This window comes from Xenopus tropicalis, chromosome 9, assembly GCF_000004195.4.
Source record: "Xenopus tropicalis strain Nigerian chromosome 9, UCB_Xtro_10.0, whole genome shotgun sequence".
In the NCBI taxonomy this organism is placed as follows: Eukaryota; Metazoa; Chordata; class Amphibia; order Anura; family Pipidae; genus Xenopus; species Xenopus tropicalis.
The window spans coordinates 50,178,239-50,322,417 of NC_030685.2; the positions used below are offsets into that span (position 1 = coordinate 50,178,239).

The 144,179-nt window shown below is 38.5% G+C and overlaps 4 protein-coding genes and 1 long non-coding RNA gene across 7 annotated transcripts; 3 read left to right on the top strand and 2 right to left on the bottom strand.

Annotated features, from left to right (window-relative positions):
- The first annotated feature begins 26,950 nt into the window (after positions 1-26,950).
- On the top strand, positions 26,951-77,761 carry LOC100490370 (carboxypeptidase O). 2 transcript variants are annotated; one of them, XM_031893566.1, is made up of 13 exons: positions 26,951-27,086; positions 33,857-34,053; positions 39,933-40,016; positions 47,402-47,477; positions 53,050-53,174; positions 65,829-65,937; positions 69,333-69,434; positions 69,793-69,897; positions 70,099-70,212; positions 70,332-70,422; positions 70,999-71,201; positions 72,745-72,829; positions 75,270-77,761. In XM_031893566.1, exons 2-13 carry the CDS (start codon positions 33,947-33,949, stop codon positions 75,542-75,544), a joined length of 1,476 nt encoding a protein of 491 aa, XP_031749426.1. In that variant the 5' UTR covers positions 26,951-27,086; positions 33,857-33,946; the 3' UTR covers positions 75,545-77,761. The 2 variants fall into 2 exon arrangements, with proteins under 2 accessions (XP_031749426.1, XP_017953133.2); XM_018097644.2 differs by having other exon boundaries at positions 26,954-27,086; positions 70,102-70,212.
- A 6,858-nt stretch (positions 77,762-84,619) lies between these two features.
- On the bottom strand, positions 84,620-101,586 carry fastkd2 (FAST kinase domains 2). Its single transcript, XM_002937116.5, has 12 exons — positions 101,467-101,586; positions 99,187-99,949; positions 97,798-97,901; positions 97,210-97,318; positions 96,301-96,424; positions 94,603-94,742; positions 93,256-93,428; positions 91,045-91,208; positions 88,571-88,789; positions 87,868-87,955; positions 85,664-85,778; positions 84,620-85,066 (listed from the first exon to the last, which is right to left on the bottom strand). The coding sequence occupies exons 2-12, from the start codon at positions 99,868-99,870 to the stop codon at positions 84,911-84,913; spliced, it is 2,076 nt and encodes a 691-aa protein (XP_002937162.2). The 5' UTR covers positions 99,871-99,949; positions 101,467-101,586; the 3' UTR covers positions 84,620-84,910.
- Positions 101,587-101,692: 106 nt separating this feature from the next.
- Positions 101,693-115,959, top strand: mdh1b (malate dehydrogenase 1B). Of its 2 annotated transcripts, none has more exons than XM_002937125.5 (10): positions 101,693-101,834; positions 103,062-103,174; positions 106,619-106,753; positions 107,508-107,650; positions 108,308-108,807; positions 109,623-109,764; positions 110,862-111,016; positions 112,614-112,753; positions 113,854-113,926; positions 115,214-115,959. In XM_002937125.5, the coding sequence occupies exons 1-10, from the start codon at positions 101,777-101,779 to the stop codon at positions 115,477-115,479; spliced, it is 1,725 nt and encodes a 574-aa protein (XP_002937171.4). In that variant the 5' UTR covers positions 101,693-101,776; the 3' UTR covers positions 115,480-115,959. The 2 variants fall into 2 exon arrangements, with proteins under 2 accessions (XP_002937171.4, XP_031748742.1); XM_031892882.1 differs by having other exon boundaries at positions 112,614-112,670; positions 115,214-115,301.
- Positions 115,960-126,521: 10,562 nt separating this feature from the next.
- LOC105948355 lies at positions 126,522-141,343 on the top strand. Its single transcript, XM_018097625.2, has 6 exons — positions 126,522-127,078; positions 132,449-132,519; positions 135,732-135,891; positions 138,646-138,750; positions 139,391-139,826; positions 140,764-141,343. Exons 1-6 carry the CDS (start codon positions 127,040-127,042, stop codon positions 140,865-140,867), a joined length of 915 nt encoding a protein of 304 aa, XP_017953114.1. The 5' UTR covers positions 126,522-127,039; the 3' UTR covers positions 140,868-141,343.
- Positions 141,344-141,439: 96 nt separating this feature from the next.
- On the bottom strand, positions 141,440-142,352 carry LOC116407723. The gene is made up of 2 exons (XR_004220523.1): positions 142,176-142,352; positions 141,440-141,640 (listed from the first exon to the last, which is right to left on the bottom strand). It is a non-coding gene; the product is annotated as an uncharacterized LOC116407723 (long non-coding RNA).
- Positions 142,353-144,179: the final 1,827 nt, after the last annotated feature.

The window sequence follows — 144,179 nt, forward strand, 5'->3', positions numbered from 1 at the left end:
TACAGTGTTCTAGTAATTTATTTAAACTTACTTTTTTATTTTTCATTGCCAACCAAGCTACATGGATGGCAAATAAGATACATGTTGACCATAGGCGGAGGGTGACTTTTTTGTTTGGGGAGGCTAAAGATGGCCCATACACAGACTGACCTACAGCTAGGGGCTGATTTACTAACCCACGAATCCGACCCGAATTGGAAAAGTTCCGACTTGAAAACGAACATTTTGCGACTTTTTCGGCGTCTTTACGAATTTTTCGTTACCAATACGATTTTTGTGTAAAAACGCGAGTTATTCGTAGCCATTACGAAAGTTGCGTAAAATCGCCCGATTTTTCCGTAGCGTTAAAACTTACGCGAAAAGTTGCGTCTTTTCGTAGCGTTAAAACTTAAAAGGTGCGAAGTTTCGCGTAAGTTTTAACGCTACGAAAAAAGCGCAACTTTTTGCGCAAGTTTTAACGCTACGAAAAAATCGCCAGATTTTACGCAACTTTCGTAATGGCTACGAAAAACTCGCGTTTTTACGCAAAAATCATATTTGTAACGAAAAATTCGTAAAGACGCCGAAAAAATCGCAAAAAATACGAAAAAATCGCAAAATACCGATCATTACGAAAAAAACGCAATCGGACTCATTTCGACCCGTTCGTGGGTTAGTAAATGTGCCCCCTAATGTGACACTTAGTGGATTCGCTGCTGGTGTAAAAAATTAACCTCCCAACTACCTCTTGCCGTTCCCACTGACTCCCAGGGATACTGTACAAAAGTGCGGGTGGGGGTGCTTTTTTTTTTTTTACCCTAAAATGCTTAGGATGTAAAAGTATTCATACGTGCACTTCTGTTAGGGGATCTGCAAACATTTGTGTTTGGGATCAGTTAGCTTAAAGGGGTAGTTCGCATTCGAATTCACTTTTATTTTTAATGGTTTTTCAGTTATTTAGCTTTTTGTTCAGCAGCTCTCCATTTGGTATTTCAGCAGCTATCTGGTTGCTAGCAACCAGGTAGTGGTTTAAACAAGAGATGGGAATATGAATAGTTAAGGGGCCTACTTGGAAAAATAAGTAATACAAAATTATAATAATAATAAAATTGTAGCCTCACAGAGCAATATTTTTGGCCCCCATTTGAAATCTGGAAAGAGGCAGAACAGAGGCAAATTATTCAAAAAAATTAATTAGGAAGACCAATTGCAAAGTTGCTAGGAATAGGCCATTTTATAACATACTAAAGGTTAACTTAAAAGTGAACCACCCCTTTAGATGTGTTAATGTTAGTTTTATAGCAAGAAAGGCAGTGGGTACTGACTCCCCATTATATACAGTGAGACGCAGTCCGTATTTACAAACCCAGCACATTATATACAGTGAAGCAGTGGGTACAGATGGCAGATATTCAGGCCCTGGCACTATTACACTGGCAATGATATACAACATTGGCCCCACTGTAACTTACTATAAATGAACAAAACAATGACAAAAATAAAAAAAAAAATAGTAAGTGCAAAAAACAACAACAAATATATAAACACACAATGAGCTTTTTCAGAGGGAAAGAGTTAACTTACCCTCCATCTGTTAGGGTAGGGGATAGATTATAAATTATTATAGATGTCAGGTCAGGCAAAAAACAATTTAATGTTAGCTAGTGATTCTTTAGAACTGTATAGTGCCTGTGTATAGTGCCTGGGTATAGTACCTGTGTATAGTGCCTGTGTATAGTACCTGGGTATAGTGCCTGGGTATAGTGCCTGGGTATAGTGCCTGGGTATAGTGCCTGTGTATAGTGCCTGTGTATAGTGCCTGGGTATAGTGCCTGTGTATAGTGCCTGGGTATAGTACCTGGGTATAGTGCCTGGGTATAGTACCTGTGTATAGTGCCTGTGTATAGTACCTGGGTATAGTGCCTGGGTATAGTGCCTGTGTATAGTACCTGTGTATAGTACCTGTGTATAGTGCCTGGGTATAGTGCCTGGGTATAGTGCCTGTGTATAGTGCCTGGGTATAGTACCTGTGTATAGTGCCTGTGTATAGTACCTGGGTATAGTGCCTGGGTATAGTGCCTGTGTATAGTGCCTGTGTATAGTGCCTGGGTATAGTGCCTGTGTATAGTGCCTGGGTATAGTACCTGGGTATAGTGCCTGGGTATAGTGCCTGTGTATAGTGCCTGTGTATAGTGCCTGGGTATAGTGCCTGTGTATAGTGCCTGGGTATAGTGCCTGGGTATAGTGCCTGGGTATAGTGCCTGGGTATAGTACCTGGGTATAGTGCCTGTGTATAGTACCTGTGTATAGTGCCTGGATATAGTACCTGGGTATAGTGCCTGTGTATAGTACCTGGGTATAGTGCCTGGGTATAGTGCCTGGGTATAGTGCCTGTGTATAGTGCCTGTGTATAGTGCCTGGGTATAGTACCTGTGTATAGTGCCTGGGTATAGTGCCCGTGTATAGTACCCGTGTATAGTGCCTGGGTATAGTGCCTGTGTATAGTTCCTGTGTATAGTGCCTGGGTATAGTGCCTGTGTATAGTGCCTGGGTATAGTGCCTGGGTATAGTGCCTGGGTATAGTGCCTGTGTATAGTGCCTGGGTATAGTGCCTGGGTATAGTGCCTGGGTATAGTGCCTGGGTATAGTGCCTGGGTATAGTGCCTGTGTATAGTGCCTGGGTATAGTACCTGGGTATAGTGCCTGGGTATAGTGCCTGTGTATAGTTCCTGTGTATAGTGCCTGGGTATAGTGCCTGTGTATAGTACCTGTGTATAGTACCTGTGTATAGTACCTGTGGGATGGAATCTGAAGCAAAAGTTGAGAGTTGGTTCTTAGGTAAAGTTACAGCTGCAGATTCTTCTTTTCAGTCTTCATTTCTGCACTGTTTCCCGATCCCTGTGTGCATCTGTGCTCTGATTGGTCAATTTTACTGTCTGTCAAGGAAGCTGTGCTCTGATTGGAGAATCCAGAAAAAGAAAGATCCAATCGGAGCACAGCAAAACGGGCTTGAGGAACTCATTTCCAGGACAGTGCAGAAACGGAGTAAGGTGGTTTTTTTTTTTTTTTTTAATGTGCCAAGCAGGTTTGGGGAGGCTTAGCCTACCCTAGCCTTATGGAAAATCCGCCTATGATGTTGACTACAGCATATCACTATTTCCTTTATCTTTGTAGATGACATGTGTTTCTGCCTACATCTGAAATGGCTGAAGCACAAAAAGAACCTTATGTAGGTTATTTCCAGACAGTTATGGTCAGACTGTTATGATCAGAACCCAACTTTGTATACTGTTTTAAATTTTAGCAACAGCAACATAATGGCAATTATACAAAATTTATATTTTTCACTATATTTTGAAAGGCGTAAGCATAATAAAATAGATACACTTTTAAAATAAAGTATTGGAAAGGCCTGGTATTTCCTTCGGTTAGGTAAGGTAGATGTGGTTTCTCTTTTTGTGTGCAGTTACAGTATATTCATGTATTCACTGATGTACAACAAGAAAAATGGATCTCAGTAATGAATAATGTAGATACTGCAGTAAGAGATAAGACATAGTGATCCTATTAAAATCCATTGCTTTACTATCTGGCAATAAAGTGGTTAATTTATTCTGAAGGAAATTAAAAAGTCTTCCTAACCTTGGGGCTTCCCAAAGAAAAGATGCCTGTGATAAAAGACTGGATACATTCTGATTTTTTTTATTATTCTTTCTGGCTCCATGGTTACAGGAGGAATGCTGTGGATGTCAATATAGGGGCCTTGCACTGAATAAAGTTAACCCTTTTACTGCTTGTGAGGTTTCCTTACATTTATGTTAGCCATACAAAAAGTAATCCAATGCTTAGTATCTAGTGCAAACAGTACAAATTCTAAATTTATAACAGTGAAAAGAGCTGTCCAGAGCCATACTATTTATAAAAAAAATTAATCTAATAAACCTATCAATTGCAAAAGCCCATTTTTTTACATAAAGAGGCAGGACAAATTCATTCTCCATGAAAAAGACCATAACTTCTACCCCTATGCTGCCTGGAGAGAGTGCTTAGGCCTCCATGATAGTAATACTGAACAGTGCCTCGTGCCCCTCAGAGCTAGACACTGCAGTGCAGAGAAACCATGCCCCTGCTTTGCTGGACATATTGAAGAGAGCTGCACGAAAAGCTTTCCAAACACTTCTGAAGACAAACCATTCCTATTCCTCCAGCTTTTTCATTTAACTCTTTTGATTTGCTTGCCCTTCAAATTATCTCTGTATGAGTGGCTGTCATTTACCGACCTCTGTCAGCCTCCTCCTCTGCTACCTTCCTTTCTGACTTTGAAAACTGGATCTCTTTTTTCCTCTGTGCTGACAGCCCTACAATCATCTTTGTGTATTTTAACTCACATATTGATGATCCCTCGCAACCCTGGTCCTCTTGTTTTCTCCACCTAACCGCTTTCTTTGAACTCCAACAGTGGACAGACACTCCACCTCATAAGGAGGACCACTTTCTGGATTTAGCCCTTACTAAAAATCTGTCCCTCTCTGATTTTAACAGTGTCCCATTCACCCTCTCTGACCATCATTTGGCTACATTTTCTGTTTCACATTCTCCTTCCCAACCTGCTCCTTCCCCCACTGTACTAATTCGGAATACAGGTGACATAGACCTCCCGGCCTTAGCTCACTCTTTCAGGTCGAGTCTTTCCTCCTTTAAGGAAACGTCTGATCATGAAACCCTGGTTAGGGAGTACAACCACATACTAGCCTCTGCCATTATTTGCACCCTTTCAGCCTAAGCATACTCAGGTTTACAAACTAGATTTTTTTGCTCCTGTGCAAGGTCTGTGAAAGGTATGTGGAGGAATTCCTGTACGCAGGCAGACTTTATCCATTATAAATTCCTATTGTCATGCCTCAACTCTGCCTTGTCAAAGGCCAAACAGGAGTACTACAATACCCTTATAAACAATAACAAATCCAACCCACAACGCCTATTTTTTATATTCAATACCCTCATCCCTCATCAACAGAAGCACTCAACCTTATGCACTCTTCTCAGGACTTTGCCGATTTCTTCAAAAACAAAGTAGAAACCATCCACAATCAGAGACCCACCTTTACTAACACTAACTAGCTCCTTCTTACAGTCACCAACTGTAACCCAAGGTTTAGACAGTTAGATTGTAAGCTCTACGGGGCAGGGACATCTATCTCTTGTCTCTTTGATTCTTAACGTATTGCAACCGTACCTTGTATTTATTTGTATCATACTTTGTAGTTAACCCTTTTTTTGTATTAATTTATTGTTCGGCTGTACAGTGCTGTGTACATAAGTTATACATAACATAAGTTGTACAATAGTGCTCTCCATTAGTCTTTGGATCTGTTGTCTCTGCAATTAGATGGTGGTAGTGAACCATTCAGTAGTTATTTTATAGGTAACTGCATACTTTGAAAGGGACTGGAATGTCTATGCCTGCTATGCTCTATCAAAAGGGCCCTCTATGGCATCTTTGTAACAAGCTTTATGACAACTGTATTAGAGTTTATGGGGAAGGTATGGAAATAGAGTATGTCCAGAGAAGGAAGGACCAGATTCAATTTGCTGAAAAAAGCTTATCTCCCAATTCAATTCCAGATTTTCCAGACTCATGCAATTAATTGAGGAAAATTATCTCACTGTTTATCACATGGAAAATTTGTTGAAGTCTATGGAAAATAACTGGAAATGAATTATGAGAAAAGTTTTTTTTCTCCTCAAATTAAATCTTGTTCATAAGTTTTCACATGCTAAACCATAAAATAACATCCTCTCATAGAATTAAATCTGGCCCATGTTTCCAATTTCCATAGATGTACTCAATATCTGTATTAACTTGCATATAGCGAGCTCGATCCTCAGTTGGGTGGGAAACTAGGCTTTACCAGACGCCAATAAACAATGTACTAAAACAACTCCAAGTGCAAAATCCATTAAATATCAAAGGATTTCTAGATTTAATACACAGATAGAGAGTAAAAGGAGATAAAAGGAGAGTGCAATGGACAAAGAAAACCCAGGGAAGAAAATTCTGCTAGCATTAAGAACAACATAAAGGAACTTGCACTGAGAGTGACACTAGTCTCCAAGACATTACAGATTGTACCAAAATATTAGGTATAGCCTAAGAACAGAAAGGCACATACCCAACGCAGTGAACTCTATAGGCCTACACTGCCTTAAAACGAAAAATAAAAGGCTTTGACTTCCGCAATATAGACAGAGCTTCTAACCATGCATAAGTCTGTGACACAAATCCAAAGGACTTGCTTTAAACCTGGCATGATGTCAGCCCCTGAAGTGCCCCAAAATAGGACCAATTATATACAGGTAGACATACCGTCTGAATCAGGAATCATTACAGAGCTCTTTAAAACAACAATTGTTGCCTATCAACATAGTACCAGGGCCCTAAATCCATGCAGGGCACCAAGAGTGCATATTGCAGGGCACATGAAACATGCATATTAAAGCATACATACTGCCTGGCAAAGCCCTACAAACCCTCAGTTGGCTGCAGCTAATTTATCTTAGCACAACAGCACAAAATAGTAAATAACTCAATTATGCTGCATCTTTAAAGGCATGTAATTTGTACACATTGAGACAGCATAGAGACCAATGATATACTCAGATTGGGCTGCAGCTTACTAAGCACACATATTGCCTAGTACAGAGAAACATTCAGTTGGTTGCATCTCAAACATACCTAATACCTGAACTTTGTGAAGTGTATTCATTCTATCTTATAATTTATAATGTGTACTGACCATTAGGCCCTTCAGCTGCATATTACATGGCTCCAGAATTACTGCAGAGCACAGGATAACTCCTGAGGATGATGTATAGTGAAAACACAGTTCAGCATAAACAATACCAATTCTAAGTCTTGCATAAAACCGTTGTTACCGATAGCCCACACTTATGGAATGCTCTGTTATCTTGAATCCCACAATCTATTTTCAAACAACCGTAACAATGATTTCTAAAGAAAGCATTTTAGTAGCCTTCGTCTGCAACAACACGCCCCTGAATTATCTACTTATTCTCCTCCCCATTTTGTTTCTGTCTGTCTACTCTTCCCCATAGTTTTTAAGCTCTTTGGAACAGGAAGCTCATTCCAGTAACCATGTATGGAAATGTTAGCACAACATACTGTAAGTGCAAATGTAGAAGTGTAATAGCAAGTGTCATTTTGAAAATTCTATCATATATATATATATAACTCAGTTGTGCTGTTTATTAATAATCAACTACCTGGCACTTAACCTCAGCTTTATTGATACTCTGTATGAATCACTTATCACAAACAGTTTAGTAAATCATGGCTAACATGAAGTAATATTGTCATTAAATAACAGTTTGCTTCATTAACAGTAACACCAAAAAATTGTGTTTTTAAGTAATAAAAATAAAATGTACTGTTGCCCTGCACTGGAACATATAAGGAAATCATTATTTGTCATTCTAATTGCCTTTCCATTTGTTCTGGCCAAAAGAAGCACTGAAATGGATTCTTCCATAAGTTTACCATTAGGATTACTCTAAAATATTTGGACAGATAATTTTGCATAGAAATCTATTTGAAACAATGCAACAGTTCAAGTGATTTTAGAAAACAAACATTTACCTGACTGACTTTTAACTGGGCCAACTGATTTTCTAAGCTTCTTGCTGTGCTGCTTTCCCTTTTTTTTCTTTCAAATAGTAAGAAAGGAAAGCCCTGGAGATATAAGCGTAGGGGCTGCATGACAAGGGATCCGAATAACCAGCAGCCAGATTATACTGGTTTATGTTTAGAGATTGGCAGAACCAGGTGCAACTGTGATTAGGCGAGAAGGAAAGAGTTAAGGCAGGAGAAGGCTGGCCTGGGGAGGGGCGGAGAAAGAGAGGGATGTGATGTCAGAAAAGCACTCACTTCCTTATCTTCTGAGCAGGTAGAAACATCCCACCCACCCTCCCTCTTTTTGCATATTTTGAGAAATGTCAGGAGTTTCTCTTCTTTTGGTTTTCATATTATCTATTAATAACTGAATGTGGAATTTTACCTGAATGCATTTTTATATTGTGCTTTCTGTATCTTTATATGGTATAAACTTGAGAGTGAGCTTTGTGTTTAATTCATGTTAACAACGATTTCTTGATCCAGGGAATGTTTCCAATCGCCCAGGGGGTCAGGAAGGAATTTTTTCCCTCTTGAGGCATAATTGGCACTAGCTTCAGGTTGGGTTTTTTGCCTTCCTCTGGATCAAAATAGTGGATATATGATAATATATTTTAAGTTTTATTTGTCACAGCAGCGGTAGGACCTTGCCAGAGTACTGCACAGGTCATTTTAGCAGAGGGAGAAAGGAAGTTCTCTCCTGTGACTGCACGGTGGATTGATAGATACAGACGCTACTACTGCTTGTGCTAGGTGACAGCCTGCTTGGATTTCCTATCATCGAGACACTGCAGATCCAGGACCGGCAGCAGGGCTGCTGAACTTCTCTCATGGTTGGTAATGCAGCTCCTGCTGGTAGCAGAGTTTGGGGCCATCCTCTCTGTAGGTAAAGGCAGTCTAATACTCATTCAAGTCTTCAGCGAGGAACGGCAGAGCATAGTAGCGACCTCTTATGGAATTATGGCTTTAGAATATTGCCTTGGGTTAGGCTGGCAAGGTCCTATTTATTTGATAAAATGTGAATAAATGCTGTGGCCATTTTCTCCACCTCTGTCTCCTGGTGTTTCATTGAGATATGTAACAAGGGGGTTCAGTGGGGTACTTCAAGGCGAAGGGTCAATTGAGGAGTCCCCTTGTCATGCTCCTAGTTCAGGGGTAGGGAACCTTGGCTCTCCAGCTGTGATAAAACTACAAATCCCAGCAAGCATTTTCCTTAATTAACCATGACTGTGGCTGTCAGACTCCTGCAATGCATTGTGGGACTGGTAGTTCCATAACAGCTGGAGAGCCAAGGTTCCCTACCCCTGTCCTAGTTTAAAGTGACCATATTTAATTTTTCACAGCTGATTAATTTACTCAATGGGAGTTCTTTTCCTATTTTTAGACTTTTGTTTGGGCACTTTAGTAAGCTGAACTTATTAATATATATATATTTTAACAATTTTAGACTTTGAACCAACCCAAATGCTTTTCACACTCACATTGATGATGCCTGAAATGCTTTCAAAACAAAAGCTTAAATAAATATGCCCTCAAATTACAGTAAGAAAAAGAGCAACAACATTATTAAATGATGCTCATGTTTTTGAGTGGCAAAGCTCTGCTAAACACAAAGCACAGTTTGTATGATAAAAAAAGGAGTCAAACATAGTACTCAGATGAAATATTATATTTGTCAGTTAGCCGAAAAACCTACAGAGGTTACCTTGACCCTTAATAATGGCCATTGTGTAGCTGATGATGCTCTGTCGATTATGCAAGATAATGAGACTGATATTAACTATAAGCCCATTGTTATGTACTGCCTGGGGCTGTTGCCTGCATTGAAAGGCATAATTCTACATAGCTGTCAAAAAACAGCCTTTTCTTATAATTAAAATTCTCTCTTAAGCTTCACTACCCAGAACTAACACTTGGCTGCTTTTATTACACTGTAAAATGAGGACAAGCTGATTTTATTTTTATCTTCTCTGACACATGTTTTGTTTGTCAATCAAGTGTTTTAACTGTGCTGTGCTGCTGTGTCCTGCATAGGGAGCCAATGTTATAAATGAAACATTTTCTAGGGTTTGTTTTTTCTGTGTGACTGTGGCAGGAAAACATCAACCACCACCATAGCCTTAGATCCATGATTTTGGTTGTAACAAGTATAGTGGCAGACAAATACTGGATTATGAGGCAAACCCCACCTTCATGTTAATTTATTCCCTTCTTTCTGTTTTTACAATGGGCCTAGTATTTTCAGTAAAGAATACATGTCCTTGTTTACTCTGAGGAAGCTCCAGAGAAGGTCTTAAAACTGTATTCAGTAACTATATGTGGTGCTCTTTTGTCATGAGGAATGAGGAGGTGAGATAAAGTGGATGTGACAAGGGTTGTAAATGGATAAAAGGATAGAAGAAGGTGATACATCAGAGAAACAGAGAAAACACAGAAGAGGAACAGTGTCAGAAACAATATAATGGTTTATTTAATTAAAAAAAACAAAAAAAAAACCATAATAAGAGAAACTTGCATTGGGAAGGCAAAATTACATTGCAGTTAAGGAGTCTGTAGCTCTCTAATAGCCTATACATTAGCCTTTATTCTTTACAAAAAGGTTCCCAAGTTGTTGATTTCTTCTAAACACGGTGTGCCTGGACACCTATGAGACAGACAGAGGAAAGGCTCCTATAACATTAGTTGAAGCGGAACGTAATAATGGTGGCATTTTTTCAGCAATTTTTCCAGTGCAATATACCTTGGGGCTTTTTTGCAAAACAGACATAAAACACTATGAAACAATGTATAAAATATAAAATAGTTTTTTATGTTAATCTATTTTCACCACTGACTTGGTTCCCCCCCAAAACAACTATCAGGGTGGGGGGGTCCAACATTGGTCACCAAAGTTTGGCAAATGAGAGTGCTAAAGATCTATAACATTAAAGAGATACTGACACCAGAAATGAAACCTTTTTTACATCTGTCATAACATTGTCTTTGCATAATATTTATAATTTTGCCATAAAAGTATTTGTCCAAGCTTTTACATTCCCTATCTGATCCCCCATGTTCCTCTGTAAGGGGGCTGCCATATTTGTCCAGCTGGGGGCCGTAAGCATTAGAAGCCATTACTGACAGGCTGAGAAGGGACAGTCAGGTTGGCAAAACAGTCAGGTTTTGGGATTTCAAGTAAAAATTACTTACAAAAGCAAACCTATCAGCAAAAAATGATCAACACGACCTATAGGCAACTTTTTATATAGATTCATATTTTAAAAAGTTGTTTTTTCGTGTCAGTATCACTTTAAGCAGTGTCAAATGCTACAGGGTTCAGTTTGAGGCTTATTGATCAGCTTTTTAATGGGTTTAATTAAATCTACAGGAAATCTGCATTAAATATTTATTTCCATACTTTTCTGCTGCCACTAAGGGGCCTATTTATTATACTGTGTAAAACAAAATTCACAGAAAAAAAACTGTGTTAAAAACTGTATAGAATAAATGGCAAATTTCAGCCAGATTTTACGCTTAAACCTATGTAAAAAGAAATTTTACATGTAATTTTTTTATGTAGCTAAGCCTGCCGATGTTTGGTGAATTTTGTCGCCATTTTTTAACACAGCATAATAAATAGGCCCTTAAATGTATTAAGTGGTATATTTTCTGTTATTGTCAAGACACCATAGTAAATGCCCAGACCTTAGAGAATGGGGAAGAAAACCAAGGAGAATAATTTCAGAAAACCTATGGTAGAATAGCAACAGGGAACACAAGGTTGCCCCCCAAAAGAACAAAGGAGGATGAAAAATGATACTATGGTTACCTAATGGAATAGCTACAGACTGCAAATTCAAGGCTACTTAAGGATCATCTTCAGGGTTGAATGAAAGAAGAGAACCAGGTGGTAGAGAGAAAAACACACAAGAAAGATAATACATAAAGGGATTGGGAAAGATACAATGCAAGAATTAATAAAAGGTGGGTAAAATAAAGAAAATATAAGTCCAATAAAAGGAAAAAGGCTAAAACCAAGAAGAACACTAGTAAAGAAACATATCAAGGCTGAGGCAGCCAAGGTCAAAGTGCAAAGAAGAAAAGAAAAAGTGGTATACTAAAAGTGACGGACACAAAAATGCAGTATGGGGTAAATATCAATTAAAAAGAATATGAAAAAATCAATAAAAAGGAAGTGAAACATAGGCAGAGACATAGAATACAGTGACACTGAACAAGGAATGATAAACAAATAGGTACAGAGCCATAAAAGAGAGAATAAAAACACAATAAATAGGCACACACTGGCACACAAAGGATGAGAGGCAGACTGTGAGGGAAAAACGAGACAAAAAAAAAGATATAAATAGAATATTTCTCAGCATTTGAGCTTGACACTGCTTATATTAACCCCACACAGCACATGGCTTGCAGCAAAATATCCTATGGCAGTTTCAGCTTCTTCCAGGCAGATGTGTATTTAATTTGTGCTTTTATGAGTCATTTAGTCATTCCCTAACGAGTGAGAATGCATTTCCATCCCCCGCTCCCTGCTGTTTTGTGTTCTATAAATACCGCACTAGTTAAAATAAATGGAGCAGGTAGGAGCACAGAATGGCTTGTTTGGCTTTTTGGCGCACACTCTATTTATTTTTATTGTAATAATCCTCCTGTGACTTTATTTTATGAACTATTCCATTATCCCAATGCAGCAGAATCACAAAAAAGGGGGAAAAGTGCTTGAAATCAAAAGCAACCCCCCCCCCTCCCCTTGCAGATAACAGATACATATCATCCAATTAGTTCTATTCTTTTCTACCTGCTATAGGAACAAGGACACAGCGGTGTTTGCCTATGTTTCTTTGATTAATAGGTGCAGATAATGAACACAGAATCCATACATTTTTAGAGATGTCATACTTGTAACAAAGTACAGCTGTGCCATACTCCCTGAGCAATACCTTCCAGCTATACTCCAAAACCTCCAGCTATACTGTAAAGACAATGACATACAGTATACCCTGATACAGTTTCAGGCTTAAATCACTAACCATTTTAGTGGTTATGCAGCTGTACTGTAATTTAGCTTGCAGTAGTTACATTCCTTTCCTTTGGTGTGTATGAATGTAGGTGAGGTTCTACCTCTTTCAAGAAAAAAGCTCATCATCCAGCAAATTAGAGTTATTGGTAATGATGTAGAGGAGGACATAATTTAAAATGCAGATTTCTGGTAAATAGCACGGGGTCAAAACTGAATATTTTCAACTATGCTCTATAAAACATTTTCACAAAAAAATGTTTTTTTTTGGAAATGTATTAGTAGTATCTTATTATTGTTATTGTTTCATTTTGATGAATACAATCATTGTTTCAGTTTCATAAATAAGTAGCTAGACAGTTAATTGCCTTAATTTAGAAAGTTAACTGGATAACCAAATGAATACCATTGTTCTATTTAGATGTTCTGTTTAGAGCAGGGGCTCTAAACATGTTGCTCACCAACCCCTTGGATGTTGCTCCCAGTGGCCTCAAAGTTGGTGCTTATTTTTGAATTTCTGGCTTTTGGGCAAGTTTTGGTTTCATACAAAACAGTTGTACTGCCAAACAGAGCCTACTGTAGGCTGCCAGTCCACATAGGGGCTGCCAAATCGTGAATCAGAGCCCCTATTTGTAACCCCATTTTTCATGCTTGTGTTGCTCTCCAACTCTTTTTCATTTGAATGTGACTCACAGGTAAAAAAGGTTGGGGCCGCTGGTTTAGATGAAGAGAACTTTAGGGTGTGTTAATCATAACAGAAATTTCTCCTGGTAGATTTTGCAATAGCTGTAGTATATACCAGTCAGTTGCTTTGTGGGGTATTTTATTTTCGCCCTTCAATAATTGTGGATCACCCAATCAAAATTGTTATTTTTTGGGGGAACTGGTAACCTTAGAGGGGGTTTGGCTTATTTCTAAACTCCATTTATAATTAAACATGCTCTTTGTTCAACCCTTTGGTATTTCTTTCAAAACATCTTCCTTATAAGAGATGGCAAATATGACCAAGGCTGTCATTTATATGTCTTGTAAGTAGAAATGAATCAAACCAGGGCCTGAAACTATTCCCTATTTATTCAGCCCATCTACTGAGGCACAATTCTATGCCATCCATTCTAGGAACATAAATGGTCCAAAGATTGATTTGTTCCTGTGTTTTTGGACTTTGGTCCTAGCCAATTTGTTTTGTAGTTAAGGCCCATGGATTCTAAGTCAGTGCATCTTCACATACAGAAATATTTATTTCACATGGGTAGTTTCTATTTCATCTATAAAAGTAAGCATTTTATGGGGTAATGTTTGAAAAATTGCCTGTTTGTTCCCTTAGCCTCAATCAGTGATTCTGTGAAACTCCAGAAACAAAAGCATCTGGAGTTTTCTATTCACATTTGAATCTATTTACGCATTCTTCAAGGCAATCAACCCCTGCATTAACAGGTTAATTAAAACCGTTTTCATAGAATTATTGAAATAATACAAACAGAAAGGATAACAAAAACATAATGAAATGCAAAACTATTGATGCATGAGTGACTCAGGAGGAAATTCAAAAAGACTAGAATGTGAGACGGTAAACAAAGATCCTGGACTGGGTACTGTATGTCCAGAGGCACTAAAGGAGCTTAGCTCTGTAATTGTCAAACCTCTTTACTTAATATTTCAGGGTTCAGAGGGGGTCTAGCATGGTGCTGAGAGATGGCAATTTGCTAATGTGGTGTCACTTTTCAAAAAGGGATCTCATTCTCAGCCTGTAAACTATAAGCCTGTTAGTCTGACATCAGTGGTAGGAAAGCTTTTAAAGGGAAAAGATACACAAATATACAGGTATGGGATCCATTATCCAGAAACTTGTTATCCTAAAAGCTTATATTTATGGGAAGGCTCCATAGACACCATTTTAATCAAATAATTCAGATTTTTAAACATTTTGCTTTTTTCTGTAATAAAGAAATATATAATTAATTCTTATTGATTGCAAGACAATCCTTTTAGGTTTAAGTACAGTTTAAATTATTTTTTTAGTAAATTTAAGGTATAGAGCCAATTTTTTTTTCGCTTCCCCCAAAAATTAGTGAAACGGCTGAAAAATTTGTGAAACAGCAGAAAATTTGTAAAATGTGGGTACCGCGCGACTCTTTTAATGCAACTGCTACCTTTTTTTACGTGACACACCCCTTTCTGACATGTCCTCGCCCTTTTTTTGATGTGCCCGTGCCCTTTTATGACGCTGTGACTCCATGCCTGGTGAAAAAATTTGTTCAACACTAATACTAAGTGGTACTGTCTTAGGGGCATCTTTAATTGAAACGGATTTGGATATCGTAGTGCATGACAAGCTGTCACTTAGGGGCTAATAAAGCAGTGAAAGTGATATCTTGCATAAAAAAGGTCAGTTAAGGAACACCTTGAGCGTGCAGTGCAGTTTTGGGTTCCAGTTCTTACGAAGAATATTAATGAGCTGAAAATCATGCCAGACGTGCAACTAAAGTGGTAAGAATTACAATATGAGCCCAGCCTCTCAAGGTTGGAGTTGTTTTCTGTGGGAAAAGTTTGCTTGTGAGGGGCAAGATTACTCTTTACTGGTACATTAGAGGAAATTTAAAAAAGATAGCTGGGGATCTTTTCTCCCTTAGAAAAGATCAAACAGAGGACACACTTTTAGACTTTACAAACTGAACTTTTATTTGAAGTGTCCTAGGTGATTCTTTAGGCTGAGGGCAGTGAGAATGTGGAATGATGTCGTGATTACAGATTCTATTCTATTCTACTTAATAAGTTGGTTGGATGACTTACTGAAAAGGCAAAATATCCAAAGCTATTGTGATATCTACAGTTAGTTTAGTTTTTTTTCAATCCAAATTAACTGAGTAACTATGAGTAGCCATAGTTATAAGTAGCAAACATTACAAACAGAAAGGAAAAATTGCATTAAAATTCTGTAATTAAGTTTTTCTTAAGGCATAAAGACACAGGGAGACAGTCCTAAACTACACTGATTAATACTTGAAGGTCAGCGGTGCTGCAGAATTACCCGATTTATTGCCAGTTTTCAACTACAGCAATAGGCAACTGGCCTGACCAGGATGGAGGAGGTTAATGGTGGGTGTGTAGATTAGCTGGATATTTTTCTGTTACTATGCACTGGAATGTTCCAGCCCAGCCAATCAGTAATGACTAATCAGAGGCACGATGGTCTTAAATATACATTATCATGGCTGCCTTTATATTAGCTTGGCTGCATTCCCAGTGTCCTTGTCCATGAAGGGTCACAGAAAATCAGTAATAATCTTCCTGCTCTATTCCTGGAGCAATGTGCATTGAAATCAAGTAAAAGTGATCCTAGAACAAATATTAAAAGACTTTCCATATCTGAGATCAAAATTATATAATTTTAGATTTGACTTCTTTAAAATGTAATTTTTTAAGGTATATATTTATTGCAATGTATTCAGGGTATTTTATCACAACGAGTAATAATTAGTGGATTCCCTTTGCTCTTAGCAGGCATTAACAGGGTATGCAAACATTAGGGACCTCTGTACCTTCTATGAAACAGACTGACCAGGTAACTTCAATTGAAATCTGTAATATCCTGCAGCTTTTACCCTTACATTTGTTGCATATGAATGGTAGGACTAGGAGATAGATTAAAGACGGAAGGTCTGATTTACTATTATGCTTGGCTCCAGTTCAGAGCGACTGTGCTTTGTGCCGTTGTGCTTGTTGAACAGTATGATAGCACATGCAGCAGAAAGAAAGTCTTTTCATAATGCTTTTGCTAGGCTAAAGATGTGACTTTTGTTCACCTTGTGAATCATGCACAGACAAGGTGCTGCTTGCATGCCACCCCAATGGCTGCCAGATGGCTTTACTCTTTTTGTTTACCTTGATCCACCTTAGTAAATGAGCCCTGAAAAGTCAACATTTAGCAAACTGGAGAGTTAGTTAGTGGGCATAAATGGGTTATGGCAACCAAGGAGCTAACAGAGTTAAACTTCTTCATGTATTGTATCATTGCAAGGTGGTTGTGGTGGTGTGATGGTGTGGTAGGTGTTTTTATGTGACACATTGGGCTTTTTTCTAAAACTGGACCAACCTATAATAACCACATAACTTCTAAATATTACACCCAATCAGCTGCAAACATTTATGAAAGCAGTATAGCCATTTGTGATGTTTTTTCAACAGGATAGTGTAAAGACTGTATAGCTTAATGCAGTAGCCTTCCCAGTTAGCAGCTCCCATTCCAAATAATCATATTCAGCCAACATCATGCAATGATGATGATGGTTCAACCAAATATTTCTACAATATATATCCAAATATTAATGTGTCTATCTGTCTGTTTATCTGTTGTTCAGTCTATCTATCTATGATGTAGGTCAGTGAATGTACCAAGTTGGTGCTAGCAGCAGTAGACACCTTGTACCTGTATACCCTATGTCTCTGTGCATTTATATATATATGACATATTTATGAAATTAGATGTAAATTACAACAAACAGATTAATTTTTGGAGTGGAGACTAGAACATCAGTACTTCCTTAATCCCCAGTGGCAAGCAAGTATGCAAATGCCATTGTTTCATAAGACACTCATGGCTTTGGCTTTTGCCTTCATGAGCCATTCTCCCATCTTGTTTCAAGGATGCATTGCTATATGTGTAAATAGTAAACCTAAAACATGAAGGGGTAATGTTTTAAAGGGGTGCAGTATACAAAGCTGTAACACCATAGTGCACCCCATTCCTTCTCCAAAGTTAATAAATCTGCATCCAGCTGAAAATAATTTCGGCATGATGGAAAAAAGAATAGCAATAGTGCCTGAAGTACTGATGCTCTATTTATAAATGAGTACCAATATCTCTTAGTAAAACCTACAGTGTTTTTGGAGCACAGAAAGGAAAATATGAACAGGAAAGTGACTGGCAGATGTTAACTGGTACTGTTATCTATAAAAAAGTATTGAACATTAATGACTTGTAATCCGCCTGCAGCACATTTACTTCAGCATAGCGTTCACTTGTGGCACCATTCTGGAACTAACAGCCTGGAGGTTTTTAGCTTAAACGTCATGTGCCAAAGTACTGTACTGAGGGTACTGCACTTTTAAAGTAGAAATCATTTCAATTCATCATAGAATTGTTTCTGGTAATAGCCCTATTTTCTGCCTTCTGCTTCATTTACCAGGTTTAAAACACCCAGATCACTGGGTTGCAAAGTGAATATCTTACATATTTCCTACATTGTGCACTTCTGTATAGTTATTAATGCTTTTGATTTGACAGGTACAAAATGGTAATTTTGAATAAGGTGTAATGTTGCTTCTCTTATGGTGTAAGTATTGCATACCATGCTGTAGAGGCACAACACTCAACCTCCTATAGTGCTTAACTACTGTCCACCCTAACAATGATATCATTCACAATCCTTAATCTTTTTTCACTCCTTAATCCCATATTGTACATGTCTATAATGCTCTTATCTATTTAATCCCTGCCCCTACCTACCTAATCTTGTTATCTATATTGAATCTAACCTCTATCTGCTATTTATTGATTTCTACATAAAGCATCTAGGAACAAAAGCTACATTGCCTAAGATGACAATTTATTGTCCTGCAGCAAAGCATTCTCTTACCAGCCTGCAGTCTGTTTACTTTTCCCTTATTGTGTCATTTGGGACAGTGACTTGTAGGTCATCATTGATATTCAATCAAAAAATGTTTTTGGTACTAGCAGTAGCAGACGCCTTGTACCTGTATACTATGGGGCCGATTCACTAAAGGTCGATAACGCTTATTGCATGCTTTTTTGCATTAAAAAGCATGCAATAAATAAGTCATTTCGCATGCGTTAATCCGCATATCACATGCGTGAAAAAACGCATCATCGCAAATCGTTTTTTCTAACGCATCGCGTTAATTAGTGAATAGAAATAGTACTAACGCATGATTCACAAACACATATGAAGCGGTAAACTTGAAAAATATTGATTTAATCTGTGCAAATATTAACACCTACTTGGGGTAGGTGGTACTTAAAGAACATTGCGGTTTTTGAGCGTTTGGCAACACCACATGGGGTTTGCAGTCGGATTTTTTCAAGTATGTGATCGTCCTAGAGTGATGCATCCTCCAGTTTTCAGGGAAATAGTAATTTTCAGCACAGTAGTTTTCAGAAAGTAATGGTTACATGCGTAATAACGTGCGCTAATATCACACGGCGGAAAATAACACAAGAAAATCACTCAAAATTACGCAAAGAACATCGCTTCTTAATTATGACGTGTCCTTTTAGTGAATCGAGCGTTAAGGGCTCTGGCACACGGGTGAGATTAGTCGCCCGCGAGTCTTTTTCGGCGATTTCGGGAAATCGCGCTGCCGCGTGTGCCATCCCGCCAGCGACTTACATGTTCGCCGGCGGGATGGTGGGTCATGGCAACTCGGGGAGATTAGTCGCCCGCGAACAGGGAGTTTTGTCGCGGGCAACTAATCTCCCCCGTGTGCCAGAGCCCTAAGAAGTGATAATATTTTTTAACTCATGCTATAAATAGCACTCGTTTTATCGACCTTTAGTGAATCAGCCCCTATATGTTTCCATGATTTATACATTTGATACACTTATGATATACTGTACTGTAGCATTCTGAAATGAGATTTAAATTACAACAAGCAGATTAATTTATGGAGTGGAGACCAGAACATCAGTACTTCTCCAATCCCCAGTGGCAAGCAAGTGTTGCATGCAAAACTCATTGCTTTGCTTTGGCTTCTGCCTTTATGAGCCATTCTCCAATCTGGCCTCAAGGATGCAGTGCTATATATGTAAATAACAAACCTAAAGCAGGATTCATGTTGCTCTAAACCTCATGAAGCTCTTGCTGTGAATCCTTGCCATGAATCATGACAAGCCTTAACATTTTTACCTTTTGTGGTATGGTGACAAAAAGGTCCCCGGTTTCCTGGGGAAAAGTGATTGACAACATGTATGTTGGGCCACGGATTCTCAGACATTTTTACTGAGGTGAGACCAGCAGTGTTTTGGGGCATAGAAACACTTTGTTTCTCTGCAGTTTTTTAAATTGTTGATCCGGGGCTGGTCTTACTGGGAATCCGCAAGAGCAGGGTGGGTGGATTCCCAAATCCATAGGCCAGGTTTTTCAGGAGGCCCTAGGCCTATTTGTAGTACACCTGAAGCTGTGCAGGGGGCTGATGAGCCTGTGTGTGTGTGTGAGAGAGACACGCTGCTGGATTTGCTCAGCTTCAGGAGAAAGAGAAGCATTTATTTTTGTGTTAGCCAGGAGGCTTGATATTTCTGTTCCAACTGTTGTTTTATACCCCCTGCGAGGGGAAACTTCTGCAACCGCTGAAGAATAAACGCGGGCAGGAAGCCCTTACACCGATCTTGGTGTGTGCAGTTGCCTCATTTGCAGCCTACCAGCGAGTGAACCCCCCACACTTTATATCTGATGATAAAAGTGGTTATGTTTTTAAGGGGTGCAGTGCATAAAGCAGTTAAACCATAGCGTGCCCCATTCCTTCTCCAAAGTTGATAATTCTGCATGCAGGAGTGTGAGTTTTTAGTTTGAGGCCTCTCTGCTAGGTTTCTTGCTTCTTGGCACTCATATAATTCCGACATGCTGGAAAACAGAATAGCAATAGTGCTGTGACTTGGACAGTGAATTGGAAGATTGGGGGGTTGTTAGTAAACAGGCAAGAAAGCAGTGATACATCTTACAAAACAATTGTAGACTATTGAGCATTTTTTAACCAGAGCAGCCAACGATCACACTGTGTGTGGCTTCCAAAATGACTATTTTTGACAACTGAAATAAAATTCAAAATTTTTTGGTCAAATGCCTATGCCACATTAATTAACCTTTTTATTTAATGCAACAGATTAAAAAGTGCATATACTTTTCAGCCTGTGTTTACTACACAGATCAGTTGGAAAGACCAAACTGTCCCAGCCATACAGAAAACAAATGGCATGATGAATGGTCCATTTGGTCTTTCTAAATTAACTAACTGCTCTGGACCTTGATGGTGTTTATAGGGTGGACTGAATATGCTAGGTTTTTTTTCTTTTATAAGAAGACATATAACCTACCAGAGCAGAATAATATACTGTGAATGAAGCTCCTAAACAAGATCTTCCCAATTTATGAGTATTAATGCATAGAGCTGCTGTACCACCTCCTATGTACAGCAGCCCTGTGCAATTAAAATTATGGTCCATAGTCCCCTACTTTTTAACTCCTGGCCTACCTCCACCCATTTTTTAAACTGTGTACACTAATGCACAGAGCTGCTGTTCAATATCCTATCCTTAGATTGTAAGCTCTACAGAGCAGGGACCTCCTTCCTACTGTGTCTCATACCACATGGCACTTATTCCCTGTGCATTTATATATATTTATTGTATTTATTTATTATAACACTTGTCCTCCCTGTGTGTAATTTTGTAAGATTGTACACCGCTGCGTACCCTTGTGGCGCATTATAAATAAAGTTATACATACATACATACATATAGCAGCCCAATGTAGCTTCCGTTATGGCCCACAATATCCCACTTCTTAGTTTGTCTGGTCTGCCTCTGTCCTTTATTATTTAGTAAAACAACACCTGAGGAGAGAGGCACACTTGTGCCCACTGGACTGCTAGAGATTAGATACCAGAGCAATGGGGTGCTTCATACGGCCCATGCTTATAAGGAAGAGTTTAATATACAGGGGGTTTAGTGGGAAGGAAAATCTAAAAAGTACCATAAAGGCTGAAAAAGACACATCACTTTTCTATCCACAAGCAACAGATTACACATATAACAATCACAGTATAACTGACTACATCTTTATTTTTACCAAGGCCACTTAGATCATATCATACAAACATAGGAAACCAAACTTGGACAAACCAATGGGCAACATTTATCACACCAAACAACACCCACAAGCAACACATCTGGAAACATAATGACAAACATTCCATAAATCTAGATGTTTCCATTACATTTTCTGAAAGTCAAGAATTCTGTAAACACAGCAGCAATAACAATAGTAGTTTAGGGCTCGAGAGAGGTGCATATAAATGACCATGTGATTCACCTGGTATTACAGCTCAAACAAAATCAATTCTAAAAAATGATTCCGAATTTATAACAGAATGCCTCCCCATGTATACTCACTTATTTCACTGAAGTTGACAATGACCCTCTCTATACAAAATTTCAAAAGCACTGCATCCTATTCCAAGTGACTCAAAAAACATCTATTTAGTCTACAATATTCTGATTGGAAATCATAAAGCAAGAACTGATTCAATTCAGTATATTAGAAAAGAGGAAACTGTGGCTACAGATGCAGAGTGTGTAATAAAAATAATAAGAATAAAAACACAAAATTTCATTACCTTTTGCCTAAGTAAATCTTACCTGATTTGCAGCTCATCAATAGAAAAGCCAAGGAAGCCCATGCACTCCAGTTTGCCTCAAGGATACATCTCTTTGTGCCATTAAGGCCATACATAGCTTGCATATTTTCAAACCCCAGGTGAATAATCTTAAATTATTGATAATGAAGCTCATCTGCTTAATAGCCCAGACTATCACTTTGTCTAGTTCTCTGTAATGATGACATGTCCTGGATGGATTTGTTTGTTCTGCATGGTTTTGTGGAAAATATAGGACTGGTTTTTTTTGTGTGCACTGCTTCAAGTCAATATTAAACAGATGAAATACAAGTGATTCCATTGCAGAACCCTCTGTCATAACAGTTACAACCCTAAAACAACTATTCACTCATACCTGATGTTTTAGCAAGTTCTTCAAACAGACCCAAAAACATTTATGTGAAGCTGTATCAAAACCTTTGGAAAAACGTAAACAAACTGCATCTTAAATGTGTTGTCTCAACAAACCTTCATCTACCTTTTCTCTACAGATGTCAAACTTGCAGGCCACTAATGACCAGGATCAGGACTGGATGTATGTGGGGTGTGCCCCTAGGCCAAGCCCCCTTTGGGGTTGTACTCTCCCCCGCTCCCTCCACGCGCACACTTTGCTTTCACCCACTGTGTGCCTGCACCTCCTCCTTTACTGACTGGCTTTAATGGGGACTGAACCAGTCCTAGGCAACCAGGCCAGCTTGGTCCGCTCCACCTCCCATGTGTGCACACACAGTGGGAGGAGTTGCTGGGGCCACGGGAGGGGGGTCATTGAAAGAGTCCAGAATTAGGGGTAGGTGAAAAGAAGAGGTACCTGCCTGGTGCCCCCCCCCCCCCCCCCCCCACCATTGCACCCTAGGCAGGTGCCTCTTCTTCCTACCCTTAGTTCAGCACTGATTAGGTAACACAGACGGATGCATACATTACAGCAGCATGATAAAACCCCTTTTCTACAGTTAAATTGGGTGCTAAAACTTGTAATAGACCTATAGGCAAACTAAGTGCACATGATGATTTCCCCAATATTTTTCAAAATAGTTCAGTGAGGACAAGCTTTGCATGTGTGCTTATCTAGGCTTATAGTTTGTGTATCTCTTTGGCTGATATGGCTGATTTTACTGTTACAATAGCTTATAAAGTGTTTATTGATATTATGTATAACATGTATAGATTCTGCATTAGAAAAATCACACACAGAAAGGACTGTCTATACAAGAAATGCTGCAGATCAATGGTAGTAAATTTCCAGAAAGATTATATTTTAGGTGCAAACTAATATTTGGCTAATTATTCAAAGGAAAGGGTTGGTTGTACTTTAGGGTGCCTTTTATTGGACTAAAATGTATATATCTGTGTTATTTGGGCAGCAGAGTGTTCAACTACATTGCAATTTACCTTGGAAGTACATTTTGTGCATATAACATAAATCTGACAAGAGGAAATTAGGTTCTTTCCTGGCAGAGATTATAATCAAATTGTGTTCTTGGAAAACTTACATAGATAATCTGATAGCTATCAGGGATACTAAATATGTCAGGGATTTATAAGCAAAATCTAATAACATATATATGAAATCTAATAATAAAAACAACTGATTTCTATGTCAGAGCAAATTGTGCTGGTGACTACAACTATATGATCTGGTTGGTTGCTTAAAAGTGAGAGTTTCAGTTTTGGTTTGAAGGGATGAAATATAGTAAACAGTCATATAAAGGCATCCTGTTGTCAGAATATAAAAGGACACATACATCCACATGTACAGTAAGCAAAGTGCAATTTCAAGCACAATCACCATGTTTTTTCCCCACAAGGCAGTGTTTTGCCAAAAATTCCAGCATCATTGCTTTGCAAGCGGGGTGATGCAGTTTGCACAATTGTGCTGTACCTACCACAACTGTACCTGATTCGCCAACATTACTATAACTGTGCATGAATTTTGCCACAAATCAGACAATTGCACAGAAGTCCTTCTGGTGTCATTTCCAGTGTTTAGTGTGAAAATGATGTCTGCTCCTAATGCTTCAGGTGCAAGTGTGCTGTGCCCATTGATGCTGAGCATGAAGGGAACCATTGAGCTCCCGTCATTAGGTAGTGGTGGCTCCAGGGTTCCCCTGTGTTAATAGGTGTGTCAGTATATCAAAAATGGATATATATTATTCTGCAGTAAACTACGCAGCAGATTGTTGCATTGATTATGTTTCACTATTCCTTGCAATTTGTATCATCTTATCTTCTCATTTGTTGAGTACAAGGACAAGACATCATAAATATGAATGCCACAGGCCTAATAGGTACATTATAGTATGTGGCATGTAGAGAGTAAGCAGGGTGCAGTTCAACACATGGCTCTTGAATCCCTGCACACAAAATCTATTGACAAAATGTTCTAACTGGGAATGTCTGACATCTCCGGATTAAAATTATACTACTTATTGATAGAGGAGAAAAAGTATGTGGCAGTCAATACAGCCCAGCAATGTACTTCTATTAAAAGTGTTCCTGATTTGTTAGTCTTAACAAAAACGAAATGTATTTATGTTCAGCTTACTTCCTTTATGCCTGCTAGTTTTCAGTACTTCAAAAAATAATTTCCATTCCTACATCTTTAATTTAAAGCTAAAACTTGCCAATTTCATTTTTTATCTCATTAGTTCATACTGTATTTCAATCTGTATGTGTCTCTATAAAACTGCCTAGAAACAGATGTACTTACATATTTACAAATCTGTAAAGCTGTTTATTTGTCTTTTATGACTATTAACTTTTTTCTAGTCCATTTGGCTGTCTTTGTGTTTTTGTAGAAAATATATCACTGTTCTTATTTTGCATATGTAAATATTTATATATATGCATTTTCCTACTTTAGCTTTGTCAGAACTTACTATATTGAAAGACTATAGCATATGGTGCTCCTATGTGACTACGTTGCAACATTTATACAATTTATACAACATTTATACACAAAAATATTTGAAACCTCACGCCTCTCTCCCCTTTTGCATAGCAACCCAGCCAGCAGACCTGTTAAGGGCCGTGACAGATGGGGAGATTAGTCGCCCTGCGACAAATTTCCCTTGTTGCGGAAGACTAATTTCCCTGAAATGCCATCCCACCGGCTAGAATGTAAATCGGCGGTGGGATGGCATACGCAGCACAACTTCTGTGATTTTGGGAAATCGCGGTGACGCGTATGCCATCCCACCAGTGATTTACATTCTAGCCGGTGGGATGGCATTTCGGGGAGATTAGTTGCCCGCGACAATGGAGATTTGTCGCGGGTGACTAATCTCTCTGTCTGGCACGGCCCTAAGAGGGTTTAAAGTCAACGCAACTATGGGTGGTGGAGTGATCAATTAAAGATATTTACTCCCATATTTAATAAAAGGCAGTAACCCTTAGCAACTATAGGTGAATAGACATTTTGCCTTCCTCTGCAGGTACAAGTTGAGCAAAATTTGGTACAATTTGCTACGCCAGTGGACTGGGATAGAATTCAATTTATTTGGCCCAGAATTCTACAGCCATGCACATCTGCACCTATGATATATAATTTTTTGAGGAAAAAAATGTGTAACGAGACCTGGTGGTCTAGTGGGGCGGCGGGCGGGACGTGTGGCATCATTTTTGTGCCAAATTCAAATATTTAAAGCAATTCCAGGTCTCTGTTCATTGCCCAATGTAGGTTTTTCTTCCTGAAAGTTCCTGGGTGTGTTATCGCAAAAAAAAAAATTCTGGGGGGTGAATTTTCACAGAAGTTTTGTGAAACAATTCACCAATGGCGAAATGCTGAAATTCGCTGCAAATCCATGACTGGCAAAAACATTTGCTCATCACTAATCAAGATAAGTTGTGATGATTAAAGGTAAATGACTCATAAGAGTTATAGGAAATAAACTCTTATGAGTCATGTACTAAGTGCAGAACATAATGTAAAGGGCAAATAACATGTTTTATTCACTTTTGCATCCAGCCCTCAAGTAATAAACAAAATTAAGCACCAAGTTTCATTGGAAAAAAACACCCCATAGATTCCAATGGCTGCAAATTCTGTTTGCAGCAGAACTGAAAAAAAGGCATTGACTTCAATGTGTTTTTCCAAATTCCCAGAACTGTGACTGACGTCTTTGTCCAAGACCCTGTTTGTTAACCTTGGGTCCCCAGAAGTAGTGTAGAGTGCCTAGACCCTATGTTGTAGAGAATTTATACCCTACAAAATCTCTGTTCCCATTGCTAAAATGCAGACAATTACTGGATTAGGAACGGCAGACAGTTATATCTTTTTCCTGCTATATATAGGAAGCTTTAACTGCGAGTGAATTTTGTATAATGACTATTTATATAAAAAATTTTTAATAAAAATAGTTTTACTGTTTCTGTAAGACATAAATAACCAAACATTAAATCCACTAGTAAAGCATCAATCCCCACACACCGTAAGATGACAAAGAGGGTGCTAGACACATGCTTTTCCTCTTCATTCAGTAAGCTTCTTAACCAAGCTTACATTTCATCCTTACTTGTACAGTATTAGCTCTACAATCAAAGATGCCTTCTTACAGTTCCTGCCTTTATAACTGAAGACCAAAGCCTACCAGCGACAGTGCTCTGATCAAAATCCTTTTAACCCCTTATTACATGTGAAACAGCAGTATGGTTAATGCAGAGGCCAGAGTACATCCATACTAGAATGTACTAATATCTAATGCACACCAATTGCATGCTTTATAGACAATGAAATTTATGTAATTGTCTTACATAATTCTGTTTCTTAGCAAAGAATTCAGTAAGCAGACATACTCCTTAGAAAATCTCTTCTCTGTATGGATGCTGGCATGTCTCTGTTTTACAGATGCCTTAGCACAGCATCTATACCAGCTACTGTTCACACAGAACTGGATAGGATCCATGAAACAGACTGGAAACTGATTTATGCTGCATGAGCTTGTGTGATTTGGGGTAAGTCATTTCATCTCCTGGTGACTATCTCCATGTCATTTATTCTGATGGACTGTCATTTTTAGCTGCATGTACACATGGCTATTTAAAGGCTGTAGACCAGGCATATAAAACAGGCTTCTGCATGTTCATGATGTAGTTTGTGTAGCTGGCAGCTCAGCATGACTTGGTAAAAATAGATATGCATAAATCTCATGCAGATATCCGCACAGTGTGTATGCTCCTGGTTCTGTATCTATGCATTAATTAGAGAAAGGATGAGAAAGAGCTGGTAGCCTCTGTCTTTATGTGTGTATATGTTTCTATAGAAATGATGATAAATAGATTTTATTTCAGTTGTGTGTGTGTTTTGTTTCATATCAAACATCTGCCAACAAAAAGTTCTTAGAATATCAAACACACAGAGAAAATGATTCTGTTTCATGATTTTTATGTACACACACATACCAACACAGACTAACATCTCTGTTATATGATGGAAAAATAGGGGTGGAGAGGAGAGAGAAAAATGTAAAATACAAAAAAGGCCAATATATAGGAACCTATTAATTTTAATGATTGAGTTTCTCGGTGTTCAATTGTGTTCGTGTGTGCTTGTCTTAATGTACATGCATGAAAATCTGGCCTGTGGAAGGGAAAGAAAAATGTAATAAAATCTGAGTGGGAGATACAGAGTGGTTCTTTTAGAATAAAGGATCAACACCTATGTAGAGAAGTGACCTTTAAATAAGGGTTAAAAAAGAAGCTGCCAGTTAAATATGACCCAGCTGAATATATGCGCACAGACCTCCAGTCAGTCATGCCAATCACTTTGCTTTTGTCTAACAAAAGAACCCAGCACAATACCTCAAGGACCTTGGTTTTTTTAGAGTTCTGCTGTCTATTGTTGAGAATTAAAACTACAGTAATCTAGTGCCACCTAATGGTTCTAAAACCTTCAGTCCCTATGGATTGGAGAAATTTATAGTGATGCTTACAAGCTTCTGTTTGTGATGTATTAGCTAATGCAGCTGCCAGCCTGTAATTCTAAAAGCTAGAATTATTGCTTGAGAGCAGAGGGGCCCATGTTTACTAAGCGGTGTTAGGCTGAGTATGATAAAACTTTCCAGGAATTACAGTAGAAAAGGTGGAAAGCTATTGGAGACCAATTAATAAAAAAAAAACAAAAAAAATATAGATATATATATATAAAGTGCAATATACAAATCATTGTAGAAATTGACATCTATTTTTCATCATTATAGTTCTATAAATAGAATAGTTTCTATTTAAACGTTTATGAGCAGATTAATCAAAAAATGAGAAATATTCTCTATTTTTTTAACTAAGAATTTCGATCTGAATATTATATTTAGGTTATCATCTGACAAGATATAAAAAAAGTCAACAACTATAAAATGATGAATTCTTGATTCTGGGAGAATTGTACACTTTTCTTGTACAAGTGCTCATTTAGCTTTATAGTATGGTCACAGTTATTCATATTCATACTGGAGACTTCTGATGGACTTGCTATCAGGAAAATTATATATATATATATATATATATATATATATATATATATATATATATATATATATGTAATTATTATTCTATACACACATATACAATTGAATGCAAACTTCTGTCCAAAAGTGATGAGCAAATCTGTCCCATTTTGCTTCACAGTGAAAAATTTGCAAAATGCATTAAAGTCAGTAGGCAGTTTTTCATGGCTATTGCGTGATTTTTTTTTTCTTTTACGTGCGCAACTTTTTCTCACACCAAATACATTAGTCAATGACTGTTTTTTTCACGCTTCAAATACATGGAAGTCAATGGACGTGTTTTCCTCAAGATTTTTCTCACACCAAATTCATTAAAGCCAATGGGCATTTTTTCTCAATCCTACCGTGCAACTTTTTTTATGTGCACAAAATTAAAATTTGCAGATGGTAAAATGCAGAGTTTTGTCTCGAATACATGCCAGGGAGAAAAAAATCATTGTTGGGCACCCATGGCCAAATAATAAATATAGTTAATTTGTAAGAACAACTACTGCAGGAATTAGTCTCTTAAAAAAACTAAATATTTGCAAATGTTGATGCAAAGTTATAGTTTATTTCACAAACTTTAACACACAGGCCCACAGAAAAAAGTTATTGTGACATGTGTAAAAGGTTGGATACCCTCCCACTTGTCCAGTAATTATCACTTCTTTTGCAAAATCCCTGACCATAATGATCTCATTAGTCCTTAATAGCCATTAGGACTTGTCACCTGTTGACTATAGCTTAAAAAAATCTCTGACATCCCAAAACTTTAAGCTAAAACTCAACAATAATGGGATTCTCTAAGCAACTAGTACTTCACTATGCACAGTGAAAAGCAATTTGGAGGTAGAATTATTTGAATGTAGCTGGGACGAAAAATACCTGTTTTTTAAAGAACATGTCATTTTATGGTAGCTTAATGCGCAAAATGTCCTATATATATATATATACAGTGGCTTGCAAAAGTATTCGGCCCCCTTGAACTTTTCCACATTTTGTCACATTACAGCCACAAACATGAATCAATTTTATTGGAATTCCACGTGAAAGACCAATACAAAGTGGTCTACACGTGAGAAGTGGAACGAAAATCATACATGATTCCAAACATTTTTTACAAATAAATAACTGCAAAGTGGGGTGTGCGTAATTATTCAGCCCCCTTTGGTCTGAGTGCAGTCAGTTGCCCATAGACATTGCCTGATGAGTGCTAATGACTAAATAGAGTGCACCTGTGTGTAATCTAATGTCAGTACAAATACAGCTGCTCTGTGACGGCCTTAGAGGTTGTCTAAGAGAATATTGGGAGCAACAACACCATGAAGTCCAAAGAACACACAGACAGGTCAGGGATAAAGTTATTGAGAAATTTAAAGCAGGCTTAGGCTACAAAAAGATTTCCAAAGCCTTGAACATCCCACGGAGCACTGTTCAAGCGATCATTCAGAAATGGAAGGAGTATGGCACAACTGTAAACCTACCAAGACAAGGCCGTCCACCTAAACTCACAGGCCGAACAAGGAGAGCGCTGATCAGAAATGCAGCCAAGAGGCCCATGGTGACTCTGGACGAGCTGCAGAGATCTACAGCTCAGGTGGGGGAATCTGTCCATAGGGCAAGAAGAAAGCCATTGTTAACAGAAAACCATAAGAAGTCCCGTTTGCAGTTTGCCACAAGCCATGTGGGGGACACAGCAAACATGTGGAAGAAGGTGCTCTGGTCAGATGAGACCAAAATGGAACTTTTTGGCCAAAATGCAAAACGCTACGTGTGGCGGAAAACTAACACTGCACATCACTCTGAACACACCATCCCCACTGTCAAATATGGTGGTGGCAGCATCATGCTCTGGGGGTGCTTCTCTTCAGCAGGGACAGGGAAGCTGGTCAGAGTTGATGGGAAGATGGATGGAGCCAAATACAGGGCAATCTTGGAAGAAAACCTCTTGGAGTCTGCAAAACACTTGAGACTGGGGCGGAGGTTCACCTTCCAGCAGGACAACGACCCTAAACATAAAGCCAGGACAACAATGGAATGGTTTAAAACAAAACATATCCATGTGTTAGAATGGCACAGTCAAAGTCCAGATCTAAATCCAATCAAGAATCTGTGGCAAGATCTGAAAATTGCTGTTCACAAACGCTGTCCATCTAATCTGACTGAGCTGGAGCTGTTTTGCAAAGAAGAATGGGCAAGGATTTCAGTCTGTAGATGTGCAAAGCTGGTAGAGACATACCCTAAAAGCCTGGCAGCTGTAATTGCAGCAAAAGGTGGTGCTACAAAGTATTGACTCAGGGGGCTGAATAATTACGCACACCCCACTTTGCAGTTATTTATTTGTAAAAAATGTTTGGAATCATGTATGATTTTCGTTCCACTTCTCACGTGTACACCACTTTGTATTGGTCTTTCACGTGGAATTCCAATAAAATTGATTCATGTTTGTGGCTGTAATGTGACAAAATGTGGAAAAGTTCAAGGGGGCCGAATACTTTTGCAAGCCACTGTATATATAAACCATAAGCCCTATAAGTACCCTGCTTTATGTGACATTTTATACCTTTTTGTGGTTTGCACCCAGGCATTTCCTCCCAGGCATATTCTGATGGAATACATTTGCATTGATTTTGAGAGTGCTAGTCCAATTATAAAGAGAAAGATTCATTTATATTACTATTATGTGCTGTCAGATTGTCTATTTAAAAGTACATACTCCACCCTGGACACAAAGACTGAACAAACAGCAACTGCTGAGATTCGTTTCCAGCCTTGCCACAAACACATTTTGCATTCATAACAAAAAATCTGAACAAAACCACCTATGGGCCTGCTAAAATGTAATATATGCTCAAACAAGAGAGGTACCAAGAAAGTGGCTGCCATATGTTATTGCAATTATTGTGGAATCACTATCACACAATCTTTCTCTAAGGCAGCAGGAATTACTGGAGAGAGATGATGGATCATAATTAGCTTCCTTAGAGTTAACTTGCAAGAAATCACTAATGCTCTAGTGCTCATTTAATCCAACTGAATCTAGTCTGTTTAACACTGCTATCCTCTGTGTGGTTTCTGTATCACTTCCAATACTTTGTATTTTAATTGTTATAAAATACAAATAAATAAAAATAAATAAAAACTGGATGTATCTGTATATATAATTTACATTCCTTAATTTGTTACTTAACTGGGGCTGTTCAATGTATATTATTCCATGAGGGCACTAAATTAAACACATAACCCTTAAATGAAGACAAAAAGGAACGCCAAGAGCCCCAATAGTGTAATATGTTTTTACAAGGAGTAATGGTAGAATAAACAAATAAATACTCACAAGCCAGGGTTACCAATAGGCAACCACTGTATAGGCAGGTGGGGAGATTGTCCTGACCCCACTCAGGAATAAGAAGTCGCTCTCTGTAGAAGGAAGAAAAATGGGGATGACACCCCTCCACTCGGGGTGGACTCGGTATAGTGATAAGACAAAACAGAGGCGCCAAAAGGATAAAATTAGCTAAAAACACTTAAAAACCCAATGGGTAATTCAGAGGAGGTAGTAGTAAGCTTACCTCCTCCAGGCAGACACCAACAAAAGTGGTAATTTTCAGTAATAGTTTATTCACAACAATATTGCTGTATTGCAATATTGTTGTGAATATACTATTACTGAAAATTACCACTTTTGTTGGTGTCTGCCTGGAGGAGGTAAGCTTACTACTACCTCCTCTGAATTACCCATTGGGTTTTTAAGTGTTTTTAGCTAATTTTATCCTTTTGGCGCCTCTGTTTTGTCTTATCACTACATAACCCTTAAATGTCCTTTAAAAAAAATACTTTTTCTTTGTTAATACCATGCTTTCTTTTAGCAGGGCTAAGTATATCTCTCAGAACAAAATCTGTGAATAATTTACATAAATTGGAAACATTTCTGAGTGCTTTTCTGAGCACTTTTGCTATTTACATTATATTAAAGTTTTATTGATAGGCAAGTTTCCGAATGTTTCTCTAATCATTTCTGTCACACTGAGAGACAAACATGAGCAGAGAAACATAAGGAAAGAACAAAAGGCCAGAATCAACAGCAGGGGTCACTCCTGTTGCACATTTATTATATTACTTAAGTAAAAACTGAAATTAAAGTTATTTGCAAAAGGTGAAGTTATGTCCCCTTTAAAGATGTCCAATTAAAATGGGCCAAATTTCCAAAACTTTGTTTTTGAACTTAATTTAAAAAAAAATAAAGTTTTTCTGTCTGTGCCTTTAGGGAATTGATTCATAGTTGTAATGTCATCTTCAACAACCAGTTGTGAGTTGCTGTTTAAGTAGTGGATCTGATTTGGTCAAGGAGTTATTGGTATTATTATGACCCCGGGGAGTGCAAGTGCAAGAGCACTAAGGGATGCATTATGCTCAGTTATGCTGCACTTGCACCCCTGGGCTTGTTGCACTCTAGAAAGACCATCGGATAAAAAGCTGGCTCTCTATATAAAGAGCAGCATCAGGAGTCCGAAGGATGTGCAAGGCATGGGGCAGGTAAGGAAACGCTAGAAGGATTCAATTCAAGGTGCAGCCCGCAGGTCTCTATGCTCTGAAATGTAGCGCAGGGGCCTGTGGCTATTTGCACAATACCCCACACAGTGGAACAGTGGGACAGTGGCCCATTGCAGCCTTTGCTGTTTACATGGCCAATCATGGTAATTTGGAAAAGTCAACACCAAAGTTCAAAATCATCAATATTTTCTCTCTCCTACTACATAGCTTGAGTTATTGAGAGTTACTGACATGCCCAATTATTTATTTGTACCATGAGCAGGAGTGCTTTGTACTTTTCATTAGTAATTTTTGGGGGTTTTGCCTTAAAGTGACAATATACTGGCCAGGTATAGATTTGAAAACAGCAGAAATAGTTAGCGTCCACCGCACTTAGTTAAAAAAATATTGCTTAGTAAAGCTCTGAATGCTTTATATAATTTTCATCATAAATATACTCATTCATTAGTTGTTTGTATGTTTTATTGTGTCTTTGTGATTATTTCTGAATCTTTAAAACAGCATCAGTGTATGAGGCAGTTGTAAGTGTAACTACAGATTTAATAAGGGATCATCAAAAGCATGGCTTTCTCCATATGGACATTTTCTTTTGTTTGGGTAAGAACAGCAATGAAGCTAATCATGCATGCCACTCATTTGTTTAATTCTGCCCCCATTGTTTTTAAAAACCTGTCTTCAATTCATCAGCATAATGGGCATCATTCAGGCATACTCTAGGGAGCCTACTGATGTGCTGACATCAGCCTTCCGTGCATCGTAGCTAACTGGCATACTAAAATGGAGACCAGCACAGATGACTGTGGGCAGCTGGCTCTCGCCAGCTCTAGCAGAGCAAAGAACAGATTGAAGAGAAAGAAGTTGAAAGCAAAGGACAACTTCAGCTGGTAAATATCTGTTATGTCTGCCCCTTTAAACTTTTAACATCAGAATACACTGAAATAAAGCCTTCTTTACAAAAGTAGTGCAAAATATAGGCATGTTCTTTTACTCACAACCCAGCATTTTTTCACACCATTCCATGGAATAGTGCTCACTATTGTCCTGTTTCACTTCACTGAATATTCGCAAATTGAAAATTGAAAAATTAGCAAAATACATTGAAATCAGTGGGTGTTTTTTCTCTTGCCAAATGCATTGAAGTGAATATTTTTTTTTCTGCCGTGTTTTATTTTTTTCTCTGAGAATGTTTGCAACAGTTTTGTGGAAAAATTTGCTGATGACAAAACGTCAAATTTCGCAGCAAATCCATGCCTGACAAAAAATTACTAGTGCTTCCGTAAACATTTTCAGTGAAGCAACTTTGTGCACATATTTTCTTTATATGGCTGGAAAACTTGCACCTACTCGATACATTTGGTTCAAATTTGATGCAAATGTGACAGAGGTTCTGGTTTCAATAAAAGCATTTGCCAGTTATTTAATTAGTGCCTGAAATTACTACCTGCTCAAGAACAGGGGTACAGTTGCTTGAGGTGTGCATTCTGTGCATGTACACTACATAAGGGGGCTCAAGAGATACTTGCGTAGAATATAAACATGTTAGGGTGGCACTCTAGAAAAAACCAGGGAAAGTAACTGGGGTGTTTCATGCCATATTAAAGCACAAGGTTCCAGGCCAATTGCGTTTGTCATTATCATGGAAGTGCCCACTGACAGCCTTAAATTTTAAAGGAGAAGGAAAGGCTACATCACTGGGGAGTGACTTTAATCTCTTACCTGAAACCCCCGGCCAGTGCTCCAGTTAGGAGAAACTGCTGAAGAAAGAAGACAGAACGAAGAGGAATGACTTTTCCTAATAGTAGCACTGGTCAGGGGTATCAGGTAAATGATTACAATCACTGGGGGGGGGGGGGTGCCTGACATTTGGTGATTTAGCCTTTCCTTCTCCTTTAATTGTGGGTCTACTATGCATTATAATTTACAGTACTGATAGGTTAGTGAATGCTTAGTATTATATGCACAGAGACATGGGAATGCTTTCCGGCCCCCAAGCATCTGTGTCCCCAATTTACTTACAGTTCGCTTATATCTGGTTTGAGGGGGTTATGGGGAATAATATAACTGGCATAAAAATATTTTTTTCTCTTATGTATAGAAGCATGGTTAATAGTCCCTAGCAGAAAGACAATGCATGAAAGCCATACTTGCCTTCTTCTATCAAGCTAATGCTTGCGTGGTCTTATTCACTCTTACTTCTGAACAATCACGAATCTGCTTATTCACAACAGCAGCAATGCTTCAGGATTATGGATATTTGCTGTGGGTGTTGCTGTCATGGTGCCTTCTGTCATTTTTGCTCAAAATAGCATCCCTAGTAAAGTGTGCCTCCTAAAAGCAGTGTCCATAGCAAATATGTACTTGTCATGATACCTGCTAAGAGCATAGCAACTGTGCCTCTGTCTTGGCACCTTCTAAAATTAGCATCTATAGTAACACTGTACCTGTCACATTGACTGCTCCCAGATTTTCCATGATGTGACATCAGCAATCAGCATCAATACTGAATCTTAGTGATTGACACTTTCAAGTTATAAACAACACTTTGCCACTAGAGTGCGCCATTCATAAAGATATTTACAGTTTAGATTATAAGAACATGGCTGTAATGTAAATTATATATCAAATAATGTACCCCCTGTTGTAAACTATAAGGATACTATAATTCATCAATAAGTTCCATGACCATACAAAAGCACAAGGCCAAAGGCTGAGTGCTTGTATACAGGATGTAGAACTCTGAGGTGACTTCTAATGTCCTCATATTTTTTCACAGGGGGTACTTTATTTATTATAATACAGAGGCTTCAGTGTATCATGTGACAGAAATTATATCAATGAGCACTAAATCCATTGTTAGAAACAAAGTACATTACGTTACTAGTGGTGATTCGGCTAAATTGTAAGGAAATGCCTGCAGGCCTGATTTGTGGCCAGTGGTAGCAAATTTCTTATGTGTGCGACAACTCTCCCAGTGTGTCATTGCCCTTAACTTTACAGTGTCTTAAAAAGCTGTTTATAATAGTTAACCCTTTGCATTAATTTTCTTCATTAATTTTTGGTGCTGCCACTGGGCTCTAGCACTCCATAGCACAGAACCAAATAAGCTAATACCTTGATCAGAGCAGCAAATAAGCTAATACCTTGATAAATATGTCAGTTTGTTAAACTCTTCCATTGCTAGCAGGAATAATCTTAAAAACATATCAAACTGCAGACAATCCTTCTGGGATTCCCCAGTTCAATAATCTAAGTTTTCAATATTTCAAATGTACAAGCTAAAAATCCATGTTATGTAATTGTAAATGAATAATTTAAGTGAATAATACATTTGCAGTAGTTGTGTTCCTAACAGCAAGTGTTTTGAGGATTTATTTCCTTTTGAGGATGGTTTGACTAAATACTATACTTTTGTAAACATATTCCTTAAATAGCTACTAGTCCATATTCGTGTTTTATTGAAGAAGAATCTAACTCTTTTGGCTGCTATGTGCATGTGTATATAATTGGAAGAAATCAGTGTGTAATAATTTTATACTAATATATAGTACGAGTTAAATTTTAAATTGACGTTTATTGTCATTAATAATAAAATTCCAATAACCTCTCCCTGAAGGTCATATATTCAGTAGGAGAAGGGAAAAAACTTCTCCAGCCTTCAGGATACTATTCCTGTATTCCAGAAACATGTACCACTTGGGGAAGAAAGGTGCAGGCAGAAGGCTCGTAGCTAGGGCAGAGCTGGCTAGAAATACAGGAGTGGGATGTGGTATTCATAAAGCTCCAAATTACAAGAAGGCCAATCTCTCAAAGATTCCATTTAAACAAATCATTCAAATTTTTGAAAATAATTACCCTTTTCTCTGTAATAATAAAACAGTATCCTGTACTTGATACTAACTAAGATATAATCAATCCTTGTTGGAGACAAAACAATCCTAATGGATTTACTTAATGTTTTAAAATATAGTGATCCAAATTAGGAAAATACCCCTTATCCAGGAAATCCTAGGTCCCAAGCATTCTGGATAACAGGCCCCATAATATGTAGTGGTGAGAGAATTGTTTTCCCCAGGCATGGATTTGATGCAAAATTCCACATTTCACCATTGCTGAATTTCTGCAAAAACAAATGACTGCAAAAATTTGGGCAACAAAAAGTTGTGTGAGGAAAAAGTCTCAGTTGCGTCAAAAAAGTTGTGTAGTATAGGTATGGGATCCCTTATCCGGAAACCCATTATCTAGAAAGTTCCGAATTACGGGAAGGCCATCTCCCATAGACTCCATTATAAGCAAATAATTTAAATTTTTAAAAATGATTTCCTTTTTCTCTGTAATAATAAAACAGTATCTTGTACTTGATCCCAACTAAGATAGAATTAATCCCTATTGGAGGCAAAACAATCCTATTGGGTTTATTAAATTCTTAAATAATTACAGACTTAAGTTATGGAGATCCAAACTACAGAAAGATCCCTTGTCCGGAAAACCCCAGGTCCCGAGCATTCTGGATAACAGGTCCTATACCTGTACACATTTTACAAATCTTTCACTTTCACAAATTTCTCAGCAGTTTCGTGAATTTATCTGCCAAGTGAAAAGAGACAGATTCGTTCATCACTAATAATAAGCTCCAACTAAACCTTTTAATGCTTAAAAATAACTTTTACTTTTGTGTAGCCAGTGGGCAATGAGTCTTAATTAGGTTTTTTTCTTTCTTGTTCTGCATCTTGAAATTCAGACTGCTATTCTAATGCAAACAGGTAGTTGTTAGGGAATGGAAGCTAAAAAGCAAGGTGCCTAAACTGAAAGATAAGAAATAAAAATAACAATACAACTGAAGACTAGCAAGCAATCTTTTTTGTGTTGCTGGGGTCAGAGCTTTTTAGTTCCTGATAGGAACCAATCATAATAGGAAGACTAACACATAAAAAGTCTGGGAACTCAAGCGGAAGAAACACAGATTTACTGTATAACATAAAAAGTTAGTTAAAAGATCAAAATTCGATTTAGGGATACAAAATAATATACTATTTCATTATAATACATTTCTTTCCTCCAACAAAAATGAGTTACCTGCAGCAATTTGGCTGAGGAATCTTTGTTTGCATTTACCACAAGGAAACATTGCAGGCAGCATTTTTGCACTCATGAATTTTGTTGTTTTCACATTGATGCATCCAACACTGTGCGCAGGAACCATCCAGCAGCAAGCACATGATTATATAAGCCGTGATGAAAATCCCTGTGCACTTTTATTTTTTCTTATTTCTGTTGTGTCTGGGAGCAAAGCTCCAGCTCTTCCTATCAAGCTCTTCTTTTCCACTTTCTCTATTACTTTCTCTTGATTACCGGAGATTTCTTTCACAGAGGCAGATTTATCAACAATCAAATTTATGGTTTTACCACAATTTGAGTTTTTTTGCAGCAAATCCCACAAATTCAAATTTTAGTTTTAAAAAAAATGAGTTTTGAGCTGCCTCCTAATTTGAATTTGGGAATTTTCCATTTTTCCTTTTTTTATTAAAAAAACATTGAAAACTCACCAACCTTAAATGTGCTCTTATGTATTAAAAAATGTGAATGTCAAAAACTCAATCACTTAAAAACATTAAAAAAAACTAATCTCTTTTTTGCTCTTACTAAATCTCAAACATTCGAGATTCAGAAAATCGAATTTGAGAATTAAAAAAAAACTTAAATTACAATAAAAAAATTAATTCAAATATTAATAAATCGTCCTTTTTCAAGTTTTAAGGTATACTTGCATGGTTTTCCTCATCCCTGGTTATTTGCCATGTTTTTCTCAAATCGAGAAAAAAAACTCCAACTTAATTTTTTATAAATCTGCCCCTTTAGTGTTAAAATAAATGGCACTACTCGAAAAAAATATAATAATGTTATGAGGAAAGGCATCACAATGTCTTATCTTTGTATCATAAGTCAGCAAGCAAATGCAAGGTACAAGGTTGCTTAGTAAGATGCCTGAAATGGCACAATTTTTATTGAACCGAAACACCAAAATGGGGTAATAATGGAAAGGGGGGTGCTACAATATTGCTAACACATTGTATGTGTGTATTGACTTTTCCTTGGCATTTCATTTCTGTTTTACAGTTTGTGGGAACCGGAGTACTGCCCTAATTTCTCCAATCACAATTTAAATTAAAAAAGTAATTTTAAAATCAATGAAAAGTTTTAATTAATGTTTATTTAGTTGCGTAGAATTAAATGTACTTCCCAACACAAAAATGTCATGTTTATATTTACAAGAATGGCATAATAGTTAGTCCTAAAGCAGCCCTTTAAACCTTTGGTTATTTTTAATATAACACTCTTGAATTTCATACGTTTGTAGATTATAATAAGCCCCGTGGTTTGTATTTTACCATGAGCTATCCGTTGCTGCAATTTTTTGTTGTTGGTCACATTTGACATGAGCTCAAAGAGAAGTGAATGCCTTTTGTTAGTATGTTAAGCTCAGCTCCTATTACAAACTCCCTGCAAAATGATCATTCCTATTAAGGATTTAGACAATGTCAGTTAGATAAAGCAATCCCAGTAACATATTGACTCACTGTGCCAGGAAGCCTAGAGCCAAAACAGACAGAGGATCAGGCCTGCCTGACCAGTCTGCGTGAAACTTTTGGAAGGAAACCCTCTCAGATTCCTCTGTCACGGCTGCATTTTGTTATTAGTTCATTCGGGTGATTGCACTCATTGTCTATTGCTGCTAAGTCTCTTACTGATGTGTATTTCTCTGCAGCCACAAAATGCATCATCTCTGGATTGTCTGGACTTTTGGAACTCTGACTTTGCAGGTGTGTTGCACTGGAACAGAGTATGATGGGTAAGAGCTGAATTTTTACCAAGTTACTTTATTACATCTATCATGGCTGAAATATGTTTATGTTTAGATGAAAGGCAAATATTGCCTGAGTATTAGTATGTCTACATCTTAAAACCCTCCATCTGCTTTTCAACTCGGACTGCTGGGAAATGTAGTTCTTTGGACGAGAACAGCCAGGAAACCATAGGCAGGAATTATTTTGATGTTTAGTAATTTATAATACAGTCAGTTTTAAAGTAAAACACATATGTAAATAAATATGACAGAAGGGGCTATAGTTAGTGATGAGTAAATTTCTTCAATTGGTGCAGTTTTGCTGCAAAATTTGCATTTTTGCGAGCTGCAAAAGAATTTTATAAATCTGTGCTAGAATTTAGCCAGGTGTTTTCACCATAAGAAAATACAGGTTTTTGCATTGAAACAAACACTGTGCTAGAATTTTGGTTTGTGTTTTGTTTTGCTGGGAAAAAACACATTTTTTTGTGCTGAAAAAAGCCCACATTAATTCTATCTGCTCCTTGCTTTCCACATCACCCAATCAGACTGAAACCCTCCCCCTGTCTGTCTAAGAAGCTGACCTGGCGCTGTGTTTGAATTAAATTGGCAACATGAGAGCCTTTTTTCTATGAAAAACAGTTGTAGCATAGTGGAAAGGAGCTTCGTTATTGCACAGCTAACAATGCCTTAAAGGGGACCTGTCACCCTAAGAAATAATTCCAAATACATTTCTATCATGTTAGTTTGTTAGCTGAGCAAAACAAACTTCATTTACACTATAAAAATAATAAAGATTTTTTTTTGGAATTACACAATCACAGTAAGCAGGCAGGTTCCATTTTGTGGACATTTTCAGTAACACAAGCTTTACATCTTGTCAAAACCTTGTTTATTTGATAGAATGGACAGGGCCGCCATCAGAAATCACGAGGCCCCTCAGAACAGAATTTTCTGGGCCCTCCTCCTCCCACGCCCCGCTCCCCTCCCCAATGGCCCCTCCCATCAGTACAAAGGACACAGAGACATTGGTAGCCAGGGCCCCCTAAAACATTGGTAACCAGGGTAACGTTTTGCATTGGTGCCGGGGCAGAGACCCCCTAAAACATTGCTAGACAGCCCAGGGCCCCCTAAAACATTGCTGGTCCTCCCCCAGTGTCCTCATACTATGGGCCACTCCCCGCTGCAGCATCCTCCCCAACATCCTCCAGCTCCTCCCTAGCATCCTCCACCTTCCCCGCAGCGTTCTCCCCAACAGCTTCCCCCTCAGCATCCTCCAGCCCCCCTTACCGTCCTCCCCAACATCCTCCAGCTCCCTCCCCAGCATCCTCCAGCCCCCCTACCATTCTCCAGCTTCCTCCCCAGCATGCTCCAGCCCCACCTACCATCCTCCCCCAGTGTCCTCCCCAGCATCCTCCAGCCCCACCTACCATTATCCAGCTTCCCCCAGCATCCTCCAGCCCCTCTTACCATCCTCCAGCTTCCCCAGCATCGTCCCCAACATCCTCCAGCCCCCCCTACCATCCTCCAGCTTCCTCCCCAACATCCTCCAGCTCCCACCCCAGCATCTTCCAGCCCCCCCTACCATTCTCCAGCTTCCTCCCCAGCATGCTCCATCCCCACCTACCCCCAGTGTCCTCCCCAGCATCCTCCAGCCCCACCTACCAACATCCAGCTTTCCCCAGTGTCCTCCAGCCCCCCTTACCATCCTCCAGCTTCCCCCAGTGTTGTCCCCAACATCCTCCAGCTCCCCATGCTTCCTGTGGTGCTTCCTGCTCCCGCCTGCTACGTGCGCTTCCTCCGACTGGATCCTCTTCGTATGCCCGTCGGCTCGCCGCTGCATCTAGTTTTTATAAGGTTGCGCCCCGTGCGTACTGACTTCACACATACGCACGGGGCGCAGCCAATTGAATTACCCGCTAGCCACCAATGACCCAAGGGCCCGTAATTCTTTAAAGGGGGCCCGTGCTTAAAATTTGTATCACGGCCGGGCCCCCTTTAAAGCAACAATCCTCCGGGCCCCGGACAACAGTCCCCCCTGTGCCCCCCTGATGGCGGCCCTGAGAATGGAGGACTAGATGCCCAGGCCCATGCACTGGCTACACATTTAGATGGTGAGGAGGGAGGGGAAATGTGAGAATTGCAGTGACATCTAGGAAGTGCTGAACGGAAAGCTAAAGTTATTGTCTGCCCCGCCTCTATGCCTAAGACTTATATATAAATATATCATTGACAGCTGGAATTTTTAAAGTCTTTATAATGGGAATGGATGTGTTAAGTAAAAAATTACTTTGGGTTTAATGTTTAATTTGAAAAGGGTTTTTATAACACAGCTTTTTCATGTTTGGGTGACAGGTCCACCATGTAGTTTTAACTACCCATAAACTCCATCACATCTGGCAAATATTGCCAAAAATGTGCAAATTTTTTGGTGGTTTTGTTTATCTTTGTAGAGCACTGGATTCCAAACAAGTAAAGCAATCTGTCTGTCATGGCAGTGGCAGCTCAGTTATTTGCACTTGCACTGTTAATCCCTCTCGTTGATCTATTCAGGCACTAGCACTGTTGGCATGCCCTTGTCTGTGCTGTTGCTTCATTCCAATCACATAATGACTGAACGTCAATCCTGGGCAGTGACATCAGAGTTAGGCCAAGCCAGAGACAAATACACATGCTTTTCTGCACAGCTCAGAGGAATACCAATTATTCATTACATGTGGCTTCCATATTTTTCACAGTTATTTTTGGTCTATACTAGATTACTCAGACAAAGAAAAAAAATTTATGCAAAAAAATGTGTCAAGCAGCTGTGCTCATGCCATTCAATACTATAGTGAATAGGTTCCTTTCCATAATGACCCTAACAAATAGTTAAAGGACCTTTACATTGCTTTCTAATATGTTATAGGTTTGCCTATTAACCAAAAAACAAATTGACTTTAATGGTGCCGTTGTTATTCCAATTTTAACTGACTGCCTTTCTATTCAGGCTTTTTCCTGTTGATCTTCTATAGTGATGAGCAAATCTGTCCCGTTTCGCTTAGCCGAAACATTTGCAAATCTTTAAAAACATTCGAGAAATCACACAGAAAAATGCATGAAACGCTGAAAACAGCACATGTAAAAAAAACAAGTGGGCAAATTTTTTTACTTTTGTGACCACGCCCCAATTAACACACCCCATTTTTTTCTAAAAATACTCCTTTTATATAGTTGAAATGGTGGGATCAGATGCAAATGTGCTATACCCTCATACTGTACTACCTTGTCAGCGGGGGCCTCCAGCACCCACAGGGAGGGTGTAGTCAGGATCAAGGAGGAAGGCCGCTTCCAGCGAGTCCGAGCGAAGTACAGATGCGGGGTAATCCAATAGAGAGGTCAGGTTCAGGCAAAGGTCACTTGAGGCAGGCAGCAAGGTTCAAGGTCAGGAACAGCAACAGGAAAGCAGAGCAGACAATTAGAGACCCAGGAACACAATAGGAATATTGAGCTATACTCGGGCATTGAACCTGGGTCTCTGGCGTCCTTTTAAGTTTGAATTTGGCGCCATAGCGCGTGCATCCTTGCGCCCACGTGGAGCCCTGGGCGCCGCCATCTTGGATTCGCCGCGCCGAGAAGGAGGACGCCGCCGCACACCAGGAGCAGGTAAGGAAAACAAAATAGCAACTCCTACATATAAAATACAAATATAGAGAGAAGGCAGTCAGTTATGTATGTATGTATGTATAACTTTATTTATAAAGCGCCACAAGGGTACACAGCGCTGTACAATCTTACAATATACAGAATTACACACAGGGAGGACAAATGTTATAATAAATATGTGAGTTATAACTATCTACCAGTTTTGCCCCCCCACACAGGGGAGACAGTACCCCCCATACACAGTGCCCCCCAGGCCCCCATAAACAGTACCCCCCATACACAGTGCCCCCATACACAGTACCCCCCAAACACAGTACCCCCCAAACACAGTGTCCCCAAACACAGTGCCCCCCATACACAGTGCCCCCCAAACACAGAGCCCCCCATACACAGTGCCCCCCATACACAGTGCCCCCCCATACACAGTGCCCCCATACACAGAGCCCCCCATACACAGATCCCCCATACACAGTTCCCCCCATACAGTGTCCCCCATACACAGTGCCCCCATACACAGTGCCCCCCCATACACAGAGCCCCCCATACACAGTGCCCCCATACACAGAGTACCCCATACACAGAGCCCCCCATACACAGTGCCCCCATACACAGTTCCCCCATACACAGTGCCCCCCAAACACAGAGCCCCCCATACACAGAGCCCCCCACTGTGTATGGGGGGCACTGTGTATGGGGGGCTCTGTGTATGGGGGGCTCTGTGTATGGGGGACACTGTGTATGGGGGGCTCTGTGTTTGGGGGGCACTGTGTATGGGGGGCACTGTGTATGGGGGGCTCTGTGTATGGGGGGCTCTGTGTAAATGTGTTCTGGATGGTAGTTAAAATAAAATTTTGTCACTGTATTTGGCCTGCCATGTGTTTTGGGGTAATTATAAATGAAATTGTCACTGTGTATTCTGGGGGTGTTCTATATGGAGATGGCCTTTAACTACCTGGCCATGTGTTCTGGAATGTAAGAAATTGGCACTGCATTTATCTTGTCATCTGTTCTGAGGTATTATATACTGTAGGATACTGGTTGCTTCAAGGTGTTCTGGCAGGTATATAACATAAAATTGCCACTGCATTTACCCTGACATGTTGCGGATTATTATACATGGAACTGAAACTGGGACACTATGAAAAAACAAGTGTTGAAAATGTCTTTATCTAACCCCCACAAAAATTACCCTCCACTGAGTGGCAAATGAGCCTGGTTCTGCTTCTTCTATACAGGGGACCAGAGGGGTAGCCTTGTGGGTGACACCCAACACACACAAAATTGCAGGTGACCCGAGATTTGCATGCAGTGCAGGGGTACTAGGTCCATATACAGTATGTATGCTGCTTCCTCCACCTATGTGAAAGAATTAGGCAGGCTGCTAATACAATGGTTACAATGGACAAATATATGTCAGTGAAATGTCTGTGTTGCTAATACCTTATTGAAATGGGTAACTGTGCTGGAAATGTAGTCATTAGGTTGTAATTGTGTTGACTAAATACATTTTTCTATAGTTTCAAGAATCTTTCTACAAATGCTATAAAATCTCCAATTTGTACAGACCACTTAAACTGTATTCTCTCCGGTATATCCCGCAGATTCATTGCTAAACTTTAGTGCAGTATTAAGCATGTTAATTGTTCCCTTAGAGGGTAAAGAGTGCCGCTATTTTTTGTAATATTGATCTGAGCAGAGATTACTGTGTCTGAGAATTTAAGATGTGAGCAGAGATGAAAAGGAACCATGCAGAAATTTTCAAGGTCATTAGAGCTATTACATGAGCAAAGCATGAATGTATTCATAAAGGATTCATTAATGTCAACCATCTAGGAGGGGAGGAGCCCTTTTATTTTTCTTTTTTAGACTTTAACTTCCAAAGAGCCTTGTGATATTGCAGTATTGCAGAACAAGTAAAATGTACAGCATCATGAAAAAACACAGCTTCCATGTCTCTGCATATATTGATACAGTAATACAAGTAATACATAGTGGATATGATTTATGAACCATTGAAGCTGGAAAATAATGTGAAATTGTCCTATTTTTATTGCTTTGTCAATTTTAAAAATCCTAAAATGTTTCTTTTCCATTACATTTTTAGATTTCAAATGCACTCTTTTTTATTACTATGTATTCTCAAACTGTATACCTGGCAAAATCTAGTTTAAGATTCCATAATCAAAATTAATTCCAAGGTAAAATTATCGTTATTTGAAAAATAGGGCTTCGGTAACATTTTGTCATTCTAACATTATGAAATCATTATTGAAAAACATATATAATGATTTACTAATCAACAATTTATAATTTAGCTCAAACTGTTTGAATACATTCAGACTGGAGACATCCTTACTTTGGCAGTGATTAAGTAGTGCCTTTAATAAAATATACATTTTATACTTTTTATGTTGTGCCTTTTAAAATTGCCCTACCGCATTGAAATACTCATAATTTTATGAATTGCATTGTTATGATAACCTATAGACATGCTTGGAAGTCTTGGATCTCTAAGCAGATTCAGTAGACTTTATTCTCAATACTATTGAAACAAACTAATTCAATCAGTGCAGCCTTGTCCCTCACAGCCTAAACTCTTGGCCTAAGCGCTTCCTAAACTAACAAACTGCTGTTCCTATCTGCCCAGTGCCAGAATGGCCAGAGGACCTCCTCTACTTTATACCTTCCTAAAAGAAACTATATTGGTCTCACAAAATCAAAAATATCTAACTAACTAAATATTTTAAAAATTGACTTAACTATGAATTAACCCCCTTATCAGCACATGAGTGTTTGCTGCATGTTCAATTTGCAGCACTACTGACTAACATATGTATGGTGTTTAAACTAAATCATTTGGTCTGTATGGTAGTAGACCATACAGTAAAACCTCTCCACTGGGTGAAAAGGGTGAGGGGATATAATAGTACCTTGATAACCCCATGCTCAGTTTGACCGCACAGGGCATTAAAAGGGGATCCCAAGAACCAGGCCTGTCAGAACATCAAATACCTCCGTATTTAGGTAGAAACATTGGTACTTACATTTTAACACTTTTTTTTTCCATTGCTTCATAGCCAACAAATGGTTACAAAGGTTATGGACCCCATAACTGGATATTTATGGCTTTGCGCATCAGTGTATTTTTAATGATATCCCTTCCTTCATGACTGACTTTTTTCTTGTGTATGTTCTTTTATGAACACATTACAATGAAATGGAAAACCAGATTCACCTTCATGTAGCAATGGTATTTGTGCACACCAGCTAAGATACTTGCCAAAATGCAGATGCATCAAAATGCACATAATGTATTCATATTACTTGGTTGCTTTTTTGTTTCTTTATTCAGCAATTTCAATGTGTAAGAACATATAACAGCTGAATTATGTAGAGGAAGGCATACTATGCTCTTTACTAAAAATTAAACAATTTATGCTGACAGTCAAGAAAGTGCTTGTTTATTGAGTCAGACTATTAAGTATCAGCTAACTATTCCAGATAAACATGAGCTATTTTCACCTACAGTATGAGAGAAAATAACAATATGGGAATAACTCAGCATAAATGTATTAAGTCTAAATTAGCATAAATTTATTTATATTGAATATAGCATGAATTAAAACCAGACAATTTATATTTCCATTTGGCCAGTATTCTACATTGGTAGTAGATAATGACAAAGAAATTATATCATACTGTACAATGCAGTGCTTAATGGTATTTAACTGTATCTTTACTTTTAGGGGCAACATTTTAGAGATTACCCCAGAAAGTGAGAAACAAGTGCAGTGCTTACAGAATATCCTTCAGTCCTGGCTGGTAAGTGGTCACCAGAAATATATATTTTTGACAACAGATTGTTTTCTGCACAAATTTTTTTTAAATCAATCATCACTGGTGTTTGCTTAGTTGCTTATTTTGGGCTACAGAACTTCTACAGTTAATTGATCCGTATGTATGTATGTATAACTTTATTTATAAAGCGCCACAAAGGTACGCAGCGCTGTACAATCTTACAAAATTACACACGGGGAGGACAAGTGATATAATAAATAAATACAATAAATATATATATATAAGTGCCATGTGGTATGAGACACAGTAGGAAAGAGGTCCCTGCCCCATAGAGCTTACAATCTAAGTGGTTGGGTAACATACCGGAAGGTAAGAGTGCATCAGGTATGGGCATTTGCCCTTAAGCGCAGGACTAGGCAAAATAGTGTTTTAGTGCTCCAGAAGGTAACAGCTGAGCTTTTTCTTAAAGTGAGTGTTCCCTACGGAGAGATTCAGGGATAGAGTTCCAGAGGTAAGGAGCAGCGAGATAGAAAGGTTTAAGACGAGAGAGCGCAGTGGGTGTGGATGGTGTAAAAAGACGGAGGCTCTGAGAGGAGCGGAGGAGACGACCAGGAACGTGCAGGGAGACCAGTGAAGTTATGTAGTGAGGAGCAGAGGAGTGAAGGGCTTTGAATGTCAGCAGAAGGATTCTGTATGCTATCCTTTGCTTAAAGGAACAGTAACACCAAAAAATGAAAGAGCTTTAAAGTAATAAAAATATAATGCACTGTTGCCCTGCACTGGTAAAACTGGTGTGTTTGCTACAGTAACACTACTATAATTTATATAATAAGCTGCTGTGTAGCCACGGGGGCAGCCATTCAAGCTGGAAAAAAGGAGAAAAGGCACAGGTTACATAACAGATAACAGATAAGCTCTGTGGAATACAATAGTGTTTTATCTGTTATCTGCTATGTGCCTGTGCCTTTTCTCCTTTGAATGGCTGCCTCCATGGCTACATAGCAGCTTATTTATATAAATTATAGTAGACTTTCTGAAGTAAACACACAACTTTTACCAGTGCAGGGCAGCAGCACATTATATTTTAGTTACTTTTATACACTTTAATTTTTTGGTGTTACTGTTCCTTTAACAGGCAGCCATGCAAGAGAGCTTAATTGAGGCTGAACAGGTTCCCTCTTAGGAAAGAGCAGGAGGATCCTGGCAGCAGAGTTTAAGATTGATTGCAGGGGAGAGAGGTGGGAGTCTGGGAGGCCAGTTAGTAGGAGATTGCAGTAATCTAAGCGGGAAAGGATAAGGGCATGGATTAGTGTTTTAGCTGTTACTTGTGAAAGTAAGGGGCGTATCTTGGCAATATTGCGGAGGAAAAAACGGTAGGTTTTGGCAGTGTTATTAATATGGTTAGAGAAGGAGAGGGACTGGTCAAAGATAACCCCAAGGCAGCGTGCAGAATTTACAGGGTTGATGGTCATGCCTTCAATAGTAACGGTGAAAGGAGGAGAAGTGCTAGGAAGACCATGAGCTCTGTTTTAGCTAGGTTAAGTTTGAGCTGGCGTTGGTTCATCCAGGAGGAGATAGCCAGGAGGCAGTTACCAATCTGGGTTTGAACATCAGTGGTTAGTGCAGGGGTGTCTAAATATATCTGGATGTCATCTGCATATAAGTGATATTTAAGACCAAAAGAAGAAATAAGGTCACCTAAAGAGAGAGTGTACAGGGAGAACAGCAAAGGACCAAGCACAGAGCCCTGAGGCACCCCCACACTAAGCGGAACCGGGGTAGAGGATTTGTTAGTAAGAGCAACAGAGAAGGAGCGGTTAGAGAGATAAGAAGAGAACCAGGATGCTGCTTGATCCCGGATACCCAGAGAATAGAGAATTTGCATAAGGACAGAATGGTCGACAGTATCAAAAGCAGAGGAAAGGTCCAGGAGAATGAGAACTGAGTAGCGTCCTTTGGCCTTGGCAGTCTGGAGATCATTTGCCACTCTACATAAGGCCATCTCAGTGGAGTGTGCAGACTGCATAGGGTCCAGCAGATTATGGGTGCAAAGGAAGTTAGTGACACGAGAAAAGACAAGACGTTCCAGGAGTTTAGAGGCTAGGGGCAGGAGAGAGACCGGACCGTAGTTAGAAAGGCAGGATGGGTCCAGTGTATCCTTTTTAAGAATGGGTTTGACATGTGCTTATACATACATGCCACCACTTAGCCTGAATTTTGTTTCATCTCATTCATGTTTATAGTGACAATTTGTAGCCTAGGAGTCAGTGCTGCAATGCAAGGCGACAATAGTAATATTCTTTAGCTAAATACTATGATTTGCTACAAAATGGGAACTGCCTCTTCAACTAATCTGGGCACAACTCCACATCATGTGTATGAAAGGCCCCTTGTCTTGTACACATGGGGTGCATAGATTATCATGGCTGATATGGTGTAGCCCAGCGGTTCTCAACCTGTGGGTCAGGACCCCTTTAGGGGTAAAACAACCATATCAAAGGGGTCGCCTAAAACCATCGGAAAACACATGTCCGATGCTTTAAGGAATAATTTTATAGTTGGGGGTCACCACAACATGAGGTACTGTATTAAAGGTAGGAAGGTTGAGAACCACTGGTGTATCCTAACCAGGGTAGAATATACCATATTTAAAATGTGAATTAAACGTAAGCTGGGTGATACCAGTTAAATAGCTTCTTAAGACTCCTGCCATTCCGCATCCAGGAGAGTGCCCACATCAGTTTCCCATTTGCACCGGAGCTCCTCCAAGAAATGTGTGTTGAAACAATGAGGTTTTGATGTCTATGGGTGGCATGTAGAGCTCAGTTAAGTCTATGAAAGTTTAACCACTGACTCATTATAAATTTTTGTGCCATACCTTTCCCAAAGTGATACCATACAGGGTCGGACCATACCTTCTGCATTGTTGTAAAAAAGGGGAGAAAGCAGAGCTTGTGAGTGGGGACATGTCATTTTCCCTAAAATCTAGCTAATGGGGTCATAAACAGGTTAATTGGGCCAAAAGGGAGAATAGGACCTTGTGATGGAACCTTTCTACCCATGTGGTCAAATGTGCCATTTGGGTTGCTAAATTATGCTCAATAGGGAAGCTATCAGGGCCTGATGCCTTGCCAGTGGAAAAAGCCTCTATGGTCTCAGTTAGCTCTTGCACTGCAGGAACACTGTCAGGGGAAAACATGTTTTTTTCATAAAGCATCAGTTAATAAAGCTTCTCCAGCAGAATCCTGCATTGAAATCAGAAAAAAGTTTTTTTTTATATTTTATTTTGAAATTTCACATGGGGCTAGCCATATTCTTCATTTCCCAGGGTGCCACAGCCATGTGACTTGTGCTCTGATAAACTTCAGTCACACTTTACTGCTGAGCTGCAAGTTGGAGTGAAATCACCCCCCTCCCAGCAGCCGATCTGCAGAACAATGGGAAGGGAGCAAGATAGCAGCTTCCTGATACCTGCATTGCTAAAAGTGGCAGATGTCAGAATAGCACTCAATAGTAACAAATCCAAGTCCGGCTTCAGTTACATGAAAAGATGAAACAATAGGTTACCTGAAAGCAGTTCTAATGTGTAGCGCTGGCTCTTAATGAAAGTTCAGACTCAGGCACAATGCACTAAGATGGCACCAACACACCAATATTACAAGTAAAAAAAATACAAGAACAACATATTAAATGGTAGAGTGAATTATTTGCAATGTAAACAGTGTAATTTAGAAATTAAAAGTACCCCATACATGACAGAATCCCTTTAAGGTGGGCAGTTGTATACTGGACAAAAAGGCTTCAGTCTGAGAGTCCTGGAGGTGTAGAGGGAGCTATGGAATTTATTTATAGTATTTCTGTAGGCTGAGTAGTTAGGAGCCCCTGCAAAGTGTAAAGTTTAGAGATTACTGGGGGAGAGGAGAGGGTCATGGCCATGTATGCAAGGAGTTTACTGGACTTCTCAATATAATTGGCCTAAAATGCTTGCCGCAAAGCTGCTAAGGTGGAGGTGAGCGGTGGTGTTGCACCTGCGTGCTATTTTAATTTCAGTTTACTACAGTAAAAAGCCCTTTTAACAGCAGCAATTTTAGTGTGGAGGATGATCTGAGATTAGCTTTAGGGCTCTGGCACATGGAGAGATTAGTCGCCCGCGACAAAACACCCTGTTCGCGGGCGACTAATCTTCCCGGAATGACATCCCACCGGCGAAAATGTAAATCGCCGGTGGGATGGTATACGTGGCGGCACGATTTCAGTGAAATTGCGCAAGTTGCCTCGAGAGGAAACTGTGTATACCATCCCACCGGCGATTTACATTTTCGCCGGTGGGATGGCATTTCGGGGAGATTAGTGGGCGATTAACCTAAAGGCCTCCCACACTACAGGGAGTTCCTGAAGGTGTGGTTTATGGTGAAGTATTCCTCATCATTCTTAATTACATACTGTAAAGCCAAACAGGTTTGAAAGCCACTGCCTCCTCTTCTAAATAGTAGACTCTGTTCTGTTTAAGGGGAGCATGATCAAAATGCCACTGGTTTGGTATTTTACTTGGTGAATATTAAGACGAAGGCCCTTTGAGAAGAAAACCATGTTGATCCTAGAAAGGGGGAACTGATCCTGAGCTTGGCTGGGTAAAACATGGTGTAGATAATATTCTTATCTCTGAGCCACTTTTAATATATTGAAAATGTGAGCATTGTATTTACAACAAAAAGCATCTCTGTCTTTAGCATTTAGTAGCCTTGTTATTAATGGCCTCTGTGGTGCACCTGTTATTGGAGGGAGCATTGGGATGCGATATGCCTGCCCTGTAGTGTAGGTTATGAACAGCATAGAGGTATCAAATGCATTTCTCAGGCAACATCTGAGAAACCTCTTCGGTTTTATACTCCCTTTTCTGGGAAGCCCATTAACCTTATATTGTTACGCTGGAGACAGTTTTTTCAAGATTGTCTGGTTGCTATGAACTGTTGGCGGTCCCACTGAGGTATAAGGCCACAAGTGTTTTCCAGAGTATTAATGTGTTGTTCCACTTCCACTGTCTGCTCACTCAATTTGTGGATGTCATGTTTAAGGATGGAGGACTCCACCTTAAAGGACATGTAAACCCTACATTTTCCTACCATGTATATAAGTTGGGCACATTTCCCTCACCCAAATCACATAATTTGTATTGCATATATCCCCTCCATTCGCCAGCACCATCATATTATCCTAAAATAAGCAGCTTTTACCTGGAGCCAATTTTCCCTCTGACATCATCAGTTGCATCTGCAAACAGCACATATGCTTTGATAAAAGTCCTGCTTGGATAATGCCCTGTAACAGTTAAACTGTGCTCAGGAGATGGGTGAATTCCCACTAATTTTCTGGAGTCACACAAGTGTGAGATGATGATGGGTAAAGTTAAAGTGAGATGATGGTTGTTAAATGTATGAGTCTGTCCCTTTCAGATAGCATTTTAATAATACTGGGATCCATCTAGTTAAACAAATGGTTCAGTTGTAAAACCAAGATATTTTTGTTGAATTTCTGTTCCCAGACATTAATTGCGAACTAACATTATATGATGCATGATTTATTCTTTTTTTTCCAGCTAGATCTTTTGAAGCCTTTGCAGCCTGAAGACATCAATGTCAAGACTACAGTGCATGTCAGGATCCCATCCACTGCTTTACAGCTCGTGAAAGAGGACCTGCTTCATTGTTCACAATCTTTGGAGTAAGTGAACTGATTTGTGTTTAGAAGTTTCAATATTGCAGCCCTGGAATAGCACTCATGCAGAATGATAATCTGAACTTAATAAAGTGGAGGTTTGGTTTATAGCGCTATGAATGTTGAAATACAGTGTATATTGGCCATTTGCCACATGATGCTTAAAAGCAGTCCCCCATCAGCGCACAGCAGATACAAGAATTTGTAAAGTACTGAAAAATGTGTGTTTTGTGTTAATGAAGAGAATTTGGAAAAAAGGGGGTAAAGAAAGATTCAATGCAGAGACAGCATAAAAAAGAAGTTGTTATGTTAGGGGTGGAGGATAATATGAGGGAAGTTATTCTTGTTAGGGGTGGAAAATAAAATGACATTGCACTAAAATAATCCTATGTGCTGTAGGATTAACCTAACTGAAAAAGATAAAATCTCATTTGGCTTGGAGAAAAGAGGAATAGGGCAGGGATTATACTGTAAGGACTGCAAGCTCCTCCATCTTATCTGATGCAAGCATATATTTAATTTAGGCCTAGCAGCATGCCATTTACAGAGCCAATTCACTTTCAACTATCAACAATAAACTTACTGTGAATGGCACATCCGGTACATTGAGCAATTACACTCTCACATTAGTTAGAGCTGATCCAAGAAAAACATGTCTTGAATTAAAAAGTGCATTTCAAAGGCTTCCCACTACATTTAGCGATTCCCTTAAAAAGAACCTAGTTCTATACAACCAATTAATTTGCTTATTTCACAAGGTACAAGGTCAGAGAATGGTGTGTCTGGTGCAGTTGAGGGAAACCAGAGGGAAAGCCTGCAAGCAGTGCAAAAAGTATAGTGAGTAAATAAATAATGATTGTTTCAAGGTATTGTAGGGTCCCATTGGGTTAATGTGCCCCTATGGCTTTAAACCCTACCTTTCCTTTTCTCCTTGTCACTAGGCAAGGCTGAATGTATCTAGTTGGTATATACATATACCTTATTATTGGCCCAAGGCTAGACCACACCCTACCACACTTTAATATAGTGTTAGGAAAGGGGTGAATCTTTCTTCTTGGCCAGCAGCATTTGATCTGTGTGGATGTTCCTTGAAGCCTGGGATCCACACCGGCCCAGAAGTGTTAGGCCCTAAGGGTACAATTATCCTTAGTGAAGTTGGGGACAGGGACCCCGTGAACAAGGTAAAGGTAGAACAGACTAGATCAACTTATAGCACTTTCTAGGAAAGTGAGAAAGTCAGAACTTATATAGAAAGAGCAGCTTTCTTGCTCTACCCAGGAGAGGAAAGTCAAGGAGTAGTCTCCTAACAGGCTTACTTGCCTTAGATTAGGCACACAGCAATGCCAGGGACTAGGCCAGTCTTTAACCCTGCCCCACCTCTTGATGAGAAGGGATAAACTGGTGGATTTGCCTCCTGTCAATCTTTTGGTTGTCTTACCCTGCCCAACCTCTTGAGAAGGGATAAACTGGTGGACACCATACTTGGTTGCTTAATCAGCTTTAACATCAATTGAATTGCTGAATCCTGTTATACCTCATCTGAGAGTGAGTATTAATTTACCCTGCATTAGCACCATTTGTCTTGGACAAATAAACAGTTATCTTTGCTTGCAAGAGCTCCTGGAGTTCACCTATTTAATTATTGCACTTTGCACTACCCAGTGGCAGTGGGAGGTGTAGTTATACAACACCCTCTATAAGCACCTTCCATTTAGTGAAGGCCCATCCTGTTGTACCCTATGCTCTGTTTACTAGCTGGACAAAGTTGACTTTATCAGCCAAATAAGGGTTACAGTATTCTATTAGAACCCACAACTTTGTGGGACACCTTTAGCCTCCCTCTACAATTAATGTGACAATGATTCTTTGAAACTGCACCAATCTCTGTTATCACCTGGATGTTTCAGGGATAACATTTTTCTTATTAAAACATTTACAGGGCATTACAGCTAACCAATCTTTCCACCTTCGTTGACTTTAGCCACAGTGGAATTTGGATTTCTGCCCACTCTACCAAATACAAATGGTTACTTCCACTCAGAAACCTTCAAATGAAGATGAGATTCTCTAAATACTTTTGTAAAACTGTAAATGATGTGGAAATGTAATTGCACCACAGCAGTAGTCTTAAAAATTCTTTCAGTTGGTAAAGTATCAGATAATGCAACAATGTAAACAGTATGCTGTCCTATGAAGTACATTTCTTATTATAGAACAAACAAAGCTGCACACATTCTTTATGAGTGATTCACATGTATCTTTGTTGTTTGAATATGTCAGGCATTTTGTATGGACTTGACTAGATATAAGAACCAATGTCTTCTTAGAGTGAATTGACTGCTTTGTAAACTTAATATCAAGTATCCTTAACACCCCATATATTCTTTTTAGATCACATAATTTCCCAGGCAAATATTTTTCTTGCAAGGTTCATGATTTAGGTACTTTTACATTGGGAGACATGTTGGTCTAAAATGGGTGGAAAATCTATTAATAAGGGTTATTTTCCAAAAAGTAGGAAGATTTCTATTTACACTACTCCTCAAGATAGCACACGCATATCAGAGACTACACTAAGCAGTTGGCTTTAGGGATGGACCATGTTTATATAATAGGATTGATTCACTAAAGTGCGATAACACTTATCGCATGCTTTTTTGTGTTAAAATTTGCATGCAAAAAATGCGCAATTCGCTAAAGTATTATCACATGCTTTAAGTTGCGTGCGGTTAATTTTACCGCATTGCGTTAATTAGCGTGCAGAAATAACACTAACGCATGATTCACAAACACTTAGACGCGCTAAATATCGCATTAGTCTGTGCAAAAATTAACACCTACTTGAAGCAGGCGGTAATTATAGAAAAGTACAGTTCATGAGCTTTTGGCAACACAACATGGACTGTGTGATTTATTCAAGTATGTGTTGGCCCTAGAGTGATGCAGCCTCCAGTTTGCAGGGAAATGGTCATTTTCAGAACAGTAGTTTTCCGAAAGTAATGGCATGTATGGCTAATATGGCATGCGTTTTTTCACACGCGGTGAGAATTTGTGCGCGCTGCTTTAATTAGCGCGCGTTGCATCAAATACTGCACGAAAATAGTCTTCGCGACTTAAATAACGCAAACAGCATCGCGTCTGAATTAACGCAAGTATCCTTTTAGTGAATCGCGCGTTAAGATGCGAAAAATTAGACGTGATAAAATGCATGCTATAAATAGCGCTTGTTTTAACGCACTGTAGTGAATCAGCCCTTATGTGAGATGTGTGATGGCCCCAAATATTCAGTCTTCAGGGTCATTTATGCCAGATGGTTTGCCTTAGACTAAGAACATGGGGGTGTTCTCTTTTTTGCTGCAAGCCTGATACTGCTGTAAAGTGTCTTTGTTTAGCTTTTTCTTCTTTCATCAAGTTAATGTTTTCTGTTATATAACAATCTGACCATTGAAATTGTTAAATGTTCCTCATCATGATATTATTATGAATTAGAATTAAAGCTGTTACTCTATTTGCACAGTAAACCTTGAGAAGAGTTTAAGTTGGTACTGAAAAAATCCACTAGCCCCAAAAAAGCATTTCTTAATTTAAGAAAATGGAAAATGTGATCAGAAAATGTGATTAGAAAAACATATACCTTACATGAAGGAAACCCTGGGTTCAAAAGTTCATAGTTGCCCCTAGAGACAGATTAATACAATACAAATTTCTTCATAGGGCATACCTTACACCAAAGTTATTGGCAAAGATATCCCCGACCCAAGTAGATGAAAGCCCCTGCTGCCATCAATCCCCAGCAGACTGTATCCACATGGTGTGGGTATGTAACAAGATACAAGATTCTGGACAGTGGGGGCAGAGTACATTTCTAATTTGACCAGCACCTCTATTACAGCAACCCCATCTGGGATGCTATTGAACCAAGTTACTGACCTAGACCCAATAATGGCAGAAAGGGCTCTCATTTCCACTCTGTTTGCATATGCTCGGAAATCCATAACAATGAAATTAAAGGCATGCTCTGCCCCATCCATACAGTTTTGGGTGAAGCAGGTTTATCAAGCAGTGCCCACATACAAACTCCTACACATAAGAAAGGCTGCGCAACAAAGTTTGAAAAAATCTGGTCCCCATGGCTGGACAAGCAGAGTATGAAAGAGTGATATCAGTACTCCATATCACAGTATATCCTAATACCCATAACACATAAAAAGGGCCACAAGGCCCCCTCCTCTCTCCTCTTCTCCTTTATATTTTTACCGTTTTACTTAATACACATTAGTTAATAAAGCTTCTCCAGCAGAATCCTGCTTTGTTACATTTAATTTTGAAAATTTAAATAGGACTAGCCATATTTTTTATTTTCCTATCATGTGACCTGTGCTCTGATGAACTTCAGTCACATTTTACTACTACGCTGCAAGTTGAAGTGATATCACCCCCCTCCCTCTCCCCCCCAGCAGCCGATCAGCATAACAATGGTGGGAAGGGAGCAAGATAGCAGCTCCCAGTAGATACCAGAAGAGCACTCAACTTTAAGAAATCCAAGTCCATCTTGGGACTCCTCCAGTTACATGGGAGTAGGAGCAACAATAAGTTACCTGAAAGCAGTTCCAATGTGTAGCGCTGGCTCCTTCTGAAAGCTCAGACTCAGGCACAATGCACTGAGATGGCGCCTACACACCAATTTTACAACTAAAAAAATGCATTTGTTGGTTCAAGAATAAAATTTTAAATGGTAGAATGAATTATCTGCTATGTAAACAGTGTAATTTAGAAATACAAAATACACCATAAAAATGACAGAATCCCTATAAGGTGCACCTACCATTCTCATATTGTTTCCCCCATCAGAGGTGCAGAATAATAGAGCCCACACTCCAGTTTTTCTTGAAAAAAATTGACCATGCCAGCACTAGGCTACCCACACTGGGAGGGAGCTCCTGGTGGGGATGGCCATGTTGTTTGGCATGCATGTGCATAAGCTCCCCCGCTTGCTCATTACACGTATGTGCCTGACGCAGAAATCATGGGTGCAACTCACCCTTCTACGTCACATATATGTGCATAATTAACGAGTTGTGGCACTCGCTCATTATATGCATGTGTGTGTGTCACAACATGGCTGCCCACACCAAGAGCTCTTTCCGGGTAGCCGAGCACTGGTAGGGGCAACCTGCACTTTCAGTGGGGAAAAAAATATGGGAGAGATAGGTGCCCTTTAACAATACAATAAACACCTCACAGAAAGTTAATGATAAAATTGAGGAATATTGGCCTAGAACAGTGATCCCCAACCAGTGGCTTGTGAGCAACATATTGCTCCCCAGCCCCTTGGATGTTGCTCTCAGTGCCCTCAAAACAGGTTCTTATTTTTGCATTTCTGGCTTGGTGGCAAGTTTTGGTTGCCAGTCCATAAAGGGGCTACCAAATAGCCATTTACAGCCCATATTTGGCACCCCCAGAAACTTTTTTATGCTTGTGTTGCTCCCCGACTCATTTTTCATTTGAATGTGGCTCAAGGGGAAAAAGGTTGGCCTAGAACATAACATTTATACTTCAATAGAGAACTGGCTGAAGGATAGATTAGAAGAGTGGTGGTAAATGGAATATTTTCTTATTGGGCCAGTGTTGTTAGTGGAGTACTGCAGGGGTCAGTCCTTGGTCCTTTGCTTTTTAACTTGTTTATTAATGACCTGGAGGTGGAAAGTATTGTTTCTATTTTTGCTGATGATACTAAATTGTGCAAAACTGTATGTTCCATCAAGGATGCTGTGATTTGCCAAAATTGAAAACTGGGCAGCAAACTGGAAAATGAGGTTCAATGTTGACAAAAGTCATGCATTTTGGTAGAAATAATATAAAAACAAGTTATACACTAAATGGTGTGTGTTGGAGGGATTCTTAATTGAGAAGGGTCTGGGTTTTTTTTTGTAGGTAACAAGTTGTCAAATTCCAGGCAGTGTTATTCTGTGGCTACTAAAGCAAATAAAGTGCTGTCTTGTATAAAAAAGGGCATTGATTAAAGGGATGTCTCTGATAATGCCTCACTTTGAGTATGCAGTGCAGTTTTGGGCTCCAGTCCTTAAGAAGGATATTAATGAGCTGGAGAAAGTGCAGAGACGTGCAACTAAACTGGTAAAGGGGATGGAAGATTTAAACTATGAGGTTAGACTGTCGAGGTTGGGGTTGTTTTCTCTGGAAAAAAAGGCGCTTGCGAGGGGACATGATTACTCTGTACAAGTACATTAGAGGGGATTATAGGCAGGTAGGGGATGTTTTTGTTTCAACAAAAACAACCAGCGCACCATAGGCTGAGTAGATTTAGATAAGAGCAGTGATCCCCAACCAGTGGCTCGCGAGCAACATGTTGCCATCCCCTTGTATGTTGCTCCCAGTGTCCCCAAAGCAGGTGTTTATTTTTGAATTCCTGGCTTGGTGGCAAGTTTTGGTTGCATAAAAAACATGATGTACCAAATAGCTAATCACAGCTCTTATTGGGCTCCTCCATGAACTTTTATGATGCTTGGGTTGCTTTCCAAGTCTTTTTACATTTGATTGTGGCTCACGAGTAAGAAAGGTTGGGGATCCCTGGATTAGAGGAACGGAAGCGTAAGTGGTTTTTCACTGTGAGGGCAGTGAGGTTGTGGAATGCCCTTCCTAGTGATGTTGTAATGGCAGATTCTGTTAATGCCTTTAAGAGGGGCTTGAACAGGCATACGTATCCAAGGCTAGTGGGATACTAAAATCTACAGTTAGTAATGATGTTGGTATATATCGTTTATGTATGTGAGTGTATAGACAGGTATGTGTGTGCTGGATTTACTTGGAAGGGTTGGACTCTGGTCTTTTTTCAACTCATTGTAACTATGTAAGTATGTAATATGAGTTTGTAGAAGATTAAAATAAGCAAATGTAGTGATCACAGCATTTCTTGTAGATGACAATACATTATTTAAAGACCAGAGTTAGAAGATATGGAACTCAAAAAGCGTATAAACTTTCAGAAGTAGTTTTCAAATGAGCTGGAGATCTAAAGGCTGTGATACAGAGCAAATGTCAATAACAAAATGAATTTTGTCTTATACAGCTATTACCAGGAGTGGTTTCTAGTTTAAATCATTGTCAATAGATTAAACTTCTTGTAATAATTAGATATAAAGAAATAATAATAATATATAAATCAATAATATTTTTTGTTTTATGAGGCTATGAGAGCTGTCCTAGGCAAAATGTATTTGTTTTTTTAATTCAAGTTTTTCTACATTTTCTTTGTGTTTGTAGACCCATTAAAAATAATGGGTTTAATAATAATTTGTTGAATTTGAAGGGGTTTCTTTCCACTTTTGTGACCCCCTACCATGACCTTATATCTATTGGTAGGTCTGTTCTTTATGGCCACAATGAAGATAATGCTATCGTACCATCGTAGGGTTCACTGCATTTTTTTATATGAGATTTTATTTTCTGTTGTAGGTCCAGAAGGAGAGCTACTGCCAATATATTAGTCGAAATAGTGCAAGCTAGAATGCTATATTTATTCTACAAAATGCTTTAGAATGCCTGAACAACAGACATTGAATCTTCCTCTGTTTGTTTAAGATAGCAGCTGCCATTTTATTGGTCTGACTTCATTCCATGCCTGCACCCTGCTCCTGGAACATTTCTCAGCTCAGATTACTACAGGTGTGGGGGGAGAAGGAGAAGGGAGTGGGACAGAGGAGCAAATTAAGCAGACTTGTGCCACACCCTGAAGAATTTTGCTAAGAGAAGGCAGTCTGATCAGAAGATCATGTGTACAGAATAGAAGAAAATAATTGTGTTGTTTCTTTTCACTAAGGACTCAGATCAGCAGTTCTGTTTATGGCTATGTTTACATTTTTCATAAAGCTTACTTAATTTTGATCTTTCCTTTAATTACATAGAGGCAGTGTTCTAGGTAAAAGGAAGATGTGAATAACTAAGCTAAAAAAGGAAATATCACAAAGTAGAAAATGTAATTTGCGGGACTTTGCACATTAAAAATATTCACCTTTAGGTTAATGTTTAGTATTTTATAGAACAATTAATTCTAAGCAACTTTTCTGCCTGTCAATGCCTGTTGCTAGGGTAATTTGGACCCTAGCAACTAGATAGCCACAGACATTCCAAACTGGAGAGCTGCTACATGAAAAGCTAAATAATTCAAACACCTCAAATAATAAAAAAGACCAACTGCAAATTGTCTAAAAATATTAGTCGCTACATCATAATAAATGTTATGTTAAAGTTGAACAACCCCTTTAATCTACTTAAGCAAATCTATAGCAGGTTATATTGCTTATAGAATTTATCTTTAAATGTAGACTATTATGCTGAAACAAATTGCAATTCAGTTTTTATATTTTGTAGTATTTTAATTATTTAGCTTTCTGATCAGCAGCTCTGAATTCTAGAAGCTATCTGGTTACTTTAGTCTAATTTACCAAAACTATTACAGGTATGGGATCCCTTATCCGGAAACCCGATATCCAGAAAGCTCCGAATTACGGAAAGTCTGTCTCCCATAGACTCCATTTTAATCATATAATTCAGATTTTTAAAATTGATTTCCTTTTTCTCTGTAAAAATAAAACAGTGCTTTGTATTTGATCCCAACTAAGATACAAATAATCCTTACCGGATGCAAAATAATCCTATTGGGTTTAATTAATGTTTTATTGATTTCTCAGCAGACTTAAGATAGGAAGATCCAAATTATGGAAAGACCCCTTATCCAGAATACCCTTGGTCCCAAGCATTCTGGATAACAGGTCCTATACCTGTATACCCTCTTCTGAGCTGTAAAATGTGGATATGGTGCAAGTCACTTTTGCAGAAAGTTCTATGCTATGTCTTCAGAATATAAACAATTTTCCATTTTAATGCTTTTTTACGACCATTCTAAAATAGGCTCTCTGTAGTTAAAAATATATCTATGTGGCACTTCATGGGCTAAGCTACTAATGCAAATTTAGACAATGCTAGGGGGCATTTGCGCTGTCTTCCATATACACCTATCCATTACCACACAACAGGGGTTATTAAGCTGTTAACAGCTGACAAAGCAAACACTAGATACATAAAGTATATACTTAGGGGAGAGGATCCATGAAATGAAATGATTCTTCATTGAGCAGAATCTGTGATAAATGAGATGGATAAGATTTATTTGAATGAACGAGGCAATCTCATTTAAATGGAGAGTAGAAAGGCGGGATTGGACCTTATTTTAATCCAGCAATATTTCACTGTGTGCATTATGCGAGGTATCAGGGGACAGCTTAGGCTAGATGAAACAGGTTCCATTTAACAAGTACTGCTCATTTTAATAATAATGCGTTTCTACTCTTCATATTGTAGGTGGCATTTATGTGCTGAATGAATGCCTACATTAAAAAAAAAACATGCTGTTAACCACTTTAACTTCAGAGAAACCGGATGGCATAATGCACAGTAAGGCGTTGTTTATTCCTCTTGAGCAGAATTGGTTAATGAGCAAAATACTTCATGCTTTACCAAATCTGCACTTTATTGACTAGATATAAACATTTATTTCATCAGTCTCAATTTACTCATCAGATGTTTAACAGCATTACAATAACTGATGGCAGGGCACCACTGCCTCTCATATTAGGGAGGATATAAAGCAGTTGAACATTAACAGCTACTAGGGGATTTGCTTGTATATATATTCTTGCTTTAGATATTAGATTTAGAGTAGATGATGACCTCTATAGCCAACCGAGGAGCCATTATGCATGTGTGAAATGTCTTTGCCCATTATTCCTGTTTCTTAGAAATAATGCTATAGACTGAAAAGGATTGTAAAATCATGGCCTCTCTTACAGTTTTATGTTGTCCTTTTTGCCACAATAATAAGTTTTGATTTAAACCCAATTTTGTGGCACACCTACTAGGACATACCCCTTATCAATGTTTATACAAGATTTATAGCCGAGTTAGAGGCAATAACACATAGGGTGATTTGGGCTGCATTTTTTGTCCATCTAAATAGGGGACCTACTAAAAAAGCAGCAGCAAAAACACCTAAATGCCATTATGATGTTTATTAGAAACAACAGAAATCTTTGCAATGAGAATATAATCAGACATTTTAATATTACTGTTGAAGAAGAAGGAAATGCATTTTACTGCCAATAGATTAGCCACATTATTGTGACCTAGAACGCTATATTTATTCTGCAGAAAGCTTTACCATATCTGGTAAAACAGCCCTAGATGTTCCTACTGTTTGCTTAAGATAGTAGCTGCCATTTTAGCTCGGTCTCAGTAGCTTCCATGCTGCAGCTCCAGCTGCTGGTAGCTCAAATTACATATTCATATGGGAGGGGGAGTAAATTCTTATAAATTCTTATGGGAGGGGGAGAGACTTGTGCAGACTTGTGCAGACTTGTGCCCGGGGAATGACGAAGCCCTGAAGGAGAGGAAATCTGATACAGAAGAACATGTTTACACAAAAGAAGACAAGAAATCCTGTGTTTCGTTTGATAGAGAAATCAGTGCAGCTTTTCTGTGAGTGCTTATTGCTGTACTTACATAGGCCTTTCTGATAAAGCTTACTTAGTTTTTACCTTTCCTTCTCCTTTAAACAGAAGGAGAAAATAATACATACATTTGAAAAAAATGCTCATCTGTGTGAGTGTGTCAAAGCCATTACTACTAGAATGAGGATCTAAGAAGGGAATAGCACTGCGAGCAGGGTGATCAGGCAAAATTCATCTAGTAAGGTATCCAATGGTTAGGACAAAGTCAGAATGTGAAGTTCAAGAACAGATCAGGGCAGGCAACAATCAGAATAGTCTGACAAAGGCCAGGGATCGCTACTGTACAGGGATTGTACTGGGATTGTACTGAACAATGGAGCACATAGTATAGACCTACAACTGGGCACTGAACCAATGTCCTTTTATCTTGGATTTGACAATGAAAGCACCATCAGCATGTGCCTGATGACTTCAGCAACCACTTAGTGCTCTAATGTTCTGATCTGTGTGATTGGTGAAACCTTACCTTTGGAGCTGTTTTGTGTAGAGTAAAAGCAAAGTGACAAACACTTAATAAATAGAGGTGTCTCCTGCATTAATGTATAGCTGAGGTTCACAACAGAGATAGAAAGGTCATCAAATATTATTGGCTCAAACCACAGCAAAGAGTGAGGGGAGTTAGGACCTCTGCAAGCAGGTCCTCTTTAATAAATACAGTAGGTGAAAGGGGCACTTGCCCAGGGACAACCAACAACAGCAATAACTTGAAAATAAGGCACACAGAAATAGCAGACCCCTCATTAGTAACCTGTACGAGTTGTATTTATTTTTCTTGCTTTAACTTTCTTTAAAATAAAATCTTTTCCCTTAGAGCACACAGTGTCTGCATGCCAGGTAGCTTTAATATTAATAATTATTCTTAATTATAGAAAATGCACACATAAGGCACAGAATAGAAAGATGCAATTAAATATGGTTCTTTTAACTTCTTGTCTTTATTGAGGATTCACTTAAACCTTTAACCTTTCCACCAACAACCTGTATTTGTCTGAAGGTTGTGTCTATTATTAACAATTACAAAAGTACTAAAGATGGTACTGATTCTGAAAGAAGTTTTGGATGTTTTATTTAGACTTTATTTAGATTACTGATATATAGCAGAACCCTAATTTAAAGAAATGTGTGTGTATTAAGTAGCATTAGGATAGTACCACAACAAATATGTTGGTGAAGGGGGCAGTGGCCTTGCCAGAAAGCAGTCTCAATGTAGTGAGGAAGTCCCTGATGTGCCTGCTCAATATCCGTTAGTAAATTGCAGGTAATTGCAACCACTAATGTTTAGGATTCCAGGGATCCACAAGCAGAGTGCATCAATTAGTCAAATAGTTGCAAGTGAATCAGCCCTGTTTTTGACTTGGTATGCACTGGTTGCAAGTGAAACAATCCCCACAGAAAAACTTTAATGCAACTTTTTGCCAGTTTGTCAAAACAGCCAAAAATTTGTGACCATATTGGAGCATCAAACTCTGGAATTTCTAGGAGAAAATGCTGCATTGTAGGTGAAAAACGTGGAGTGTGATCTTCACTTTTCACTCAGATCATAAATAAACCTGCCTATTCTGGTTGAACTTTAATTCTTTGCTGTCATTACACTGCACAGGATTACAATAATGTCCACCCAAACATGGCAGAGAGTGAAGCTTTTACTCATATTGATGATAAAGCTATCCCCCATTTCAAGTTTTGCCACACTGCTTACAATGCAGTTAATAATTGATTACATGGATTATTTCTACAAAATTTATGGCTGTTAATGGCTAACAGTCATAGAAGGGCCCCACAAAAATTTGGGGCCCTGTGAACTGGAGTTTTTATATTGTATGGAATTGAGCTGCCCACTTGCTAGATTGCATTTCAGGAAATACAGCAGAAAATGCACATGATTTCATACTGTGTAAACTGGCCAAACACATGGAAGGCTAAATTCCAGAATTCCAATGATCTAGGAAACCAGAGTGTCAAGAGAAACCCATGTAGACTCAGTAAAACATATAATATTGATCAGAATGAAATATTCAAATACTTCTTGTCTTATTTCATTTATTTACTATTCTCCTTTTATCTAATTTATTTGCAGAATTCTGACTGGCAATGTGAAATACATAGAGGAAGACAAAATAGATACCAAAGAAACCAGGAAGACCATCAATGAATATAACTACACCACATATCATCCAATGAATGAGGTAAATACAAATAAAATGAATTAGAGAAAACTTGTTGTACACTGTCAGAAAATGATTGCTGGGCCAATGTGGACAGTGGAACAAATGAAAAAAATATTATCATCCAAAAAAATCTTTGTGGTTTTTCCCCCGAGCTCCAGCAAATTAAATGGAGCTCATAAAAAGGCTGAAAAACAACTTGTGCTAAAGTTTACTTTTGCATGTAGCAGTCAACTTGCTTTTTGTGTTTTTTCCAACACAGAAATGTAAAGGGTGCTCTAGAAGTAACACAAGTAACCCCATCTAACTCTTCAAGGCAACCACTTGTACTTAGCTTGGACAGTTATGTTACAGATACAGCACACGTTTTACAGAAACTTAGGAATGTGCCAGGCTAGCTACAGTTGGGCCATACTAGATGTGACCTCACTGTATTCATCATTTCCTCATGATGAGGGTTTGGAAGCAGTGAGTTACCATTGGTATATAGTGAGTATTCTATGAAATTAAATCTTTTAAAACACAATTATTTCACATTTGATTCTAACTTTTGTCTACAGAGAAGTTTTCCCAAACCCAAATCCCTGTGGATTTAAGATCATTTAAAGCTATACTGATGATACTGATGATTTGTTATGCATTTGGCATGGGAGCATGGAAGACTTTGAATCCTTTATTGAACTTATAAATAAGAATGAGTTAAATCTGCACTTCACTGATAAATTTGCACATACAGAAATCACATTTTTGGACATCAAACTGATAGCTAGAGGGAGCTCTATTAATTCAACAATTTATCGTAAACCTTGTAGAGGGAACATATTGTTACATGCCCACTCTTGTCATCCCAGAAACCAGATAGGTGGTATTCCTGTGGGACAGTTCTTCTGTTTCAGGAGGAACTGTTCCACTGACAAGGAGTTCATTGGCCTGTCCAGAGATATGATGAATAGGTTTAAGGAAAGGGGTTACAGTGATGTGGTCATAAGAAGGGCCTTACCAAAGGGCTGATACCAAAGAAAAGAACATAGGATAATCAGTGGAGCCACAGAATACCTTTTATTACACAATGTAGCAGAAAATACAAGAAGATAGTACAGATAATTAAAAAGTTTTTGCCTATTCTATGGGGCCCATTTACTTACTCACGAACGGGCCGAATGCGTCCGATTGCGTTTTTTTCGTAATGATCGGTATTTTGCGATTTTTTCGGAAAATTACCGCGACTTTTTCGTTACGAATACGATTTTTGCGGAAAATCGCGAGTTTTTCATAGCCATTCCGAAAGTTGCGATTTTTTCGTAACGTTAAAACTTGCGCAAAAAGTTCCGATTTTTTCGTAGTGTTAAAACTTGCGCAAAACGTTGCGCCTTTTAAGTTTTAACGCTACGAAAAAAGCGCAACTTTTCGCGCAAGTTTTAACGCTACGAAAAAATCGCAACTTTCGGAATGGCTACGAAAAACTCGCGTTTTTTCGCGCAAATCGTATTGGTAACGAAAAAGTCGCGATAATTTCCGAAAAGTCGTAAAGGCTCCGAAAAAATCGCAAAAAATACGAAAAAGTCGCAAAATGTTCGTTTTCCAATCGGAATTTTTCCAATTCGGTCGGAATTCGTGTCTTAGTAAATCAGCCCCTCAATGTTGACTTTTTTGAGGTCTTAAAATATGGGATCTCCAATATAGAAAGAAGAGCCCATACTTTGGGAGATAAATTGTCACCCTATGGGGCTGATTTACTAATCGGCTACAAAAAAGTTGCTACAATTCGCGCAAGTCTTAACGCTATGAAAAAGTCGCGACAATTTACGAAAAAGTCGTAATGGCTACGAAAAAGTCGCAGCAATTTACGAAAAAATCGCAAAATACTGATCATTACGAAAAAAACGCATACGGACGCTTTTCGGACGTTCGTGGATTAGTAAATGTGCCCCTATATGTTTGTGAATAAACCTTATGCACATACACATTTCTTCGATTTAAGTTTCAAATGAATTTTTTCAACTGTTACAAATAAAATATATAAAATAAAGCAGTTTATCAATTGCAATAGCACAGCAGTTATATATTTTGTGACATATATAGGGCCATGTCAGAAATGTAAAAAACAATATGTTGGCTGTACAATGCAAGTCTTAAAAGATAGAATTAGGGAACATATTGATCAGATGTAACAGTGACACAATTTTTTTTCAGCACAGGCAATAGAACAAATAAAAATAGAAAAAAGGGGAGGTGACACTTTCACCCTTTTACAAAAGCAGGAGGTTTTCTGAATTTTTTTATCTACAAACACCTTTGGGTTTAAATTTTACTTTTGATGTGACTTGCTACATTTAAACTGTTTATTTTTGGAACTTGCCTTATGTATTCAGTTGATGATTTTTTGTAATTTGATGTTTTTGATATTTGAATCTTGCACTTAACCCCATAATGTGGATGTTTTATATTCTGATTATAACTCGTGGCAATAGAGTAAAGGAATCTTTAATATTTATATGCAATACCCTTTCTTGATCAGTTTGTCCTTATACAGGTATCGGACCCCTTATCTGGAAACCCATTATCCAGAAAGCTCCGAATTACGGAAAGTCTGTCTCCCATAGACTCCATTTTAATCACATAATTCAGAATTTTAAAACTGATTTTCTTTTTCTCTGTAGTAATAAAACAGTACCTTTTAATTGATCCCAACTAAGATATAAATAATCCTTATTGGATGCAAAACAATCCTATTGGGGTTAATTAATGTTTTATTAATTTTTTAGCAGACTTAAGGTATGGAGATCCAAATTACGGAAAGACCCCTTATCTGGAATACTCTTGGTCCTGAGCATTCTGGATAATGGGTCCTATACCTGTACTACTCTACTAAGCTTTCACAAATTTAAAACAAAGTTCTTTTGTTCTTGGACCTTTGCTTTAATCTTCAAGGCCGTAGTTAATCCCATGGTTCTATTATGCTGATCACTGTGTTATTATTATTACACCATGCAACCTTACTCCTTCCCCAACCCCACAGTGAGGTATGGCGCAGGCAGGGGGAAACGCAGTTGACAAGCAGGGTGTTGTGTGTACTGTGGATTATGGGTTGAGTAAAGAGGGGTGATGGCAATGCTTACAGGGAGCAATCTGGAACTAAAGGTCTGCAAGTAGCTGACGTACAGGCCTAATACCCTACTTGATGCGTCAAGGGTTGGCACCTCTTTCCTTTAATATCAGCCTTATATAAAACAATGGCTGAATTTATCACCACCTTTACTAAAAAATCTGGTACTGTTTAATTTTATGTGTACATGCCACCTTATATGATAACTCCATATTTATCAGATGTTGGTTAACATACAGAGTTAAGCTTTTGGTTGCTAAAGCAATGCAGAGTCAATAACACAAACATTTGCTATTATTTTCTTTCACAGATTTATGACTGGATAAATGGCATAGCAAAAAAGCACAGTCAGTTTGTGACACAACATCTTTTGGGTTTAACTTATGAGTCAAGACCGATGCAGTACCTAAAGGTAACCTTTCATTATTGTATAGAATTTGGCTGGCCAGACCAATTTGTTGATTTCTACCAACATAGCAGACAACCAGTCTGTGTTTGAAGTCCCCAAACTAGTATTCTGACCAATCCCACAAAAGTAAATCTCTGTTTCGCTTAAGCTTCTTTAAGCACAGAAATTGAAACTAACTAAAACTTACCACATGCTCCGGCTAATTGGATGCATAGTTTTATATTTTAGTTATGTAGCACTTACATACAGTGTTGCAGATAGCAAGTTCATTTAAACTGCTTATGTATGGTCAGTTTTGGCATTTTTAACCATTCTGACAGGTCCTTTATTATTAATAACCCATGTTATTAATGTACAACAGATCAGTCAGCCGTCTGAAAATCATAAAAAGATTGTTTGGATAGATTGTGGAATCCATGCAAGGGAATGGATTGCGCCAGCATTCTGCCAATGGTTTGTGAAAGAGGTAGGAATACTACTGTACACATATTAAACCTCAGGTTGTTAAGAGACATTTAAAATTCTATTAATATTCAAAATTACAGATGTATTACACAACAGTTTTTTACTCACATTTTTGTTAACAGGATTCAACATGTAATGATTATTAGGATTATAGACAGCATAGAGGGATAATCTTCACATTAATTCCTATACTCCTCTTAAGCAGATTGTACAGAATTATCAAAATGATCAAAGGATTAGAAAAATCCTCCAGAATTTAGACATATACGTCTTGCCAGTTCTCAATATTGATGGGTATATCTACTCGTGGACAAAAGTAAGTCAGTCAAAAATGTTGTATTGCAATTGCAATACAACCCTTCGTCCATTTCAGTGTCTTACTACCAGTTTCAGTATTGAGAAAATGCCTAAATGCATTCCTATGTTTTTCTTTAGGAAAGGCTCTGGAGAAAAAATCGTTCTCAATATGGGAATGGAACCTGCTATGGAGTGGACCTTAACCGCAACTTTAATGTATCATGGTGCAGTATGTGGTGCATTTAAGGATACAAAAAATATATAGAAACAGGACAGATAATTTAAGATGAATATAATTAACCAATTACTTTTGTACATTTCTGATAACGACTTATCATATTTCTAAAATTCAACAGAAGGGTGTTTTTAAATTGCCTTCTTTCATACATGTCTAACATTCATAATAATACAGGTGTGGGTCCTGTTATCCAGAATGCTCTTGACCCCTTAAGGGGGGTCCTTCTGTAATTTGGATCACTAGAAAATCACTTAAACATTAAATAAACCAAACAGGGATATATTGCCTCCAGTAAAGATTATTTTTCTCTTAGTTAGGATCAATACAAGGTGTTTTATTAAATCAACATTTAAGTTATTTAATTAAAATGAGGTCTAAATGTAAATGGCCTTTCTGTAATTTGGAGCTTTCAGGTTAACAGGTTTCTGGATAATGGATCCCATACCTGTACAACTAAGCTAAGGTATTTTTTACCAAAATCTGAAAAGGAAGGTTGTGTATGACAAAATATATCTCTGCTTGTTAAAAACTATTTTGGTATTGTTGCTTATGGTATTTTTTTTAAAGCTCATAGATCATCCACAAATTGCAGTTCCAACTCCTTCTGTGGAAGTTCACCTGTTTCAGAACCAGAGACCAGGGCAGTGGTAGAGTTTGTGGAAAGCAGAAAGGCAGATATTGTTTGCTTCCTAACAATGCACTCATACAGCCAACTCATCCTGACTGCTTATGGATACTCTACAGGGCTATCAAGGAATTATAATGAAATAGTAAGATTTATTTATAAGTTATCATTGCCCTTTTCTTGTTTATTTCCAATATTCCATCTTCATGGAACTCACTTGAATTTCAAGTAGGCTTTTAAAGCAAATAAATGAAAAAAAATGCATTTAATTTTTTTTTTTGCATTTACAGTTTTATATTACAGCTCATTTTTAGGGATGAATTTACACAATGTATGTCGTCAGAAATTACTAGGAATTGCAGTTGGTATCTCTGTATAAGTACTAAACTTGTGGAATCTTGAATTGGCATAGACACACCTGTAGGTATGGTGCATGGTATTGAAATAGTTACATAGTTACATAGGGTTGAAAAAAGACCAGTGTCCATCAAGTTCAACCCATCCAAGTAAACCCAGCACACCTAACACACACTATATATACAACCACTAGTACTAACTGTAGATATTAGTATCACAATAGCCTTGGATATTCTGATTGATCAAGAACTCATCCAGGCCCCTCTTAAAGGCATTAACAGAATCTGCCATTACCACATCACTAGGAAGGGCATTCCACAACCTCACTGCCCTCACCGTGAAAAACCACCTACGCTGCTTCAAATGGAAGCTCCTTTCCTCTAATCTAAAGGGGTGACCTCTGGTGCGCTGATTGTTTATGCATCACTAGCACAGTCAGTGGAAGCAATGTTTGTTTTTGATATATACATTGTATTCATTACAGTACAGTACTAATGATCTTTTTTTCATTGACTTTCCAATTTGGATGCCATATATTTATGTCTGCACTTTTGGTGTTATCCTTTTCAGCAAGTATCATAATTAGGTTATTTATTAGGCACTAAAGATAAAGAAAACTACATTGACAATTTGAGACACTAATGTCCCTCTAAAATACTGCAGAAAGAAATTGCATTCAGATACTGAGAAGATTACAACTAAAGAAACTTGTTTTTAGTAATTAAATAAAAACACAAACTATGCATAGGATGCATTTAAAATATCCCTGCAGGACAACAGCATTGATTTTGAAATGATCATGAATTCCTACAGAGCATGTGAAGCCCAGTAATATTGTTATTTTTTGCAGATTGTATTATGGGAATCTATTATGGGAACGTATTGAGGGAGAACTTATTTGCTTCATGTTGTTCTTTATTAGTGGTAGTTTACCTTTAAGTTAATCCTTAGTATGTTAAAGAATCGCCTATTCTTAGCATATTTTCAGTTTGGCCTCATTATTTATATGTTTAACTTATATGCCTTCCTCTTTTGCTTCTTTCTAGCTTTTAAATAACTTTTCTATTCAAGTCCTTTCCTATTTATATTCCAGTCTTTCATTCAAACGTCTGCCTGGTTGTTAGGGTTCATTGAACCCTGAACAAGAAGTAAAAAATTAAATAAACACAACAAATTAAAAAAAAAAAAAATTAAGACCAATTGCAAAATGTCTGAGAATATGTCTACTGCATACTAAAAGTTAATTTAAAGGTAAACTACCCCTTTCAACTAACTAGTTTGCAAAAAAAGTTTCTATACAGTTTTCAGCTTTTTCCTGTTTTTTCCAACAGTTCAAAGTAGCTGAAATGGCAGCATCAGCCATGGAAAAAATACATGGTACAAAGTACAGGGCTGGTCCATTTTCCAAACTCCTATGTAAGCACAATATATTTCTTCAGATTTTCATATATTTAAGTTGAATTATGCAAGCTTAACTAAAACTAAAACTCTTTATTGTAAGAGACCTAAATATGTTTTTTTCGGAATAACCTTTGATTTTGAAAAGTTTATCTGAGCATCAAAGCCTGCAGAAAAAGGTGAAATTGCCCTTTAAGCTGCAAGTCTCAGTTCCCCCAAGAGACCTGTTTAGCTTATTAGTTACAATTGTATCTAAGTGTAGGTGTAGCTTGTTAAGTTTTTTGGGTGCTCTGCCAAGAGGCCACGTATTTAATTACGTTAGAAACTTTGTATCAAAGTACAGGTGTAGTTTGTTAACTTTTTCTGGGTTCTCTGGCAAAAGCTACTTTTTAATTAAGTTTGAGAAACATTATATCTTTTTTAGCAGTCAGTGCAGGAGATCAAAGGTAAATGAGGGACTTTTCTGAAAGAATCTGGGACTGTGGACTGAGCTGTCAAAATCGTGACTGTCCTGCGAAAATCGGGACACTTGGGAGGTATGAACAAAGGGCATGTGGGCCACTGTTTATTCAAATGAAAGTCTTGGTTGTTTACTTTGGGCCGGGGCATGATTACTTTGTGTAATTAAGTGCAGCTAAATGTGTCCAATATACTATCAAATGCCTTCTCCAGGCCCTGACTTGTTATCTGTGGATTCTAGCAAATGCCAGAGGGGCTGCTATAAGATGCCATAGACAGTCACTATTTAGTGTGCTTGTGGGCGTCTGTTTGTGTGTCTGTGTGCTTGAAATGTCAGGACCTATTTTGAACCCCAGTCCTGGACTCGCCTTTTCTGAGTCCAACAGTTAGGGACGTTTTTCTCGAATTTCAAAGTTGATGGAGAAAATTGATTGCAGAAAAATAAAAGTACAGAGCTTTTTCCATTGGCTTGGTTTTTTTTGCTAAAGAGCTACCTTTTTAAAGCAAAAAACACAAAAGACTTTTTGCAGTCACAAGGAAAAAAAACTTGCATACAAGCAAAAATTACATTGTTACAATCATTTTCAACAAGGCGTAAAATTTGAAATGTTATAATAAACTAGGAAAATAAAGCTGTTAAGAGACTATTCACATTGACTTCAACAAGAACATGCTAGCTTTTGCTTACTGAGTTTTTTTTGGCCACTAGTTTTTTTCTCAATTAAATCCCGATTAGGATTGATATATTTATTATTGTTGAGGCTGTTTATTATACAAATGAATCTACTTAGCCATAATAGTTATTATTTTGGGGCCTTTTGGTTAAGGTAGTAGATAGGTAGTTGTCTCTTTGTTGTCATACCAGTTGTTTTATGGTGTTGCTTATTTTGCTAGAAGCACTGCATTTCATAATTGATGAATTTAAAAATAGTAATACCTTTATTCCTTACACACAGAGACTAGCTTCCCAGTCTCCTCCTGCTTTTTACCAAGGCTGCAACATTCTAACATCCTTCAAAAGCATATAACTTTATAAAACATAACCCAGTTTATGGAAATACATAACAGACCTGATATCCAGAATGCTCGGGACCTAAATTTTTACAAAGAATATGGAAATCATTCTTAGCCTGCCTGTAATGTAAAGACTTTTGGTATCCTACCTGATGTGTCTCCAATAGATTAAAGCCCTTATTCATATGTTGAAATCTTGTAGCTTGTTTTTTTTTTTTTTTTTTTTTAAATTAAGGAATTCTTTTCTCTCTTGCTGTGCATAGGTTAATGCTTTGCTTAATAAACATTTTTTGATTCTGGTTAGGAATTACCATATTATTATCATGCCTACCTTTGCATTGTGACAGCTCTTTCTACAATCTAAAATTAAGGATTTTATTCACAATGAATAGAATATGCAGTTCTCAGTATCAGATATGAAAAATGTCTGCATAAGCTGGTAATATTTATGCTGGAGAAGAGGCACTTAAATGGAGATCTGAAAGCTACCATGCACAATATAGCCTTTGCAGTATTATGGACAACAACATTATCAATATATATATATATTGCAATATACTTCAAGCTGGCCAGTCCTACACTCACATTTATTCTACTGCTTCAAAATTCATCACAGGGACTGAGTTTTACCTGCTCTCAAGGTTAAAACCCCTGGGATCACCTGACTGTAGCTGGGATGGGAGCTACAACATGTACCTGGCCACTGCTCCTGTATAAACTATAACAAAGAAAAGGGAAAGTTGTGCTCACCACTATATTCTAAACCGTTAATTGGGGGTTTAATGAGGTTGTGACCACAACATTCAAAAAGAAGGGCATTTCATTATAGCTTATTGCACAGACTGTCTTAATGTCCTATATATATTGATAATGGGTGAGAGCAGAGGATCTCTTGTTGTTGTCTATATGAGTTTTGTGGTCACAAATTCATTGCACCCCTGCCTAACACTTTAGACTTTGATTTTTTCTTGTGTTTCTTTAACAGATGAAGCTTCTGGAACATCCCAAGACTGGGTTCATGATCTAGGCATAGACTTCTCCTTCACCTTTGAACTGAGAGATAATGGTAGCCACAAGTTTACTTTGCCTGAGGACCAAATACAACCAACCTGTGAAGAGACTATGGCTGGTGTGATGACCATTATAGAATATGTCAATGAAAAATACTTTCCAAACAAGGCTTCGACCACTGTTTTTAATTGTTGGATAAATATCCTTATTTTCAACACATTTATGCAAGTTTCAGTTTTATTTTTCTAACATTTCAAAAGGAAATATTAATCTTTTCCAGGTTGTCTACTCACATCCTTCCTCCATGCTATTTTGCATAATACCCATAAATTAAATCAAATTACTCAAGAGGATGGTGTTCTGGGAGAAATAACTTTACTTTACAACAATAAGCTGGGTTTTCAATTGTTTCTATTTAAAGGGTCAACATATCTCCATTTTTAACATGAGTTCAATAAATATAGCTTGTGATAATATAAACATATTTCTTGCCTGTTGATTTAATCAAAAGAAATCTATGTTTTTGTTATTTCTTGACCTAAGCAAGGCAAAGAGTTTAGGCAAAAAGAAAATTAAACCTACTCCATGTGTGATTTTTGCAAGATAGATAATTAAATTACCAGTGCACAGATAAACAGAAGTCAGTTTTATAGGGGGTTGAATTATTCAGACTTTGTAAAAATAAAATGGAATCAATCAAGCCACCTTTTGATCAAGTCTACCACCTCTGGATTCCAGATCTCAATGAAGATGTGGGAGGAAGCCATAGACACTGCCTATAATTTATTAATCCCAATAAAAGACAGATTTATACAATACAAGTTTCTCTAAATTGATATAACCCCTCTTAAGCTGAAAAGGTTTGGCAAAAAACAGGATAACCTGTGTCCCTGATGTAAATCCCCAGGTGCTAACTTTATTCATATGATTTGTATTGTCCCCCTATAAAAGAATTGTGTGCTTCTGTAATGGAGGTCCTGGCCGCTGAACTGGGTACACCACAAATTGCTGACCCCCTGCTCTGCTTACAAGGGGAAAAAGACCACATACTACCCACCAGTGTCACCAGAATTCAGGTGCGATTCCCTCATGTTCTACATCAAGAAGGCGGTGATAATGCACTGGAAGGGAGATAACCCCCCTCCATAACTTTCTGGAGGCAACTAGTAGACATGCACTGCTGTTTATTAAAGGCAAACTAAAGCTTAACTAAAGAATTTGGCTAGAAATGTTATAAACTATGTTTTGGGCTCTTGTTCCAGCACAAGCCAACCACTGACTTTTTTGCACTGAAGATCTGTGCCCCCAAGATGCCCCAATAGCTCCCCATCTCCTTTTCTTCTAATTCACTGCACATACTCTGTGCTACTGTCAGTTACTGAGCTTAGGGACAAATTCACAATATACTGTATATATAGAATATAAATGTCACAATATAAGACTGATTAGTAAATAATATGGATTATTACTGCATGACCAAAAGCAATTATCAGAAATGAATAATCAACCCCGCAGCATTATTTTCTGCTTGATATTTGCAATGACCCCTGTGGCAACTCTGAGGTACTGAATCATTACAACTGTAGAGATGCTGAACCTTTAGGCTGGGTCAATGAGTTCATTATATACAATATGACATTTCTAGCCATATTAATTTTTAGGGTTTAGTTCTCCTTTAAATTAATGTTCAAAATAAGGGTAGCCAATTTCAGTTTGACAAGGTGTGGGTTGCTTGGTGTAATCCAGACTTTCTGGAGCTGTAATCCTTTCTTTCAGGGTGTACGTGACCTGCATCTCACAGTTATAGAATCCTTCTGTGTACTTAAGCACCTGCTACAATGAGCAATAATATTCTGCTGTCTGTTCTAGACTGTGGTTGAGCCAGAACCTATCAATTCTACTGTACATGATAGTGACTGTTCATTGTTCTATAATTTGTCTTGTTTTGTCTGCTTTGTTTTGGGTAAAATCAATAAAACTTACCTTTAAATACAGGGGGATGGTCTGTGCCCTGGAATTCTAATTATATAGATCAGATGTGGTTTTGCAGAACAATTTAGTTATTTATGTATGCATCAGATATAAGTGAAAGGGTTGCAGAATTGTGCCCCCTAGCTAACCAATAAATACACCTTGTTTGTGTAGCTATATCCTGAGTGCACACAGCATTCTAATGGTCTAAATTCTATTTTGATATTAGTTGCTATACTTCCTCCAAATGAGTTTGCCGAAGATGTTATCATGCTCCTTATTCATTTTTCTTTTATGTTTTGATTGTGTTTTGGGTTCTTTTTTAATTTGTGATGTCAATTGATCAGTTGTTTTGCTGTTTAAAACATGTACTTCCTTCTCTGTTTATGCCTATGATTAAGTTCACATGTGCAGGAAACGCGTCAGGCGTATTCATTTTAAAGAGATGAATAAAGTTGAGATTTAAAGGACATCTTATGACATTCTGATGTGTGACTGAAGCCGCTTCTTTTCTGATTAATGATTGTTTCCCCAGGCTATGGGTTTGGGGCTTCTAGCACCTGGAACATCCATCAATGGCGGTGAGTACCCTTTGAATACTTATGATCATCTGCTGGTTGCTGTGATGTGAGCGACGGACCTGGGGTGTATACACCTGGGTCATCCTAAAGTCTGGGTACAGTTTGATAATTAACATACGTTTAGTATGCACCAGCTTGTAATTACAATAATTACACTTATCAGTTTGGCTATTTTTTAAACATTACACCTTGATTTTTTTGGCCTGTTAAAGAGCAATGTCCAATGTTATTTTCATAATAAATGTTATTCTAATGCTTTTGAATCAATTTATATGTTTATATTTTCTATTTTGCTGGTTCTGATACCTAAAACAATGTAGCAGGTAAAAAATCAAGGGCTAAATGTAATCCTTGTATGGCCCCAATCTAAGGTCTTTCAACACATTCATGCAGGAGCCAATTATGTTTCCATTATGTTTTTAGAGTGCAGTACCACCCTATGCACCACCATATTGTCCATTTCCTATACAATTTCTGTACAGTGATCATTATTTAGGTATAGATAGTTTTCAAACATGAAGATCTTGCAAATATATTTTTTAATACATTTTGTTAGACAGTAAACGGACAAGATAAAAGAGAATAGCAACTCAAAGGCAAATTAACAAAATGAGATTTAGAAATTCTACCTCCTGCTCTTCTAACCTCAGCTCCTGCTCCTCACAGACATGAATCTCATTTATTCATTTGGCCCTATTACCAGGTAAAGTTTTAATACTGATCAATTTGCTTAGGTCACGGCTATAAAGCTCAACATTCATTTGTATTGCACAGCCCAACCATTTTAGTCAGTTTTGGGGGAAATGTAACCAGGAACAGATTAAACTGTTTTATTATCTTAAGAAAAATTGCCTTCTAAATTAGCTTACAGTATCTTATGTTTTCTGAGTATTTATTTTAGAGTGCATTGAACAAATTACCAATGGGTAATAGTATTGGAACTACAGTACTCATTAGTAAAGCTCAGTGCTCATATTCTGCTCTAAATGATTAGTGGCAATCTTAAAATGAAATAAAAATGAAAAAAAGAATTTGTGCCTCTGCTTGACTGATATTCTCTAAATATTTGAAAAAAGCAACATATATCCATGTATAAATTTGGCCAGCTGGGCCACATAGTTTTATAAAGGATTATAATACAAATGTAAAAACCAGACAACTGTTGTTTAAGATTGCAAATCTTTATTTAATATGCCAATTACCATATACAATATGCAACCTTTGATATCTGTGAAGGTTCATTACAATCAAAATAAAGTAAAAAAAAACCCAAAAACCCAGCAACATATTCCACAGTGCATTTCAGAAGCAGTACATTGTTCGGTGTCCCAGTTGAGCTTACAGCCTAAGGCCCCTATCGCATTTACACAATATGGTCAGTTTTTTAGGAACAATTTAACCTGCCTGTACGTTTTTGGAAGGTAACATACACATGGACAGGAAGAACAGACATTGCAATGTTTTGGCTAGAATTAAAATCCCATTGTTAACTGATGTACCAATCATTTGTCCAGAGTCAAATCCACCTTGAATCAGGTGGTGATTTTTTTTGGATTCAGCGCTAGAATAGCGGGAGAGAGATATGTTTGAAATGAAATAAGGGAGCGGGAGATCCTACATAGCTGAACTGCAACTCACGGATCGGTGCCTATAAGTTTACCCAAATGATAGCATGAGGAACAGGACTGCTATTGCTTGGCATAAGCACAGACCCAGCATGAGGAACAGGACTGCTATTGCTTGGCATAAGCACACACCCGCAAAGGTAACAATTATAAAATCAGCACAAAACACCGGGTTAGCAGCGTCGGTGGCACAGAACCGCAATAGTATTAGGAAAAAGTACAGCATCTCTAGGGGGAGTTACCAGCAAAAGTAGCACGGCATCGCAATTAAAGTTTACAAGTAGGCATCAGAAGCCGTAATCATCAGTATCGTTGGCTGGAAAGCAAAAAGGAAGCGAGTCTAAGACACAGACAAAGTACCAGCATTGTAAACCACAATTTAATAGTGTAGAATGAACCAATCCGCATCATACCCACATCGGGGAAAGCACGCAAGGCACAGCGCAGGGGAAAAATGATGCGGTGTTAGACTGATTAAATGTCACCGCATCATTTTTCCCCTGACGCCGTCAACTGCGGAATCTATATTTATGGTCTATGTGATATCTGCTAAATTGCACCCAGGCACATTGACTCCAGAATTATACATGAGTGCCTGTATTACCATGTATATACTGGTATATATATATATATATATATATGTGTATATATATATTTATATATAGTAGGGAAGCACTGAATCCAGTTTTTCGGGTTCGGCCAAACCCCTGAATCCATCGTAGGAGATTTGGTCGAATACTGAACCGAATCCTAATCAGCATATGCTAATTAGGATTTGGAAGGGTTAAATGTCACCACGCGCTAAAAATTTTCCACTTCCGTGTTAACATGACAAAAAGTCGTGATTTTTTGGATTCAGTTCCTGGGCGAATACCTTCGGTGCATCCCTAATAAATATATATATATTTGTGTAGTTTACAGGTTATTCATGGCATTTCTATATTATTTGGTATATATTAATAGCTTGATGTGGAAATGTCAATTGAAATTATATGATGGAGATATTGAGAGGTTAAAGTATAATTTTAATTTCTGTACCCACAACCTTACTTATCATATCATACTGCTTTCCTATTATTCCTAATCATCTGAATCAAACCTTCAGTACCAGGCCCAAGGGTTGTATTTCAACAACATACAACTGAAACAAGAACAGTGTTACCACATGCTGGCTCAAATACCTGTATAGTCTGTGTAAAGACAGCACAACCAGTCAGGTAGATTGCATATGTTTTTAGTCACTGAGAATGGGCCCATAACACATTGTACAGATGGATTAAAGTATACAATGAAAGAATAACATAGCAAGAACACATTTGCTCACTGGCAAAAGGAAATGTCTCTACATAGATAACACTGGGACATGTAATTTTAAATATGACTCTACATAAAAGTATTGTGCCTCTGTACGCCCTGAGGCGAGAACTAATTGGTGGCACTGATCCAGTTGTGTCAAATGTAGCATATTTAAGCTGTTGCCTTCTGGTCACTCAGGTATAGCTCTAACCAAAGCTATCCCTTTAAAAGCATAAGATACTTGAATAAATTTAAAAACACAATACTATGAGTTTGTGACAGCATGGTTTTATGCATAATAGTTTTTGCTAAACTCATTTCATGTAACCATTTTGTGGTATTTCATTTGAGGGGCCTTTCCTGTGGGGGGGGGGGGGGGAGGAGGAAAATTAGTTTACCCAGGAAAACAATATATTCTTTCAGGACAACCTAAGCTTTCACAATGTGTTAGAATTTTGGTGTAACAAGATACAGGTTTATATTGAAAAAAAATCTATAATATTAACACATATATATCAGAAACATAATTTATTTTATGCACAAAAATTCAAGTTATTTGGAAAAGTCCCATGTCCTGGATATTTGTTTCTGATGAATGCTATGCAGGTGTATGTGGGCATCGTTGGGGGACAAGGCAGGCAAAGCAGGAGACACATGATATGATGTGTGCTGCTTGGAGTAAAGTCTTGTGACACAATCATCATTGCCTAGGGGGCTGTCATGGTTCCAGACTTTCTGCAGAGGTGGCAGAAGGCACCAATTCAAAGAGAAACCTCTATCGGCACAAGAACATCAGTACTAAGTGCTTGGTTGTTAGAGCATTTGTTTCTGCAAGCACATAGTTAGGTTACACAAGAGGTCTATTTATTTATTTTTTTTTGGATTGACATGGCCTTTAAATATTAAAGTGAGAAGGTATGGAAGAATTAAAATTTGAGGCAAGACAGTCAAGGTTGGGGTTATCTCTAGATAAAAGGTGCTTGTAAGGGGACATGTGCAAGTAGGGGGATAATAGACAAATGGGAGGGGGGGGATTTCAATTGAAGCAGTGTAGGTGGTTCTTACGGGTAAGGGCATTGAGGTTTTAAAATGTCCTGCTGGGGGATGTTCTCCTGAAAGATTGTCTAATTGTCTGTTAATGCCTTTAAGAAAGGCTTGGGTGACTTGGATCAAGTTGCTTTTCACCTGCTTTTGGTGCTAACGTGCATCGGGGGATATACCCATATGTATGGGACTTATGGCTGTTTTAGAGGCTAAAAATGCCCTGCAGAAATACATTACTGGTATTTTGTTTAAAATAATATCATGCCTTTTTAATTAATTAAACATTTCAGAGACTTTAGACTAAGCAAACTTTAAATACTTAAGTATGTTTTAATTTACTAGTGTTACAGGCCCTTTAAACAGGAACATGTGCTATACATTTCATGGTACTAGTACCACTGTACTACCAAATGTAGAACTACAGCACCACCCTGTGGACACTTATGTTGTCACTTACTAATGGCTATGTTATATGTGCAGCTACTTGGATTTTAATTGTAGAGATACTTTATATTATGCTCTGAGCCTTTTAGCAGACAAAAACTGTTTAAATTAAACAAAAGACAATGAAAAGGCACAGTGTGAAATGTAACCCTTAGAGGAGTTTTTCTGAATGTGTGTCATTATAGCTTGAGAACATTTAGACTGTAGGTGCAAGAAAAAGAAAACTAACATTGTCAACCAGCAATTTATGCCCCCTGTAAATTACTTGAGAAATATACTAATGCTTATTTTTATTCAAGGATCCACCTTATCATATTTAACATTAAAATTGAAATGGTATGTGAATTTATTTTGCATTTTCACAGCCCAGTCATGTGTTTCTTTCCACCAGATCAGTGTCACTGAAGAACAGGCCCAGCAGCATAGTATTCTAGCGGTAAACCAGTCTCACTGTCAGTATTCAGGCAATGGTTAGGACAGGTAGCAATCAGAATAAGCAGAAATAGGCAGGGAAGTTAGAAACCAGTAAATCAGAAAGACCTACTATTGGGTATGGAAAAGTGGTTCCAGATGTGATATCTATTTTGAATTTGCTGCATGATCACCATAATGCTGATGTCACAACATGGTGCCATGACAACATACAGCAGTACATTTATGTCATTACTGTTTGTATGTGCAATTAAAGTCCAGCTCTTGCCTGACAAGCTCTGTACATATGCAGAAAGACAGGGGTGGTTGTTTTCATTTATTATTAAAGAGTTAATATTCCTAAGGCGATATGCTTACTTCTGTGCCCAATCTAATCTGGACCCTATCTACACTTGCTTCTATAAAATATTTTCAATCATTCACCCCACCGCGTGTCTACTTTAAATGCCCATCTATACTTTCCCCTAGGACATATACACTCAGCTCATCTGGTTTAATTGTAGGGGCCTTGTGCTGCTTTCAAGAGATGAGTCCTCAGGGAACTGAAATGTGCAGAGCTCACCACCAAAATTTTTGTCCAAACACATCATTTTAAATTAGGCTTTTTTTTTTTTAATAACATAAAGATAGGCTGTTTGGGGGTGCTAAAATGTCACTAATTAAAATACTTATGTACTTAATGACCTTTGGGGTCTCTACATACTATGCATATAGATAAAATATACTATGGGTATCAAAATGTTCAGGTGTGTGAAATCAAAGTTTATAATGTATTTTGCTTGTCATTCTCAAATGGTACATGGGCATAACTCACTTAAAAATAAATCCAACTTCTTTAGATAAAAGTAAACAGTCATTCTTCAGGACAAACACAATACAATTCTAAAGGTTTTGGAATAGAAAAATTCTTCGGCACACCACTTTAGTATTTCCATAGGGTGCTTCACTTCCTCAGCTGCTTCCAAGCCATTCCATGTACTTTACAAAGGGAAGAAGCACACCAGTTAGTCGGCCATGCCTTTCAACACATTTATTGCAGAAAATAAGTGGCACAAGCTTTCAGGGATTGCCCCCTTCTTGAACATGAAGGAGGGGGTAATCCCCGAAAGGTTGTGCCACTTATTTTCTGCAATAAATGTGTTGAAAGGCATGGCCGACAAGCTGGTGTGCTTCTTCCCTTTGTAAAGTAAAGGTTTTGGAACCCTGGGTTACCTATGCTGTTGTAAATAATAGAGACTTATCCTCCCTGTCATTTATTTGCTATGTTCTCCTTTACGGTGAAACCTTGTTTAATCAGTACAGCTGGCATATTATAAATCTTTGAAGTCACCTTTGTGTCCCACACTGGGATCTCCAGAGTGTCACTCAAACCTCAATTTATCTTCATGTCTATATTCTTTATACAGACCGCCGACTGAACTAAATTAATATTAAACTGTTTTTTCATTTTGCCTTGTTCTAATCCTTATTCTAATAGTTGATAGCTGATTATACAATCAACTTGCTTTAATGCACTCACCCCATCACCCCACAGGGTGAAAAGTACTGTGCTGTATTTTAGGCTCTGGGTATTGTCATCAAGGGTTTTAAAGGGGAGTCGTGCATTCTCTGATGCCCCTTTAGAGCTCTGCTAGAGAAATGCAAGAGTATAAAGTGCTTTAGGTACTTTGTTCCCTATGGTTTTTACATATTGCCTATTAAATGTTTGTATCACCACCATGATAAACTGGTACCCAAAAATACTGGAAATAAGTTTCTTTTTCTACTTAACACCTTAGATGCTCTTGTCTGAAATTAAAAAAGAGCTATCAAGTAATTCCAAAACAACTATTCAAACCTAACTATATATATTTACTGTTAAATTCTACACTCTCTTCCAGTGTGATGCCCCAAATCTTTGTTATGTAAATATCATCTACATTGCAGCAAAATTATTTTAGAAATTTTAATTTCCATTTAAAAAAAAAGAGATTTATTTGTCCATCTCATTGTGTTGATGTCACTTACCCTCTGCATATTGCTAAAAATTTAATGAATGTATCCATTATATGCACTCTGATGTAACAATCTTCAGCCTACATAATGAGATTCAGTTACAGTGAATTCCCAGTTTTGCTCTAAATTACTTCAGTTTACCAGAGGTATAAAAAAACACTGAGCATAAAAAAGCTTCACCATTAACCAACAACTTGGTTTTAAAATGAATAAATTAATTTTAGACATTATATATTAGGGTTCTGGTTGCTTATTTCCTCATTTCTTTCTGTCTCTGTCATCTCAGGCTCTTCATCAGCAGAGGACTTTCCAATGAAAATCCGGCTATTAAGGAACTGTATTCTCTCCGTCACATTTAACTTTCCAAACTCATGCAGAGGGACCTAGAATTTTAAGTGAGAATATGATACCAACATTTAAAGTTATATACTGAAATCACACAGGGGTGCCAAAAGCCGTTTTAATATTTGTAAACAAACACATATTCATTGCTATGTTGTTCTGCAGCTCTCAATTTGGGTTTCAAACCCTATCCAATTTTACTATTCTATGCATGCTCCACGACAAACAACAAGAAAAGTCACTAAAGAGTGTGGTACAGCGCTCACAGGATTATAGCCAGTGCATTTATTAGCAAAGAGAAGTACCGCCCTGCGTCCAAAGTTAGAGACTGTATTCACATGGGGTTAACTAACACTGGCAAAATCAGAGAAATAAAATTTTCTTGCACTTTTAAATAGACAAATTAGGCCAGAAGCAGAATAGAGAGAAACAACTTTGCTTATATGCTGGCAAGTTTGCTTGGCAAAGTGGCTCTATCAAACAGGGCCATAGGATGCTCTTCAGTGTAAATGTATATTGATTTGGATACTCTAGTCTAGACCAACTTACATTTTACATAGAAATAGTGAACAAATTTGTTTAACATTGGGCCTAAACTGCATGCCTCAAAGGAAAACAATAACAATAGTGACACTTACCAATACAACTTTGTAACCAAGAGTCTTGAGATGCCTTATTTTCATTGCCAGCTTTCCTAAAGGATGAAGGGTCCCCAAAGCAAAGGATGACATAGATGCACACAGCACAGCTACCCTGTAACCAAAAGATTAGAAGAACTATATCAAACTAAAAGGAAAATGGCCCTTTCCTTCAAAAACTATGAATGTACTTTCAGTGATGTCCTATTCATTTAAAGTGAAATAACACATACACAATAAACACACAATAAAGAATATTCATAATCTTGAAATGGGAAATGTTCCTGGTTACTTGTTGATGTTTCCTAAGCATCTCTACAGGTAACAGTGCAAAGTTAGCAAATCTATTAGGGAACTAGTACAAAATACTATTGAAAATGTGCTATAAGATGTCTCAATAAACTACACTGTTTCACTGCATATAATGGTACTCTCCGGGTTCTTTGAACTATATTTGCAAAATACTATTGAACCCTAAGGGGCCTAATGTTAGTATTTTTTTCATTTCACAAATTTTGGTTTCAATCTGTGATTTACAGAGGTTTTTGGAATTATTTTTTCAGTTTTTGTTTCACATTTGAATTCATTTTTTCCAATTCAGATTCTTTAATTGGAGAATCCTTTTCATGGGTTTTAAAAACCATTTAAAAAAACTCTAAAACCACTAAAATCAAAATGTTGCTAAATCTGCCCCTCTGTGTATATATCGATAGTAGTATGAAAAACTAAGAACTATAACCATATAAAGGGAAGTACATTAAAATAACAATAAAATGGCTTTAAATGTGTTTTATTTATAGTGTTTTTAACAAGTGCCTTATATTTCCTTATTTATTTTTTCCAATCCAATAAAAGTATAAGCAGACATACAAAGTTTTATCACAGAGCATACAGAATATCACATGCCTGTTCAACTCATTCTTGGTCTCTCCATTATTACAATTCTGGGAATGAAAATAAGAGGGCATAAAGATCACATCCCAATGAAATCCACAATTTGTAGGGAATCCTTCGTTCTTAGAAATCAGAATCAGTTAGGTGTCTCTGGATAGCAAAATGTCAATATAAGGTCTGTTCAGACCCACCAGGCACCTTTCCACCTATGTTTGGTGATATGGGTGCAGTTTAACCAGCATGTGATACTCTATAATATACAATTCCAGCGGGTTTATAAAAATTTAGAGTTCTCACACCCAATGTACTGCTGTATGGACAGCAAACTACGTTACAATGCAGTTTTCAAAAATAGCTGGGATACTGTGTAAAATGTATATATAAAGAAAATGGGATAATTTGTAAATTATTTAAAGCCTATATTTCATTGCAAATGGTACAAAGACAACATAGCAAATGTTGAAACTGATGAGGCCTAAAGTCAATATCACATGACCCTGATATTTGGGCCCTCAAGGTGGCTCTGCATTAAAAACAGACAATTCTGTAGTGAAATTAATCACTACATGAGCTCAGGAATACTTCCAAAAACCATTGTATGTGAACACAGGTCATCACTGCATCTACAAATGCAAGTTAAAGCTCTACCATGCAAGGAGAAACAAAATATAAAAATGATCTAGAAACACTAGTGCTGTCTCTAGGCCCAGGCTCTTTTATGTTGTAAGACTGAGGAAAAGTAGAAGACTGTCTTGTGGTCTGATAAATCAAAATTTTAATTTATTTTTGAAAATCATGGACCCTGCATCCTCTGGCTAAAAAGGAGAAGCCCAGCTTGTTATCAGAGCAACATTCAAAATCCAGCATCCATGATAGTATGGGGGGCATGGTAAGGCCTTGCTTTTGCATTTTGCACTTATTACAACAGCATGGTTTAAAAGGAGTAATTTTTCATAAAATAATAACTTTTCTTAGTTTCAATATTTCATATTTTGTCATTGTACTACAGGAATGGAATCCGTTATCCGGAAACCTGTTATCCAGAAAGTTCTGAATTATGGAAAGGCTATTTTCAAAAGACTCCATTCAAATATTCAAAAATTATTTATTTGATCCTAACTAAGATATACTTAATCTTTATTGAAGGCAAGCAATCATATTGGGTTGAATAAATGTTTAAATAATTTTTCAGTAGACTCTTGGTATGGAGATCAAGTTTACAAAAAGACCCCTTGTATGGAAAGCCCCATGTCCCGAGCATTCTGGGGCACTCAGAGGAACTTCTCTTTAACTACCAAATGACCATTTACCTTTCAACATGTAGTGGTTTATCAGCCATCTGTGAGGCTGTTACAGGAACCACAATGTTCTGCTTTGTATCAAGATCAAATATAAAATCTGAAAAGTAAAGAAAAAATCTGTTTAAGCAATAGTAATAAAAGTGGTACTGTTTCAAAATGTCAAAAACTATTACCCATATGCAAGTGTATCATACTTTTACAATAAGCCGACTAAGCATTGACCGCTTTCGCAAATATCACGAAAATGCTTACGAAAAAATCGTATTAGTCACGATAATATCGTATTGGCAATCCGAAAGTCACTAAATTTTCGTACCAAACGCAAAACAGCGGCAAAACCTTGCCAAATTTTTCGTGCAAGCGGACGAAAAAACGGTGAAAACGCTCCGAGTGTTCGTGTCTTAATAAATCTCCCTCATAGTCTAAAATTAAAGTCTCCGGTGTTATTAAGGTATTCTGAATATAGGGTGTGGGGTAAGAAGCAGTGGTAAAAGAGGAAAGAGGGTCTGATATAAAATGGATATAAAGGAGTAAGGAACTGTAGTATACAAAAGAATGAGACAGTAGCTGAAAGAGGTTTAACATATACCTCCCACACATTGTAACTACCACAAATACCTTCCCACCAAATATGGCTTGGAACAGCATAAAAGTATTCATGTTAGCAACCCTAGGTTCTCTGTTGCACTAGGGCTTTTGGCTAAGTTCTTACCAATGTAGTAGTCATTTGGTAAATGGACATTGTACTGCATAAGACTAGGATCACCCACAATGGCATGCAAGGCAGTTTGAAGTTCAGGCTGTGTGGTAAAGCTGGTACTAGATGTCTTTCCCAGGGGCACTGTAGATCTGGTAACAGATGGCTTGTCGAATTCCAAACACAGATTAATACTGTGTAACATTCGCTCATTTATTTCCACATTGTGTTTTTCTAGAAAGGTAAAGGGAAATGTTTAACAATTCAATACTTTACTTGTTTTAACAAAAAGGAAACAATTGTGCCAAAAAACATAAACATCACTGGGAAACAAATGATACCAGAAGTAGAAAGTATTAATATTACATAAAATTATGTGGCATGTCTTTAGTGAGTGCACTGTAGGTGACAAAGGACATAAGCTATGGAAGAATGTTCTTACAGCATGCCCTGTTCGGCAGAAAGTCAGTATAGAAGAATTAGTAGGAAAGCATTTAAAGGGTATGTTTGTAAAACTTCCTCGGATGCAATAGTTCACATTAAAAGAACAATATTTGCCATATAAATAGTTAGCATAGTTAACAGAAAAATTGTGTAGTTCAAGAGATATTCACCTCAGAATCAATCCCTTTGCTGATTCCTTACTTCTGCAGAACCTTATCCTGGGGGGGGGGGGGGTCGCCGACCCCTTTAAACACTACAGTGGCTCCTCCACTTGATTTTTTGATGTTAAATGCAGTACTGGCAATGGATTCATTATGAAAAGCGCATGTGAAAGTATTTCCAGGGGTACTCTGATTGGCTGTGTCAATCTGTGTCAGATCCTGGGGCAGTGAGACTGGTGACAGCAAGAATGGTACGGGATGGGAGGAAGGGGCTGTGTAGGAAGACTGTGTGTGAGCTGGAGAGGAGAGAAATGTTTACAGCTTGGGGCTGGGAGGGGGGGGAAGAGAGGGGCTGTGTAGGGAGACTGTGTGTGAGCTGGAGAGGAGAGAAACTTTTACCAGTTCAGGCTGGGAGGGGGAGGGAGGGGCTGTGTGGGGAAAGTGACAGATAATGCTGCGCAGCAGAAGAGAAACAAGCTACAGAGGTGAGAAACATCTACAGGTTCAAGCTGGGAGGGACTATTTGAGGAGACTGTGAGCTGCAGAGAAAAGAAAGTTTTACAGGCTTACAGGGATTATGTGAGGAGACTGAATTGGTGAGAGGTGCAGGGCTGAGGAGAAATTCTGCTACTGCTGTGCAGTTTGGGGCATGGGGGTGGCAGGGAAACTGATTTGGTGTGAGCTGCAGGGCAAAGGTAAAACTGCTATAGTATCATACCATGTTATAGGATGAGAGGTGCGGGGCTTTTAATGTTGTTTTTCTATATCATTGTTTATACTTTGTGTTTTCTTTTTTTTTTTTAATAAATCAAAAACACTAAAGTTAAAGTGTACAAGCAACCAATGCATTACTAGGTGCAGGGCAGTATTGATGTCCAATAGGAAACAAATAAGGGCAAAGCCTGCATGTGATGTAAGCATACAGGACATGTGCTGACTTACATGTCAGTGCTAAAAGTAGCTTTTGCAGTGGCTTTTTTACTTTTTGTTATGGAAAATGAATTTCTAACACACTGAGAGCATTGTTAGCTGTTTTATAAGATTTGGACATCAAAATGAACAATGCCTTTAATAACAGCAAATATGTGATTGTTTACAAGACTAGGGCAAAATTTGCCCCAATCACTAACCATTCCTATTCCTCTACTAAACTATGAATCACAGGTTTAAACAAAAGAAAAACTATTAGAAGAATGACTCCGTGGCTGAAATGATGTAACCTCTTGGTTAGTGTCATTTTGCATTAGAAACATCTTGGGACTCCTAAATGAATTCATATCTCAGGCCTGTGCAGTTGCAGATGAATTTCATCTCCCTCCGACTATCTTGAAAACAAATTAAAGAATCTAGAGGTAAGTGGAATGCATTTTAACTGGATGGACATTGCTTTTCCCAATACACAAGTAATGGCACATTATAATCACTATAATCATCTGAAAGGTTTTCTCAGTATAACATTATGCAGGTGATGTTGTATCAGTGTTCTTCTTTTGCCAGGCCAGGTCAAAATCCAGCGCTTAGTGGCGAGCAGGAGGGGCATTACTGCCTTCATGTGGGCTGCATCTCCTGCCACATCTGAATGATGCACAAGGTAAGGTAAGGGGCAAGAGAAAGTATGCCTGTGTGTCTCCCCACATGGGCCCCTGCTAATACAGTGCTGACTTACATGTCAGTGCTAAATTAGTAAAGTGAGCCCCAGGTCTATTTGTGCACACCCAAGTGCAGTGAGCAAAGTGCACTTTGTACACTGCAATTCGTAAATGAGACCTCATTTTTTTTGTTGGGAGTCCAGTAAGTGCAAGTTGTATTCTTCTGCAAGTAACTACTGGCTTAACCAATTGTTACAGATAGTCCATAATTTTAACAACTAATTAAGAGTACTACCTGAAGTCAACAAATCCTTAAGAATGTCCTCCTGAAGAAGTTTGTCCAGTGGTTGCTGAGGGAAGTATTCCAATATGCAGAAGGAATATACCACTCTGAGAAGCTCCACTGGAGGAATCCGAGGTAGATAGAACTCCAGAGACATATTCAGAGCTTTCAAGAATCTTTAAAACAAAAAATAAATTAATAGCTTAAACAAAACCAAAGCTTATATCAATGTCACAGGTGCTAATCAGTAAGACACTAGATAAGACACATAAGAAGTTAATTTATATTATGCTTTGTTGCTCTCTTAAATAATTTATTTAAATATTCTGAACTGCATTACATTTGCCATATGACACTTATAAATAAATTACATGCAGTGTTTATTTGCAAAACAATTAACTAAAGGTGGCCATACATTGGCCGATTTCAGCCGATTTAGACCAATTCGGCAGCTTATCTGCCCATGTATGGGCACCACCAACGAGCCTTCCTGACTGACATCTGGCACGATATTGGGCAGATCTTGATCGTGCAAGCTTGATTTTTCCGTTGGATCGGGGACCGCATCAGCTCAGTGATGCGGTCCCCAATACTATGGTGCCTATGCCCTAGGGTACATATGTCAAACACAAGGCCCACGGGCCGAATCCAGCCCACCTGGCTGTTTTATGTGGCCCTTGGTGAGTGTGTCTGACCTTCCAGCATTATCAATTTCTATTTTCCTCACATAGTAACAAAGACATAGTAACTAAGACATAGTATCTTACTAAGTATCCTAATAAAAAATTCGGCCCGCGACTTAGCCTGTGTTTTAGATTTCGGCCCCCTTATGTGATTGAGTTTGACACCCCTGCCCTAGGGCCAAATGATCGAATTAGCCCAATATTCTTATGTGGGCATATCAGGAGATCTGCTCACTTGGTGACCTCACAAAACGAGCGGATCTTACAGTGTATGGCCAAATTTACTCTGGACAGAGATTGGACCATGCTTGCTATGCCTTCTAAGCTAGCAAAAGCTATTCTCTAGCAGTACAGAACTTCAAAAGCTAATCATCATCATTTTTAAATATAACTCCTGCAAGTTATATTGCTCTTTAGAATAATTTAAAGCAGTTGTTCTACAATTATTAACAAACAAAAGTTAAAATATGATTTTAGGGCACAACGCAAAAATTGTTGAAAATTACAAATGTTATGGTTTTGTAAAAACTGCATGCTTATTTTTATAACGATGCCAGCACACACATTTCAAAAGTTGAAAGAGGAGCATGTTTTCCACTGTGTTGTATCACCTTGTATTTCAATAGCACTTAACCATGTAATCATTTGGAAATGAGGAGACCAATTGCTATGGGTTAAGCACCCTGACTCTTTTACTACGGAGCCATTCTGTTGTAATACCTGCTGAACGCAAGGCCCTCCCTGAAAAAGACATCATCATCTGGATGTGCAAGTTACCCATGCCATGTATGCTAATGTATTTCTGAGCCCATGCAGTGATTTCCAATACAGAATTGTGTCTGTTTTTAATGTGTATTCCCATCAAATACTTGGCCTTGTGCATAGAGATTTCTCACGATTATATGAAACTTTTAATGGTATTATGTACTGTTGATTATCAAATCCCCAAATTCTTAGCAATTAAATATTGCGTTAAATGATTTGCACATTTATCCCAATCTCTTTTGCATCTTGCATGGTGTTACATTTTTTTTTTTAATTTTAAATAAGGGTTGTGTGTAAATATAAAACCTGTATTTTTGGCTGTAAATATAGAAAAAAATGCAAAACAATTCCTAGTTTTGAAAAAAAACATTTATGAAAATTTCTCTAAATACACCTAATGTATTTTCTTTAAGTGATTATTTTGTTTTACTGTGGTTTTGCCTTAGCATGTTCTGTAGTGGGCATATGACTACTAGCAGAATTGTGCTTTGTGTGACCACCGAGTCCAGAAATTATGTGATCAGCTTAGTGAGTATGCAGGGCATCAGTATATTTTCTATGCAACCGTACTGTACATCCAGAGTGGCTGCATCAAGCAAGGATTCAGGACTCCCCGATCAGTTTCACCAGGGAATTGATTGTATTGCACAATCAGGTGCATACAAAGGTACAGCGCATATTTTTAATCTAAATGACATGCCCAAAATATTTTCTTCTGAATTACTTTTCTGTCTTCCAGTTATTGCACTGATGCAAAGAGATACAAGATACTTACTGCTGACTCTTCCCTTCTGGCAGGTGGTTCAAAAGTGAATATGCTTTAACAGTGATCAATAAATCTTTAAAAGTCAATGACTCAGGGTTTTGAATCACTTTTTCTGAGAAGACATCTAACAAAGGGACATGCCGGAAACCTAAATTTTCTAGCATGGAAATGATAAGTGTCACCTGTTGAGAAGAAAATATTCCTTATTTGCATTACAGTCTTATGGACTTATGAACTGGTTAATGCAGTCCCAGTCAAGGCCACAATTTTTTTTTTTTTTTTACATAGAGTAGAATACAGTACATATTACAATACATATAACAAAATGTACATTTTATATTACATACACAAATTACAAGAAATGAAAGTTATGGGGTCCATTATTAGGAAACCCAATAGCCAGAAAGCTATGTATTACATAAAGGCCATCTCCTATAGAGTCCAATTTTATTAAATAATTCACATTTTGTAATCTGTAATAATAAAACAGTACCGTGTATGTGATCCTAACTAAAGTGCACAAATACATAATAGATCCCAAACCTGTAGATGTCTAACAACACCTTTGCCATAACATAACTTGAACTTTTCTGCAAGCTGGATAAAGGGACAGTGATACTTCTCAGGGACAGTGATACTTCTTACTAGTATAGTATTCATAATCAAAATGTATTTTATACCATTTTCCTCAATTTGACCTCTTTCTATGAGCATTGGACATAGGTTACTTCTGCTTTAAGTGCATGTCAGTTTGGAGTGTCAGTTTCCAAACACTTACTTGCTTACTTATGGTCCCTTGGGTCTTGTCAATCAGGGCCTGCAAGGCCCAGCTTGCTTATCACAGTGCTGCTGCTTCTTTCATGTTCAGATATGTGACTATACAATAAGGATGCTCCACCACACTACAAAACTTTTCTATTTCACTTCTCTGTGCCATCTTGTTTTTTTAATAAGCAGAACAGAGCATAACAGGAGAGGACTTTTTTCATATAGAGAAGTTTAAGGGTGTCAGATAAGAGAGGCTGAAAGGAAAAACGTCAGCAAGAAAATAACAGTAGCACTCACCCCATATGAGGAAGTGGAGTGTTTTTTACAGCAATATATTTTAATTAATCTGGTGGGTTCTTGATTGTGATTAATAGTTTTAATTACTAACAAAGAAAATATCACCAAACCAAAAGTGCCACTATCACTGTAATGAGTAATTCTTCCTTGTTAGCCTAGGGCCTATGGTGCACTGGACTTTTTCACTACAGCAGTGTTTTAATGGAAAGCTACAACAGTCAAAACCCAAAATCTTCTGGCAGTGCTTCCCCTGCAAGGAGAGAAACAAAAAAAAAAATACAACCTATTCACCTGCTTAGTTTGCCACATATACAGAGTGCCCACGATATAATCTCCTATAGCAGTCAGTAAACCTTCATTACGGTAAGAAAGCTCCCGGCAAGCCTGTAAAACATGGATCAACCTCCAGAAGGGTGTGCCATCCATATCATCTAAAACAAACAGAAGCAAGGCGTGGTTAAGTAGTTGGCACAGATACAAAATATAAACATGATAAATTCTAAGATCATTAAAAAATAAAGAGAGTAAGGTGTTATAACTAAAAAAAACATTACATTAAATTCAGTAAATGTATCCACTATAAAATGTGGAGCACTCATTGGTTCTACTGGATGTTTATACTGAAGGGGCAGCATTATCAATGTTGGAATTCAAGTTTTTTTTATAGTGATTCAAGCTTTTATGCGCTAAAACTAAAATAGGGCTTAAAAAATTCAAGTGTTACCCTAAGGGGCTGATTTACTAACCCACGAATCCGACCCGAATTGGAAAAGTTCCGACTTGAAAACGAACATTTTGCGACTTTTTCGTATGTTTTGCGATTTTTTCGGATTCTTTACGAATTTTTCGTTACCAATACGATTTTTGCGTAAAAACGCGAGTTTTTCGTATCCATTACGAAAGTTGCGTAAAAAGTTGCGCATTTTTCGTAGCGTTAAAACTTACGCGAAAAGTTGCGCAACTTTTCGCGTAAGTTTTAACGCTACGAAAAATGCGCAACTTTTTACGCAACTTTCGTAATGGATACGAAAACTCGCGTTTTTACGCAAAAATCGTATTGGTAACGAAAAATTCGTAAAAAAAACGAAAAAATCGCAAAACATACGAAAAAATCGCAAAATACCGATCATTACGAAAAAAACGCAATCGGACTCCATTCGACCCGTTCGTGGGTAAGTAAATCAGCCCCTAAGAAATAATTCCAAATTGTTTTCTTTTGTGTTTGTCAAGCAAAATAAACTTCAATTACACTATATAAATTACTATTATTAGATGGTGAGGAGGGAGGGGGAATGTGAGGAGGGCAGCAACATCTAAGAAGTTCCGAATCGAAAGTGAAAATAACTGTCTGCCCCACCTCTATGACTAATGCAAAGAGGCGGGGCAAGCAATATATGATTGACAGCTGGGATATTTAAATGCTTTGATAACTGGTATGGATGTGTTAATAAAAAATGAGTTTGAGTTTCATGTTTAATTTAAAAAGGGCTTTAATTATACAGCTTTTAATGCCTGGGAGATAGGTCCACTTTAAACGCAAAAAACACAAATGTAAAAATTTGACATCTGAAAGGCAAAGGAATATTTTCAATTCGCGTTTTTAGAGGGTTTTTTCTACAGTTGGTATGCTTTTAATTGGTCAAGTTTCAGAATTTGATTTTTTTTTTTTTTTAAAAACTAAGCACACAATCAGTGATTCTGAGCTTTTTTTCAATTAAAAAAAAATTCAATAAAATATGCCTCCCTTTGTCTAACAAAGGCTAATGGCAACTATGTTGCTTTCTGAGTGTGTTCATTTTTATTATTTAAATTACAAGAATGATTATGAAATCATGATTTCTGAAAGCAATGTACATTAAGTAGCGAGATATACATTTAACAATGCAAAAATATTTAAAAACAATATATAGCTATACAATTAACATGGTTTTGTTTCTTAATTTTAAAAAAATTGCTTATAAAACCTAGTCATTATATTGCCAAACTTACTTATGATTTTATGGCTGCAGGCATCCAGGAGGGGTAGAGAGCGCAGGTTAATTGTGGCAAGCGTGGTAAACATGTGTTGGCAATTTGGAAGTGAGAACTCATCCAACATCTCTAAAGCTTTCCTCTAAAAAATGTATACAAGAAAAATGGGTTTACAGCAGAACACCACTATATGAGAAAAGATTTAAAGGATAACTATACTGCTGAACAATGTTGGTCTCTATAAAAATATATTACATAAAACTGCTCATATGTAAAAACCTGCTCATCTTAAAAAAACATTTTCATAAAAATATACTTGTGATCATTATTATTTTAAGTACTAAGGCCACCCCTGGGATCATACGATTCACGATGCACACAAACAAACCAAGGGCACACATACAGGTTAGGTTACAACAGCCCTTGAATGGACAATGTCCTGCTTTTTACTTCTATAATTCTTCTTGTTACGGTTAGAGCAGCATTATTTCCTGTCAGGTAATCTCTGAGGGATATCTGATGCTGCTTCTAAGTTTTTGAGCATTGTGGTATGATCCTATCTGCACTGGTTCTGCTTTATTAAAGGATTTCCACCACTGTTGTATACTAATAAGATTTACTTGGAAAAATAAAACAGAGGCTGTGTAGACATGCAAAGTAATAAGCAAGTGCTTACTCACCCCTATAAAATAAGAAGGTTTTTTTTTTTTTTTTTTTACAAATCTTCATACACACACGTTAATACACTGCCTCATTCTTAATGTTTGCTAGGTAAATAAATGGATAATACATAGTAACATACGGCGCTACTTCCTAATGACCTTACAGATGTATACAGTAAAACAAAACAGAGTTAACTGTGAAAAAACACCCCTATATGAATCCTTGGTAAAAGCTATGATAATTTTACTTTTCATTTTTTTTTACCTCCAATTTTTTTTTTAGTGGTAATGGGGCATCTCTCCCTATAGCTCTCATCATAGTCTGCAGTGGTAGGATTCCTTTGATTTCAGGCATTCGCAACTCAACCAGCATTCTGGTATGAAATGAGAAAGATAAAAGTCAGATGGTATAGGTAAAAAGTATAATATCCCTCCTAAAATTAAAACAAAAACATTAAAAACATAATTGCTTAAAGTTTTCCATCTCTTGGTTCCTACATTTTCCATGTTTCTTAAGTAACCCTCTCTCTATGGCAAACATTAAAAAAAAAAAACAAAACTTTAAAAACACATAATATATTAGCTTGCAAATTCACCATAATTTAATGACTGCTTTGCCTTTTCCATTACCCTACTGTTTCCTTTTATTCTATAATGTTGTTTTTACATTACACATCAAGGGATGTGCTTCCTTCACAATACACAGTCAAAGGTAAGCCTACTATGTGTTAAATTAGTATCTCATAAGTATTTATGAATAAGTCAAGCATGATTCCAAGGTCAAATAATGTGTAGACTGATGCCTTCCACTTGCTCCACTTCCAATTTCCAACTCGAACAAACTGGTTCTTACCGTAGACCTGATCTCAAAGCATCCACATTTCTACAGCTATCCATGCATTCCAATGCACTAGCCAAAACAGAGACTTCTCTTTCTTCAAACTCATTGAGATGCTCCTGAAAAAAATAAAGATAAAGTGAAACTTGCCAGGTAAAATGTTTCATGTTTTATTCAGTACCATCTGCAATGAAGATTTCCACTTTAAAACCCTCAAAATAAGCCATGAAAAGTTTTAGAGTAACAATACTTTGATTATGTGTAATGTAATATAAAGGTGACTTGGTATGGGATGACATCTTTATTTTTGATAAACAAAGAAATCATCAGGAAGTTCAGTGAGCAATACAGGCACATGGCTGAAAGCCAAGTCCTTTAAAAGAAGCCACAAAGTCCAATATGATTACCAATATCCTCATAATTAACAATTAGGACAACATTATTTCTTAAAATAATAATGTTTTATGCTATAATGATGTACTGTCCAATAAATATCAAGGACTGTACATTGGTAAGTATAAGGGCCTAGACTGTACCATTTTTACATATAAATGAATCAATTATTATTTCACCGATGCCTACATGTACCGTATTAAGGAACAAAACACCTTTTTCAATGTTCATCTTTTAAGGGGATCAAGCCAAGCGGATCAAGGATATTCAATTGTGAAAAAGGTACCAACAAGAAAAGGGCATATGCAGAGGTGCTCATGTGTAAATGTCAGATTTCTCATCAGGGGAAGGGGGGATATTAAGATCAGTTCAGTGTTATCTTTCTAGGTAATTATATTAAAAATGGTCCATATTTATTAAAACCAGATATTATTTAAATGGGAAAATATGTTTATTTAATTAAAGTGTTTTAAAGGTGGACATCCCCTTTAAGTTATACAAGAACAAAAATTCACAAAGAAAAGGTTGTTCTGCTGATAATATGTAAGCTACATTCCCAAGGCCCTCAGAAAATGGGGTTATCGGGTTTATAGCAACATAAAAAAATTATTTTTGACACCTGTTGTATCTAAGGTGATTCCCCACATAATTTAAAAAAAACATTATTTAATTTAAACAGATTCAATCTGCTAATTTTCAGGCTTGGCTGATACTCTTGTTGTAGATAAATGTGATAATGCAGACAAAAATGTCTTGAACTGGGGTAGGAATTAAATAATAATGGGTCACCTATGTTTTTAAAATCATAACGTTTACATTGCCATAGTTACAATTTTTTTTTTATTTCAGTTGCAGGTGCGTTAGGGCACAACACTTAAATCTGCACTTGGGAGGAGGTCCCTGAACTGGCCACAGAAATAATTCCTGACAGAATCATGGTCTAAAAACACAGATAGCTTTTCTAAATACCAGTACAGAAAATGCTATAGCAGTAGTTAATTTTACACATACCTGGCAAACTCTCAGCAAGGTCTGAACCAACCTCGAGCGTTGACTTATCTCTAGTTTCACCACCGCATGCAGAGTATATACCAAATCTTCAGGTCTCATCCTATTGGCTGCATTTATTGTCAAACGGCACAAGTTTTCAAAGTTTGGGTGTTCCAGCATGAGTTGCCTCTCATAACGTCTTTGTCCTGTCCTGATCCTCTTTGCTGTTTCCCACATAGTTGTGAAACAGTTGCTGATCTGTTTCACATTCATGGACGTACTGCTGCACAGCTCAAGCACATCAGAAGGGGACATGCATCTCTTTAGAGCAGAGAGGAGCTCAGCATAACTTCCTTCTGGTGCCCTAGAGGGAACCCACTCTTGCTTAAGACTCTCATCATCTGCTAAAGGACTTCCATCATTAAAGTCTATTTTGGTTTTAATCTGAGTGGCAGTGTCTCTTGTCAAATTGACAGAAACATCAGGCTGAGCTGTCTTTTCATCTGAACAAGCTGGGGTCTCTTGACTTAAAAATCTGATGGACTGACAAGTTCTTGCAGGTAAATTTGCATGCTGCTTAACAGCTTTCACCAGTCTAGCCTTTGTACAGTTTTGTCTTATAAATACTGGAATTCTTATGCCCACTGCCAAATCACATAAAGGCCTAAGTGTGCAAACCAAACGTAAAGATGCCTTTGCATTCATCTTACTTATAACTTATAAGTGAAAGTATCAAACTTCTTGTTTCATTCAGTAGAATAGCAGTACATTTTTAATATGTAATCTACAAAACAAAATAATAAAGAGATCATTAAAAGCAATATATTTCTAAACAACAGATCTGTCAGGCTTTAGCATCTTCTTTTGTGCTAATTAGCACAACATACTGCGGTCAGTTACATAAGTTTTGAGACTGACTTACAATGCTACTTAATTCAGATTCACATTACATGGCAACATAGAAACCAGCGTATTTTGCAGAATAACTGCTTAATAATTACCCCTGTAGCATTAGCTTCTATTACAAGTTTAATTACACTTTCTGCTAACGCGGATTATTTCTGATGACCCCTAAGCTTAGCTTCTAAACAGCAGACCAGAGTATGTCAAGCATGTGCAGTTTCACTGGCACTCCAAAATGGCCTAAAAAGATCAAAATATGGGAAGCTGCTGTAAACAACTTTGATGGGCCTAGCTTAAGGTGGCCATACACGGGCTGATTGTAGCTGCCAATCTCGGTCCCTTGGACCGATTCGGCAGCTTATCGGCCAGTGTAGGGGAGACAACGACTGGCCTGCCTGACTGATATCTGGCCTGAAATCGGGCAGATATCGATCAGGCAGGTTAAAAAATTCAGTCGGAACGGGGACCAAATTGGCTCTTTGATGCGGTCCCCGAACCGATTGCGTCTATTCCAGACACTATAATTCGATCGTTTGGCCCCAGGGCCAAACGACCGAATTAGCCTAAATTCCCCTGATATCGCCCACCCTTGTGGGGATATTGGGAGAAGTTCCTCTCGCTTGGTGACCTCGCCAGGCGAGTGGATCTTTACGTGTATGGCCACCTTGAGTCAGCAGTTTATCAGCTTGTGTATGAGGCCCTTAGATGAGTCTGCCCCATTGATATCAGAACAGCCAGATGTCAGTCAGCAGGTTTAAAAATCCCACTGAGGTGAGGAGTGCATCGGCATGATGTGGTCCTAATTGGATTGTTTGACTCTGGGGCCTATCAATCACATCAGTCCAACATCGCCCACCTCAAGGTGGGCATAGCAATAAAAGATCTGCGTGTTTGGGACCTCAACTAGTGGATTTTCACTATGGCCACCTTTATTTGTTCAATATACAAAATACATGATTTTCATGTATAATATTTTTTGGATATAATACTTTAACAATTTGGTGGGCTATTACAGATAAGCACTGGCACTAAACTTGCCACTAATCTCCTTTAAGTACTTGTTACATCATAAACTGCTGTTACATATAAAAGAGGCTTATTTTTCGATCGACTGAGAAAAATCTTTACTAAAAGAATAAAAAGGAATGCATTAAACATATTGTAAACTACGGTCAAACCTGCAGCCTATCTGATGCTTTTTAAGTTACATTTGTAAGAACCGATAGATACTTCCTAGGTCTCAAATTAAATTACAAGCGGTACTAGCGCAGAAACTATCGTGAATGATGTATAATCTATGCAAAGCGCTGTGGAATATGTCGGCGCTTTATAATTAAAACACAGTGAAAATATCACTCACTTATCAGCTGTTATTGCAAATAGCTTATCCCTACTCACCTTCATACAGCTAGAGCCGGGACGGAACATGCTGCAGTGGGCGCAGACATGGGGATCACGTGGCTACCCTTCAAACTATAGTGTCTCACAAGGGTCAAAAAAAAGCGAATGTTCTCCAAAAAATTTCCCAAACGTATTCAAATTAAATAAACCTAAACTAAACTGTTGAAAAACCAAGGTATGTAAAAACTGATCACAGCAATGTATACCTGGTTTAGAAGCTTAAAAAGCTAAGTCCTGCTGGGTTTGTGCTGCGTAATTAGCTCATTACGTAGGTCGGTAACTTCGCGTTGCTTGGCGTTCGGTTTCCATGACTACAAGAGTTAGTGTCTCCTGCAGTACTGCTATGGCGAAGTTCGTATTGGCAGGTATAGTAATTTATTATTGGCAATTATAAATTCATAGAGGGATTGGGACGCTACGATTATAGTTATACAGTCTGCAGCCTTTCACACGAATTGTACTGTAATTGCAAGCAACCCTTCTCAAAGGATGATGGGAATCGTAGTTTAAAGCAGCAAGTGGGCAGTCAACTAATGTGGTAGTTTGCATTAATAGCACACATGGATGAACTCAATAGTTACACAATTGAAATCTTTAATATCTTTTATGTATAGTCTGACAATCCAGTTATTTACTTCTGAGCATTTCTGTCATCTTATAATAAAGCATGGCACAGCTTAACATTTTTATCCTCAAAAAGTTTAAAGATACCTATGCACACAGTTCTTATTAATAGGAACCTTTTGTGATTTTGAGCAACTGAAAGTAAATTAGGGTTTATAGATAACATTATGATTCAAGGATAGAAAATCCAGCTAGAAGGTCTGCACTGACTGCAGTTTAATAGAAATGCAATTCATATAGCTCCCTGTTGGTGTGGGCAGTCTAGCACTGGTGGCGGCTATTCCTTCTAAAAAAAAAAAAATCTATTGGTTCCCCCAACCAGAGTGCATGCTCTATTATCCCGCAACTCTGGTGGGGGAAATAATGTCAGGGTGACAGGTTAGGAAGACAAGAAGCTATGTACTATCTATCTACTGCAGTGATTCTCAACCTTCCTAATGGCGCGACCCTTTAATACAGTTCCTCATGTTGTGGTCACCCTCAACCATAAAATTATGTGTTTTCTGTGAAAGGGTTGTTCGACCCCCAAAGGGGTCCAGACCCACAGGTTGAGAACCGCTGATCTACTGAATTGTATTTATCCCTAACAGCAGGGCCGGATTTATCTTCAGGGCGCCCCGAGGCCGCCCCCGTTGGTCGCCCCGACCCCCGTGCGCAGGCGCTAGTGCGCATGCGCAAACCTTTCAACTCCCATATGGAGCAGTGGGGAGAGGTCCCGACTGCTCCGTATAGGAGCCAAATTTAAAAATTTTGTTGCGGCGGGGCAGCATGCCGCCCCTAAACTTCTGCCGCCCTAGGCCCGGGCCTTTGTGGCCTTTCCACAAATCCGGGCCTGGCTAACAGATATCCAAGCAGAAGAAACTGTTTTCACTTTTCTCTTTCATTTTAAAATCAACAATATGCAACCATAAAGAGTAAATAATTTGCATAGTGCAATACACAGTGTATTTACCTTCCCCTCCTTTTAGGCAAGGCTGATTGTCCATACTATGCAAAAGCAGAAATTCTCGCAGAATATCTTCAGAAAAACCTTCCTTCATTCAGAGTCCACAAAATTACACAACATCCAGAGGACTGGGAGGTAAGTAATTGTATAATATCCATAAAGCATGCATGTAACCATTCTTAGAAATATACAGGCATAAAAGCAAATCTAAGTTATATATTTTTAAGCGGCAGATATATCAAAGCTTGGACTGGGTACCCCAAAAGAATTCCTGGTAGTATGATATTTTTTCTGATTTATTAAAACCTTTCTTTTTGTCAGGAAATGTTATTTATATCCAGGAAAATCTCAACAAATTAATATTTTGTATCAGCAAATTCATTTAAGCTGATAAATGTGTCAGTTAGTTTGAATGTGAGCAGCTGAAAGCATTCACTTTCAGTATCTGAGAGCATTCATTTTTTATGTGCTGTTAGCACTGAGTAATAATATCCATCAGAAACATTAATCCACAACGCAAATTGCATGTGTTTTGGGCAATATTTTCTATGCTGGAAAAAAGAGCTAGTATAGTTTAGAGCAGTTCTGTCAAACTTATGTGGCCTGAGGGCTGGAATTTTTTTAACCTAAGTGGTGGAGATATCACTCATGAAAAAAGTTAATGAAGTCATATTAACATTTACCCTTAAATCCATACGCCTCCTCCTCCTCCACAGAATTAAAGGGGACCATATAACAACCATTTTCAAATGCTAACAAACCCCAACCAGGCTCCCCTCCCACAGGCAGAGTATGGCACACACAGGCAGCATAGGGCAGACAGAGTATGGCACACACAGACAGCATAGGGCAGACATAGTATGGCACACACAGGCAGTATAGGGCAGGCAGAGTATGGCACACACAGGCAGCTTAGGGTAGGCAGAGTATGGCACACACAGGCAGCATAGAGCAGGCAGAGTATGGCACACACAGACAACATAGGGCAGGCAGAGTATGGCACACACAAACAGCATAGGGCAGGCAGAGTATGGTACGCACAGGCAGCATAGGGCTAGCAGAGTATGGCACACACGGACAACATAGGGCAGGCAGAGTATGGCACACAAACAAAAACATCCCTAAACAGCACCACTTGTATTCTTAAATAAACTACATTTATTGAATATATCTTTTAGGGCATTACAGCAAGATAAAAGGCCACACATGGCCTGAAACATTGCTGTAATGCCCTAAAAATATATATATGCAATACAAGCATTTTAATTAAGAATATAAGTGGTACTCTTCCGGACTGTTTTTGCTTGGATGTGCCGATGGGAAGTGGCCATTGGGGAACCTGCACTATTCCAGAATAGAAACAAGGTTTTGTGCTGACTTCTATCTGCAAAGAGTATGGCACACAGACAGCATAGGGCAGACATATGGCACACACACAGGCAGCATGGGGAAGGCAGAGTATGGCACGCAGACAGCATAAGCCAGACAGAATATGGCACATACAGACAGGGTAGTGCAGGCACAGGCAAAGGAGGGCAGGAGCAAGGGAAACCTATCAGGGCCTTACAGATGTGGATAATGCAGGGCCTTGCATGTGGGAACAATGCAGATAATTACAGTTTGAACAATGCAGGGGCTCACATGTGTGAACACTCCAGGGCTTTATATGTGTGAATAATGTAGGGGCTTAAAGTCTGAATCTGAGGTGTTGAACATGCAGGAGTCAGACAATCTCATTACTGATACCATTTAAAAATAAGAGTACAAACTCACACTTCACTCCAAAGCCAGTTATAAATTTCTCCCCAAACTTCCTACTTGTGTACTGGAGCAAACCGGTGCTTAAATACAGGAGAGAGACAGAAAAAGTGTAGTATTTTTCTGTGAATGCAGACAAACTAATGATATTATTATATAATAATTGTGCTATATAGAATGCTAGTGCTCAATTTACCATTGACACCTAATGCTGTAAATCATAAAGTGGCACATAAAGTGCTAGTGCCCAGAAGGTGGAATACTTGGAATTGGAATACTATACTATAATGTGTAAAAAATTCAAATAATAATGATAATAATAATAGTCCATAATCCAGTAATACTTAATGGCTCATAAAGTGCTAGTGCCCAAAATGTGAGAGTTGTAGTTATACAATAGTACATTGGAATACAATAATGTGCAAAAATATTCAAAATCACACTATAAACAATTAATTGTAATAAAGTGACAACAATGCCAAAATTCATGCAATCTAAAATACCAAATCCATTTAAAAGTGTAGTAAAAATCCATTGCAAATGGAGACTTTCATTCTGCTCACAAACTTCAGTTGATTTGACTGCATATTATTATAGGCCAGGAACCTCCACATCTTCTCTCGTGTAGTTAATATAAAATAAAAGGAAATCTCATTGGCAGTACATTTTAAGAGTTTAATACCATAGTTAAATATTGCACTCACATAAAAACTTTAAAATGTGCGCATCGGATACAAGTACATTAGAGGGGATTATAGGCAGTTGGGGGATGTTCTTTTTTCCCATAAAAACAATCAACGCACCAGAGGTCACCCCTTTAGATTAGAGGAAAGGAGTTTCCATTTGAAGCAGCGTAGGTGGTTTTTCACGGTGAGGGCAGTGAGGTTATGGAATGCCCTTCCTAGTGATGTGGTAATGGCAGATTCTGTTAATGCCTTTAAGAGGGGCCTGGATGAGTTCTTGATCAATCAGAATATCCAAGGCTATTGTGATACTAATATCTACAGTTAGTACTAGTGGTTGTATTTATAGTTTATGTATGTGAGTGTATAGATTGGTAGGTGTGGGTTAGGTGTGCTGGGTTTACTTGGATGGGTTGAACTTGATGGACACAGGTCTTTTTTCAACCCTATGTAACTATGTAACTATGTAACTATGTACTTCTACTGTCTGAGTTCGTGTAGTCCAACCCAATGGTTTCCAGTCTCCTTTCAGTTTCCTGCAATTTTCTCAAGACAGAAAGAGGTTCATGATCCAAGCAGCACTTTTTCCAGGGGTCCTCCCAACACCAACCCGTTTCACCTCCAGCTTTCTCAAGGTGCTTCACGTAGGTGAAACGCATTAGTGATGGGAGGATGCCTTGTAAAAGCACATTGTAGTTCTTTATTCAATTTGTCATAAAGGTGTTTTATAACTACAACTCTCACTCTGTGTATAGTAGCACTATGATTTACAGCAAGTGTCATTGGTAAATTGGTCACTCGCACACTAGCATTCTATATAAGCGCAATTGTTATATAATAATATCATTAGTTTGTCTGCATTAACAGAAAAATACTACACTATATTATTATGATTTTTTTTCCTTTCCTTTTTCTCTTTTCTGCATTTAAGTTGGTTTGCTGCAATACACAAGTAAAAAGCTACCACAAAACTAAGCGTTGCGGGCTGCCAGTTGAACAGCACTGTTTTAGAAAATACGAAAGGCTGTCATGTTATGGAGTACTTTATTTATTATTATGTTTTAGTTTTAATTTCTAAAAGTAATAAAACTGGCTTAATATGACATTTGAGATTCATTTTGCCAATCATGTTTGTTAGGAATGGCTTCAGAAGATCTGCATGCAGAATGGGTGGAGTCACAATCATTCCCCTATAATATGGAGGGAGCTGCTGGACAGAGGAGGAAAGGGATTGCTCCTTGGAGGGTTTAATGATTTTTTTGAGCATGCTCAGGTAACTTTATCCATAATTAAAAAACTGTGCCAAATGACCAGCTGGTCATGGTTCATAAGTGAACCATGACCAGCTGGCACACTCTGAAATCGCGCCGCCGCGTGTGCCATCCCACCGGCGACTTACATTGTCGCCGGTGGGATGGCAACTCGGGGAGATTAGTCGCCCGCGACTAATCTCCCCGTGTGCCAGAGCCCTAAGAGAATTAAGCGAGAATTGAGGGAAGTTGTCATGAAATGAGCAGGAGAATGAGTCACTATTAGGGTGAAGACACAAGGAGCTACTTATTAGCAGCTATTTGTCACGGCTACTAAATTCCAAAAAATACGCTGTCATAGACAGAGAGAATTGCCCCCAAAAAACACATGTAGAGACATTTATCAGTAAATGATCTACATCCTCTAGTTTTGTAGCCGTGACAATTAGCTGCTGCTAGTAGCTCTGTGTGTCTTCGCCCTTAGGTTCCATTCTCCAGCGTCACCATGGTTGCCTTATTGTCCCAATACAATAGAAGAACAAAAAACAGAAGAAAAAAAAGTTATAGCAGAGAACCGTGGACCCTTTATACCATAGTTGCTCTGCTAAGGTTTTAAGTACAGCAACATCAGATAACAAGGATTTTCATGTAGCTGCTCATGTTTAAAAATGTAGTTTAATCCCAAACTTAAAAACATTCAAACATTATACTGTCCATATAACTGATTTTGTTTTTATTATAATCTATAATTAAGTAACACTGTATTATATTTTGCAGGAATATTATAATATTACGACTGACATGATGAGCAGTCTGATGAAGGATATTGCTCTAGAAAACTTGAGGACTCATATGGAAATTAAGAAAGAGCAGGAAGAAATATGTTGTTTGTTTAATCCTCTACATGTCTGGATAACTAGGTACAATCAACAGAAGGTTGAAGAGTGTGGTAAATCCCTGTTAAAGCAGGCTCTGTTTATATTGTGTATTTCAGGGGAAACAACCAATGATAACACTTAGAAAGGATTATTTTCCTTTCAACAAGTTTAAACTCTTCATTAAAAAAATGTTGGTCATGTGATGGTTACCAAAGAGACAGACTCCCCATATGTTTCATGTTTTTACCCTAAATAAGGCTGTTGACAAGCAGTTAAAAATTTCATAAGGCAAGCCCAAACTCATAGAGAAAACTCTGTTATTTGTTTTATAAAAAGTCATGTTTTACTCAGGGGATGGGTAGCTATATGCATGATACTGAGATAATATTATAGGGGTCATTTACAAAGTGCAGGGCAGGGGGCAGGGTGCAAAGTGCAAAAAAAGCAAAACAGCCCACCTTGATTTTTTGCATACTCGCTCCCTGCCCTACACTTTTCTTAATTTGTAGATGAAAGGTGTTGTATACAAAATGTATTTGTTTCATATGAGCAGAGTAATCAGTGTGGCAGCTTCCATACAATACATATATATATCAATATATATGTGAATGTGTATTGTAAATTGTGAGTTGTGAATAAATAGGAGTTATAATGAAGATTAACATATACTTAAATGTCTTTTTTAAATATTTGTTTTAGTGCAACAACACCAACATGCTACAACCTGATCTCTTTGCTTGCCAGTGGAGAAGTCTTTGGGATGAGGAAAGAAATTTGGTTACATTTGTTGGAGACCAGTCATTGCAATGGGACTCTTAGGGCTCTGGTTATGGAGGCTGAAGACTTAGCATTTCCACTTCTCAGAAAGATTACTGTACACAAAATGGCAGATGATGCATTTCTTCAGGCAGATTTTGTAATTGTTCTGGATGATGTTTATGTCACAAATGATCAGTCACCTGAAATATGCATCAAGCAGATTGCTGAAAGATGTTTGCAGTATGGAGCCCTCATTGATCAGAATTCAGACAAGGAAGTAAAAGTAGTTGTGGCAGGAAGTACTTATGTGAACCTAAAAGCACAAATGATATTGAGCAATGCACCATCTGTCAAGCCTCACAATGTGGTAGCTTTGGCCACACAACTGGAATATGAAGCCAGAGCGCAGATAGCAAAGAAATTGAACATAAATTCAGCAGGTGATTATTTGAAATTCAAGGACAGTGAAACATGTATTATAATAGCATTAACTGCCCCATGGTTTTGCATTTGTTTACAGGCATATTGTTGAATGTAGAGCTACATGAAAACTTGTAAAGTAAAGAACTGCTGCAATAATGATGAAACATTCTTTCTATATAAATTTGTATTTACACTTGAACGAGAGCTAGGTTTGACTCATGCTAGCTAATATACCTCATTGGAGCAGCACTGTCTAGTGATCAAAAAAGTTTGCTGTTGAACTCAAAAAAGTTCTGTTGAACTCAATAGAGAAATCTTAGCTCTCTTTAAGCAGTCCAATCAGCCTTAAGTCCTAAGGGAATTATCACGAAAATGTTAATTTAATATAAGCTTCATCATACTGAAATAAGACATTTTCAAAATATAATCAGTTAAAAATTCTTACCCATTTTCGAAATAAGTTTATCTTCACTATTCCCTCAGCATCTGTTCCTTTTCATTCTCTCTTCATGCCAGAGTTGGGTGTCAGATCTGATTGCCAGTTATATCCAGTATATCTTAGTATGTATTAGAGCCCAGTCAAATAACTGATTACAGCACAAACAAAATTTAACTAAATAACTGACTTCAACACAAATCCTGCATGTAGAAAACAGGATTTCTGTGGATTTTAAAAGAGTGAACTCTTATGTATCTTCTAGGAAAAAAGTAGCTGCATTAGACCTAACTATCATTCCAAATCAGACTTCCAGCTCCTGCATGGAATAGCTTAATGTTAGATTAATGTCAAGCAATTTCCTTTTTTTAAGTAAAATCTTTTTTTTTCTCTAAGTGGTGAAGGATGTGATACTTTGGGGCAACATCAGTGGCACTAACTTTTTGGATCTTCAGCATGCAAAGATCTACCAGTATGATAGTGCTGTATGGGGACCTCAAGGGTTCTGGCGCCCACTGAAGAAAATTATCTTCGACAGGTGTGTTTTTATTTCCTATTGCATCATTGCATGAGAAAAAAAAAAACATTATATGGAATATTAATTTAGACTAAAATTTTTAGCCATTGACTATTTTGTTATTTTGTAGAATCTTCTGTTAATCTTCTACATCAACAGAATGTCTTCTCTTTTCTTAAAATAGCTTAAAGGAGCAGGAAAGGTAAAAACTAAGTAAGCTTTATCAGAAAGGTCTATGTAAATACAGCCATAAGCACTCACAGAGGACAGATAGAGTCCTCTATCAAAATAAACACATAATTTCTTGTCTTCCTTTGTGTAAACATGTTCTTTGGTATAAGACTATCAGGCAGCTCTCTCCTTTCTACTTCCCCCCCTCCCATAAGAATTCTCCCCCTCCCATCAAAATGTGTGATCTGAGCTACCAGCAGCTTGAGCTACAGCACAAAAGCTACTGAGACCAAGCTAAAATGGCAGCTGCTATCTTAAGCAAACAGAGGGAGCTTCTAGAGCTGTTTACTCAGGTATGGTAAAGCTTTCTGCAGATTAAATATAGCATTCTATCATGCACTAACGTGGCTAATCTATTGGCATTAAAATGCATTTCCTTCTCCTTTAAATAGCTGTGCGCTTTTTTTGGTTAGTCAAGCAGAAATTAATCAACAATAGTGTCATAAAGGGCATGTAAAGCACTGACAAGATATGCTAGCATTACCACTGACTAGATATGCTAGCATTACCATGACTAGACATGCTTTTTTGGCATATAGTCTACTAGGCACTTCTATCTTGCTTATGGCTAAGCCTGGGGAAGAGAAGAACTACAAGCTAGATTTAAAACAGGGTGAGAAACAAGATGTCTTGCATTAAGTTTGCATAGAGATGGTTTGTGTTTGTGTTAGGATGCTCAGAAAAACAGCACTTTCACATGGAAATATGTCTTGCCAGTACACCCTATAATACAATGTTACTTTGCCATAATATTTGGCATACCAGTTTTATTTATTAATCTGAATCGATAGTTCTGGCATGGATTCATTTTCAATTTCAGGTGATAGAATTACCTACTATGTTTTGTTCAATCTTACTTTCATAATATATTTCTACCCGGCTGGCAGAAAGTGGCTGAAAAATGAATTTCTTAAAGAATGGAGGAGCAGACAGCAGAATCGTTTGGGCATGTCAGCTGCTCATTCCATAGCCATGGTCTTGTCTTGGTGGCAGCAGGAATCTAACACTGGAGACATTGTTTCATTGGGTATAATCAGCGAAGGTAAACATTATAATTTTAATATAACAACCTTATTAAGGTGTGTTACAAATTAGCTCCTGTTCAGTAAAGGGAAGTAGAAACAGAGATAAGACAGATCGCGGACAGACAGATCGTGTCCCTGTTGCACCCCTTATGGCTCTTGCTCTAGCGTCCAGGGTATCAGTAAATTACCTCTGTTGGTTCCTACTCAGCACCTTGGTTTTATACCAATACTATATAAACATAAAAAGCAAATGTAATGTAGTTAGATAGACTGGTGGAATGTATTATTTTTGTGCTAGCCATGGCCACTTTTCCTAATGCCATAAGCAAATATATTTAATTAAGCACTCCTCCAGTCACAGCAATTTAGCTGACTTTCTAGCTTTTTCAATCATCCTTGCCTGCTAAACTATTACTTGACTGACTGCACAATAATAGGTAAGAATAATATATATTTTCTTACTTGTTCATCTTTTCTTGTGTAGACAAACCATCAGGCAGGTTCCCAACCAAAAGTTCTCTCTTACTATATAGTTACATAGTTACATTGGGTTGAAAAAAGACCTGAGTCCATAAAGTTCAATCCTTCCAAGTAAACCCAGCACACACAAACCAATACGGACCTATCTATACACTCACATACATAAACCATATATGCCAACATCAATACTAACTGTAGATATTAGTATCGCAATAGCCTTGGATAAAATGCTTGTTCAAGAACTCATCCAAGCCCCCCTTAAACATATTAACAGAATTTGCCATTACAACATCATTAGAAAGGGCATTCCACAACCTCACTGCTCTCACCTAGAAAAACCACTTACACTGCTTCAAATAAAAGTTCTGTTCCTCCAATCTAAAGGGGTGGTCTTCTGTGCGCTGGTCTTTTTTATGGAAAAAAAAAATCCCCTATCTGTCTATAATTCCCTCTCTAATGTACTTGTACAGAGTAATCATGTCCCCTCGCAAGGGCCTTTTTTTCAGAGAAAACAACCCCAAACTTGACAGTCTAACCTCATAGTTTAAATCTTCCATCCCCTTTACCAGTTTAGTTGCACGTCTCTGCACTCTCTCCAGCTCATGAATATCCTTCTTAAGGACTGGAGCCCAAAACTGCATACTCAAGGTGAGGCCTTACCAGAGACCTATAAAGAGGCAAAATTATATTTTCATCCTTTGAGTCAATGCACTTTTTTTTATACAAGACAGCACTTTATTTGCTTTAGTAGCCACAGAATGACACTGCCTGGAATTGAAAAACTTGTTATCCACAAAAACCCCCAGATCCTTCTCAATTAAGGATAAACCCAAAACACTACAATTCAGTGTATAAATTGCATTTATATTATTTCTACCAAAGTGCATAACTTTGCACCTCATTTTCCATTTTGCTGGCCAGTTTTCCAATTTACTCAAATCACTCTGCAAAGTGGCAGCATCCTGCATTGAACTTATAGTTTTGCACAATTTAGTATCATCAGCATATTGTCTACATTTCTTGGAAGGTAAATTACTAATTTAACATGTTGTGTGTATGTATATTTTTGGGTCATTACAATTGTTTTTGTTATACAGTATAGTATTTCAGTTTGTGCTTTATTATATTTTGCAGGCCAGTTTGAACTTCCAAAAGGGATTGTATACTCTATGCCAGTTCAGTTCATTAATGGTGAATGGCAGGTTTATACAAAGGCCACAGCTCTTGATGAAACTAAGGAAACATTATTTCAGGCAGCCAGGGAATTAATCAAGGTAATATCTTATTGGTGAAAATATGCAGATAAATGCCATCTTTAATAATAGAAATGTTTTCAGCATTTAGCTCATATACTGACAATTTAACTGGGTACAAATAAATACTGTGGTGAAGTTTTTTTGATGAGACAAATGCAAAAGAATAAATAACAAAGGATCATTTAGAAATATTAAATGCAGTCACTTATACTGATAGATAGAAAGAAGAATATATACAAAATAAAAATAAATAGTTAGGGTTATATCTGGTAATTAGGTTAGACTTAACCCTAACAAAGTCCGAATGTGCAGAGAATACCCAAGTGTGGTCTGGGGATATATTTTGACCAATGCCACACAAACTATTGGGTTTATTTTCTTTGAGCATTTGCCCTTTACTTTGAGGGTCTTCCTAAATCCAGGATACCCCACTACAGCATCTTTGTACCCAGGTACACTTACAGTATAGCTATTGTATTTTATATGTATGACAAACTACTTGATTGCATTTGGTTTATTTATTTAATTTACTAATAGGGGCTGTATTTAAAGGTTTGTGGTTAAGGTCCTTGTATATACGCTTAACTTTTACCCCTGGCTGGTGCTCCTGTTAGGAGAAAACAGCACCAGCCCAGGGTAGCTGCGAGGGAGCGATCGTCTCCCATCTCTCTTCATTCTTCCAGATCCCAGGGCTGGCATATGAACAGTAGGGTGACAGTGCAGACTTTCTTGTTAAATTAAAGCTTTTCTCTCTACTGAGCATGCGCAAGAGGTGCAAAGACAGAAAGAGCACCAGCCCAGCGATTACAATCTCGGGGGGGTGCCTAACACTTAGCACTCTCCGGTGATTTTTACCTTTTCTTGTCGTTTAATGTGTGTATTTTGTGCATTACTAATTGTGATGAGTATCTGTCTCAGGTTTCTCATTCCCTAATTCTTTAAAGTTTTTTTTTCTGGTTGGAAACATCCTTTTTAAAGAACCCTATAAACCATAAGCAATGGGTCAGTTTTTGCACATCTGGATGTTGGTGTTTTATTCTAGGCTACTCTTGTGCTAATACATCCACTAGATTTGTGAATATTTTATTCATATGAACGTTTGTCTAATTTTCTTTCAGGAAAAGAATATTGCTTTAGGTATCCAAAAAGAATTAGACATTTTAGAAGAGGAATATAAAGAAGCCACTGTAGGTAAGAAAATGCTCATCCCTTTAATCAGAACAGGAGATGTTGGTCCATATATTGCAATGTAGTGCTTTCATCCTATAATCAGTCTTACCCTCACTTTCATCTATATTATTTAGAAAGTCACATTAAACATTTTTATCGGGCTAAGCTTTTCTTGCAACCAGCTTTACCAAGGGTGCACCTCCAAAATGGTTGCTTATTTTATTTGACACTACAAATCACCTTACAGATTTGCAAATGATGGAGCTACAGCATGGAGCTGGCCACTGCTCCTGTATAAGCTAATAGCAAAAGGTGAAGGTGTATTTATCTCTAAATAGTTTTAGTTATTAAACTGGGAGATGTAATGACAGAGTGACCATATATTTAATTCCCTGTATTTACGCATATCCAGGCTGCCGTTAGAATTCTTTGGGTCCTGTACCAGTTATTTGGCAGGGACCCTTTCATGACTACAAGCACATACTGAAAGTTTTTGTTCATACCCCTTTTTATGCAGTATACAAAAGATCAACTAGCAGTTACATGCAGCAGCTTCACATGTAAGAGTAACTGAAAAGCAGGTGTGTAACTATAGAGGAAAGAGACTGTGCAACTTCTGGGGGCAGTAAATATAAAAATAGGACCTTGACTGATAAACAGATGCACTATATTTTTATAGAAAATGTCTTGTTCCCAAGTGGTGGCCCAATGATCTTGCTGTGGAGCCTAATAACTAGTGATTTCTACTTATTATAAAAACTTCATTAAATAATGTGCTAGTAAGTCAGAAAATTAATTTGTAGCCAGTGGAACCCCAGAGTCAGACCAGACCACAGTCCACGCCCTGTCAGGCCTGACCACAATCTCCCTTAGGTCAACCTATTCTATATTTAATGTTACATAGACCAGTGAAAATTGAAACTGTTATTGGTGGCCAATGGAATTCACCTTTCTCAGTTCATTGGTGGTTAGTGGAGTTTGCCCTAAGTCTAAACCATACACACAAACAGGCCAGGCAACAAGATGCTCTCCAAATATCACACTTCAGTCCACCCCAAGTCCCCATGAGTTTAGGAATAGCCAAACCAGGGATGACTGATTTAACCGGCCACATTAAATATTTAGCAGTATATAGCAATTCCAAATTTCTGTAAATCGTATTTTTCCTTATGACTACTACATATTTTTACACTGCTTAGTCTGCTTAAATGTAAATCCAAACTGATTTTAGAAAATATCCCTTTTAGAATTTTCAACAAGTATTAAACATTAATTCTGTTCCTGATTAAGTTTGCAATTTCCCTACAGAGAATACTGCAGCTTTACCAACAGCACTAAACAGTAAAGAAAGGTTAGATAGTATTGCAACTACTGCAAATAGTGGTCACAAGGAATTAATTCCTTCATCTCCAAGTAGAGAAGAATCTGTACTGCGTATGGAACATACACAAGACAACTGCAATCAAGGCGAAGTAGCTGTAGTGTCAAATATTGAATCTGCTATACATGATGTGGAAAATATTCCAGAAGTTTCACCTATGCCACAGCATCCAGAGAATGGTTTAGCTGTCTGAGTTTCTTTGACAACAAACAGTATGAACTGTCACACACACACTGTATCAATACATATCACCTGGTTAACAGCCTCAATGTTCCAGCACCATGCAACATTTTGTGTTTTTGTTTTTTTTTTTTTTTTTAAACTTAGACACTTGGAGCTATAATTGTTGCCCCTGCTACTCTAGATACAGCTATCTATATATACAGTATTTTTTAAATGTAAGAATTTTAAACTGTTTGTGAGTAGATAATGTATCATACACAAACTATATATTTACATATATAATTTTAGATTTTATTTAAAAGTTGGTATTCTTATGCCTATGTTAATCTCCATTTCATTAAAAAAATGCACAGTATGTTTGCATAGTGCTATAGTGGACTGTAGAGATTTGGCAGTATTTTGGAGACCAAAATGATGTTTGAATACAAGGACTCACCATGTGAAAATGTCATTTTTCTCTGCTAAATATAATTAAAATATCTAAAATAATTGAATGAAGTTATGACTTACTTCATTTACAGATTAGTCACAAAGAATATGTGTCTGTTAATGAATAACCAGCTGTAAGAGTACCCTTCTTCAGGCCTTGGTTGCTTTGAAGGTAAAATTTCAGTACAAAAAAAGTGCTCTGGTAGGATATAGATTTGCTAAGTTCCAAGTTGCCAGAGTTATGTATGTATGAGTTCTGTAACTTGAGGATTCTGAACTCTGGATTCCAAAACTTTACATTGTGGAGTCATTGAATTTTGGGATTGGTGTTAGGATGATGCTAGGCCGTTGGATAGAAGATTTCCCATGGGCAACACAGTGCCTCATCTATCATCAACCTTTAAGGCAATTTACTTGTTTGCTTGTTTTTTTCAGTTGTTATGACTAGTAACATATTAATGTTTAAAAAAACACTTCTAAAAAAGAGACCCAGTCGCCCTGGAGGTAAGAAGTAAAGCATCTGAGATACTGTTCCAAGGTCTGGTTGGTCCTTTCTGTCTGAACATTGGGTGGGTGAAATGCCAATCCCAAAAGAGAGGGAGATTTTACTTTGAAGTGCACCACACAATGACTTATGTGAGGTAAACTGGTTCCCAAGATCAGAGACTACGTGTTCTTCATCTGGGATTCCATGAAGTCTAACAATTTCCTTAATGAATGTCTCAGCAGTGAGAACAGCAGAGGGGACTTTGGAAAGAGGGGTGAAGTTAGCCATTTTGGTTAATCTGTTAACCATAACAAAAGTAGTAGTATAACCCATAGATGGAGGTAACTCAGAAATGAAGTCCAAGGAGACTGAACCCCATGGTTTAGTGTGGACAGGTAAAGGAATCAATGTACCCATCGGTAAGTTTTGATGCACATGGAACACAAGCGCCTGCCACAAGAACTCGTAGCGGATTTGGATGCAATTGAACCTATTATTATTATAATAATACCAAAATAATATTACCAGAATTTCTGATTGCCCCTATTCTCTGGGTCATCAATGCACATAAGTGAGTTTCACCCTTGGAATGCTGGTTTTGTTACCACAGTTAAGATCAGTGATCCCCAACCTTAGATGCTGAGTTGCTCTCAGTGCTCCAAAGCAGGTAGTTAATTTTGAATTCCTGACTTGGTGGCAAGTTTTGGTTTAATAAACACAATATTTACTACCAAATAAAGCCCCCTGTAAGATGATAGTGTGCATAGAGGCTGCATAATAGCCAGTCTTAGCCCTTATTTGGCTCCTCCATGAACTTTTATGATGCTTGTGTTGCTCTCCAAGTCTTTTCACATCTGACTGTGGCTCACGAGTAAGAAAGGGTGGGGATCCCTGGTTAAGACCAATAGTTATTTGAAGCAGGGAAGTAACATTTAGTTTCTTTGCTTATGTGAGTGGTGCCAGCTACCCAGATTAGGGGAACATTGCTCTTGATCTAGAACTTTGGTAAAAACCCCATTACTGACAAAAGAGAAAACTACAGAGAAATACAGCCAAGGGGAGACTTTCCACAAGTCTGTATTATTACAACAAGAAGACCAAATGCCTTTTCTTAATACTTTTTATATAAATACCATAAAATTCCAGTATGCTTGGAGATCTTGTCATAAACATCCAGTTTACTATTATGTGCTTATGGCAATCAAATGAGTTTATTCCACAACTTGGAAATGCTGATTAAAGTTATAATGTGAGAACATATTTATTCACACCTATTTTAAAAGTTTCATATTAAAAAATGAATAAAAGCTCAACAAAGAATTAGTCTAGAAATACAGTACATATAACATTTACAATATATGGCAGCATATAAACCAATGCATTCTGGATTAGAGTGGATCAATAATCCAGTTTTTATGACAGATTTAACTTTGATAATAATATTCGATTCTCAACAGCAGTTCAGAAAAAAATGAGCACATGCAGTGTCACTGACACTAGATGGCCTTAAAAGACCCAAGCATACTGCTATGGGAAGCATTGATAGCATAGCCATAGATTATTACTGCAGTAGAGCTGCTGAACATCTGGGCTTGTACAGAATCAGTAAATAAAAATAGCATTTCTAACAAAATTATTTTTTTAGGCTTTTGTACTAATCTACTGCAGCAGGCTGTATGTAATTTGTGCTATGGACAAGGAAGGGGCTAAGACTGAAGCATAACAGGCACTAACTCATTTCTAGTATTGGATGATATGCTTCCTATCATATAAATAGGCAGGCCGGTCCATAAGGTGTTACATGAAGGATTATAAAACAGGATACATTAAAGAAATGTAATAAACAGAATAAAAGCGCATTGTTACCCACATAATACCAATGCAGGAAGAAAATGTTTGCACAAGAAATAATTGCAGCACCTTAACATTGCATTGGATATCAGTCTTTGGCTTAGCAGTAACAGAATAAAAGTAAGTAGAGAATATGCAATAGCTTCAGTTTGTAGGCAATACTATTTAATAAAGGGGGTACAGGAAGGTGCAAAGTGCAAAAAAAGTACCTTCCACTATGTGAATCATTTCTGCCATTCATAGACACAACTTTTAGCTCTCACAGAGTTACAAAGAGTTGCCTCACCTGCCACATCGGCCTTCTGGTGGGATTGCACATACAGTATATGGACAAACAATTCCTGGTTTGTTTAAAGGAGATGGCATTTTAAACAGCTTAAAGGAAAATTATACCCCAGACAATGTAAGTCTCTATAAAAATATATTTCATAAAACAATTCATATGTAAATACCTGCTTCATATAATTTTTTTTCATAAAAATAAACTTTTATAGTAGTATGTGCCATTGGGTAATCTTAATTAGTATCTTAATACGTCTTCCTGTTACAGTAAGAGCTGCCTTATTTCCTGTCAGGTGATCTCTAAGGGAGCCCACAGACAATCACAATCATCACCAAATAGTGGCTCAAGGTAAAAGATCAATATTTACTGATACATATGTTCCAGTTTGGTAAGATTCTTTAACAGGCCACTTAATATCATATAAACTGTGGGATAAGTATTCATTCTGAATTCATTCTTTTCCTTTAATGTACAAAATGTTTAATGTCCTGTATATATTGATAATGGGTGAGTGCAGATGACCATTTCTTGTCTTTGTATGAATTTTGTGGTCACAGCATTATAGCCTAATGTTAAAATTTAATAGTGAGAGCTACATTCCTTTTTTGCTATAATTGTGCTTTCCTCCCTGATTGTCCCCAAGGACAATGTATCTCTTCTGCCTACCCTTTTTATAACCCTGCTTCTAACAGATTAAACACAAGGCTGGAAATGTTCAACATTGTGTTTTGGGGTTTTGTACCAGCCCAAGGCAACCACAGCCCTTTAGCAGGGAAGATCTGTGCTTTAAAAGATGCCCCCAGTTAGCTTCCCATCTTCTTTTCTCCTGATTCACTGAACATCCTCTGTGCCACTGTCAGTTACTGAGCTTAGGGACCAACTCACAATATACTGTATTTCTCGGTCATCCCTAGGCAGCATAGGTACCAGTGGGTTAATGCAGTCTTCCCTTTAGGAGGCAGGATAGCAAGAAAAAAATAATAGCGTCTGTCCCCAGACTCCCCGTCCCTCTTCCCTGCATTAGCCCCCACCATTTGCTATCCTGCTTCCTGGAGGCAGGAGGTTTCATTTTATTTTATTTATTTTAGTTTACTTTATATATTATTGTAAGTTTTCATTATTGATTTAATTTAGCTTTCCTTAAGCCGGTTTTACTGTTTATTTTCTACCTTTCAGTACACCAACTGTGCAGCCCCCTCCCACCACAACAGGCTGTTACGTTGCCAGGGATTCTCCTCCACACACAGGGGCACTGATGGCATACTTTTGCGCTGCTAACATCAGGAAGAAGGGCCACAGGGTCATGCTGCAGCACTGCCCCTAGCCTTCCTAAATGGGGACATGGCTTGCATGGCATGCTATAGCGCTACCTTAACCACCCCCTGCTTACCCACACACAAACAAGCCTTAGCGCTTTCACAGGTACCGCCGGGACTCCCATCATTCACCTGCCTGCACAGTGGTTGTGCTCCCCCTTCATCTAGTGCCTTTTTTCAAACGTTGCACAATTTTCTTTTCACAGAGATGCTCCAACTGGAAGTTATGGTTTACAGCATGCCACGCACTTTCTCTAAGGCTTTCCACTATACAGCTAGCTCACCAGGGTACTTCATCAGACAAGGCTACTATAGCCGGCCCAACAACGAGTGCATTAACAGACCCCGTACAGCCAGAAACAGAGGGTTATACCTCTGATGAGGACAACCCAGCTTTCAGTAACTCAGCACAGATCCGGCCACCTACTCGGCTGGCCTATCTCATAGATCTCAGTCAGAGGCAGATATGTTCCAAACACTGGGCATACAAGAGGATGTGAAAGAGCAAAAGACACTAGATAAACTCTTTGGCTCGTCTCACCAACACCAAAATCATTTACCAGTACATGAGACAGTGGAAGAGCTCATTAAAATAGAATGGATCGCCGATTAGCTAAAGACAAAAGAGTGGACACTCTGTATCCATTTTACAAAGACTTATGGGACAACATCCCTAAGGTGGATGCACCAGAAGCTAGACTGGCCAAACGCACTACCCTCCCACTAGAGGACGGTATGTTCTTTTTGGGGCCCCATGGACAGGAAGGCCAAAAGTTTAGTCAGCTATCTAAGATCCTCAAGGTGGTCCATTTCCTTTTTGATTCCTCCATGGACACACTGCAGCTCCTAGCCAAAACCTCCACCATGTCTATCGGCCAGACGGACCCTCTGGAGCTCTAACCTTCACGGGCGCTGCACTATTCGGCCCAGAGTTAGCCTTGTTGATAGAATTATCAACAAGATCACAGGTGGAAAAAGTAATTTCCTCCCTCAAGATAAGAAACCATGCACAAGCGGCTCACAACCCAATCGGCTCTTTCGTTCCACCAGCTATAGCTCAAGGCCACAGAACACATATTCAGGCCCCACAAAGGGCTACCGCCCCAACAATAAAACAACCTGGAATACACAGAGATGTCCCTTTAAGGGAACCTCAGACAAACCTCAGGAAGCATGAAGATCAAGCGCTTCCTGGGACGCAGGAGGCAGTAGGGGGCCGCCTCCTACTCTTCAGGGAGGCATGGCTGTCCACAACTACAGACAAATGGGTCCATCAACTCATTTCTTCAGGCTACAGGATCCAGTTCCATCACAATCCCCCCTGCAAGTTTCTGGAATCAAATAGGCCCCTGCAGCTCAAAAGAGACTCACTCTCAAGCAAGCCATGAACACCATGTTACTTTCCAAAGCAATCATATCAGTCCCAACATCAGAAAGGAAACAGGTCTCTACTCAAATCTTTTTCTAGTCCCAAAAAAGGATGGGTCTTTCAGACCAGTACTCGACCTGAAGGCCTTAAACAAATTCCTGTTGGTACCATCATTTAAAATGGAGTGCCCCCGATCTGTTAAACCCAACGTCCAACATGGAGACTTCTTCACATCCATCGACCTTCGGGACGCTTACCTAGATGTCACTATCCACCAGGACCATCAAAAATACCTACGCTTTGCATTCACAGGAAGACATTTCCAGTTTCAAGCCCTCCCCTTTGGGAGGGACCAACAAATGCGTACACATCCTAGAAGCACACGGGTGGCAAATACACCTCAAAAAAAGTATATGGCTGTCTACGCAGTCCATTATCTTTCTAGGCGTTCTCTTTGACTCCAGCCAACACAATGCTTTTCATACAACAGAAAAACAGATATGCCTCAAGGCGGCTGCACAAGCCATCACCTCGAGGACACTCACTGTAAGACCTTCATTGCGACTCCTGGATCTGATGACCTCAACCATAGAGGTAGTCCCATTCGCCCAATTTCATATGCGACCACTACAACTAGACTTCCTTAGACAATGGTCAAGATTTCACCACGACCTTGGAAGCCCAATATTCTTGTCCCGCCCCACAAAATGCTTCTTACGATGGTGGCTCCAATTCAACAAACTCCTAACAGACAGAACCTGCTCAATCACCAATTGGGCCGTAATCAGAACAGATGCCAGCTTACTCGGTTGGGGCGGCATCTTCGACCACAAGACGGTTCAACGAAAATGGTCCCCAAAGGAGGCAAATCCGAGTGTTATACCTATCCATCACCCACTGGGCACATCTCCTACACTAGTTACTTTTTATTGTAAAGCTGGCCATACACGGGCCGACTATAGCTGCCGATATCGGTCCCTTGGACCGATTCAGCAGCTAATCGGCCCGTGTATGGGGAGAGCAGAGCGGCCTGGCCGACCGATATCTGGCCTGAAATTGGCCAGATCTCGATCGGCCAGGTTAGAAAATCTGGTCGGATCGGGGACCGCATCGGCTCGTTGATGCGGTCCCCGATCCGACTGCCCCATTGCCGCCCACATAATCCGATCGTCTGGCCCCAGGGCCAAACGATCGGATTATTATTTTTTTTACCTAAATGGTCCCCGATATCGCCCACCCGTAGGTGGGGATATCGGGGGAAGATCCGCTCGCTTGGCGACATCGCCAAGCGAGCGGATCTGCTCGTGTATGGCCACCTTAACAGTACTGTTTTATGTTTTGTGTTTTAGTATCCTATGGGCTTCTCTTCTTGACACATTATTTCACTCAGCTAAGAGACTGGACTGTAAAATGGATTTATTTATACACTTTTGATATCAGTAAACAATATGCATTTTATATATATTTTTTATAATGACACATTGCACTTTGTTGGATGTAAGATTTATTGAGTCTACCATTACTAAAAAATTCACTGAGTTTATTGCAAATGTTGTAAATTTAAACACACTGCATTTTATATGATGCAGCAGTTAGTTAATTATCTAATTAATTATGGTGATTGTGCTAATGAGTTTGTATATAAAATCACGGTAGCTTCACTGATCTGTATGCTTGAGAAAGGGGTCACTTTGCCCCGAAGCGTTGCACTACCGCAATAAAGTTTGAATTAAAGGGCTTGTCCCTATTGCAGCTCTGAGTGCCATTGCATTTGTGGTTACTTTGGATTTTTGGAGGGTGCCGATCCCCCCAGCACTGTGCACCGGGCGCATATTTTGAGTTGGAGAGCTAAGGGTGTGCGAGGAAGGTCTCTGGTTCACTCACAACTGCTACACGGACGCAACAGAGTGCAACTAGCATTAGAATTTAATAATTAGCCCTATAGCATCAACTTATATGGCAGGCTAGCCTCATTTTCTGCTTGACAATTTGCTACAACTCCTAAGCTTAACTTCTCAACAGATGCTCAGAGCACAGAAGTGTCGCAGACACTTTTCAAGATTGCGAACTCCTGTTACAACTGTAGAGACCTGGATCATCGTTGCTATTGAAATGCTGAACCTTTAGGATGAATAATTTCAGTATTAAAAATATGGCATTTTTAGTCATATTAATTTTTAGGGTTTACTTTTCCTTTAAGTCTATTAAAAATAATTTAACCATTAAATAAATAGGATTGTTTTGCCTCCAATAAGGATTAATGATATCTTAGTTGGGACAATGTACTGTTATCATTACAGAGAAAAGGGTAATCGTTTTATTAAAATGTAATTAAAATTATTTAAAATGGATTTTACAAGAGATGACCCATATTTTGAAACTTTCTGGATAATTTGTTTGCAGATAATGAATTCCATAGCTGTATGATATTTTAGGAACAATGCACTTTTTCCTGTTACAGAAAGTGACATAGTATATATTATAGTTAATTAGTAAAAATGAAGTTGTTTTTATACCTTTTGGGCATAATATGAACCTAATATACTATCAAGTCAATTTAGGCTTTCTGAATAACAAATGCAATAAAATGTGTTTTAGAAGTAATTTTTCCAATTAGAATGTAGTTAGTATCATGCTTTTATCTCTAACACCATCATGCAGCTTGCCTTTTGCAGGAAGTAACTAATTATTTAGCAAAGGGTTTTGTATTTCTAGGCTCTGATGATAAGAGGCCCCCTTTTGCTTTGCAGTTGCTACAGCAACATCACGTTTCTTCAGCAACCTTAGAGTTCTCCATGACTCCACAACCTAAAACAAAACACCACAAATGTGTATATGAAATAGCATTATTATGCTGTAAAACACTTTAATTATTAAGACAGAGGGTTAATAATTAATTGTCTTCTCAGCAAGTTATGTACAGCAACGGTTACCATATGGTGCAGAGAAACTGTCAGTAAGATCAGTTTAAAATTGCTCTTTCCCTTCATTCTCTAACATCCGTTCATTTGTACGGTTTCGCTTGTAATTAGCAGAAGAAAACAAGAAAACCCACAGTACAATGGATTGAGAGGTATGCAACTGTGTTATATATTTTTTTAAGATATTCTATATATATAATCAGGGAAAAGAATTTTAGGAAGTTATTCAGTTAGAATAATAACAATCATATTCTTTAGAGACATAAATGACAGAGTAGTATAAAAACAGAGCTAGGAAATTTAGGGAGGCTTCAATAAACATATGCATGCACAGAAATAGGCAGCATTTACTAAAATGTTCTATAATGTTTACATACCTCTAACCTGAAATAAAATCATATATTTTACTATATTACTTTAGCTTGTGATACTGCATTGAAAAGTTAGCATAATGGGCCAGATTTAATAATAAAAAAAATGTTTTCTTCTAATTCATCTCCAGGTTTTTTTTCCATAGACATCAATAGAGTTTTCAAGTGATAAACAGTGATAAACCTTTTCTGCATCTGGCTCTATGGGAAAATCTAGAACTGATTTAGGAGATTAGCTTTTCTCATCAAATTGAATCTGGGCTGGTCCATTGTCTTTTATGGTAATGCTGCTCATTATTGCTACAACATATGTGTACATTATAACTCCTGATACTGTATCCTTTAACTGGCATAAAAGTAGTCAGTATTATCCTCAAGAATTTTATTCAAAGGATGGAATTGATTGCTGTTGGTAAGCACAGAGCTCCATAGCAACTTGCGGCCCTATATGATTCATATCTTGCGTGTCTGAATGATACTCACTTACCACCCCAAGCTCAGCCCTTATGAAAACATTGCTGCCAAATTCAGGATGCACTTAATGGTAAAGCTGCACATCTTTGTTAGGTGCTAACTGCAGGGCAGAGAACACCAAAACAAGTGCAAACACTTGGTGGTTTGCCCTTTGTACCTTGCCCAGCAGTGTTTTTAGGCTTTATTGTTAATACACTTATTGCTTACTTCATTCTTTTGTCATTGCTTAATTTGATATTTATTTTGATATTTATTTTGATTTTTTTGGTGTCTGAAAATAAACAGACATCAGATTAAACTCTTCATTTATTTTCATGGCAAATAAATGATATAATTCTAATAATGGCATTCTCACGGAATTCTCCTTTCATCTATTCAGAATCTCTTTTCTGGGGTATATTACTACCATGGATTTCTGTTATTGCCCTGGATTATAATGTTGGCTTAATCCATGTCAAGCTAGCCTACTACTTTTATTCTTGTAACCCTTTCTTGGCACACTCACTTAATTTGGCTGTTTTACTTGCTTAGTACAGGAGATTTTGCCCTCTTAGAATTATAAGATATAAGCAATATTTAACTTTATATAACTGTTGAAATAGAATGTAGAACAGCTTTAGGGATAACTGATAATCCTGTCCTGAGGAACTTGTGCAGTCTATCCACTCCTGGCACAGTCTCAGTCCCAACTTGGATCCGGATAGACCCCAACCCTTAAATCAGTTCAGTCCCTTCCCCAATAGCTCTTAAGTTCCCCCCAGGTAGCGCTACCTGCCCCAGAGTACCTTCCCCTTTGAAAAGGTGGCTGCTCCCACGTGGCAGGCAAACAAGCAATACCTGTTCTCACCAGGGGACACACAAGGAGATTCCACAGAGGACTTTGTAGTCACTGGCAGCCCTGCAGACTGTTTTCTTTTCAGTCACAACTCGCAACACAAGGTACTGGCTGCTCACTCTGTATCTCTCTTCCAACACTAAAAAAAACAACAGGGGCTCCCTTTATCAACTGCTGGGCCCACCCCTAGACTTTTGGCTCCAAACCTTGAGCACACTTCCTCCCAGAGGTGCACTGCTGCATCCAGCCAATCGGGTCCCTCCCCAGTTTGTAGCTAGGCTGGATGATATCACAGACTGAGAAACAGGGGACAGGGTTCTCTGATCCCCTACATTCTCAAGTGCAATTTTCCTATTTACAGTATATCTGTCCTGGTTCCTGCTGAACTGAAGACTCATCATCCGCTACCTTGTGGTCTACTGTCACCCTTTCTTATTTCTGATTGTCCTTGATCTGGAATCATCATGAACTTTCTTGTTGATCCTGTCAGTAGAGTGAAAAAGCCGAACTTAAACATAGAAGTCGGCTTTTCACTCTACTGCGCATGCGCCGGCCCACGGATTTCACCGGCAGCGCAAAGACGGATGGAGGAAGGCTCACTGCAGGTACCCCGGGCTGGTGCTGTTTTCTCCTAACAGGGGCACCAGCCCGGGGTACAAGGTAAGCGATTTAAGTCACTTGGGGGTGCCTAACATTTTGGCACCCCCAAGTGACTTAGCCATTCCTTCTCCTTTAATCATAGTCTAATCCTGAACTTGCACAGATATTTGTTTGTTCTTGGAGGACATGCTCTTAATTTATGGGGATAAATCTGCAGTTCTTCTTGGCCTCTTACCATCAGTAGAGCAGGGAGTAGGACCTGGGAAAGCCACATGCACCTGAGTCTCTGCTATACAGTATATACATATATCAGTGCTAAAAAATCCAAGATGGTGAGATGGTGAGTTCCTGTGCACAATTTTGACTTTTACAGAGATGCTGAACCTTTAGGCTAGAGCTTTAAGTTTAGTATATAAAATACTGAATTTCTTGCCATATTTGTTTTTACGTTAAATACTATATGAAATTTCAATATGTGTTGCTCTTTTACTTCAGGGTCACTAAAGGTCAATAGCATACTGAATACCACTGTCTACATCACACAATAGGAGAACCTCAAAACCAAGTTTTTTCTGAAGCTTGCAAGTCACTACTGGAAAGAGAAGAGGTACTTGGGGCACTTGTAGGATTTCAGATGGAAGGGACACCAAGTCAAGCGAATGTGCCTGTGCAGGTAAATCAAATTATTTACAGTTGCCCAACAACTAATTATGCAGCAGCATAACATTGCGCCGTGCCCCCCCCTGCACACACCTACTTGGCCCTCCCTACAACCGCCTACCTGCTCCTGTTCTCTCGCGCTGTGTAGGTAAGAAAGTGTCTTGGGAGGCAGACTTCTTACAGCTATAGAGAAAGCAGACCAAGTGATCTGGACGCTCACCACGCCCGTGGGGTCTGCTTACTCTATATTTATGCCACTGTCATTATGCTTTTTGTAGTCTTTTTGCTCTTTTTGTATTAATACATTATGTGAGTAACATAATACAATTTGCAACATTTACACAGCTCTGGTACCCTTAAACAACCAATTAGATACTTGCTTTCAAACAGGGACCAATCAATACCTGATGGTTGGTTGATATGTGTGCCAGTCATGGAACAAATATTAAACCCTCATATATAAATAAAAAGAGAGAGTCGATCTCCCATAGCATTATTATTATTATTAACATTTATTTATAAAGCGCCAACATATTCCGCAGCGCTGTACAATAAGTGGGTTTCATGAATTGGACATACAGAGTAACATATAAAGCAATCAATAACCGATACAAGAGGTGCCTGAGGGCCCTGCCCAAAAGAGCTTACAATCTACAAGGAGAAATGGTTGAGACAATCAATGATGGGCTTTTATTAATTAAAATTAATGCACTTTCAGTGATATGTAGTACATGCAACAAATCAACACAAAATTACTTATACATATTATTTTCATTCCCCTGATGAAGTCGATATTATGACAGCTTTGGGCTGCTGCGCCTGACTTTTGTGTTGATGTGCTGCATTTACTACATATTACTGTAAGTGCATTCATTTTAATCAATAGAAGCCCATCATTGATTTTATGCAATATGTGCATGCCCCTAATTTTATTTATTTATAGAGTTCTTCAAGCTTGACCAACTTTTTGAGGAGACTGCACTCTGCTACGAAAGCTACCTTTAATGATTGATATTTGTACTGTTCATTGACATCAGGATATACTGCTCTACAGACTGTGCCTGACTGCATGTTTTTTCTTGCTTGAACTATACATGTCTCATTAATGTGCTGTTAGTGTTCTCTACTCACAGCTAGCATGCGTTGGATCTGATTTTGTAACAGAACTTATTGATGTGAACAAACAGGAGGTAATTTATGAGAACTAATGAGAGTTTAGCAGTGAAAAAAAGCAATTTCCTCCGAGTTTTGAGAAAGGAAATTAAGACATTTTGCGTTTCAGCTCTTATACACTGGAACACAGGTGGCAAGAATCTATAAGTCTGGCAACGAATGTCAGAGTAACTACACTCTGTTATTCACATACTCATTATCACAATTTAATTTGAAAGACTTTGACCCAAGCCTTAAACACAATCTATAGGTAGTTTTGGCATCTTTTTATTTTAATGCATAAGTCTACCCAGCTACACAAGCATTTTAAGGAATAATTGTTGCAATATAAAACCTGTCTCTCTAAAAATGCATAATCATAAAATCTTAGAGCATATGCTGCTTTTTGTAAAAAAACAAACACCAAGGGGAAGATTTAATAAAACTCCATAATTTCAAATTCTTTTTTAATTTTTAAATTTGACTAAACTTGTTTTCCCGCATGTCTAATGTGTTACTAAAAAAAAGCCGCATGGAAAATGTGGTGCGAGAAAAGTCGTAAAATATGCAGATTTTTTTATTAGAGTTTTAAAAAATGAGGGTTAGTAAATGGGCCCCAACTTTTGTATTTTTTTCATTTTCATGAAAGGTGGTTTTTAGCACTAAGAGTAGTGTATTATTGTACAGGTATAGCATACCTCCCAACTGTCCCGCTTTACGCGGGACAGTCCCGATTTTGCTACCCCGTCCCGCTGTCCCGGATAGCCGCCGATCTGTCCCGCTTTTAAAGGTCTCCCGCATCACGTCACACGCATGTCTCCCCTTAGCGCCGCAGGTCTGCTCAGTTCAGTTCTAACATACAGGCCTTCACAGTGCAGAAGCTGCGGCGCTAACAGGTGCGTGTGACGTCACGAGAAGGAGAGCCCTGGGGCGCAGCCGGATGGTGGTAGGAGCAGGGGGATGCTGGGGAAGACACTGGAGGAAGGTAAGGGGCAGCTGGAGAATGTTGGGGAGGACGCTGGGGGGAGCTTGAGAATGTTGGGGAGGATGCTGGGGGGAGCTTGAGAATGTTGGGGAGGATGCTGGGGGGAGCTTGAGAATGTTGGGGAGGACGCTGGGGGGAGCTTGAGAATGTTGGGGAGGACGCTGGGGGGAGCTTGAGAATGTTGGGGAGGACGCTGGGGGGAGCTGGAGAATGTTGGGGAGGACGCTGGGGGAAGCTGGAGAATGTTAGGGAGGATGCTGGGGGGAGCTTGAGAATGTTGGGGAGAATGCTGGGGGAAGCTGGAGAATGTTGGGGAGGATGCTGGGGGGAGCTTGAGAATGTTGGGGAGGACGCTGGGGGAGCTGGAGAATGTTGGGGAGGACGCTTGGGGTAGCTGGAGAATGTTTGGGAGGACGCTGGGGGGAGCTGGAGGATGTTGGGGAGGATGCTGGGGGAAGCTGAAGGATGTTGGGGAGGACGCTGGGGGAAGCTGAAGGATGTTGGGGAGGACGCTGGGGGGAGGTGGAGGATGTTGGGGAGGACGCTGGGGGGAGCTTGAGAATGTTGGGGAGGACGCTGGGGGGAGCTTGAGAATGTTGGGGAGGACGCTGGGTGGAGCTTGAGAATGTTGGGGAGGACGCTGGGGGGAGCTTGAGAATGTTGGGGAGGACGCTGGGGGGAGCTGGAGAATGTTGGGGAGGACGCTGGGGGAAGCTGGAGAATGTTGGGGAGGACGCTGGGGGGAGCTGGAGGATGTTGGGGAGGACGCTGGGGGAAGCTGAAGGATGTTGGGGAGGACGCTGGGGGAAGCTGGAGGATGTTGGGGAGGACGCTGGGGGAAGCTGAAGGATGTTGGGGAGGACGCTGGGGGGAGCTGGAGGATGTTGGGGAGGTGCTGGAGAAAGCTGAAGGATGTTGGGGAGGATGCTGGGAGGAGCTGGAGGAAGGTAAGGGGCAGCTGGAGGATGTTGGGTGGATGCTGGGGGGAGCTGAAAGATGTTGGGGAGGATGCTGCAGTTGGGAGCGGCCCATAGTATGGGGACACTGGGGGAGGACCAGCAAGATTTTTATGCACTTTGTGTATGTTATGCTTTTCAGACGTGGTTTTGTAAAATGGGCCTGTTTGGATGGGGGGCGTGGCCAAAAAGTGGGTGTGGCCTAAAATAATTTGCTGCGCTACGCACGGCAGACATTTTTGTCCCTCCTTCTGCTTTTCAAATGTTGGGAGGTATGGTATAGGACCCATTATCCAGAATGCTCGGGACCAAGGGTATTCCGGATAAGGGCTCTTTCCATAATTTGGATCTCCATACCTTTAGTCTACTAAAGAATCAATAAAACATTAATTAAACCCTATGGGATTGTTTTGCATCCAATAAGGTTTATTTGTATCTTAGTTGGGATCAATTACAAGGTACCGTTTTATTACTACAGAGAAAAAGGGAATCAGTTTTAAAATTCTGAATTATTTGATTAAAATGGAGTCTATGGGAGACGGGCATTCCGTAATTCAGAGCTTTCTGGATAACGGGTTTCCGGATAAGGGATCCCATACCTGTAATTACATGAGAACAAAATTGTTATTATGCTGCATATCCTTGTCGCACTTTATAGATAAGGCAGTTAAGATGTTGCTGAGGCCTGGTGAGATTATAGGTTTAAATGAAAATGTGGGTTAGTGATCTTTTGAAGAACGTGATGAGAAGCAAGTTCATTACTTTTAGGGGTGCACTTGGTAATTAGAGAGGTGAGGTATGGGGGGTGGGTATTATTGAGTGCTATGTAAAAGAGTACATGAATCTTGAGGTAAATTCTGTATATGGCAGATTACTGCACATTTTGCTGGCACAGAGTAACAGCACTTGTTGAGTAGATGTAGAGGTTGCAGGGCAACAGAAGTGAAATGTGAGGAGATAAGCAGTTCATTTTTATCCATGTTGCATTTTAAACAATGAGAGGACGTGAATGTAGAGATTGCTATTACACAGTCTGCGATGTAAGCTAGAGGTGAGGACAGGTCTGGAGAAGAGGGGTAGATTTGAGTATTGTCAGAATATAAATAATACCAAAACTCAAATGAGCAGATCAGCTGACCCAGACTAGTAGTGTAGGCTGAGAATCAGAACAGCACTGCCTCTGGACCTGAAATACCCCAAATAGGTCAAAAGAGAGTAGTGGCCTTTGGATTTACCTCTGAGCAAATCTTTTGCAACTTTTGCAAGGACTGTTTCTGGAAAGTTAGGAGAAAAGGATATTGTAGGGGAACTAATAGGGAGTTAAATGACTGTGTGACAGTTCACTGCAAGCATGCTACCAGTAATTTTGCATAGAAAGAAAGGAGGGATATTGGCCAATTTTTTGAGAGAATTTTAGGATAGGTTTGATGGTTTTATAAATTGTGGTAATATGCCAATACAAACAGTACATTAAACAGTAGAGCAAAGTTGCAGCACATACGTATGAAAGAGGAGGAATGAGATAAAATGGCATAGGCTCAAGAGAGCAGGTAGCAAGATGGTGTGAGAGTGTCCAAAGTTAGTGCGGAGAAGGATGCAAGGGAAGGCTATGCCAGGGTAATGTCCCTTGGGTTCAGCATAATCACCTTTGCGATTTTTTTACATTTTGTCTAGAAAATAACTAGCAGTTCTCTGAAGGCAGCAGGTGGGTGGGTGGATGGATGGATGTAGAAGGTAGTTGAATGAGTAGAACATGCATTTGGGATATGAGATAAAAAGTAGGGTTGGCTGCAGGGGACATTTGTATTTGTGGAAGTCATTGTTAGTCTGTAGGACTGCATTTGTATTTACTTGTGTGTTTTGTGTGTCTGGGTTGTCTATAAGAATTCAGTTTCATATATGTATGACCCCTCGTGTCTTCCAGCTGGACAATGACATGATCAATTTGTAAAAGAAGCTATAAAACTATAAAAGAAGTATAAGCTGTCAGTAGAGAGGAAGCACTTGATTTCCATTATTCTTTCTAAATGATGTGCTTCCTAGTACCTGTGTCACATTGTCTGGGGTGTCTATAATTGTGTCTTTTTTTAGATCTCAAATTACATTTTAAATTATAGATGAAATAACAAAGTTCTGTGATCTTAATAGCGAACAAGGAATTGCGTAAACCTTTTTTTGTTCATTTGTGTTACTGAGGGCATTCAGCATTTCCATGCATGAAACCCATCCAGTGTTTTAAATACATTCAATATATATATATATAAATAATTTTTGTCTGCTTTTCATTTAGACCCTACAGTTTATCAAAGCAGAGCTCTTGCGAACACAGAAGTCTATTACAGAACTCCAGAGTGAAAGACGGTACGGCCAGGTATTTTATTTGTTTCAGCTTTAGGCTGAAAATGTTTAAAATGGATGCCTTTGACAGGTAAACAATAGCCCCAAAATGTCTGGAAAGGGACAAGATGTCATCTACTTACCAAGGACTTAATATTTTGATTACTCACATATGAGTAAAGGTGGTTGTACAGCACATTATCTGTCCTGTTAAAGATGGAAAAATCATATAATTTAACTCTCAGACTATGAACCAACTGATCATACACACAAAGGCAAAACGATTTATGGGACTTGACTTCCCATAAACAGATGCAGCCATCAATTTTTCAAATGTTTTCTCACCATATACAGAAACCATCTCAAGAGTGTGCCTACAATGTATATCAGTTGGGCATGCCTGTTGTGTGGCAGGTTAGAGCTGGGCGGTATGACCAAAAATTTATATCACGGTATTTTTCAAAATTATATCGGTATCACGGTATTTGACGGTATATAAATAAAAAATAAATAAAAAATAAATAATAAATATTGGTGGCCCCCCACCCCCCCACCAACAACCCCAGCCCCCCCAACAACCCCAACCCCCCAACCCCAGCCACAACCCCCCCAGCCCCCCCAACCCCAGCCACAACCCCCCCATCCAGCCCCCCCAAACCCAGCCACAACCCCCCCAGCCCCGCCAACCCCCCCAACCCCAGCCCCCCCAACCCCAACCCCCCCAGCCCCAACCCCCCCAACCCCAGCCACAACCCCCCAGCAGAACTTACCCAACTTGTGGTTCCTCCAGCTCCAGCGATGCGTCCTAGCGACGTCGCGTGCGCGCTGACGTCACATGCGCGCCGACGTCACGTACGCACGGGCGCAACCCGGATGTGATTGGAGAAAAACAGCAGGAGGCGCGCATACCGGTATAGCGGTATGTTTAAAACTCATACCGTTTTTTTTTTAAAAAAACGGTATACCGGTTAAACCGGTATACCGCCCAGCACTATGGCAGGTATTGAAAGATTTCAAAGAGGCTGTTCACTGATTAAATTTTTGTGTGTGGGGTTTACATGTTCTTTTTGTTTTCACAAAAAGTCCTGCCTCTAGATGGCGCTGGAGTACAATTTGTTTAGTACATTGTCTGACATGATTTCTTGTGATGGACAAAGGCTGTACATAGACCCAGGTTTGTTTAAAGACCAAAAGGCCCAGTCCTGGGGTGGCAAGTTATTAAATTAGATATTTTAGGGCTGATTCACTAAAGTGCGTAAAAACGAGCGCTATTTATAGCATGCTTTAAAAATTTTATTGCGTCTAATTTTTCGCGTCTTAACGCACAATTCACTAAAAGGATACTTGCGTTAATTTAGACGCGATGCTGTTTGCGTTATTTAAGTCATGAAGACTATTTTCGTGTGTTATTTGACGCAACGCGTGCTAATTAACACAGCATGCTACTTGTCGCGCACGCCAATTAACGCTACTTTTCACATGCACGCCATATTAGCCATGCACAGCATTACGTTCGGAAAACTACTTTTTTTTAAAATGACCATTTCCCTGCAAACTGGAGGCTACATCACTCTAGGGCCAACACATACTTGAATAAATCACACTGCAAAGTCCATATTGTGTTGCCAAAAGCTCATGTACTTTTCTATAATTACCGCCTGCCCCAAGTAGGTGTTAATTTTCGCACAGACTAATGCGATATTTAGCGCGTCTAAGTGTTTGTGAATCATTCGTTAGTATTATTTCTGCGCGCTAATTAATGCAATGCGGTAAAATTAACACATGCGGTTGCGCGCTATTTAACGCACGCGATATGCGACTTAACGCATGCAATAATACTTTAGCGAAACGCGAGTTTTTTGCGCGTCAATTTTTCCACAAAAAAACGTTATCGCACTTTAGTGAATCAACCCTTTTGTGTTATATATATATCTTTCTTTGAAAGGCGATGAAAAAAAATTCATGGTAATCATGCTTTCCATTGTGAAATGCATTGCCATCATTACGTTTTGTTTTTGAATTTAATATTATCCATTTCTGCAGATCCTCTGCAAAAAGCCTTACATTTTTGCATCTCCATATTTTGTTGAGGCATCTCCTGATCATCCAAGGATATAGTGAGGGATAGGGGAAGTAAAAGCTGTGAGGGGTTGTGGTAGTGGGTGCACTTATATGTTTCGTGGGCCCCAGGTACCTCAGTCTGACAACGGACATAACGGGACAAACTTGGTAAACAAGGTGGGCTGCATCTGTACATTAAATGCAATTAGCATTTTTAACAGCTTTCAACATGTCTGACCTTTGTTCATTGACACACAGACATGTAATACTCCAAATGATGAATAACTATGTAATACAGGTATGGGAGCTGTTATCCAGAATGCTCAGGACCTGGGGTTTTCCGGATAAGAGATCTTTCTGTAATTTGGATCTCCATAACCTAAGTCTGCTAAAAATCATTTAAATGTTGAATAAACCCAATTGGCTTGTTTTGCCTTCAATAATGATTAATTATATCCTATTTGAGATCAAGTACAAGGTACTGTTTTATAATTACAGAGAAAAAGGAAATCATTTTTAATACTTAGAATTATTTGCTTATAATGGAGTCTTTGGGAGTTGGCCTTTCTGTAATTCTGAACTTTCTGGATAATGGGTTTCCAGATAGGGGATCTCATACCTGTATATGTATAATATCTGAGAATCCCCTTGACATAGGACTGTGTTCCGAAACGTTGGGGTTTTCTCAATCCACACGTGTCTGCTTTTTCTGCATATTACATTTTGTCCAACTGGTGGTATGTATATAATGCATTGTAATTGTTTTTACTGTTTTGTGAATATTTTCCATATAAAGAGCATTATATGTTAAACATACCATTTGCTGCCTTTTTGTGGTTAGTAAGTGTGCATTGAGTAACTAATTGATATGTATAATATCTATTCAGCAAATACAAAAACTCATGCAGAACAACAAAATCTGTCTGTGCATGGTCCCTTTAGTTATAAACAGTTAGCTTTTCCATCTCCAGGGCCATCTTGTTATTTGATACAATTGGTTAGAAAGATATGTATAAGATGGAATTAATAATATTCTATTGCAATAGTAGTGTTTTGTTGCTAACTGCATTCCCTCTTCTTAGAGCAATGCCTGCAAACATACACTTCTTATTGGTGTGGAAAGATTAATTGGTTCAATTGTGGTAAAGCAAGTAATGCTCCCTTTTATATTACAGTTTATTAAGAAAGCAACTGGGCAAATGGACTGGTGCTGTCCAAGTTCTTCAAGAGTCTCAAGAAGATGTTCATTGCAGATTAGTGGCTAAAATTGAAGCACTTACTAAGAGCAGTGAGTGTTTGAGAACAGAGCTGCACCAACTAAGGCAAAATGTACAGGTAAAAAAAGAAAGAAAGAAAGCCTTACCTTGTATCTGTTACCCATCATTGTTTTCAGCAAATTTGATACCTAAATGCTCTCTTAACTTTGTACATAGTATAACATGTTAAAAGACCATGTTAAAAGATTTTCCAGAATTTGACTATTTAGAAAGTAGGCCATTTTAAGGCACTAACTGATCCAGGGTAAAGATAGACCCATCCTAATAAGTGGCGATCCCAGGGCTGCTGGCACCTGAGGCAGACCAGATGCCACCTCTCTCTTCCACTCTGCACTTACAATTATAGCCTTGGAGCGGGTTCAGAGGGGGCTGCACTTTTGCACTCTCTGTACTAGCAGAGCCAAATTTTTGTCTTAAAAAGTGAAGATTCGGCTCTTAAAGTTACCAGAGGTGGATTTTTGCCACCCCTGGTAACTAGCCGATCCCTGCCACCTGAAGTAAAGGTCCTCACCATTCCTCATGGCAGGAGCTGCCCTGATAATACTTCTCAAAAAGTCAGCTTATATACACTACTTAAAGGAAAAGGAAAGGTAAAAACTAAGTAAGCTTTATCAGAAAGATCTATGTAAATACAGTCATAAGCATTCACGGAAAAGCTGCACTGAGTCCTCTATCAAAAGTAACACAGTATTTCTTGTCTCCTTTTTTGTTAACATGTTCTTTGAGTATCTGATTTCCTCGCTCAGAAAAATCCTTCATTCCTAGGGCCAGGGTCTGCGCAGTTCACACTTCTCTCCCATCTCCTTCTCCCCCCTCCCACAAGAATGCTTCCCCCTTCCTTAGGAATGTGTAATCTAAGCTATAATTGCTACAGCAGGAATATAGGGCTCCATATGTGGTGTTGGTTCAACTCTATTTTGGAGTATTTAGTGCTTAAACTGAGACAGCCTGATCTTTAAATAAATTATATATTTATTTACAAACTAAATAAAAAGTATAAAATAAAAAGGGAAACTAACTAAGATGGAAGAAGGAAAGAGGAAAAGGTGCAATGGAAGGGAAAGGGCCTAACAAAGTATTTACAAAGCTCAGGATGTCTGTTGTCCAGGCTTTCACTTTCACAGTTGCCATGTGATGGAAAGGCATGATATCTGTTCAGAGTCGAACTGGGGACAGGGTCGGACCCCAAAGGGACCCCCACCCCCTCCCCCAAGCACGCATGTGTTAGTCTTACCCCCTTACGCATATGTTAGTTTTACCCCCATAGAGGGGCATCTGCAGGCTGGAGGAGCACCGGCAGGGAAAGGGTCTGGGCTGGTGGGGCCCACCAGGGTTTTTCTCGGTGCCCTGCCAGCCCAATCTGACCCTGTATCTGTTAACCCACTGTGTGCATGTGGGAACAGTATGGAATATCCAAAATGCAGTATTATACGTGAGCTTCCATGAGGTGAAAGTTTTGTGCATTCGGCTGATGCCACACCAGGCGTAGGGCTGATTTTTTCGGCAAGCGGAAAAACGCTTGCCGAAAATTCAGCCCTACGCCTGCTACTTGTGCCTGCACCCGAATGAATAGGATACGCTCGGGTGCAGGCACATGTAGCCGATATACGCATGAAAACGCGAGACTTTGCATTCTTTCGCGTTTTCGTGCGTATATCGGCTACATGTGCCTGCACCCGAGCGTATCCTATTCATTCGGGTGCAGGCACAAGTAGCAGGCGCAGGGCTGAATTTTCAGCAAGCGTTTTTCCGCTTGCCGAAAAAATCAGCCCTACGCCTGGTGTAGCATCAGCCTTCCACGACACAGAAAAGCAGCTGTTAACTGATTAAAGTCTCCTTTATGGGGAAAGGCAGGGAAACCCTCAGCTGAAATAGAATGTGTCCAATATATCTACATTCAACTTTTCAATGCACTCCCATAGGTACAGTCCCCATAGTGGAGACATGGGTGATATAATACCTTCATATTCATGTGGCGGAACACACAAAAAAATACGCCTCATGAGATCACAGTTCCAAATGACCATGGCAAGAGCCCCTCTGCATGTATTCCCCTTGGTAAAGGTTTGTGCAGAAACATTGGTGTGCTTAAAGTATCAACCTGTTTAAAGCATCCATTTATATCTTTCTGCTTTTTTTATTTGTTGTTCTATGCCTATATTGGTGGATTGATGTATACTTAGTACCTGCTTTTAGTGTCCTCTGTTCAGTATTATTTTATTATTATTTTAAGAGCCCTATGCATTATGCTTACTAAATGGGTTTCTGTGCAGCCGTGAAGAAATGCCTTTAAACTAAATACTTTTGAGCATGAAGACTGTATGTATCCAGAGGGCTGAGGTGGTACTCCTACTTTCTTTGTGCCTCAAACACAGGGACAAATTTGCCTTCTTAATCACAGGTCCTCCATATATGTAAATTACTGCAGTTACTGAAAAAAAGCCAGCACATGAAGCTAGAGTGTACTGTTTCTGCAGGGACATCAACAAAATATATGTATAAATGTAGTTATGCACTGAAGTAAGGTCTGTGCACAAAATATGCTAATATTAGAATTTAATTAAAAAATAAATGAAAGATAAAAACTATAAATTGCCCCATAAGTTAGAGTCCTGTACTGGGTCAGGTACCTGCAGGTTTCCAGCAAAAAAAAAAAGCGGGTGCCCCTGCCGCTAGTGGGTAGAATTTTCAGATGTGGGTCTGCAGGTCACAGGTCTTCTCTATATGCCTTATCTTAAATTAAATGATCTATGTCCTTTAATCATTTTTTCTACCCCTGACCACTTCTGATGATGTCACTTCTGGTTTGCAGCAACAGCACTTCCCGTTTAATGGTGGTCAGCGGGTCGAGGATCAGTTTGTCAATAAAGGAGTACCTGTTAAACCAGTTTTCTTGGGAGATGGTCAGTTGGGGAAGGTGACTGTTTTCTTTGTTTTAGTGACACCAGCTGTCTTTCTTTTATCTGACATAGTAATTCTTCCTAAAGCTTGCTTGGATACATTTTGGAGTCCTTTAGCCAATATTATTTCTGTCATGACACATAGCACATATATATATATATATAATTATCTGGTGGATTAATTCAGTGTTTAGCTAGTTAATGCATTGTATAATCCTGGACCTAGTGCAAACTTTGCAGTTTATTGGGACTGCTGGAGGACTTGGGGTTATCGTCACATTAACGGCTCTATTATTTGCAATTGTTATTCTATGTTAAAAAAGCCATTCTGTTAAATTGGAATGTCATTAGATTATAAAATAAAATATCATAACTATGAATGCCAGGTGTATTCTGAACAGTTTGATGTTTAATATTAATTAAATTAAATCATGTTGTATATAGAGACCCCAGATTCAAACCACATTCCATTGTTACTTTAGCTACTGCAACGTTGACACAATTAGGTCACACATACTTTATGTCAGGGATGTTCTGAACAGTTTGATGCTCAGTATGCAAAGGGTTACACAACAATGTGTCATATAAAGACCCCAAAATTTGCCTTGTAAATGTATATTTTGTGTATGTGTAAAATGTATATTTTTTCTTTCGTAGATAATACATCAGCCCTTTAAGTTAAAAGAGGAATTCATTAAAATGCCACCTGTCTGTGATTCCATTATTTTGGATGAAAGAAACGTATTGCAAGAGAGTAATTTAATTAAGGGGTTTCCAAGTTTCCAATGTTCACAATTTGTGAGTGAAAAAGATTCTTTGAGGACACAAAATGGAGAAACACTGGCACATATGAGACACTTATGTGAGTCCATAAAAGCTGTTTCAAGACATAAAACACAAGTGGGAAATGGAAATCATATTTTCAAAAATGAGAGCTTAATACCAGTGAAAGGCAATGTTGCACCAAGAGAAGATGTAGACAATTCTCCTTTAATAAACCATATTAAAATGTCCCCTATGATGAAAGAAGAAGATGAACTTCAGGCTTTGGTTGATAAACTAAAGGATGCATTATCTCTCCATATTAACCCAGGTAATGTACTTTATACTATTCTCTATAGCAGTGGTTCTCAACCTTCCTAATGCTGCAACCCTTTAATATAGTTCCTCATGTTGTGGTGACCCCCAACCATAAAATGATTCCTAAGACCATCTAAAATATGTGTTTTCTGATGGTCTTATGCGACCCCTGTGAAAGGGTTGTTCGACCCCCAAAGGGGTCCCGACCCACAGGTTGAGAACCACTTCTCTATAGCAAGTGATAGCCCAGAATAGTCCAATCACTTATTAAATGTGCCCTACTTGTAGCTCCTATTGATTAGGCAGCATGTACAGTACTCTGTCTGCATATAGCAAAATCACATGTAAATTCAAACTCTTCCCATGTGACACTATTGTTGCCACCTGTACTAGCCAGTGCTTGAATTGGAGTGAAAAAAGTGAAGGGATGCTATGTACACAGTTATAAGCCACAGTAGAAAATGGATAATGTCATTAACCCCAGAAATGCCAATAATCACCTTGCATAATCATCAGTATTAAACTGCAGTAAATGTATAGCTACAATAACCCTAGACGTTGTACGACATTGATGAAAACAGTTAATTAAGATTATTCTCATCTAGCTTTTCCATCCCCTTTCTTCTTCTCCAGAACAGGGCAATGATGTGTGTCTAAAGTTTGTCTAATGTCACTTGGCTAATATACTTTAACATTTTGTTTTTAACTTTTAAAAGATAAAAGCATTTGGTTGAAATAGGGAGGGAGGATCACATTGATTTCAAATGGGTTTGAATCAGGAAAGAGTAAATAGTGCAATAGAATCCTTAGGACACAGCACACTGATGTTAGCAGAGCAGAGACCAGACGTTGGATGAGTGAGGGAAGATCATTTTACAATGATCATATCTTTTATATTGCTCATAGGTGTTTGAACTTTCTGTCTTAAAAATGTTGTTCTTTTCTTATAGGACATCTTCCTGGGCCAAAAGAAGAGCTGTTACACACAGCAGGGCAGGTGTGTAATTCATATTCTATACTCCTTAAGAAAGTGATTGAAGCAACCTCAGAATAAGGATGTTGACAAAAAAAAACACACACCCAGATCATATGAAATGATGTCATAGAGGGAAAAAGTGACCTATTGTTGTAACACACAGTTTTTGCCTATCTGACACATGGCAGACTATCTGGGATGGTTAATGTGTAATAAAATCAAGAACTAAGCAGCCAATTAGAGGCCCTCGGTGAAAGATAATGTTTATATAAATAATTCAAAATCAATATTTTCTTTATGTAATTGTATTGCAGTTTTATTTTTATCCTAAAACTAATACTAAGTGCCTCCGTTTTTACGGTAACAGGAGGGGGAATATATGTATACAAGCCTCAGTACAATCCCCAGGCTATCTTTCAAAGCTAAATGCAAATGAAGTGATAACAAGCTCACCCCGTAAATTATGTGGTCCGGGTGTGTAAACCCCGGACCCTCCACCTCCAACACACGATTTTTAAAACAGTCCTGGCAAAGTTATTGGGAAATGCGCTCACCAAAGACAAGTGGTGGTCCAGGTGCAGCACCCTGAACCCGTAGCTTGAGGTATTAAGCGAACATCAGTTTGAAGAGAAATGGCACACACTCCTTGGTACACTAAAAACTTGTCTTTATTGTAGAGATCTTTAAAACAAAAAGGTCCTGACGCGTTTCGTATACAAAAGATACATAGTCATAAGCACAAGCCATTTTGAGCAGGTCTTGCAAGGTGCAATCATCCTGTAGTGCTTTACGTCTTATTTTGGAAGAAGTGCATGATACAATAACTTGTGTTGTAATTTTTTCATCCACATCTGTAAAAGAGCAGCTTTGAGCTAATTCTCTTAATCGTGTGACAAATGCATCCATAGTCTCTTGGGGTAGTTGTTTAGCAATTCTGAATTTGTATATTTCATATCTAACATTTGTTTTAGGGCTGAAGTAGTCAGAGAGAGCTTTGGAGCATTTAGTGTAATTGTCAGTGCTGTCAGTAGGCAGGGTACAGTAAATATCATATACTGCAGATCCAGCATAATGAAGTAACAGGGCTTTCTTTCTTTTGTCCTCATTAACCATTTTTTCCAGTTTTGTGCTAGATTATTTGCATCAGACATGTCAAAGCTGGGAATGTGTGCAGCTGCTGTGCCATTTTGTGTTCACTTTCAGTTTCAGTAGGGAAAGGTAAAAGTTGCTTATATTTTGATGTAGCTGATATACAAAATGCTGAATATTGCTGAATTATATGCAGCAATGATGATATTTTGTGGCTGATGTGACTTTGGACAGGAGCTCTTGGTAACTTAGTTCCTTATATAAAGGCCTAGTTGTATTTTATATCAGAGTACTCACTTTGCAGGGTTTAATTTCCTTTTCCTCGTCGCCAGTTATGTCTGAATCTCTCTGTGTATGCTTAAAATAAGGAGAACACGTTCAGCCTGCAGTGGAGATCCAACTTTATTCACTGTACAGTTCAATTTCCTTTCTCTGCTCCTTCCTCATTCTGTACCTCTCACTTCCTGGTTACTGCCCACCTTCCCAGCCTGCCTCTCTACCTTAAAGGTACACTGTAACTTAAACATGCAAACATTACAGGCAGGTTTGATTTTCCTGTCGGATCAGGGACTGCATCAGCTCATTAATGTGGTCCTTGGTCCGACAGCCCATATAGCTGCCCCTTTAATTAGATCGTCTGGCCAATTTTAGGTCAGATGTTGGTTGGATAGACTTGTCAGGGTTGCCCATACATGGGCAGCTAAGCTGCTGAATTGGTCTGAAGGACACGAATCGGCAGGTGAAATCTGCCATGTACGGTCACCTAGCTTCATAAATCGTTAGTGGTGGCAAAATAAAGTTATGGTTATCCAAATTACAGAAAAAACCCTTAGTAGCCTGATATCGCCCACCTAGCAAGTGGGATCTTAACATGTACAATCACCTTTAGTCAGAATCTAGTCCAATGTACTGTTTTATTATTACAGAGAAAAAGGAAATGATTTTTAAAAAATAAATGATTTGTGTAAGCGGCCTTCCCATAATTCAGAACTTGTAGGGGTTTGCAGGGGTTTGCAGATAATGCCTGCAACACTTCTCATAAAGTGATTGCTGAAGGTTGAGCTTTGTATTGTTCTTTGTAAGCCAAAGTAATAGCTTGAAATATATTAGAAGGCACCTCATGACCACTAGGTTGTATGTTACTACCTTGTAAGGAAGACAATTGGCTTATTAAGATAAAACTCAGATATTGCCTTTGGCATAAATAACTGAAGGTAAAGCAGTTGTTCAGGTAAGTTTGGAACAAAGATCTGCAGGAAAAGACATTTAGCATAAACATTAGTAGGCACCTCTTGGGTCATGGGGAGCTTTTAAAGTCCTTAGTTGGTAGCCATCTAAATCATATAGCTGTGCTTCCAGCTGGTAATATGCAAATACATCAGAGCACCATTTATTCTGTAGGGGGTAAAAGAGGCCAAGACACCAGTGATTCAAATATGAATATACAGTATTTGCAACTCCAGGATGACATAGAGATATAAAAAAATATATGTAATCTGACTGTCCAAATACAAGGACAAAGGCTAGGCAAGGTATTTATAAAACTGGCATTACTTTAAAGGGCAACGAAACACATTGGGGCCGAATTACTAAAGGTCGATAATGCTTATTGCATGCTTTTTTGCGTTAAAAAGCATGAGATAAATAAGTACTGATTCATCAAAGTCATTTCGCATGCATTAATCCGCATATCGCATCCGCAAAAAAACGCATCAATAACTGCAAAGCATTATTTCGCATTGCGTTAATTTGCGAATAGAAATAGTACTAACGCATGATTCACAAACACATATGAAGCCTTAAACGTGCAAAATATCGCTTTAATCTGTGCAAATATTAACACCTACTTGGGGCAGGCGGTACTTAAAGAATATTGTGGTTTGTGAGCGTTTGGCAACACAACATGGGGTTTGCAGTCAGATTTTTTCAAGTATGTGATCATCCTAGAGTGATGCATCCTCCAGTTTTCAGGGAAATGGGAATTTTCAGAACAGTAGTTTTCAGAAAGTAATGGTTATGTGCGGAATATTGTGCTAATATCGGACGCGGCGAGATATATCGCGCAACGAGAAATAACGCACGCGGCGGAAAATAACACAAGAAAATCAATCATCGCAAGTTAAATAACGCAAAGAACATCGCTTCTTAATTATGACAAGTGTCATTTTAGTGAATCGTGCGTTAAGTCGCAAAAAATAAGAAGTGACAACATTTTTAACACATGCTATAAATAGCGCTCGTTTTATCGACCTTTAGTGAATCGGCCCCATTATTTGATATACTGTCAAGAGTTCCCAGGAC

What these genes read in the sequence shown, in the direction of transcription:
- LOC100490370 (XM_031893566.1), top strand. Translation starts at nt 33,947, where the DNA reads ATGGAGACCAGCACAGATGACTGTGGGCAGCTGGCTCTCGCCAGCTCT. An exon ending in ATATCCTTCAGTCCTGGCTG is followed by an intron (nt 47,478 to 53,049) that starts GTAAGTGGTCAC and finishes TTTTTTTTCCAG; the next exon opens with CTAGATCTTTTGAAGCCTTT. An exon ending in GCCAATGGTTTGTGAAAGAG is followed by an intron (nt 69,898 to 70,098) that starts GTAGGAATACTA and finishes ACTCCTCTTAAG; the next exon opens with CAGATTGTACAGAATTATCA.
- fastkd2 (XM_002937116.5), bottom strand. Translation starts at nt 99,870, where the DNA reads ATGAATGCAAAGGCATCTTTACGTTTGGTTTGCACACTTAGGCCTTTA. An exon ending in CTGCAGCCATAAAATCATAA is followed by an intron (nt 94,743 to 96,300) that starts GTAAGTTTGGCA and finishes TGTTTGTTTTAG; the next exon opens with ATGATATGGATGGCACACCC. An exon ending in CCAGAAGGGAAGAGTCAGCA is followed by an intron (nt 91,209 to 93,255) that starts GTAAGTATCTTG and finishes TTTGTTTTAAAG; the next exon opens with ATTCTTGAAAGCTCTGAATA.
- mdh1b (XM_002937125.5), top strand. Translation starts at nt 101,777, where the DNA reads ATGACTACAAGAGTTAGTGTCTCCTGCAGTACTGCTATGGCGAAGTTC. An exon ending in ATTTTTTTGAGCATGCTCAG is followed by an intron (nt 106,754 to 107,507) that starts GTAACTTTATCC and finishes TATATTTTGCAG; the next exon opens with GAATATTATAATATTACGAC. An exon ending in ATTGGGTATAATCAGCGAAG is followed by an intron (nt 111,017 to 112,613) that starts GTAAACATTATA and finishes TATATTTTGCAG; the next exon opens with GCCAGTTTGAACTTCCAAAA.
- LOC105948355 (XM_018097625.2), top strand. Translation starts at nt 127,040, where the DNA reads ATGGAAGGGACACCAAGTCAAGCGAATGTGCCTGTGCAG. An exon ending in AAGCGAATGTGCCTGTGCAG is followed by an intron (nt 127,079 to 132,448) that starts GTAAATCAAATT and finishes CTTTTCATTTAG; the next exon opens with ACCCTACAGTTTATCAAAGC. An exon ending in AACTAAGGCAAAATGTACAG is followed by an intron (nt 135,892 to 138,645) that starts GTAAAAAAAGAA and finishes TCTGGTTTGCAG; the next exon opens with CAACAGCACTTCCCGTTTAA.